This window comes from Gavia stellata, chromosome Z (genome assembly GCF_030936135.1).
Source record: "Gavia stellata isolate bGavSte3 chromosome Z, bGavSte3.hap2, whole genome shotgun sequence".
Classification (NCBI taxonomy): domain Eukaryota; kingdom Metazoa; phylum Chordata; class Aves; order Gaviiformes; family Gaviidae; genus Gavia; species Gavia stellata.
In genome coordinates this window covers 61,588,051-61,729,357 of record NC_082637.1, presented here as the reverse complement: position 1 = coordinate 61,729,357, position 141,307 = coordinate 61,588,051, and the positions used below count along the sequence as shown (strand labels likewise).

At 39.0% G+C, this 141,307-nt stretch overlaps 2 protein-coding genes across 8 annotated transcripts; one reads left to right on the top strand and one right to left on the bottom strand.

Moving 5' to 3' along the window:
• The first annotated feature begins 11,303 nt into the window (after positions 1 to 11,303).
• On the top strand, positions 11,304 to 24,454 carry GIN1 (gypsy retrotransposon integrase 1). Its single transcript, XM_059833847.1, has 8 exons — positions 11,304 to 11,317; positions 14,930 to 15,075; positions 15,969 to 16,162; positions 18,401 to 18,706; positions 19,389 to 19,577; positions 19,673 to 19,840; positions 20,234 to 20,522; positions 24,159 to 24,454. The coding sequence occupies exons 2-8, from the start codon at positions 14,937 to 14,939 to the stop codon at positions 24,452 to 24,454; spliced, it is 1,581 nt and encodes a 526-aa protein (XP_059689830.1). The 5' UTR covers positions 11,304 to 11,317; positions 14,930 to 14,936.
• A 13,958-nt stretch (positions 24,455 to 38,412) lies between these two features.
• Positions 38,413 to 117,844, bottom strand: PAM (peptidylglycine alpha-amidating monooxygenase). 7 transcript variants are annotated; one of them, XM_059834334.1, is made up of 25 exons: positions 117,660 to 117,793; positions 116,394 to 116,514; positions 107,480 to 107,537; positions 100,710 to 100,797; positions 94,257 to 94,342; positions 92,465 to 92,548; positions 83,496 to 83,544; positions 82,922 to 82,989; positions 81,163 to 81,243; positions 80,971 to 81,047; positions 80,572 to 80,675; positions 75,842 to 76,029; positions 75,098 to 75,169; positions 64,202 to 64,507; positions 58,958 to 59,087; positions 51,323 to 51,439; positions 50,743 to 50,815; positions 50,010 to 50,217; positions 49,130 to 49,330; positions 47,124 to 47,242; positions 46,051 to 46,150; positions 44,611 to 44,664; positions 41,417 to 41,620; positions 39,778 to 39,834; positions 38,413 to 39,231 (listed from the first exon to the last, which is right to left on the bottom strand). In XM_059834334.1, the coding sequence occupies exons 1-25, from the start codon at positions 117,749 to 117,751 to the stop codon at positions 39,050 to 39,052; spliced, it is 2,919 nt and encodes a 972-aa protein (XP_059690317.1). In that variant the 5' UTR covers positions 117,752 to 117,793; the 3' UTR covers positions 38,413 to 39,049. The 7 variants fall into 7 exon arrangements, with proteins under 7 accessions (XP_059690317.1, XP_059690323.1, XP_059690318.1 ...); XM_059834340.1 differs by lacking the exon at positions 64,202 to 64,507 and having other exon boundaries at positions 117,660 to 117,844; XM_059834335.1 differs by lacking the exon at positions 39,778 to 39,834.
• Between the last annotated feature and the right edge of the window lie 23,463 nt (positions 117,845 to 141,307).

The following is a 141,307-nucleotide window of genomic DNA, read 5'->3' as shown; positions in this document are numbered from 1 at the left end:
TACTTAGAAAATTAATAAGCAGTTACTTGTTTAGAAGCTCATCTGATCAAATGCTTTAGGTTGTTTATTAGTCAGATCATTACGTTAAGTGCTGTTCAACAATGATGTCTCAGCAGAACTGAGTTTGTCTTTAAATGTCTGTCAGAATGACTTTGGCTGTTCTATGAACAAAGTGAAGCAATAGTAAATTCCCAATGGTGATCGACCATTCAGCTTCCTGTGAAAGAGGGTGGTAAACAGAGCAAAAGTTACACAGAATCTGTCCTAAGTCAGAGAGCAATAGGTTAAGTGTGAGTAAACAATAGAGCTATTTCAGATCCAGAAGCTAAAGCTGAGATCCGAACAACAGATCCTGGAGTGACAGCAGGGGATTAAAAAGATTCATTTCTTAAATATATTTGTTATGTATCTGCTCTCCTTCAATTCCGCTAATGAAAAACTGCTTTCCCTTATAATATGAAACTGCGACCATTTGTTCTTCAAGCAACAAGAATAAAATGAAATTTCAAACACCTAATTAATCTTGCTCCCACAAGTTAGAAATTAGGTATTGAGATAAATCAATCATGTTTATGAAAGGGTGAAGAAAGTGAGCTTTCCAAATCCTATTTCTAGCAAGCTTCAGAAAGGCAGAGGTCATGGCCAACATATACTGGCAAATAATACAGAGTTCTGAAATGGTATTAAAACCAAAAAAGACCCCAAAAAACTGTTAAAGCCTGAAAATGAAGTTTAACAATTCCTCTTGCACCAGCTTCCCCTCCCACCACCCAAATTCTGTGAATTGGAAACAAATGTCTTAACTGCTTTTTAAAACCTAAGGTTTTCTCATAAAGAAGGAAAAGCAACCACTTGAAGCAGATAAGCAGGAGGTCATCAAAAGAGGTTTTTTTAAGCTTTCTTACCCCTACTTATTCCCGTAGTGCACTTTGTAAGAGCAGTAGAAGTTGTGAAGTTTGTGTGCAATTAATGACTAGCTATTTCATGAGGATCTCTGGCACTATCCGAGTCTCTCTAACCCGAAGTGATTACTTCTCAAAGCAAGTAGAAACCATACACATAAAGACTGAAGGGAAAGCAAAACATATTTGTCTATAAATGACACAAAGATATAACCTGACAAGCTTAATTCCCTAACAAACATATCAGAAACTCAGTGGTTTTCTACCTTCCTGACTTAAGAATCTGGAGAGTGTTGGTGTTATTGGTAGCAAGTAGACCTGTGGAAAACAGACTTTGAACAGTCACATAGTCTGCTCAGAGCTAACAAGGTTTTCTGCAAGTTTTATTATGTTGTTCACCTGTCTGAAGGTGGATGAATTACTAGATTGCCACTCCATGCTATTGTCACTGGGACCCAGAGTTTTCAGACAGTTTGTAAAAATAAGACCAAAGACACAGGATGAGGAAAAGACACTGACAGTTTTCAGGCTTGTAAACTACTGCATGGACTCACTGAATTGCCTATAAATTGGCATTCTGACTGCTGATGGTTACCAGCTTATCTCCCAGACAGCAGATGTCGTAAGCTACTGTCATTAGCATAAATTTGAGTCAGAATATAATGAATAAATTATTTATTTTTTAGAATAAATGCTTTGAGAGATGGGAAATAAATTCTTTCCCTCCAAATGCTTTGGCTACTATAAAAATTGAGGAACCTCTTCTTTCTTGTGGTGTGTGAAATAAAAAGAGACCAAGAAAAGAGAAATGGAAAGAGAAATATGAGAGTAATTGAGTGCAGCTACAGTGAACAACTTACACACTTACAGAACACTTACAGTTATTTGATGACAAAAATGCAGTAAGACCGTGCTTGGACAAAAATGTGGTTCTCACGTTGTACACCAAGGAGAAATAATAAACGGCAGAGCAAGACGATGGAGCTGTCTTCCTGCTCCAAAAGTACTGTCAGTGCTGATGGGAGAAACTTCTAACACACAGTGCCCTATGCAGAATTCCATCTTGCTGCCCCTGGAGGAGGGAAGAGTCTTCCCAGTACCATTTTTCTGTATTAATAAGTAAGCAGCAGCAGCAATAAAGGGGCAGAGACGCTCTATGTTAGACCCTCTCTTACTTGGTGCATGAGCACAAGCCTCACCAGACAGTGAACATCAGAAGATTACACGCATGCCTCAACCATGGAGGACTGCAATGTAAGCAAGTCAAAACCCAAAGCTTCATGTTGCAATATACACTGACCCATTTCCAAAGAGAAATCAAGAATATCCAGGCAACAGCGTCCTACCGTGCAATGACCTTTCCAGGTAAACTTAATTAGACTATGCTCCCTTCAAACCTCAGCTGTTACACAAGGCTTGTTTTACAGCTTACAGATAAAAAAAAATCTCTGCTAATTTTGAAAAACACTATTTAACAAACAGCGTTGTTTCTTAAAAGGACTTCCAAACAAATGTATGGCCTGTTCATTCCACCTGTCCTAAAACTTCCTATTCATGACCACCCCACGATACATCGTGGCCAAAAAAAATAAAAAAAAGAAAGAAAAAAAGAAATGTTTAAAGAAAACAGTAAATCTGCTCGTGTTACATTCTCCTCTTAAAATAAACTCATCTCAGTTTTTCCCTAATAAGTTAGACGGCAGTGAAATAGTGCACTGCAAAGGAGAAGTAAAAATCCTTAAGTTTAACTGCTATTATTATCATCACTTACTAGTGGAAGGTATACAAAGTAACATTCTAAATACATAAAATGACACATAGACAAACTTAACATTAACATACAAATAGGGCTGTATTTGAATCACAGATTTTGCTGCCTACTAAGCACTCCAAGTCCAGCGTTCACTCCAGCAACCCACTACAGACTTTTTTCCTAACAGAACATTTCTCCACTTCCACAAGTATATTCTAAAAGAATTCCACAAGTATATTCTAAAAGAATATGCCAAAACGTAGTCGTCACTAAGTGTTAACAGCTCTTCCCACAAATAGTTTTGCGGTCCCCGTTCCACGTGTTTCAGCAACTCAGGAATCCAGCCCTGGTATTTCCCATATTTACTTAGACCATAAAGATTAGCATTCCAGTAACTGTCAGCAACAAATCAGCTCAACATAGAAGCAGGGGTCTGAACAGTCGTGTTAAGGAGGCTTAAAATTTTAACAGCTATGTTACAAATACTAATAAAAACATATACAACTCCTGTATAAAAAGAAGCATTTCACCAGGTTTTCTTTTGTGTCACTACAGCTATCAGAAGAACAAATATACTCTGCCTCTGCTGCACTCTAATGGCAACTAATGGAACAAAACTAGACTACAAATGCTTCTCATCTGTCATGTCAAGAAAAAACCTAACAATGTATTTAATTGTACATTAAATAGTTATAAAACATTTCTAAATCACAAACCACTCAGGAAAACAGCTTTTGGAAATGCCATTATAACAAAACAACTACAAAGCACATTGTGACATTTAGATTGTGGAATTTAACAAACAGGTAACTGTACAAGAAGTGTAAGTGGTGTTCACCTGTTAAATGATTCTGTACATATATATACTTAACAATAACAAAACAGCCCACTCCCCTGCACCCCCTCCCTGTATTGCTCCTTTTAAAGTCTGAATAAGCATATTCAATCTGCGTCCATTAACAGCTTCCTCCAATTCAAATTAAGTAGTTAAAATCCGAATGATTTCAATAGCAATTTTTCAGGTAGTCTCACTGAGATGACAAAAAGCTTTCAACATCTTCCTGCTAGAATCACTATACCTAACATTTTAATAGCAGTACATTTAACAGCAAAAATGTTTGCCTCAGTCCGGCTGAGGCATTTTAACTGTTTTAAAATTCCAATTCTGCAATATGACTTATGGTGTAACAAACCACCAAAGACAGCCAGTTTGTTGGGTTGATGGCAAAAAGTATGGGGAGGGGGCAAGGGGGAAGCAGAGGGGAGACAGGAAGAAGAAAGAACCAGCGGACTCTGAACTCTGAGAGAGCCAACAGCAGCAACTGCGATCCCAAGTGCTCTGCGAGGATGTGTAACGATTTTCTACAGATGATACAAAGAAACTTGATAATACTTCAGATTTAAGCGTGAGACTGTAGAACTACTAACAAAGCCCATGCTCAAGAATAGCATTTCTGCTATGACGGATGACCAGCAAGAGAAAGGAGACAGGACAGGCAGAAGGGAGAAGAAGAGGGAAAAGATGTCAAGACACAGAAGCTGCTGAAAACAGTACTGTGAGCAAACCACACAACTTGTTTATTGCTGTGCCTTACGCAGCAAAAGATACGTATCGTCTCCAATTTACTTAAATATTCAATATCTACTGTGTCACGTAGTTGGTAATACAAAACATTAATATTTACACACAGATGTTGTTCTGTTCTACCACACATCCTGTGAGGTGGTGAGTAGTAGCTGTCAGCCCATTACTGAGATGGACTAAATCTAAAAAAGGATGTAGAGCTGCTCTATCCCAATATCCCTCAACCACAAAGAATATCACACAAGCTAAAAAAAAACCCCAACAAACCAAACCAAATGAGTCAATAATGACAGAAAATACAAAGTGATATAAAGGTTTCCAATAATTACTGGAATTTACAAGGTCCAGTGGTATAACAGACGGATTAAGAAACATGAAACTGAGGAAAGCCTTTAGCTCTCCTCATCAAATACAAACTTCAACAACAGCCTTAAGTAGTTTATCACCATCTTCTGTAACTCAGCTCTGCTCAGTAACACGAGGCAAGAAATTGTGCTGGTGTACAACAGAACATACAAGAAATAGGCTAAAAATGTAGCAAAGGAAAAAGATGCAATTATGAAGGCTGCACTACACAGCGTTACAGGAATCAAGTCACCTGCTACAATCTTGCATTAAACCAACATCGAGCTCTAGATTTCACAATACGCTGGCATCTTCCCCCATCATAAGTAACCTACACATTAATACAAGCTTTTTCAAAGTTTCTTTTTCATTCTGTAAGTATTTTCACAGGAAACTAGATGCAAGATTTAGACTGCTCTCCCCCTCTAAATCAAGATAGGTAATCTGCAAAGCATCAAAAGAAGGCAGGGCAGACCACTGCACATTCCCCTCTCCACTGGCAGTCAGTGTGGCATGGACAGAAAGTGGGAGGCATCCACATAACACTTCTCTCTCCCTCTGCTCCATTCAAAAGCAACTGACTTCATCCACTCCAACCAGGAGGCTGCAACCCACTCACCCTCCTCCCACTGTCCCAGGACTCCACGATGACTTGCTGCACTGCACTCCAGCACAGGGACAGCTACACCTTTACTACCTTCCTCTCCCCACACCAAGAACCCTGCCACCTTTTTGTCCCAGTCCAATGTGTCACCACTACTAGCTCTCCCTTGCTGTCCCAGTCTCCTCCAATACAGGCAATGGGGTAGGGCAGTCTCCAAAATCTGTTAGGAAGTGATGGCATGACAAGAATTTCCCAAAAGAGAAGATGAAGAGTAGCCTTTATTTGTTGCTTTTAGCCAGCCACCTGGTTGTGTCTATAAGCCAAGCACAGCTCTCAGACTGTCAGATGAAGAGCCATAATCACAGAATCACAGAATCATTAAGGTTGGAAAAGACCTGTAAGATCATCAAGTCCAACCATCAACCCAACACCACCATGCCCACTACACCATGTCCCACAATGCCACGTCCACACGTTCCTTGAACACCTCCAGGGATGGTGACTCCACCACTTCCCTGGGCAGCCTGTTCCAATGCTTCACCACTCTCTCAGGAAAGAAATTTTTGCTAATATCCAGCCTGAACCTCCCCTGGCGCAACTTGAGACCATTTCCTCTTGTCCTGTCGCTAGTCACTTGGGAGAAGAGGCCAACACCCACCTCTCTGCAACCCCCTTCCAGGTAACTGTAGAGAGCGATAAGGTCTCCCCTCAGCCTCCTCTCCCCCAGGCTAAACAACCCCAGTTCCCTCAGCTGCTCCTCGTAAGACTTGTGCTCCAGACCCCTCACCAGCTTCGTCGCCCTTCTCTATGCTAAAAGACAACTGTGAACATGCTAAGTTGTTTCTGCTTGCAGGAACACTGCAAATATTTTGTACAGTGTTCCCAAAGCCTTACTATGTAGTACTTTATGCATTAATCCACCAGAAAAATTATAGCAGCTCTCATTCCAAAACAGACTATTCACCTTTCAGTTTCGCTCTACTGAGACCTGAAGAAACATTCTGAAGAACAAAGAGGAGCTGTGAGTCTTCCTTGCTAGGTAAGCGCTTGTATTGGTTTTACATGGCAAGGCTTTGGTAGCATGGGGGCTGCAGGGGTGGCTTCTGTGAGAAGACACCAGAAGCTGCCCCCATGTTGGACAGAGCCAGTTTCAGCCGGCTCCAAGACAGACATGCTGCTGCCCAAAGCTGAGCCCATCAGTGACGGTGGCAGTGCCTCTGCGATAACATATTTAAGAAACAGTAAAAAACACTGCACAGCAGCTGGAAGAGAGGAATGAAAAATTGTGAGAGAAACAACTTTGCAGACACCCAGGTCAGGGAAGAAGGAGGGGGAGGAGATGCTCCAGGTGCCAGAGCAGAAGTTCCCCTGCAGCCCGTGGTGCAGACCATGGTGAGGCAGACTGTCCCCCTGCAGCCCATGGAGGTCCACGGTGGAGCACATACCCACCTGCAGCCCGTGGAAGACCCCACACCAGAGCAGGTGGATGTGCCCTGAAGGAAGCTGCAGCCCGCGAAGAGCCCGCACTGGAGCTTCTGGCAGGAGCTGCGGCCTGTGGTGAGGACCCCATGCAGGAGCAGGTTTTCTGGCAGGACCTGTGACCCCATGGGGGACCAAAGCTGGAGTAGTCTGTTACTGAAAGACTGCACCCCATGGAAAGGACCCATGCTGGAGCAGTTTGTGAAGAACTGATTGTAATGGTATCACGCAAGATTCCCATTCTTGTGACCTGGGTAGCGGAGAAGGAGGTGCTGGTCTCTCTTCTCCCTGGTATCCAGTGACAGGACACATAAGAATGGTTCAAAGCTGTGCCAGGGGAGGTTCAGACTTGACATTAGGAAGCATTTCTTTACCAAGAGGGTGGTCAAACACTGGAACAGGCTTCCTAGAGAGGTGGTCGATGCCCCATGCCTGGCAGTGTTTAAGAGGCATTTGGACAATGCCCTTAGTAATACGCTTTAACTTTTGGTCAGCCCTGAAGTGGTCAGGCAGTTGGACCAGATGGTCATTGTAGGTCCCTTCCAACTGAAATATTCTATCCTATCCTATCCTAAGAACTGCAGCCTGTGGGAAGGACCAACGTTTCGAGCAGTTCAGAAAGGGCTGTCTCCCGTGAGAGGGACCCCACGCTGGAGCAGGGGGAGAGCATGAGGAGGAAACAGCGGCAGACAGAAAGCATTATGAACTGACCACGGTACCCATTTGCCATTCCCTGGCACTGCTTGTGGGGATGAGGTAGAAGAGTTGGAAGTGAAGTTGAGCCTGGGAAGAAAGGAGGGGTGGGGGAAAGGTGTTTGTAGATGTTTTTCTTATTTCTCATCATCCTACTCTGTTCAACTGGCAATAAATTAAATTAATTTCCTGAAATCGAGTCTGTTTTGCCCACGATGGTGGTTGGGGTGAGTGATCTCCTTGTCCTTATCTCAACCAATGAGCTTTTTGTCGTATTTTCTCCCACTGCCCTGTTTATGGAAGAGGACTCATAGAGTGGCTTGGTAGGCAACTGATAGCCAGCCAAGGTCAACGCACCACTGTGCTCCACATGTGTTTCCTGGGCAAAAAACTATTGCACTGTTATCTGCGCTCCATCTTCAGGAGTAAAGTATATGTACAGGTGCTTTTACCCACAATTTTTTCAGCTTGGTGGTTAGGACATTTTTCTGATAAACAGAAAACAGGGACTTGAAACCACTGAGACAGAAGGGAACAGAAACAATATTTGTCCTGTTCCATTCAGCTGTTCTAACCATTAGCCTACCATAATCCAATCTCACTTTCCCCATACACCACCAGTTTTCTTTAATGGTGGCCACTGGGTTTCTTTTACAGGAGAGGGCTCACTGCTCTGGATACCAAGCAGAAGGCAGGTACCTAATGTGCAAAATCTTACCAGTAAGACATCTACACTCTCAAGCAACAGGAATCCAGAAATACCCACCTTACTGGCATTTCCTACTGGAAACAACTCTTGTCAGTGTTACAGGGGCACTTACGTTTCTTGAAATGCTATATAGCTAGGCTAGCCAACTAGCTGCCTAAATCTCCCGGGGACCTGAATGGTTTTCCAAGAACTGTGACACCTAAATGTTTGTGCCTGAAGTAGGATTTCAATCTGACCCTCCATATTACAGTAGCTTAGCCCAGGGGACTAAAAACCTAAAGAGTTGTACCGTGCCGTATGAACCAGGATTCTGTTAAGAAGCCAGCTTTGCACTGTTGATGAATGAGATTTCTAGTCTTAAAGCACAACTGTTACAGTTTTCAAACAGTAATTACGTGGCTGATTTCCCCAGGTTTGCTTTCTTTCCCAGTAATTAGACAGTTAGTTAAGCAAAGTATTTTCAATCATTTAGAATGACCAAACTTAAATATAATAACTTTTCAATGCAAGTATCTTAATCTTTCCCTTACCAAATTCTTTGCTCGCAGAACTTACTTTTCCCCAATATCTCACCAGCAGAAATGTGACTTTTCAGCACATGTAATGACATCTGCTAAAACTCTGAGTTTCCGTCCCGAACACTGCACTATCACAGAGCATCTTTCATCTCTTTAGCAGTCACAGTGCATAAACTGAAAAATGAACCATTACCATCCTTCAACAGAAGTGTCAGAACAGCCTTAGAAGCCTAGAAAAACCTGTCTGGTACATATCACTGTCTTCTCTTCAAGATAGAAAGGCAGTATTTTTTTAAACTAGCAAACACTACTACAATCTGACATCTGGCATGCATTACAAGTGTCTCCTGCACAGCCACAGAACAGATAACCTTCACATTCATTAACCTCCAAGCTCCTTTCTAAATCAAACCTTGTCAAACACATCACATGAAGACTTTTCTATTTGTGGAAAGCTGAATGTTTCAAGAAAGGCTGGCTTCCCAACTTTTAGAGATCCGACTCAAAGATGCCAACAGCTTCTCCATATTCTTACAAAGATTGTGTTACTTCAGCTTTGTAGAGATGACAAAGTTTTTGCAAAGATGATAAAGTTTTCGCAAAAAATTCTGTACCAAAGTTCATTAGGCTTAGCCTCTGGAGGCCTGATCTGTTCTAACCACAACTGCCGGAAGGATGAAACTCTCTTCCACAGAAAGAATCAGACAACCAAGACAAGCCAACCAGTATAAAAATCCATATTTCTCACATATTGAACCATAAAAAAGGTATATTGAACCATAAAAGAGGTATATTACATCAGTCAAATCCTTACGCCAAAAATAGTTCTAAATAGCAAGAATAGTTTTGTTATTGGTTGAATCAAAACTTGTTGAAAGTGATAGGTTTAACTGTCTCTCATCATTTACAATCATGCAGGTTTTCACCAAAACAAAGGAAGATTGTATGGGAGTTTTGATACCCCAGGCAAAAAAAAAAAAAAAAGTTTGGCTTGCTACTAGAATAGAAAAATGATGCAGAAGGGATGCAGAAAAGATGGAAACAGAGCAGCTTAAATTGATGAAGGGAAACAACACATAGAAAGAACGATGCAACATAATGCAGAAATACTGTAACAAACAACTACAAAGAGTAGCTTTTCAGCTTAGGGCACAAGATACAAGTGGTTTGGATGAGAAACGAAACCGCTTATTTAACTGTGGTTGTGATACTGACCTCCCCCAGTCTTCCTGCTTGCGTGAGGACAGTGGCTAACTACAAAATCAACTACTACAGGGCAACAATAAAAGTGCCAAAACCCCAGTGTATTCAAAGTTTACCAATGCTCAGTAAAGTCCCAGTGTATTCAAAGCTTACCAATAGTCAGTAAAGTCCCCAGGTTCAGGAAAACACCACTAGAACATTACACAGGACACTATCTACACATCTCTCCCACCTCAGCTCCCGACAGGTTATTTTCTGGTTACTACGTGTGACTGATTCTCAGCTCTGCGATCGCTGCTGCTTCTCTTTCCCAGCTTGGTTACAATGTATACAGCAATCTCCCTTGCCCCATGTAATATTACAGCGAGTTTATCATCAGTTTCTGGGATGTTAACAGAGTGTCCCAAATCCAGTGGTTTAAGGGATGTCATATCACGACCCCCCCCCCCCCGCCCCCCCGTTTAGGAACACTGCCTTTCACCCCATGTACTTCAGTACTTTGTACTAAAAGGCTTCACCTGCCTTTCTGACAGCACAGCACGCTGCAAACTCCCATCACCGCGATTTCAGTAAAACTGTTTCCGAGAACAGAAAAAACCACAAAATGAGGCAAAAAGCTAGATGTGCTTATCGGCCATGCCCACCGTCTTTCAGTGATGACTGCCGCTTACTGAACAGCACGTTCTAGGTCTGCGCGAAAGACAAAGAGGACTAGAAGGGCTTTGCCCGTCCAGTCGTTAGGGACGGGGACGGGATCCGGCCGAACGACTCCCACCGCAGGAGTGCGCTGCCCGCTGGGATGACTCCGCTTCGCATGGGACCTCCCGCTCGCTGCAGAGACGGCCAGAGCCGCCGCAGGCTCCGCGGCTGCCGCCCTTCCGCCGCGGCCGATCCGCCGCGCCCATCCCCGCCGCGCCGCCGACGCCGCCCGGGGAAGCCCCGGCGACAGCCTGCGGCGCCGCTGGCCCCGGACGTCGCCCCTCCGCCAGCTACCAGGGGAGCGGCCGCACCAGCGCGGGAACGGGCGCCGGCTTCTCCTGCGGGACGGGGCGGGAGCGCCGGGAGCGCGGGACGGCGGCAACTGCCGCCGGTCCCCAGGCCGCAGCCCGAAAGGGCGACCCGCCCCGACGCGATCCGCTGCCCCCCGTCTAAAAGGGGGGCGCTGCCGACGGGGTGGATCCAGCCGGCATCCTCCGCATCCCCCGGGCCGGCAGGGGGATGGCGGAGGGGAAGGAGGGGGCCCCGAGCGGCACCGAGGAGAAACCACCTCACCTGCGCGTGGCGCCGCCGCGCGTGGCGCCGCCTGCGCCCCCGCGTCCCATTGAGGAGGCGCCGCCGCCGCCTGCCACTGCGCGGGCAGCCCCGCCCCCCCCCCGCGGCGGCCCGCCCCCCCCCCGCCACTTCCGGGGGCGCCACATAAGTCTCGGGGCGCAAGGGCCGTCATTGTGGTTAGCCGGTCAGGAAAAGGGCAAGTTAGTGGGCTGCGGCCCCTGGGACAGGTCGCGCTGATACCTCTGCTGAAGCAGGTGCGTGCCCAGGGGCTCCGCGGCTCCCGACCTGCCAACGACCTCACCGCGGATCCGAGAGGAGGGGGTGGGGATCGACGGTGGGGTGGGGGGGAAGGAAAAAGATCTCGTAGACGTCGCTTCGCGCATGCGTGAGGCTTGCCGCGCTGACCTGCCTGCCGGGTACGGCCTACTCGGGACTACGGCTCCCAGCGTGCCCTGCGGGAGCAGGGGCGTTGCGGTCGCCCGCTCCAGTCCGGCGCGTTGCATGCTGGGGGCCGTAGTCTTGGCGGCGGGCGGGCATGGGGCTTGGGCGCGGTCTTGATGTTGTGGCGTCGCCGCACCGGAGGATGCTGAGGGCGGGCAGGGCTCTCTCCCTGGAGGAAACGCTTCTGGGAGGTACGGCTGGCGTTACCAAGGGCGATAAGCCCTCGGCTTAGCCTACCTACCCTCTCGGCTCTACTGGCCCTGTCCTGGCCCTCTTCCTGTCCTGTAGGGGCCATGCCTGCTCGCCTCTCTTGTCATTGTATGGCAGTCACAGTAACTTATAAGGCGGTATTTGTGAGGTGGTGGTGAGGGGTTAGGGCAGTGCTTTAATTTACTTGCCTGCGCTTCTGAGGCGATACTACTGTCATCTGCAGCGCAGCTTCCATCCTGACGGAGGCCTGCATGTGGTCTAATGGTGCCAATGGCCTGTTAGGTGCTGTCAAGCTTGAAGGTGGAGATACCTAAGAAATGAGGGTGTTCTGAAATGGCAGGGGTTTCTGTCAAAAATGGCTCAGGCCTGCAAAAGCCGGGGAGAGATGTAGGTGACTGTGTCTGTCTTATTTACAGGTTCCTGGAAGCACTTTGGTTAGAAAAGATGTATTCAAGGCTCCATGTGGAATTCCTGTTTCTGGTAGGAGTTGCAGATTGAGGCAGGGAAAGTACTTGAAAGCTGGACTGAAAAAACAGCTTTGAAGTTAGGATAGTGATTGTGTGTGGGGAAAAAATGGGCATTAAAAAGCAAAATAGTTAAGTGTTACCAGGTATGACTGTTTTGACTAAGACAGTAAAGCAGAAAGAGCCCTGGTTATATGGAAGTTTCATTCTTGTTTCTGAAATACTTTCATTGACTGTAAAGCAGTATATTCTTTTCCAGCTTCAAAGGTATTAAGAATCGATTACTGATTGTAAAAGTGTTTGATCTTTACAGACCACCAGATACATTGTGAGTATTGCTAGAGATAATTAATATACTATCTGAAGTAATATGGTTTATTCTAAATAACAAAACCAGAAGACTGTATAATTTGTTATTTTCAGTTTGGTTTTTTTTATGATTAGGCCAAACAAAGTAAATTAGGTATTGGGGAAGAAGACTACTAGGGACATAGGAAACTAAATATCCAGGAAGGAAGCTTATTTAATGTTGTCCTCTTAAGCAGTAATCCAGCAGACTATTGAAGCACTTAACAGTTTGCTGGGTCAGGATCCTACTAAATATATTAAATATATATGGCTACTACATAATGCATTCTTTCTTCATTGGTTTATGTACACTATTCCAAACTTTTATAGTAGAAACTGCCATTGCAGGAATGAGGATAGAATTTCTGTTTAGCTGAAGTATAAGCTGTGGTCCTGCTCAGGTGTATCTTGCTGCTGCGCAACTTTGTTTTGTTAGAATCAATAACCATGTACTACATGGAGAATATTCACTGTTTCAGGCAAGAGTTTCACAAGCAAAAGTTACTAGAAGAATAAAGATTCTTCTGGAGCACCTTTTCTTGCCATATATGAGAGAGTTGGTGTCAAGCCAAAATGGTTCATCATACCAGTGGTTAGGTGATAAATCATACCTGGCTAGTTTTGACTTCCAGCTATGCTTGGGTAACTGCAGGACTGACCTTCAGGAGAGCCCTGAACGAAGCTTGAATTCATGCCCTTGGCAGATAGGATATTTTAATTGCTCTTCACCAGTAGTGTTTTACTGTCAGAAATGCTTCTTAATTGATTTCTTTAAAACAACAGAAACAGATTTTATCATGGTAGCCTCACCTTCCTTTTTGCTGTTAGTTATCTAACTTATCAACTCAGTGGGTTGCTTTGGCTTGTGCTATCAGATGTAAATTTACAAGAAACTGTTGTGCCAGCAAAGATCATTAGCAACAGTAGTCTGTTCTGGCTCTGCTCCTTTCCTGTTCTGACACACCCTCTTTCCTCATAGACAGGCTTGTAGTGGTAAAGAGCTTATGTGTGCTAGTGTTCTCAGGTATGAGAATTTTACTTTAAAACACTAATGTTTGTATGACAAGAGACTTAGCTGTTTTTGAAAGCCAGGTCTAGGTTGTGCAAAACGAAGTGTTCAGTGGGGCAAAGGTCTTGTCACTGTTTGAATGTGAAGTTCCCGTGACACAGCAATGTTTAGCCCAGCTGTACATGTAGAATATTATATTGCTATTCTGTAAATAACATACAGCATTTTATTTACTGGGAGAAACGGAATAAACAAAAGTAGGCATAATCACTCTTTAGAGCTCTTTACCTCCTTCCCACCCCCAGTATAGTAAAGGTAGGTGAGAATCTAAACTGAAAAATTAACATCCTGACTTACACATTTGGCTTTCAACTAGCATCAACATGTAATGAGAACATGGATTCCAGAGTGACAGGATACTGTCACTTACCCATAATTGCTTGCCACTTAGCAGATATGGCAGACAAACTGATTACTCTTTTTAGCAGGCTATGTGTTGTCACATTGTCTAGTCTTGGGACACTGGCAGGATAAGGAAGAAATTTGCTTAATGCTGTGGACAACTAGCATTCATTAAGAAATTACGACATGGCAGGCCCCAAGCCTGATTCTGCTTTTGAAGACATCAACTGGAGTAGGATCAAACTGCCATTCCATCTACATCTTCATTGCTGCTGGAGCACATTTGGAAAAAAAAATAATTTAAATCACATAGAGCCTGCATGAATGTTTCTGCTTGTCATTAATTGGTAATGATTTTGATGCTGCTATTGCTAGACTCAAGCTTTTCCTGTAACAATGACGCATTTTACAAATGACATTTTAGTTTATTAATGTGATCAGGGAAGTCAGCCCATGTCAGGGAATGAATTGTTACCTTGCATGCGGAGTCTGGTTTGAGACTTCAGAATCTAATTGTCAGATGAATTAAGGAACAAAATAGAAACTGACAGAAATTTCATCTGGGGAGTTGTTTTTCCTATTTGTCTATGTTTTTTTTTTTTCCAATTAGGGTGGCTCTTTGGACACATCTAATCTCCAGCACACCTGCATTTGAGAGCTATCCGAATGTTTAAGAATGAGAAGAGCAATTGCTTTCTCTCTGGTGTTATTCCTGCCCCCATCCAATGAATATAGTGGAAGTCCCCATTGTTTGAAAATTTAAAGGTTGACAAAAACAGCTTTGCATAGAACAAAAGTAATGTGTCAAGCAGTGTTCCTTATTGCTTAAGTTGATAGCATGGGGATATTGAGAGCAGTGCAGTGGAATGTGTAACATCTCCTCAGATGCTACATTATTAGGATACCTCTGAACTACAAAGAAACCAGTAAAAACTGAAGATGTGCTCCTCTGACAGTTGCTTCATCTAACAAATACTGTGCATTTTGTTCAGATTAGCAATGGTCCGTAGTGGAAAAAATGGTGGGCTCCACCTGAAGCAGATTGCATACTACAAGCGAACAGGAGAGTATCATCCCACAACATTATCAAGTGAAAGAAGTGGAATCAGGAGAGCAGCCAAAAAATTTGTTTTCAAAGGTAAAAGTATTCTCTCGAACTACTCTTGAAAATAGATTCTTTTAGGTGAAGGTTTGCTGATACAAAAAAAATGAAAGTGGGATCTTGCTCTGCAGCATACTGTGATTTTGATATACATTCCCTGTGAAACACTCTGCTTAACCCTTGTTAATATATAACCAGATGTTTACAGAAACTCAGTCTGCTTTAGTCCTTTCAAGGAGGGATTTATATATCTCTCTAAAAGCCAAACCTTCTTCTAGATACTGGGGAAATAGGTAGCCATTGCAATCCGTAATTCAAAGGACTACAGAAAGGGAAATCCAAATCTAGAGATGTAGATAAGGAATGCTCAGTCTGGTCTGGAGGATGCTGTGTGTGGCTGGGCAGAAGTACAGGATGGCTTTGCCATCTGCCACCTTAGAGCCTCCTGGCCCTTCACAGCTTTATTGCATCCCTCTGAGGAGGTATATGAGCCTTTGTAGTCTGCTGTGCTCTCTCAGTTCCATTAAACCTGCCAAGTCTATGTAGAGAGAAGGCAGGGAGGAGTTAAAGCTGTGAATCGCAGCTGCGGAAGTCAGGTTGCTGGCAGGCAGACAATAAGTCTTCTAACATTGTACCTCCCCTTCCCACCCCCAGCATTTGGTTGTGTTTCAGTCAGACTTCCTGTAGGAACATTGTTTGCATTCTGACTTGCCCTTGTAATGCCTTATGTCCAGATTAATAAACTTAGGTGAACAATAGGCTCTCTGGAGGAAACAATTAAAGTATTTGTAAACAAAAAGCTGCATTTACACAGAACTGAATTGAAGTTGATTTAATACATTCTGTACTGAATCATGTCCAGTAGTTTAGTAAACTAAACAAAAGACAAAGCACTTGCATATAATTTGCTGGTACTTTTCTTCTTTCAGAAAATAAATTGTTCTATGTTGGAAAAGACAGAAAACAAATGCGCCTGGTAATTGTTTCAGATGAAGAGAAGAAAAAGGTGCTTGAGAAATGCCACGAAAATGCTGCTGGCACTCATCATGGCATATCAAGGACACTGACTTTAGTGGAATCTAATTACTACTGGACGTCTGTAACAAATGACGTCAAGCAGTGGGTATGGTCTCATAGCTACAGGATTTTTTAATGCAGTCTTTGTTACAAACATATTGGAATCATATTACTCTGATACAGCAAGCATCCATAGTGCTTCATGATGAGGAAACGTAAGCTTACAAATAAACTTTAACTGGTCTTTGTGGTGGGTTGACCCTGGCTTGTTGCCAGGTACACACCAAAGCTGCTCTATCACTCCCTGTCCTCAGCTGGACATGGGGGAGAAAATAGAACAAAAGGCTCATGGGTCAAGATAAGGACAGGGAGATCACTCACTGTTACTGTCACGGGCAAAACAGACTTGACTTGGGGAAATTAGTTTAATTTATTACCAATCAAAATCACAGTAGAATAATGAGAAATAAAACCAAATCTTAACGAAACACCTTCCCCCCACCCTTCCCTTCTTCTCGGGCTCAACTTCACTCCCAGTTCTCTCTACCTCCTCCCCCTGAGTGGCACGGGGGGATGGGGAATGGGCGTTGCAGTCTGCTCATCACATGTTGTTTCTGCTGCTCCTTCCTTCTCACACTTTTCCCCTGCTCCAGCGTAGGGTCCCTCCCATGGGAGACAGTTCTCCATGAACTTCTCCAAAGTGGGCCCTTCCCATGGGCTGCAGTTCTTCACGAACTGCTCCAGCGTGAGTCCTTTCCACGGGGTGCAGTCCTTCAGGAACAGACTGCTCCAGCCTAGGTCCCCCCCAGGGTCACAGGTCCTTCCAGAAAACCTGTCCAGTGTGGTCTCCTGTCCACAGGTCCTGTGAGGAGCCTCCTCAAGCGTGGCCTTCCCATGGGGTCACAGCCTCCTTCAGGTATCCACCTGCTCTAGTGTGGGGTCCTCCATGGGCTGCAGGTGGATATCTGCTCCACCATGAACTCCATGGACTGCAGCAGGACAGCCTGCCTCACCATGGTCTTCACCACGGGCTGCAAGGGAATCTCTGCTCCAGTGCCTGGAGGACCTCCTCCCCCTCCTTCTTCACTGACGTTGGAGTCTGCAAAGTTGTTTTTCTCAGGTGTTCTCCCTCCTCTCTTCTCCGGCTGCCATTGCGCAGTTGTTTTTTCCCTTTCTTAAATATGTTATCACAGAGGTGCTACCACTGTTGCTGAGTGGCTTGGCCTTGGCCAGCAGTGGGTCTGTCTTGGAGCTGGCTGGCATTGGCTCTGTCAGACATAGGGGAAGCTTCTAGCAGCTTCTCACAGAAGTCACCCCTGTAGCCCCCCCCGGCTACCAAAACCTTTCCATGCAAACCCAATACACTCTGCTTGCCAAAGCATAGTTTTTCTTTTTTTCTTTTACTACTGACCATGTGACTTGCATATTGCTGTATGTTATGCAGTGGTGCGGAGCCATGCTGCCTTTAAGTATGCAGGGCACATCTGGTCTTTGAGAGGGTTTTCTTTTGCAAGGACTCTTGTATATCTTTGTTAGGATGCAGTGTGTCATCCCAAGGATATCTGGCCAGAGTGGCTGCTGGCAAATAAGAATATGAAAATGGTGCCTCTGCCTTACAATTAGGTGTGTTCAGGAAATAGTTAAACCAATCACTGCTTGGGAAAGTTTCTTCTCCTCCTTCACCCAAAGATACGTGGACATGATCCCCAGACAGAATGTGATGCTTGAGGAAACTGTGGGTAAATGTCCTGTATGGCCAAATTACTGTTCCTTATCAGGCTGCGGCATCACCTGAATACTTGAATTCATGCCCAACTGTAACATGAACTGAAAATGAGTTTTTGCTTTCAATTCGGACTTGGACAAAGAGGCTCTGTCCTGTAGATAAAGCTGATCTATGTTATGCATGGAAGATTATGTACACTGCCAGTGTTTTTCAGCCACAGTATACACAATAGAACCAAAAGGGGAATCATTGGGACTTTCTTTCAATCCCAGCTGCTTCATACTTCCTTTAGTATTTACAGATGGTAATGGGTATTAAAATTTATACTATGGACTTGAAAGACCATAGTGCTTTCAGGATGAGGAGAGTTCAGCTGTGAATTCCTGTACATGTCCTTCTCCTGGCCTTCACTGTTGTTTGGTTTTGTTTTGTTTTTATGCTGGGGCTGAAAAATCTAAGGGTAAAAAATGATAAGAACAATCATGAAATGAATTTGTTTTGCATGGCCTGGTCTGACCTAACTTAGAGAGGAATAGTTGAGATTTGTGATCTTGCTGATTGTCTTAAACCTTTACCATTGCTTTTTATTGATAGCATCTTCTCTGGTGTTTGTGCTAGGTGTATGCTTGCCGGCACTGCCAAGTGGCAAAGAATGCAACCACCACAGCACCCAAAACACACCCTATCAAAGCAGAAGACCCGTGGACAGCAGTCACTATAGACCTAATGGGACCTTTTAATGTTACCAACAGAAGCCACAAGTATGTTGTGATTATGACAGATTTGTTTACAAGATGGGCTGTTATCTTGCCGCTGCATGACACTTCAGCAGCTGAAATTGCTAAGGCAATTGTAAATGTGTTTTTCTTATATGGGCCCCCTCAAAAAATGCCTATTGATCAAGGGAAGGAGCTTGTTTATCAGGTAAGTCTTTATGTGGCTGGTTTCTTTTTTTTCAAGAAAAAAATAGATTTTTCCCCTGTATTAAATTTGAATTTTAGACCATTCTTGAAAAAGACTGTAAATCTTTTAATTAAAAAAAAAAGAAAAAAGTTAGCAGATACAATTGTGAATAATTGGTTTGCCATTTTCTGTAACGTTACACAATGTCTCCCAGGGTTTTATTCTTTGGAAAAGAACAAAGCAAAATGATTTCCTGTCAGTCATAGTGCAGGTTTTGTCACTCAGTTGAACTGGCACAAGCTTTCGCACTCCAACATGCTGCATTTCGTTCATCCATATTGTCCAGTATAGCAGATAGGCCAGTGTCAAAAATACCCTTACCTATAGTGATTATGAAGAACTTTTCACACTTTGATCCTCTCAGAGATAATGAAATCATGAGACTGTGATATGGAGGAAATGACAAATTGAGTTAGTGGCAGAAATGTGTTTAGAAACCATCAGTTACTGTCTCCTAAGCCATACTGATTCCTTTTAGCTCTCACTCTCAACCCTGGACTGTTTGGTGTGAATCTGTATGTAAGACTTTTGCTCAGTCACCGTCATATCAACAAAAGGGATGAAAAACTACTGAGTTAATTTACTTGAACTGTGATACAGAAGAGAGAGACCTTCAGTAATTGTGTTCTTTTTTCTTTTGAAGATAAACGAAGAACTCTTTGCACTGTTTGGAATGAAACAAATTGTGTTGTCTTATCCTCAGTCAGATGATGTAAATGAAAGAACATGCAAGACAATCAAAGCTTTCCTTAACAAATACTGTACTGACAATCCAAATGATTGGGATGAACATTTGTCTGCTATTGCCTATGCTTTCAATTTGACAAATTTGGTACGTGAAGGTTCTTCCTCTTTTGACTGAAGTCCCCCAAAATACCCACAAAGCTGTATGGTAATTTGCTTGCTTTTTGCTCCCCATTTAAATAGGAGCCAGATCAAAACACCCCATATTTCCAAATGTTTAATCGTAACCCACATGTTGTTGAACCAATGAATGTATGTGTGGAAGGAGAACACAGTATGTTTGCCAAAATATTTGAAGCAACTAAAAAAGCCAGTCAAGCACTGGAAAAAGAGAGAACCTCAGATTCCCAGGTAAATGTCATATATTCAAATTTTACTAGTAAGAAGACTGAAGATAAAAAAGATGGAAAGGCTTGAAGTGTAAAGTATAACTAACCTTTTAAAGCAATGTGGAGTTTTGTGTGGTTTTTTAGTTTTTTTGGTTTTTTCATTTCATTTTCATTTCATTTCAGCCCTCATGCAGAGGGCTGCATATCTACAGAAGCTGCAAATAATTGCGTATGAACTATTGGTTTATGAAGATAAAATAAATTTCTTCAGAACTCTCCAGTTCATAATTCACATTATGAATTACACGCATCCAAAACTGCTTAATGTTATGCTTCTGCATTATTAACCAACGTTATGAAAATACATGATTACTTTTGGAAAAAGAAAATGTAATTCATTATATATTTTCTGCAGGTAGAAAAAAACACTTCAGATGAACAAAAAATCAGAAGCAAAATCACTGTCAAAAAGAAGTCAAAGCAATTAAATACGCTTCAACTTAAAGTTGGTCATGAAGTCCTCAGGCAAAGAAAAAACTGGTGGAAAGATGGTCGTTTCCAGTCGGAATGGGTTGGTCCTTGTATCATAGATTATATCACAGATAATGGCTGTGCAATATTGAGAGATGCCACAGGATCCAGGTTAAAAAGACCCATCAAGATGTCTCACCTCAAGCCATACATAAGAGGGTCCAGTGAAAAAGGTATATATATGTGTGTGTATTTTACATATCTATATAATTTGTGGGGTTTTTTAACTTTTCTGTCATGTCTTCGTCTTAGGTTATTAGAGTGGACAAGTATCATTCACTCAACAGTGTGCATTAAACTAACACTGGGTAATAATGTAATAATTGGAGGTTTCAGTAAGGAGAACAGTGAGTGTGAGTGGCTTCAGACCTATGCAGAGCATGGAAGAGAGCTAATGAATCACGTTTAAAGTATGTTTAAAAATAGCTTCCATTAAAGTTGCTTGTAATCTGTGGTTTGGTCCTGTTCATGCTGCCTGGTGAAAACATCCTAAAAGTATAATTAGACTGAACTGTATTCAAGAGCATTTTCTGATAGTGTTTCTGTTTGATGTAGACAGCATTCACATTTATTTTGCTTGTGCAGTGGAAACCTGATTTTTTTTTTTTTTTTTTTTTTTTGCTTAGTCTGACTAGTGCAAATGGTACATGTTTAGACTTCATTTTAACAACAAAAGTGTCCTGTAAAGCCTTAAAATAGAAATACTACATCAGAGAACTGATTTTTGGAGAGTTTATTTCAAATTGTGCTACTGAAGAAGTAAACGTGTTTCTCTTACCAGAGCAAATAAAATTGTCATGTTCTGCAATAGGACTGCTAGAAATTCCCAAGGACTTTGGCCACCCTTGCTCTTCCACATTCAGTATGTCCTTAGCAATGCTGCTGTCTTCAAACAGTGGCAGCTGTTTCTTTTCTGTTGATGCTGTCTTTGAGTCACCACAGGCCTTTTGAGGAAAATGAATACTCCATCTTTAGAAGTCTTCTGTCGCAGAACAAGCTGCTTTTTCGTTCAAGATTCTTGAAAAGTAGACCAATTCCCACCCTACTGGCATGGGTGATTAGGATTTGGTTCTTCAAAATGCATAAACTGCATTCAGACAGTAATTTCTTCTATCACCTCTTAAAACTGAGGGATTGTAAAGCTGAAACTAATTCAGGAATTTCATGTGAGAAGCTGATATTTATGCCAGTTGTCAGTTACAGATTTCATAATCAACATACCGATTTCATGTCACATCTCCAGGACACTACTTTTACTGTTGGACAGTTGCTCCGTGGCTTCCAGTTCTTCATAAGGAGGTAGTCACATGCATGTCAAGCATGCAGATAATCTCCAGCTATTACAATGACTTTGGTAGAATGTGTCACAGTGTAAAAAGTTAAATGTCATTGTCTTTGTAGGATCAGAGCCTAATACGTTTACCACTAACTACTGCAGAAGCAGTAGGCAAATGTAGAGTTTCTTCCCTTTCCTAGGAAGTGACTAAAGATTAGTTGTTTAACACAGGCAAAAATTTCACAGAATCACAGAATCATTAAGGTTGGAAAAGACCTGTAAGATCATCAAGTCCAACCATTAACCCAACACCACCACGCTTACTAAACCATGTCCCCAAGTGCCATGTCTACATGTTCCTTGAACACCTCCAGTGATGGTGACTCCACCACCTCCCTGGGCAGCTTATTCCAGTGTTTCACCACTCTGTCAGTAAAGAAATTTTTCTTAATATCCAGCTTAAACCTCCCCTGGCACAACTTGAGGCCATTTTCTCTTGTCCTGTCTTTAGTCACTTGGGAGAAGAGGCCAAAACCTACCTCTCTGCAACCCCCTTTCATTGTAGAGAGCGATGAGGTCTCCCCTCAGCCTCCTCTTCTCCGGACTGAACAACCCCAGTTCCTTCAGCTGCTCCTCATCAGACTTGTGCTCCAGACCCCTCACCAGCTTTGTCGCCCTTCTCTGGACACGCTCCAGCACCTCAATGACCTCCTTGTCGTGAGGGGCCCAAAACTGAGCACATATTTGAGGTGTGGCCTCACCAGTGCTAAGTACATGGGCACGATCACTTCCTTTCCATTTCAGTCGATTATGGATACTTATAAATCTTAAAATTATGGACTGATATTCATACATGTTTACATTGTATAGAGGTAAATCAGGCTTTGCCAAAGTAATTGCCAGCCTTTATCAAACAGCCTAACAGTAATCAAGAAAGAGTATTATTCTAGTTGGATAAGAGCAGTGAAACCGGGCAGCGAGTGACATAGTGAATGACATCTTTTTTTCATCCATAAAGGAACACGTGTATCTTTGTAACAAAGGACTTCTCTTTATTAGCAGGGGTGGACTTTTTTATCTGTAACTTATTTATTACTCCTACTGCTGTGGTGTAAGTGTGTTGGCTGCCCCTTTGCATAACCTTGGATGGGAACAAAGCATTTGCAGTGTTCTCTGTGAAATAAATGTGGAAAAAGTGCATCTTAGGTGAGGATATTTGTGGCCTTGCCTACCAACTTTGTAAGTGTTCTCAAATGTTTTGCTTACCCTGCTCCAAAAATCTGAAGTATATCTTGTGTGTATCACACTTTAGATGTGAGTTTGGGACTTTTAAAGAGGAAAGGCAAAGCCTGAAAATGAAATGCTCATTTTTTATGTGAGGAAAAATCTTTTGCAGGTAAGAATGGGCAATCAGAAGCAAGGTATTTTTTCATAACCTTTTGTGTAACACTTGGTCTAAAGATAAATCCTAAGTCAGTGCATTGATAGAGCCCTTGGTACAGGCATGACAGATTTGTAGTCTGGCTGTACGTGGGTTGTGTGCTACCTGGTTGTCTTTACAGCCAGGCAGAGGTTCCAGGACACCTTGTGCACACATCATTTACGTGTCTGAAGCAACATTTTGTTTTTCTTGTTTGAGTGTAGTTTGGTTTAAATACTAAACTCAAGAGAATGCCTCTGGGTCCAGTGCTCAGATGATTCAGGAGTGCAAACAGGCAGATTTAGGACACATCTGTTAAGAAACATGGCCAGAAAAGTGCAGTTTCACTTCCACAGTAGCTCCCACAAAGGCCCCTCTTTGGATCTACATCTCACAAAGGAATTTGTAGCCCCTGTATATATTTATCTGTTGAACATCTCGTCTTATCTAACAGAACACTTAATTTCACACTAGGGTTCTTGTGAGCAAGAAGATAGGCCCTAACCTTATCTTCTAAAACAAAAGTATCAACTCCATGTTGACAGTTACACTTCTAATTTGTCTGGTCAGACTGTTTTCATTTTATTTGAACTCATTTGGAAAAGTCAAACACTGTAACCATATATTGGCTAGAAGAAGAGCTCAATAGTACTATACAGTAGCAGTCGCCATTGTTGTCTTTAAATTCTATAAAACTGTTTTTTTTCTTTTTTTATTTCTTAAGTCTGTTGTATTGCAGTAAGATTTCCCAGCAAGAGCTTGGAGTAGCCACGTTTTTCTGTGTGTGTGCCCAAAATGGAAGAATCTGCGTGTACATTCATTTAAGGTATTAGTTCAGTAGGTGACTATGGCAGATAACAAGCTAGTTGTTGTCCTAGCAAAGAAAAACCCTTAACGTGGAGCACTGCAAGCATTATTTTGAGGATGTAATGAGATGCAGCCAAACATTTGATGCTCAGTGAAATTAGGAAATTCACATCAGACTGTCACTCAAACATTCTTGTCCTCTTATGGAAATTTTTTTGAAAAGTAAGTTAGCACCTCACTAACATTTTAAATATGGCTTTCAGTAAACTAGAAGGATGTGATTTAATGACTACTTTTCTTTTACAGACAACCATTACTTTTTACAAGGTGCAGTAGTTGTTGACCATGACTATATTGGCTTATCTGAAAGATCTTATAATCCAAGCCAAGACTCTGTTGCTGAAGGGGAAATAAATGCCTACACAAGAGATGTCATGTCTGCTGTGCAAATGCCACCTGCAGCCTGCAAAGACAAAGAATCAACAAATGGTAAACATCAGTCTGACCTGGCAGAAAATCATTGCATTGAAGCAAGCAATGCAAAGCTGGAACAATGGCCTTCACTGTGTTGGACACTTCAGACCAAGATAGAGGATACTTAAGCACAGTCTCATGTTATGTTTCGTTGCCAAACAGTTTGGAACTTCTGTGGTAGACTGAAAAAAATATAATAGCTCTGAATTTCCTAGCCAAATCTACTTTACTACTTTATGAATACAACAGTACTGCAGGTGTCCACCAGTTAATTTGCATGGGCATTAAGAAGGAATTGCTCTGTTACTGAAAACATAGGCACAATACAGTAAAAGCACATGTTCTACTACTGTATGACTTTAAGAAGATTGTAGGTGTCCAGTGGTTAATTTGTGTGGGTGTCGAGAAGCACTTACTCAGTGACCAAAAGTACAGGCACAACCTAGTAAAAGCACATGTTCTTGCCATGCATTTGAATTTCAGATTTTGTTGGTAGAATGGCAGTGTGGCTATACCTTACTGTTACCCTCTCAGGACACAATGCATCATTTCATGTAATGACCTTTTCGTTAATCCTTAGATGACTCATTCCTAATGTGCAGAGATACTGTGGGATGAATAGAATCTAAGCAGCTTGATGTAAATTTTGGCTCCGCTGTAGAGAATCCTTTTCCTGTTATAAAACAGTTTCCTATTCTTTTTGAGAAGCTGCAGACTCTGATTTTTACAGCTTTTAATTTCTCTAAGGTCTCACAAAACAGTAAAGCTGCAAAAATCAAGTACATGTAATGTTCTGCATATGAAACAATGAGGCCGTCAGCTGCTCTCCACTCACTGAAAGTCTGCTAGGGTGAGCAATTTTTATTTCTCAGGTGTGTCAAAATCTTAAGAGCATTCAGCATTCATTTGTGCTGTCTTCACAAACAGCTGGTGTCACTTATGGTTACATCTTCCCAGAGCCAGTACAGGTTTAGAGATTTCCACTAGCAGTGGTTTAGGAACGGTGAAGCACTGGTGTTACTTACCCTCTGAATTCCTTGAGTAAGTTGTTACTGGTCTGGACTTCCTGCTGAGAAGACTGTATTTCACAGTCAGCTGAACATGAATTATTTCATGTGGAAAACTGATGAGTGCAATTCAGTTCTTTTTATAGGGGACTGACAAAAAAAGGAAGAAAACTAGCAGAAAACTGGATTTAGAAATTCAGCAACTTCTATCTGATGCTGTGGAAGATTTGCTTATCTGGCTTTCTGAACGTGTGCATTCCCTCTAATCTCTGCTGCTGAATGTTGTGTGACTTACAACACAGGTGGAGGAAAGTACTATTTATTAAGAGCTTTCAGTTAATCTTAGGTAACAGGACTTGGTGCTCAAGGCTTATTAGGTGCCTAATTCATACAAAAATTCATATTTAATGTACAGTATGTCTTTGATATCACGGGCCAGCTGTGTAAGGAAAGAACTTAGTGCTATGACAGGATCCTATCTTCAAATGAAAAATTATTTAATATTCAAAGTATTTTCTGTCTTCTGAAAATCCAGTCTACTATGTACTTTTTCTCCACCAAGACTGTTTCAGAAAGAGGGTACTGGGAGGCTTGGTGAAATACATTTGCCTAGTTTAAAAAAAAGATGCTAGGAAATCCTGTCAAACTAGTTACAGCAGAAAAAAATTGACATGTAAATATGACCACCAGTAATTGTGAACAGTGGCCTTACTTTGCTTTAATTCCCCCCCACCCCCGGTAATGAGCACTGTGGTCATACGGTATTTTTTCCCTGGAATAGTAGTTTAAAGACAATAATCTGCTTGGGTGCTGTGTGCCGTGGCCGCTGGAGGTTCATGGAATGATAGTCATGTGGTAGCCCAAACTGCTCCTATGTTAATCCTTAACAGAGGCCAAGGCTCTTTAAGCCAACCTCTCCTCCTTATGTGCCTTTATTTCTTCCACTATGATTATTGACTAAAATGACATCTTCTGCTAGGATGGATTTGTATATTGTTAGATACATTGTCTGTGTGCGTGCATGCAATATATATATAGCACGTGCAAAAAAAAAAAATGGTGTCAGGAATAAAATCTGAGAATAAGGGAGCTCTGTGCAAGATTCCTTTCTGATTTCTTAGGTGCAAAAGAAAACCAGTCCCTCTTTTTATATACTTCAACTGATGATCAGTTCCTTATTTGTGCACAGTACAGCAGAGCTGTTTTCTGGGGAAGCTCTGGGGCAATGCAAGTGCTGTGTACATGTTAAAGCTACATTGAAGAGAAAGAAACTGCTACAGTGACAGTGGAATAGGAAAACCAGGAAACATTTAACACACTGTGTAATGATGTTCATTCAGGTTTCCTTCTAATTTTGATCTACTGTATAACAGGCAGGCATTAGTGCCTCTTCAGTGCACCTAAATGGGGCCTTCTTTGCATGTGGGAGGTTCACTGAAATAAAATATAGGGGTTTCAAACTAATGACATGGAAAACAATCAATGGAAACTGTGCAAAAAAACCACCAGAAAACCTGAGACATTGCAAGCAGCACACTGCTGGGGAAGCTCAGAGAAACCCGTTGTACCCTTGCCATAGTGAAGGGTTGTTCAGTGTATGCTTGTGACCACAGTGCATTGTGACCTGCCAACTTTTGGGTTGTATTTTAACCAACTTGGGTAAATACACAAATGTCCATCTGTACTCTTTTTCACTGGCACACAGGTTTGATTTATGATAGAACAATAGCAAAAAACTAGTTCATAAGAGATTTCTTAGAAATTCTGTTTTCTAATAGAGTTTGTGGCAAGTTGTTTAGAGGGGAGGAATAGAAGGGAGTACAGCATGAAAGAAAAAGTGCAAATTTCTTCATACCTCCCAGCACAGAACTATGAATGTTTATCCTTTGGGTTTTCTAGTAGCGCTAACTACCAACTCACAGCTAGATGAAAAACACCATCAAAAACATCTGCTAGCAAAAAGGCTCTGTACAAATATTCAGAGTGTTTTAGTGTGGAATGAAAACCATTCCTCTCTTCCCGAACTTTTGTATAGCATTTGCCCATTCTGTGTTAAGATGTTCTTGCTTTCCAGCTACAGACGTTTTAGAATTTTTTCCTTTTTCTCCCTAGAACTGAATGTTCCATGCTGGAGGGCACCAATGAGTCATGGTTTGCTTTTCACAGCAAGCAGTTAACAAATATTCTGGAATATCACTTTTGAGAAACAGATAGAATCATAGAATCGTTTAGGTTGGAAAAGACAACTTTAAGATCATTAAGTCCAACTGTAAACCTAACCCTGCTAAGCCCACCGCTAAACCATATCCCTAAGCGCCTTATCCACACATCTTTTAAATACCTCCAGGGATGGTGACTCAACCACCTCCCTGGGCAGCCTGTTCCAATGTCTGACAACCCTTTCAGTGAAGAAATTTTTTCTAATCACAGAACCACAGAATGATAGGGTTGGAAGGGACCTCTGGAGATCATCTAGTCCAATCCCCCTGCCAGAGCAGGTTCACCTAGAGCAGGTTGCACAGGAATGCGTCCAAGCGAGTTTTGAGTATTTCCAGAGAAGGAGACTCCACAACCTCTCTGGGCAGCCTGTTCCAGTGCTCTGCCGCCCTCAAAGGAAAGAAGTTCCTCCTCATGTTTAGATGGAACTTCCTATGACCAAGTTTGTGCCCCTTACCTCTTGTCCTGTCACTGGGCACCACTGAAAAAAGACTGGCCCCATCCTCCTGCACCCACCCCTTAAGTGTTTATAAGCATTAATAAGATCCCCCCTCAGTCTTCTCCAGACTAAAAAGACCCAAGTCCCTCAGCCTTTCCTCATAAGAGAGATGTTCCAGTCCCCTAACCATCTTTGTAGCCCTTTGCTGTACCCTGTCCAGCAGTTCCCTGTCCTTCTTGAAGCGGGGAGCCCAGAAATGGACACAGTACTCCAGATGTGGCCTCACCAGGGCAGAGTAGAGGGGGAGGGTAACCTCCCTCGACCTGCTTGCCACACTCTTCTTGATGCACCCCAGGATGCCATTGGCCTTCTTGGCCACCAGGGCACATTGCTGGCTCATGGTCATCCTGTTGTCCCCCAGGACTCCTAGGTCCCTTTCCACAGAGATGATCTCCAGTAGGTCAGCCCCTAACTGGTATTGATGCATGGGGTTATTCCACCCCAGGTGCAGTATCCTACACTTGCTTTTGTTGAATTTCATAAGGTTCCTCTCTGCCCGACTCTCCAGCCTGTCCAGTCTAATATCCAGTCTAAACCTCCCATGATCCAACTTGCGGCCATTTCCTCTTGTCCTATCACTTGTCACTTGGGAGAAGAGACCAGCACCCTCCTCTCTGCAACCCCCTTTCAGGTAATTGTAGAGACCGATAAGGTCTCCCCTCAGCCTCCTCTTCTCCAGACTGAACAACCCCAGTTCCCTCAGCCGCTCCTCATAAGACTTGTGTTCCAGACCCCTCAGCCCTTCTCTGGACACGCTCCAGCACCTCAATGTCCTTCTTGTAGTGAGGGGCCCAAAGCTGAACACAGTATTCGAGGTGCGGCCTCACCAGTGCCGAGTACAGGGGCACGATCACCTCCCTGCTCCTGCTGGCCACACTGTTTCTGATACAAGCCAGGATGCCGTTGGCCTTCTTGGCCACCTGGGCATACTGCTGGCTCATCTTCAGCTGGCTGTCAATCAACACCCCCAGGTCCTTTTCTGCGGGGGAGATTTGCAGCCACTCGTCCCCAAGCCTGTAACATTGTCTGGGGTTGTTGTGGCCCAAGTGCAGGACCCAGCACTTGGCCTTATTAAACCTCATCCAATTGGCCTCTGCCCATCGATCCAGCCTGTCCAGATCCCTCTGCAGAGCCTTCCTACCCTCAAGCAGATCAACACTCCCACCCAACTTGGTGTCGTCTGCAAACTTGCTGAGGGAGCACTCGATCCCCTCATCCAGATCATCGATAAAGATATTAAACAAGACCAGCCCCAAAACTGAGCCCTGGGGGACTCCACTTGTGACTGGTTGCCAACTGGCTTTAACTCCATTCACCACAACCCTTTGGTCCTGGCCATCCAGCCAGTTTTTTACCCAGCAAAAAGTACATCCATCCACGCCATGAGCAGCCAGTTTCTCCAGGAGAATGCTGTGGGAAATGGTGTCAAAGGCTTTACTGAAGTCCAGATAGACTATATCCACAGTCTTTCCCTCATTCTAAGTGGGTCACCTTGTAATAGAAGGAGATCAGGTTAGTCAGGCAGGACCTGCATTTCATAAACTCATGCTGACTGGGCTTGATCACCTAGTTGTTTTGTACATGCCACATTATGGCACTCAAGATGATTTGCTCCATAATCTTCCCTGGCATCAAGGTCAGGCTGACAGGCCTGTAGTTTCATAGATACTCCTTTCAGCCTTTCAGACTTGTCTGTGAGCATCAAATTTGCTAACCTCCAGTCCACTGGGACCTCCCCAGTTAGCCAGGACTGCTGGTAGATGATGGAAACTGGCTTGGTGAGATCTTCTGCCAGCTCCCTCAGTACCCTTGGGTGGATCCCATCAGGTCCAATAGATTTGTGTGTGTCTAGGTGGTGTAGCAGGTCACTAACCATTTCTCCTTGGACTGTGAGGGCTTCATTCTGCTCCTCATCCCTATCTCCCAGCTCAGGGGGCTGGGTACCCAGAGAACAACTGGTCTTACTATTAAAGCCTGAGGCAAAGAAGGCATTAAATACCTCATCCTTTTCCTCATCCTTTTTTCACTATGTTTCCCCCGCATCCAGTAAAGGATGGAGATTCTCCTTAGCCCTTCTTTTGTTGCTAGGGTATTTATAGAAACATTTTTTTTTTTCTTGTCTTTTACAGCTGTCACCAGGTTAAGTTCTAGTTGGGGTTTGGCCCTTCTTACTTTCTTCCTGCAAAACCTCACAACATCCTTGTAGTCCTCCTGAGTTGCCTGCCCCTTCTTCCAAAGGTCATAAACTTTCTTTTTCTTCCTGAGTTCCATCCAAAGCTCTCTCTTCAGCCAAGCTGGTCTTCTCCCCTGACAGCTAATCTTCCAGCACATGGGGCCGGCCTGCTCCTGCACCTTTAAGACTTCCTTCTTGAAGAGTGTCCAGCCTTCCTGGACTCCTTTGCCCTTCAGGACTGCCTCCCAAGGGACTCTGTCCACCAGGCTCCTAAACAGGCCAAAGTCCAGGGTAGCAGTTCTGTTAAGTGCCCCCTCCTTACTTCTCTGACAATCGAAAACTCTTATCATTTCATGATCACTGTGCCCAAGACGGCCTCCCACCATCACATCCCCCACAAGGCCTTCTCTGTTCACAAACAACAGGCCCAGCGGGCACCTTCCCTAGTTGGCTCACTCACCAGCTGTGTCAGGACGTTATCATCTTCCACACACTCCAGGAGCCTCCTGGACTGTTTCCTCTCTGCTGTATTGTATTTCCAGCAGACATCTGGTAAGTTGATGTCCCCCACGAGAACAAGGGCTAGAAACTGTGAGACTTCTCCCAGCTGCTTATACAATATTTTGTCTGTCTCCTCATCCTGGTTGGGTGGTCTGTAACAGACTCCCACTAGGATATCTGCCTTGTTGGCCTACCCCCTGATTCTTACCCACAGACACTCAACCCTATTGTCACCATCGTTAACCTCTAGACAAGTCAAAAGCTCCTTGACATACAGGGCTACCCCACCGCCTCCCCTGCCTTGCCTGTCCCTTCTGAAGAGTTTGTAGCCATCCAGTAGAGCACTCCAGTTGTGCGAGTCGTCCCACCACATTTGCATGATGGCCACTATATCATAGTTTCCCTGCTGGACAATGGCCTCCAGCTCCTCCTGTTTGTGGCCCATGCTGTGTGCATTGGTATAGATGCACTTCAGCTGGGCTATTGATCCTGCCACCTTTTTTGGGGGAAGAAACCCTAATTCCTATGTGAGTATTCTCAGGCACTTCCCTGGTTTCTAAAATACCAATAATCCCTGCGACTTTGCTGCCTTATGGGTCCCCATCCCCTACCCCCACTGAGACGGCAGACCAAAGGTCTTCACCAGCACACCTCCCCTCAAACACTGGCATGCCATCCTCAGGCTTATCTCCAGCAAGCCTGGTTTTATCCCTTTCCCCCTTCAAATCCAGTTTAAAGCTCTTTCAATGAGCCCTGCTAATGGCTGCACCAGGATCCTTCTACCCCTGAGAGACAGGCGTTCTCCACCTGCCGCCAGCAGGCCTTGGTGCCGTATAGACCAACCCATGATCAAAGAACCCAAAATTCTGATGGTGACACCAGTCTCTGAGCCAGGTATTGATCAGCTGGCTCTTGCTTTTTCTTCCTGAATGAGAAGGAGATCAGCACTCGTACTCCCTATCCCCCAATGAGTTGTCCCAAGGCCGTGAAGTCTCTCTTGATAGCCCTTGGACTTCTTGTTGCAACTTCGTCGCTGCAGAATCAGTAATGGATAATAATCTGAAGGCTGTACTAGAAAGATAAGTTTCTTTTAGTCATTTGCTTGGGTGCAACATCCATATCAATGACCTTTTGCAGCAGACATCATTACTCGAATGACCTCATGTCAAAATCTTTGCATAGTAACCTTCTTGGTATTTTCAAAATACATAATGGAATATTTTTGGGGATTGGAGTGGAGTGGATGCTTTCAATTAATTTATTGAACTAGCTAAAAATAAAACATGCAAGCTCTGAATCTCACCAGGTGGTGGAAACTCAGCAAGGCACATCAGCAGCTATCATAGTCTGTTAGCTTGAGAATATGTTGCCCACCTATGAATTCAACTGAAGAAAATGCCATGTTAGAAGTCACGAAGACTGGATGGCATTTTAAATTAGAAGGCTAAAACTGACACCAATAAAAAGGATTTAGAAATGTCTTCAGGAAATGGGTATTACACTCTTCTACACATATTAGAAGCCCTGCTGGCCTACTGTGGAAATCTTCGTAATCAAACTATGTAGACTTTTGAAACGAAAAGCAGTACACAAAAAGCTTTAATTTGAAAAGGAAGGCTCTTCCAGATAGAAGTAAGGAGACACTAACTTGGTTTTAAAACATTTGCTTCAGGAACTATTAATCTTGAGAGATGCATTCTCCAGTCAGTTCTCCTTCCCTCCTCTCTACTTGTACACAGAGAAAAGACCACGTTTGCAAATACAAGTGCACTCAGGTTGCCTGAGCTGCCTTCTTGTTTGTGCCATTTCTGAGGAGGAGTTCATGCGTTTCTCTTCCCACAGGGCTCCTGCTTGCAGTCATGTGCAGTCCCTTTTACCCTGACGCTGTGCAGAGTATTATGGTGACAAAGGCATCTGCAGAAACCTTACTGCATTGGTAGCAGAAATAGGTATGCCAATAAACAAGACAGATTATAGGAAATACAGCATTCCCAGTCTGTAAGGCAGTGCTGCCCTGTTACAGATTGCTAGTGCAACGGTCCTCAGATCAGTTGGCTACCACTTTCCATAATTTAGCAGTTGTTACTTGTGTGGTCCTTTTCTGGGTGCTTGACAAGAATCTCTGAGTTTTCATCAGCAGAGCTGGAGTATTCAGAGCTGCAGCTGGTAGCAAGCAGCAATGCCTTGAATATATAAAGTGATATCTAAGTGGGTTAAAAGGGAACAAATCAGATTTCACAAGTTCAGTACTTAAAATTAATTGAGGTTTTTGACAATTTATGCCTTTAATCTCTCTATGCCTCACTTCCCTCTTTTGTACAATGTGAATAGCACCATATCAGTTTCCAGACATACTGAAAAAAAGATTCATTACTCTTCACAAAGCTGGCAGGCATGACAATGAAAGCCCCAATAGTAAAGTCCACAAAAAACCAAGTTCTATATTTTGTGCAGAATTTCAATGATATGCAGTAAATAATACAGGGGGTTCCCCACCAGATGATTGATTTTGAATGTTTAGCTAGTCAGATATATCGTCCATCACTTCCACAGGTTAAAGACCTAGGAAAAGTAGAGAAGACTGAACAGGAGTAGGAGAGGATTTAGCATATGGTTACGGTATTGTACTAGCAAACTTAGTTTTTGAGATTCTTAACTTCTGTATGTTCGACTCCGTAGACGTTAAGGATTTATTTTCGAGTGTACACTTGAGCCCTGACTTTCTCTGCCTCCCTGCTGACATAGTCACACGGTGGCAGCCTGTCACCGCAGCAGTGCGTCTGACTGCACCACCGCGGAACTGAGAATATGTGATGCTTGTAGAAACTGCTGCCCAATGGTTTGTTTCTCTGAGTCTTTCTTTCCCATACTACATTCTCAGCAAAATTATCATCTGGTTACAGCAAAAATTGTAACCAGATTATAATTATGGAAGCAAAAATATATTTCTGAGAGCAATGTGACCTGCGTTGTGTGAAGGCTGCATGACTGACCTTTCACTTAAAAATTAGTTACAGTATAAAAATAATCTGCTTTTGCATTAGGTAGTTTATACCGTAACTGTTAACTGTGGCAATCATTCAATACAGCTTTGCAGCTTCCTAAGAACTGGGCATCTTTCAGTACTCATTAAATCTTGGTTGCTGTGAGCAGGATCTCACATACAAGTGGCCATCCCTCCATCTCTTTATGCATGGCACAGTGTGTGACCTGACACCCAACTCAAGGAAACATGGCAGAATTGTGGGATTCAGTTCTTTTTAATGAAACTAATTCTCTCTTGACATGCAGTTTTAGGATGTGCCATGGCTGTAGAAAGCAGTAACAAACATGGTGGGAGGGTATCAAAGCATTGAGGAATGCAGTGGCCAGGGTAGGGTTCTGCTCTTAAAACCTACGTAGGTAGCACCAACTCCAGCCTGGTGGGTATGTGGGTTGTCTTATCCCCAATCTGGCAAAATTCTTAAATTCTAATGAAAAAAAAGAATAAAAGATTTAGGTTTCTCATAAGTTTCAGTGGGAAAAATGGATGTAGTTGGTAATTCATAGTGACTTCCCTAGTTTGCCGAACTGTTACCACTGACTATTTGCTATGAACAAATTGCTCCACTGCATCTTTTAAACGGTACTTTTGGCACAGTTCCCTAGAAAAAAAATTGCTTCTAGATAATCTGTGTATTTTTAAAGAAGTTGTACAATGAAATCAGACAGAGCTTCACTTGCAAGATGTTGTGCTTGACATGCAACTAATTAATAAGAAACACTAGTGGAAAGGAGCTAAAGAAAGGAGCAGTTCTGTAAACATGCCTTCATGACCTGTAGTATTTAGAAAATTCTCGTGCAGCTTCCAAGTTGAATCCCATGCAGCCCTCCCTTGTACCTTTCCAAATATGTGTGTAACAAAGCCAGCTGGATGCTCCTTCAGGTTTTCTAGCCACCATGTCCAGAAACAGCAAGAAGTTTGCAGGTTTTGCTTGGGTAAGTAGCTGCCACTGGAGATTTAAAAACCTCCTCTATACTGTTAGCTCCCATCTTTTCTTCTGCCAGTAATATTTAGCTATGCAGATGAGTCTAAATTTTTCACAGATATTGGAGGGGAGTTTGAAGAGCAGTTACAGTGTCAATTTCGCTAACAAATTTTGATAATTCACAATGGAGAAAAAATATTTTCACATTTAAGAATTTTAAAAAAACAGGTAAAGGCAAATCAGGGTGCTAAAACTCTAGGGTTTACTAGCATCTATTTTACATAGAAAACACAGTGGCCTAATTTCAGCTCTTCAGTTTTAATTGACCTGGACATTTGGTTCTGTTTTTTTTTTTTCATTAGTACATTACATGAATTCACACAAACTGTGCACTATATCATAACACAGTCTTTCAAATTTAAAAGTATGTCCTAATATGCAATTAAATAATAAAGCTGCTTTTGAATTGCTCAGCAGTGATCTGCTCCCCACAACTTGTATTACTAATACATATGTAGTCTTTCAAACAAGTTCCCACCTGTGTGTCTGAATGGCGAGATCAACAAAGTCCCTTCTCTGTACCATGGCCCACACTTAATCCTGTAGCATGACAGACATTACTGACTTAAAAGTTCTGATAAAACATAAATAAATCTAGCTTTGGCAAGCAATAAGCTGTTGCAATTTACTACATTCATCTATGAATCCTCATTAACTACTACAGTGCACTGCTTAATTAGAAAACTCTACTTAATCAAGATGCTTCCCAAGGAATCAATTTACACCTAATGATACTTGTGGCAAGGACAGCTGCTTAATTGGGATGGTAATTTCATTTAATTGGGACACCTTCAGGTGACTTGGGTGAAACCTGCACATTACAGTTCAGTGCATCCTCCTCATGGCACCTTGCAGTTGCCCCAGTCGGCCCTCACTTACAGCTGGTTTACAGCAAGCAACTGAAAATCACCCAACACTGCTTACCAGTGGATAAGCAGCCCCCTTCCCATCACTCTGAAGGACTTCCCGTATGTCACACTATTCAAAACAGGGAGATGCTTGATACAGTACTACCACAGGGGAAGGTGCTTAACTACTACATCAGCCTAATTTTAATGAAAATATTCAGCCCCTACAATAACTGAGATTTTTCCATCTTAAAAAGGCTTAAGAAAAGATTAATCGGCAACTCATGAAGTTAAGTGTCATGTCTTTGAAGTCTTAAAATGTGCAATTCCATGTTGTTTATTGAAAAGCATAGTCTTAACTGGGACAACTGCTGAACTAAATTAAATACATGCACTCCAAATCCACTAGCCGAGATTGAATAACCAGTATTCAACATTCAATACATAAATAACAATATTAGCACATAGAACCTGCTAGGATGGAGGACGGTCTTCTGGCTTACTAAAACTAGAGCTGTGATTACAGAAAGCTTGTGATTTCCTTTTTACCTGAATTTCCTATTGCAGTATGAAGTCTCTGGTACATTGTTTTCATAAGATGGAGCTTTAATAAGAGATAAAGAACATTCAGTGCCTTCAAGCAGCTAAAGATTTTCTGCCATTGTACCTGTATGAAATTAGAGCATGCAACTTGAGGTGCTGAAGTTTGCTTGCTGCTGGAAAGTAGTTGGTTGCCTGTCAATGCAGTTATCAAAGAATCACAGAATGGTTTGGGTTGGAAGGGACCTTGATCATGGGCAGGGACACCTTCCACTAGATCAGGTTGCTCAAAGCCCCGTCCAACCTGACTTTGAACACTGCCAATGATGGGGCATCCACAACTTCTCTGGGCAACCTCTTCCAGTGTCTCACCACCCTCACAGTAAGGAAGTTCTTCCTAATATCCAATCTGTATCTACTGTCTTCTAGCTTAAAACCATTGCCACTTGTCCTGTCCCTACATGCCTTGGTAAAAAGGCCTTTATCTTTCTTATAAGCCCACTTTAAGTATTGAAAGGCTAAAATATGGTCTCCTGGAGCCTTCTCTTGTCCAGGCTGAACAACCCCCACTCTCCCAACCTTTCTTCAGAGGAGAGGTGCTCCAGCCCTGTGATTATTTTCATGGCTCTCCTCTGGACCTGCTCCAACAGGTCCATGTCTGCCTTGTGCTGGGAACCCCAGAGCTGGACACAGTACTCCAGGTGGGGTCTCATAAGAGCGGAGGAGAGGGGGAGAATCACCTCCCTTGACACACTTCTCTTAATACAGCCCAGGATTATTGTAGAGGCCAACCTCTGAATTCCAGTGAGCAGAGATTACAACTAATGCCAAATTAATCTGTTTTATCTTGTACTTGCAATTAAACTGTGTTTGACTACTCCCCTCTCAACAAATATAAGGATCAACTAAAGGAAAGGAGGAAGGAGGCAGCAGCATGTTATCTTAATCGACCTAATACCATGGAAGCAGAGAACACCCAACATCAGATGGACGTAATTTGAGCTTTCCAAATGTTAGAAAAATATACCCTTACTGATCGCTTTTGAGAAAAGCCTGTGATTTTTTAGAACTGATGCCATATACACCACAGCTCTCTTAATTGCTCTCATTGAAAACTTCCTGTAAACTAGTGACTTCTTATCTTTGCAGACAGCTTTAGAAGATCTTTCCCAACTACATTATTTGTTTTTATTCATATACAAGGGGATCAAAATCACAGCTAAAAATAACACCATCTTGCTTTCACAAGCGAGACAGAAACAGGCTGTTTTCCTTGTAACATTAGGAAAATAGAAATTAGTAGGAAAGGAAGCAACTTAAGAATATGCCCTAAATGTGTATCACATGAAACTGAGCCTGTACTCCAGCATTTTAGAAAGCTATCCTGGAGATTTTGCTGTACTTGAGAAAAACCAACTTGTTAAGGATTTGAAGTTTTTGTTCCAGAAAAAGGAGATTTATAAAATCTTGCTGGGGGAGGAAATCTTACCTTTTGCTCCACTATCACTACCCTTATTGCCCTCAAAAAACATCTTGCGAAACCTGCCACAACAAGAAACCTAAAGCCTATTTTTCAAGCTCAACACCAGCGATAGCCTATTACAACACCTGCAATGATGATAATGAATGCTGTTTCATAAAAACCTGCAGCAGTTACAGCTGTGTACACTCTGCTCATAATACAGGTTTCAAAAGATTAATCATGCTCTTATCCTCAAACTAGACTGATAAATAATGATGACGTCACACTATGATTCAACGCTTCAGATGACTCATACAGCCAGGATAATTATCTAGCAGATCTTCTGCAAGTCTCCTGTTCAATGAGTGAGCACATTACAGGATTGAGGACTCCTGTGGTATGAATGAAAAAGGAAGTGTGGAGAAACAAGAAAATCAGTACTACAAATCAGGTTGTATTAGATGCCTACCCTGACTAATTTACATATTTAATTTGAGACACAGGTTTCCTCTTAGCTGTGACCATGTTTTATTAAAGTAAATACCCTGCAGTTTTATTATACAAGTAAAATTCCTCTTTAAAGGTTTAAGCTTGACTTTGTACATGTATGTAAATTACTAGTCTTCAAAAAAAAGAACAACCTTGTGACATTGCAAAATATTTTTCCAGCTTCCATACAAAAGAGCACTTTTTCTCTGCTGGTAGAAGACCTTAAAATTTTTACTGTATTAAGTGGTCTGTGTAACTTTTACAAAAGTTGTATACAAAAAAAGTAAAATTATGCAAAAATTCCAAAGTACGCTCCGACAGCTAATGCTCTGCAAATACTTTATTACACAAATTACATTCAGCTTCTGAAAATAGTGTTCTAACAGTGATACCATCTAAAAATAAGACATCCCAGAAACACATCAAGTTAGGAAGAAAAAAAAATTAAATAGAGACTTTTTTCTTTCCTTCAATGCAATATAATGTTAGTGATTTTAAAAAAATAGAAGAAGATTTAGCAGCTTCATTTTCTTGTGGCACTGTATTTTCTCTGTACTGCAACAGGTTAAGGACATTGAAGAGGAAAGGCACAAAACAGAAATTGGCAACTGAACAGTTATGGGAAAAATATTTTGATGAAGCAGATAGTAAGACTTATTTACAAGATCCCCAAATTGAGCTGAGAAAATACTACTGCTTTAAATCAGTGCTGCAATTAGAAGACTGTTTGCTTTACTATGATGTTCACATAAAAAACAACGGCACCGATATGGAACTTCCATACACTCCTCCACTTAAAAAACAGAACTAAAACCAAACAAAAATTAAGGGAACCAGTGTACAGCCCTCACAGACTAGTACAGTTTACAATTAAATACACAAAATCTTAAACGTGCTTAAGGGAAAAGGAATCTGACATTCTGGGTTGAATCGTGTAATGGAGAACTCAAAGGCTGGTTTCAGGATGACGAAGGTGCTGGTGGGGGTGGAGGTGCTGAACACTCTTCCTCGGAATCTGTGCCATCATCTTCATCTTTTTCTTGATCACTTCCTTCAGTGCTCAATCGGTCAAACCCTTTTCGGCTGTAGCCTTTGTGACTTGCGAAGAAGTTGCCAAGGTTAAGGCCACCACCACCTTTCCCTGTGGAAAGGAAAGGCTTGTCATAAGGTTTGCTTTACTGTATGGGTGGGAATAAAAACCTATCTATCTACTCATTCAACAGTATAGTGAAGATAAGTGTCCTTCCAGAAACTGTTTTTAAAGATCAGCACATGAGCCACAAAAGCTAAGCACAGACATTACGGAAGAGGAAGTAAATTAATCTTCAAAGCAGAAATTTCTAACTATTTTTCTCAGCATCCATTGTTTCATTAGTTGTTATGCAGGCTATTTGGGTTCCCACCAGTTTGCCTTTAGTCTCAAAGTGCTTCACTTCATTCACCAGATCCACAGATAACTCATTATAACAGCTACTGCTCTGCCACTGGTAGTGACACGTCCTCTTGCGTGGGCAGATAATGATGGATGAAAGATGTCATAAAAGACATTTCCACAAAAGACCTGAGGTTTGCCCCCAATCCTTCCTCTGAGAAAGTTCCATCAAATCTGTTATTCAACTAGAAGCGAATACAGAAAAAACCCTCCAGTTACCACATTCTTAAAGGATCTTCAATGACTTAGACTTACCTCTAAGTCTGCCTAGAATTCTGCCTGAACTTGAATCAAGTTTGTTTTCCCCATCAGCTGAAAAATAAGGTAGATTTTGAAAATAAGCTAAAAAAAAATCATATTCTATGATTAAATAATTATCTGTGTTTTCTGATACAAAGCACAGACATTCAACAAATTGATCAGCAGCTCTAAGAAGCAAAACTAATACTTTTCAGCTTCTTGATTAAGGTGAAATTATAATTCCTAACAAAATTATCATAGCACAGACGTTTAGTTTATGCCAATTCAGCCATTAAGAAGATTCACATGCAAGTTATTTCTGAGAATTTCATTCCCTCAACTGTTCACTTACTTTACTGTGAAAAGTTTACAGGAAGGACAAGAACCTTGTAATTTATAATGTGCACAACTGCCTTACAGCACACTGCAAAATACAGCTTGACATTTGAAATGGTATAGTTTCCCTTCAGAGAAGACTGGTTTTCTGGAAGAAAATTTCTGTGAATTTTTTCAGGTATTTTGGAGGAACTTTCTCTCCCCCCTCACAAAGTATACCCTCCTCCCTGGTAACTCTTTCCATTCTTCATCTGAAGAAAAATGAAATGCCATGACCAAACTGCCTTTTCCTTTATACTACTCAGTTTCCATAAATCTGTGCAAGAAGTTTACTTTTACCAATGTAACTGTATCATGCTGTTTGACACAGTAAATTCAAGCACTGCTTGAATCAAATGGAATGCAAAGATGCTATTATAGATCATATCCATTAACGGCAGAACTGCAGTAGTCTAGAGCATTAGCACATTTGATGTGCTAAACACGTTTGAACACAAAGAGTCAGGAAGCTGCATACTGAAATCTTCAAATAAAATACATGCAATTCAGTTGCACAGCAATATTAGATCGCTGAATTACCTACTCTATCACAGTATGTCCCAGACAGTGGCAGAACGGTATTATGTGTCTATTCCATGTACATTTTCTTCTCTTGATTGGAATATCTTGACAAAACTATTTATGCCATACAAAAGAAGAAGTGTAATGATCAAACTCCTACTGCAGTCTACCAGTTTCTCAAAAATAATGTTATTATATAATATGAATTAAGAACAAATTTACACAGCATTATAACCACCAGTTAAAGCTCTCACAGAAATGGATGGAGATGCATTATGCAAACTGACTCACAAAATGCACACGGTAGTAATGAACAATAATATATAATCTCTTGTAAATGTTATCCGTTTGCATTTTGCTTATACCTTTATAATACCCACAGAGTCCTTTGTTCTCAACAATGAAAAGATCCCAAAGTGAAAATCAAACTATGCTGAGAGTACTAAAATTTGTGTTCTAGATGATAGCATGAATATATTCTATTCATTTCTGAGATACCAATTTTCAGCTTGACACCAAATAAAGCTTTTAGATACATGTTCTGAAAAGGCGGTGGCTTGAGATGTAGTATTAAAGGCATAGGGGGATGCAGCTGCAGCGTGCATGCTGATTCTCAGTTTGCATGCAGCATCACGGGAACTGTTCAGAAGGGTAACGGGACAGTAAGCCTCTCTCTTCATACCCTTGTCTGTCAGTGTTCAGCGATGTTTTGAACTGGAATAATAAAAGCCTGTTCTCTAGAGTTACTTATGGTTACCTCCATAGACAGTTGTCTTCCTCCACCGAATAAATACTAGAATTGCCAGCAGGACAACAACAGGGATAATTAGAAGAGTTGTAATAAGGACAAAGGAAACTCCGGTGCCGGCCTGTCGGACCAAATGTTGCTTTTCCTGCTTCTTTAGAGGATCTGTTGATTCTGGGTTCTTTTTCAATCTGGCTTCTACAATTTTTTCTGATTCTTTAAAAAGAAGACAATTTCAATATGTAATCCATATGTATCAAGCAACACAGAACAAAGTGTTAAAGAAAAGAGCAAGCTTGAATACCTGAAGCGTTGAGTAACAAGGAAACAAAAGACAAACACTTATGGAGACATTTTTAGCTCTTGCTGATGCTATCCCAAATGTAAGGCAGGGAGAATCTGAATGGTATCACTCACTAGCAAAGATGCCTTCCTCTTTTTGCAAACAGGGAAAGGAGAGGTGTCAGGGAGAGTTTTGTCTTAAAAAGTATCTATCATTTAAAACATAGGAAAATCCCCAAAATATCTATTTTTGCAAATAGGTGTGTGATGTAATATCAATTAAATATCTCCTTTTGATAATAACACTTGCACAAGAAATACAGAAATCCAGTATATGCTCTATTATCATAAACAAAAAGGAAAACATTTAAAGTTCTTTTTAATAAACTTGTGACAAAGGGTTAAATTGTCAGAACTGCTACGTCCCGTGAAAGAACTTTGGCTCTGTAAATCTGGAGAGCCTTTGAAAACTGCACCCAGTCACTCCTGACTGATTTGTTACCTGTCTGCCTACAAAGAGAAAACCAATTTCAATAAAAACCTCCATGCTGTTTTCTGTGTGTATAAAAGATCACATGCTTTGTGCTAACTTTTAATGAGTAAAACCGTCTCGATCTGTAAGTCTGACTTAACCGCATGTCTTAAGAAGTAGCTGCATCAGAAACACACTCTGAATCAACTCTATTTTGATTCTGTATCGAACTTAAAATGATGTTCTATTCTGAAAGAATAGTAAATGCTTCAGTTTACACTTAATGGTAATACAATGACAACAATGATATCATTGTTAACACTAATACAACAATACCAATGATACAACGATAACATGCTGTCTGTTCAAGTAGTAGTTATAGCCAAGAGCAATTTCACTCCACCATCTTGTCCACCTCTGGTCAAAGCTACAGTTCTCCACGTATTTTCCCCCACTTCACAGCAGAGCAAGCAATAGTAACAGTCTGTCACCAGAAGGCTTGTGAAAGTGCAGGCCATTCCTGTCCATTTATTAAGCAGAGGATGTCCTTGGCTACCTGTTTTCTTCAAGTGGAGATGAAAGATGTTAATTTCAGTCTACCTACCCTAAGCAGTTTTAGAGATTGTTACTTAAAAACTGTTTCTTAGCCTGGTGATACTATTGTATTTTTCTCCATAACATTCAGTGTGCCCAGGTGGCCAAGAAGGCCAACGGCATCCTGGCCTGTATCAGAAATAGTGTGGCCAGCAGGAGTAGGGAGGTGATCGTGCCCCTGCACTCGGCTCTGGTAAGGCCGCACCTCGAATACTGTGTTCAGTTTTGGGCCCCTCACTACAAGAAGGACATTGAGGTGCTGGAGCATGTCCAGAGAAGGGTGACGAAGCTGGTGAGGGGTCTGAAGTGTAAGGCTTATGAGGAGCGGCTGAGGGAACTGGGGTTGTTCAGTCTGGAGAAGAGGAGGCTGAGGGAAGACCTTATTTGCTCACTACAACTACCTGGAAGGGGGTTGCAGAGAGGTGGGTGTTGGTCTCTTCTCCCAAGTGACTAGCAACAGGACAAGAGGAAATGGCCTCAAGTTGCACCAGGGGAGGTTCAGGCTGGATATTAGGAAAAATTTCCTTACGGAGAGAGTGGTGAAACACTGGAATAAGCTGCCCAGGGAGGTGGTAGAGTCACCCTCCCTGGAGATGTTCAAGGAATGTGTGGACATAGCATTGCGGGATATGGTTTAGTGGGCATGGTGGTGTTGGGTTGATGGTTGGACTTGATGATCTTACAGGTCTTTTCCAACATTAACGATTCTGTGATTCTGTGATTAGAAGTGTCAGCTAGCATGGTATGTTCCTAAAGAAAGCTGAAATGCACTACTATATACCTAGATTTGTTGTACAGTGGATGCTGTAATGTCAACTCTCCCCTTTTGAGTGCTTCAAGAGGACTGATGTACCAACAGAGATAAAATAGAAGGATAACAGTTATGACAATAAGGATTTCATTGTTTTATAATGTCAGCCTACTTTATTCCACTTTATTCTACATGCTTGCAATTGGCAGCTGGGATCTTAAGGTTTTTTTCTCTGTCTGCATATAAATGGCTAAAGCAAACCACACAAGCCCTGAATTCAACCAAAGAAAAACACTTGAGAACATCTGAACATTTTATAAAGGCTTCTCCATAGCCTGGTACTGTTTGTCTGAAAGGGAAATGAACTTTTCCTTTTCAACATAAAAGACCTACATAACAGAATAATGGTTAAAATTACTTTCCATCTTCCTGAATTGCTATTTTACCCCTTTCAATCTCCTCTATATGTATTTCTTTGTCTCCTTATATTAAGTTTCTACATGTTTTTATTTTCCTTTTTTTTTTCTTTTTTCTTTTTTCTTTTTCATGAAGATAAATTGAAAAGAAAGCATTAAATCTAGGGAAATAAATCTAAATAGAAAAAATTATATTTTTTGCCACACGGTGTGACTGGCAAAGCTGTGTTACTGAAAGACTATACAGAAAGATAAACCAACTGCCATTTCAAATAACCCTTTTTTGGTGGTTGAGGGTTGTGGAGCAGGGGGAGAGTGTTGGGGAGTAACTATGCCAGCTATTTCTGCATTTAAGGAGCTGACACAGATACCAATCTGGACCATAACAGATGGTGGTGCAGAATTAATCCACTAGTTAAATTTTTATCTTAGTGTCTATGAAGCACTTGCCATCACTGAAAATGAAATGTTTAGATTGGCTGTAGAATAGCATCTACTACATAACACTGTTACAAGCTGCTTCTGGTGCTTCCTATGCCAGCTCCTTTTATCTATAGTCACTGTATGAAATGATGGTGAAAAATAAAACAACAGTGAAACTAGTTAGCATTTTTCCCTCCAACTTGGCAGAAGCAGTCCTAGTCTATGTGAAAATACTGGTTCCTTCATTTCCATTATAAATCAGACTAACCTTTCATTTCCTGTACCTCAATACCAGCCTTTTTAACTGACCGATGTTCCATTTCTGTAAAACAAAATTATTCTTCAGGACAACTGACATTTCAGAAAGACACTCAGTGACATTTTCTTGCTAGCTTTCTCAAAGGTACAGTACAATCCTACAGTAAACAATCACATCAGCATCTGAACTTCAGCAAGGAGAGTCAATATAAACCATTCAATAGCTCACAAGGCCATGGAAAAAAGAAAAGAGCTTGATTCATGAAAGGTGTTTGCAATAATTAACTCTTACGCCACAGAGAGATTTTATGGGCACGTGTAAAGGTTCGGGGATTCCCACAAAAAGAAAACTGTTAATTGTAATCAAAATCATGATGGATTAAAAGCTGGCTGAATCAGGGCTCCTTAGCTACTGCAGTTTCATACTGCAGCAAAAGCTAAAAAGAAAATTATATACAAGGACTTTCCTCATCTAACCTGTAAGTGATAAATAACTCCATTATTTTTTTGTTCTCACGTTTCTTTGAATAAAAGCCTAAAAGTGTTCTTGTTCACATTACTATATGCAGAAAAAGCCATATCCAGTCAGAATTACAATTTATCTGGTCCAGTTTCCTGTTATTAACAGCAGCTGATACCAGATGCCCCAAAGGAAAACCCATGAATTATAAACAGACAAATATGGAATAACTGGCTTAGTTAGAAGTTCATTTATAACAGCAGACTCTTACTGGTTGACTAACACCCTGAAGCCTGAGGCTTTATCTCGCTCATACATTTTTTATCCAACATAATGTAATGGTGGATTATATTTTTATTCCTATAAAATATCTGATCGCTCTCTGAATCCTGCTAAGTTGATGTTTGACTAATCAGGTCCCTCTCCCTGAAGTCAGGCTGCTTGGCTTGGGGGTTACTACATTAAAACCAGGAAGCGCTTCCACTTCATGGAAATAGGACTTCAAATTGTACTAGATTAATTTTCTAATGATCAGTGTTCCCAATGAAATGAACATAAATTTTAAGTTGACTTGTGTTTTTACTTCAGCCCCTGGGAATTTCCTATATGAAAACCTCAAAGGAAGCAGTTGACTTCTCAGAAAATGATACATTAAAATTACTAAAATGCTGAAGAGTCATGCTTTTGTTTAAGCAGGTACTGACATGACAAGGGATAGATCTACCACGAGGCAAATGCGTTTTGGTCCCTCCTGCGAGAAATGAACCAATGCGCTCAGGACTCTCCTTTGACAGAGTATGCAGCAATGCTGAAGAATGGTCTTTTAATGAAAACTGAGCAGTAGCATACAACTTCTGCGGGCAGAGCTTGTAGTGTACTTAAATAATTGTCATTAAGCCACCAGGTTCTTTGCCAGTGGTACCAGGTAAGTGGTACTGATCTGAAGATACACGATGTGAAGTTGTGACATTAAGAACAAAAGAAACTTACTTTCTGTGGATGCAAACTTCCACACTGTTCTGGCATGAACGTCTCCAATGAATACTGTTTTATCTTCTGAAGCAACAACATCATGTGGCATCTCAAAGCTCTGTGAAGATAAGCAGTCACAGATTACTTGTAAGTGTCTACATATTCATGAGGCCTCCTTAACACTGAACTTGAGACTGGTCATATTCAGTCCTTACACTGGAAAGCGCAGCAGGTGCTGATGTGAAGGCCTAACATGAATGAAGGGAGAGGAATTCCATTTCTATTGTATGTTTGCCTTCTCCACGGATAACAACATGGAGATTATTAGATGTATTCATGCTAAACAATTTTTATATTTATAATATTTGTATTTATATTCTTGCATTCAAATTTATCCTGTGAAATATATATTTAAAAAATCATTAATCTTGGTTTCAAGACTGCATATTTAGTTTTTGTCAGGGTTTGTATGCACCACAGCTATTTGCTATAGTCAGGAAAAAAAGATCTAATATAATTTAAAACTGGACTGCAAATAACAGCGTATATGTGTTCCCCAGAAATGGGAATCTTAACATTCATTCTTGAGTCTAAGACACTTTTTAAAAAATAAACGTAATTTTTATGTACAATACTGTATGAATGACACTTAGCCTTATCTTCCACAGTAATCTTCTGTAAAGAAGGGATGTAACCATACAGTTGAATTTTATTTCTGCTTAGGAGTATACTCTATTTTTTTACGTATAACTAACATCTAAATAGATTAATATTTCAAGTCATTCATTCTTCTCTTAAATTAGCTTTTAAGAACTGTCTGACAGCAATAAAGTAGGCTTATCCTGACTGAATGTATTATCTGTATGAATCATCTTGGGGGTAGTAAAATTTTCAAATGTGCACCACATGTAGAAACTAAGACCCGAAATTCTAATTGTTAAGTTAATATCATAAAGAATTCCTTTTGAATACCTTACATTATAAAACATCTTATTTCCTGTAATAGTCTTATGAAAGTTGGAGAAGTAGGATGTTACCAACATTCTCATATATATTATTAAATGCACCAGGTACTCTGTGCAATACTCTACCTTTCTAAGCGGAATAAAAGTATCAATTATTTCTCCAGTAGAGAAGTTCATCACAAATCCTTGCACTGGTTCTGCCTCTCCAGGATAAGGCATTCCATTAACTGCAAAGAGGAGACCACCTGCAACAACATTAGATTTGCTTTAACAACCCACACATAGCAAACTACAGTGAAGATGAATTGTAATAGTATAGATTAAAAAAGGCTGTCTGAGAGAAAGCCAGAGATGGAGACAGACTGAAAGGTAACTCAATAGGACTCAGGGATGAGGGTTCTGTGGCAGAGAAGCTCAGTTTTTGTCAGTTTTTTCTATTGATTATGCTGGGGAGATTCTGACACTCAATATTTTTTGCAGCAAAGAGGTCAGAGACACCAGCTCAACTGGAAGGAGATACAGAAAAGGTGTTAGACAAGTTGGAGGTTAGTAATTCACCAGGTTTGGATGGCATTCACTCAAGTTCAGAAGGAACTCAAATGTGAAATTACAGACCTCAGGCCAAGCTGAGTAACCTAGCACTGCAAACAGCCACTCCTCTAGAAGACTAGCAGATTGCCAAAGTAATGTCCATCTATAAGAAGGGCTCAAAAGGATGCCTGGGAACTATGTGTCTAGACCATGCCCACATGATGTTTAGCCTGGAACTGGCAGCTACAACTCAGGAGAGACATCACTGAAAGGCCTCTGAAATCTTTGGCTCCATCTACAGTGACCGCCAGAATTTCAACAAAATGTTGGACATCATCAGAAAGAGTATTAGGAATGGAGGGGACAGTTCTACCACTATGCAAAACCTTAGCATACCCACATCTTGAGTACTGAGTGCTGTGTTACTCCCTGCATCTCAAGAAGGTCCTAATGAAGTTAAAGATGCTAGAAGAGAAAGGCAACTACAATAGTCAAGGGGCTGAAACAATTAAATAGCTTACAGGGAGAGACTAGGGTGGCCGGGGTTCTTTGGTTTGGAAAAGAGAAGGCTAAGAGGCAGCAGATGTGGGGAGTGTGGAACTGTTATTCACCAACTTCCAAAATACTGGGACTAAGAAACACTTAATGAAACTAGGTCACTTTTTTAAATTAAAAAAGTAAGTGGGTAGTGAACTTCTGGAGCCTGTAAGTGCAGGAGGTCCAGGAGGCAGACAGTGCAAGCCAGTTCAAAATGGGATTAGAAAAACTCGTGGGCAACAGGTCTATAGAAAGATATTACAAAGAAGAGGTCAGGAGCTACCTCCTAACACCCTTAAATAAAGTGCTTGTGGATGCATGGGGAGTAGGAGAGGAACAGACCACAAAATGCAGCTAGGCTTACACATTCTCCTTAGAATGCCTCTCTTGCTGCCACTGTCAGAGACATAGCACTGGGCTATAGGTATCAAGTATCCCATCCAGTACAGCATTTCTTATGTTCTTGGCAGATGCAAGAGAGATAACCCTGATATTAAATTTGATATCACCTTCAGAGTCAGGAGCCTGACATGCAAAAATTCCTTGTCCATTTACATTACCTTCAGTATCAGTATTAAAAATCTAACCCCAAAACTTAATACAGTAATTGTTAACCAGATTGTGATATTAAAAAACACAACATTTTCAAACCGTTTGCTTTCAGATTTTTTGTTTTATGAAACCCAAAACTTTTTTGATCGTTTGGAAGCTCTTTATTGTGCTCTCTTCAATGGAGCTTGAAATGAATATTTTAAGGCACTAACTAATTATTGACTGTGCAGTCACTAGGAAGCAAACAAGATCATCTACTTGTTGACATCACATTTAGGGAGTGTAATCAGTCATTTCTCAGAAGCAGAGGTTATATGCAAGCTTCCCTCATCCTGCAAACAGGAAAACAGGATAGTTCTAAAATTTTCCATTACATCAGCTCTACTTTGAAAAAAGAATAAATTTCTGGCCTAAGATAACATGATACCACTCTTCATGAAATAACACTGTGTACTGTGACATACTGGCATAAAGCAACTACTTGAAATCTGAAGAATGGGAAAAAAGATTACCTGGCACATACGAAACTGCAAACAACGCTCTTCCAAATGATTTGTGCTTGATCTCTCTTATGAACTCCCCAGTCTCTAACCTGAAGCACTGAATTCGACCGTTTTCCCTGTCTGCAACACACAGCTGACTGAAGTCGGGAATCAGGGCTAAGCTGTGAGGGATATGAAACTGCCCAGGTCTGGCTCTGCCTGAAGAAGTGTCTGCAATACAAAATATCAAGGTTCGTGTTAAAGTACACACTGAAATGATCAGTTTTGCTTAGAAACAGCAATATGTCACATAACGCAATATAACATCGGGAAAAGAATAAAGTCAGGTTGCTTTCTTCTCCTAGCAGTTCTACTCGTCTACGTAGGCACACTGTGGCGTCTTTTGCATTGTCTTTGTAAATCCTGAATTTATGGATTTGCTATTTCCCTATAATATTTGGCATAGTTTAATGCTTGATACATAAATCTGAGTCAGGCAGAAATGTAATTACTCATGAAATTTAAAATAGATGTGATAATGGCATAAATCTTGTAAAAATGGTAAAGGCTTATACTATTTTATCAAATATTTAAGAAAAAAATAAGGTTTTTGTGAAAGTCAGAACATTTTCTTGATAAGATAGGACATGCCAATACTTGTACTGAAAGCATGCTAACAAATTACCATTTTTTATTTTTAGTGAATATGTAACTACTACAAGTAGCTGTATGAATAGAAGAGAGAAAATTGGAATGCAATGACAAGGCTGAAATTCAGCTAGGGCCTGGAAGTTATTTTGGTATTAGAAATTTGTAAATAAAAGTAATAGTAACATCAGCAATCTCATGGTTCATGACGAGTTCATGATAACAGCTGTACGGGTAAAGTACCAAGAGCTCTGACCTGTACCTTCTCCCCACTGCATCAAGTACAATCCATTTGGAGAAAACTGAATGATTCGACTGTTACAGTAGCCATCAGAGACATAAATGCTGCCAGTGATTGGATCCACAGCCACATCAGTTGGTTGACAGAAATGATTTTTGTCACTGCCCGGTTGCAAAGCCACTCCTAAGATCAGTAACGGTTCTTTGTTATCTGCACCCAGTTTGAAAACCTTTTTTTAAGTCAATGGGAAAAGAAAAAAGGATTCAGTTATGGAAGGTGAAATATAAGAGGGATGACTGCCTATGGAATAGTATCTATTACTGTGTATAAAATAAATTGATATACCAAACATAGCCCTAATATATTGGCTATGACATCTATTACCAGTTTTTCAATAGTGTTGATTCTAGGAAATTTCTGCATAAAATATACATTTCCTGTGATTACAGCAAATGAGTTAGATTCACATTCTGGCCTTAAGTACATAGGAGAATTGATAAGCAAAGATATAGCAGAAAATCTGTTCTTTTTCAAAAGAATAATTGTTTTAAAACAGATACTTTTATTTCTGTATACTATGTCCATGTAGCAAATTATTCAACACAACTATATTCCATGAAGGCTACAGAGGTCAGTTTCCGTAGGCATATTCTTAATGTTTCTCTTAACAGGCCTAGATGTCAAATCTATAGGAAAACAAAAACTTTTTTTTTCAAAATATTAAGGTCCTAGCATTAAAGCTTCAAAAACATACCTGATGGAGAGCTACATCAGTGACCCAGTAGTCACCATTTTTATCTATACTCAAACCATGTGGTAAATAAAATCTGTAAGCACAAATATAGAAGAATCAAGTTAAAAACATCTTTCAGGAAGAATGATGTAGATGTGATGATCTCACTTTTTATTTACAGATCAACAAATGCTGTACCTACTAACTACCTGTAGTACTTCATGAAAAAGATACCTTTACAGAATAGGATTTTCTTGACAAGAGTGTCTCAGCTCTGAAATTCAGTTTGTGTCTGGTATCTCACTCAGGCTGATATTTGGTATCTTTAAGGACAATATACAATACACATGAGCCCTGCATTTCTGTTTATCTGGCTGGTACATGAAATTGTATAAATTGCTAGAAAGCAGAGGTGGTAAAGATGGCAAATTACTTTTATTAGTTGATGATTTTGTAATTTTTATTTATTTATTAATTTAAATAAACTCAGAGGCTACAATCACACAATGTAAAATAAAACATGAAAAAATGGGCTTGGGGACTTTTTGGAGTAAAATATACAAAAATGTTAGTTCTATTGATAAAAGCAAAAATAACTTACAGACTTTTGCCCATGGAATGAAGCAGTTTTGCATTACTCGGATTCAGGACAAGAATTGTGTTCTGTTCAATTGGTCCAAGTACTCTTTGCTGATATACAAATTTGCTGTCAAAAGAACTACACAAAAATAGTGGAATAGAAAGCCAGCATTAGAAGGTTCCACTGATGAACAATACACATGCAACTTAAAGCCGAGTTTTGTAGTTTTAATTCTAATTAGCTTCTTTTTTTCTTTAAATAAGCCTTATTACATTATTGTATGATTGTAAGAGTTACAGTGCTGGATGTCTGCATTTCCTATTGAGGTTATGACTTCCAAACTAAAGGAGCACCAAATCAACACAGCAACAATTAAGATAATCGTAAACCAAGCAAGCAAAAAACCTCATTTTTTTTCTTTTCTTTGCTGTGGCAAATCAGAAATGGGAAATCAAACAATGTAGCCTAAGTAAAAATATAGCTATTCACCAGCGCATAATTGCCAGTACGAACAGGTAGACTTTGTACAGTCTAAGGCAGTATGTGCATGTTTGTGTGTCTTTTTTCTTTTTTTTCAAACACAATTCAATATTTTGCTAGAGCTTACTGCTGTAAGATTCAGGTTTCAAGGTTCTTATCCTTTTCAGAGTGTGCTTGCAGGAGACTATAGGATATGATGCATATTTCTCCTACCCCCACAACTCTACACTCAATTTTCAGATTACATGGAATATATTAATAAACAACATTCAAACATGTCACTATTTCAGACATTAAGAACTGGGATTAACTTTCCAGAATACATTTACTAGGCATAAAATTATCATATGCTTAACAAAGAATAAAAAATATAGTCGTCTGTACCCCTACAGAGAAGTTGGCGATTACTCTAACCTGTTGAAATATATGTTCAGCGTTTAGTGAAGGTAAATAGAGTGTAAAATATTTTGAACAAAATTTAAGTCTAAATGTTAGAAAATGGTATTAGACTGTGGATGAATACAAGACATACTCCCCCCTTCCACCTTGTATTTTTAAACCTATTTGTTAATCCCAAGAGAAATCCAGCCATGATTGATGCAACTTGGTAAACACGAATATACTTTGTAGTCACGGAGAAGGCTATGAATAAAGCTATTAAAACTTTATATTGTACAGCCCTACCAGCCTCACCTCTCTATAACATTGAATATTTATATGACTGGAATTTTCAGTGGTTCAGCAGGGGTTGTTTTATTCTTTACCATTACTGACAGTAATCTTCCATAACAAGTTTTCTTGGTTTCAAAAAGTTTTATTTAAAAAGGAGTCTAATACTCATAAGGACTTGCTCTAGGTATGGATGACCACAACTGGAGACCCAACACTGGACAGACTGAACTAATGTTATTATTAATGTTACTATTAATCAGCACAGCTAATCACAAAAGACAATCTTAGTGAAGGCAGGTATTGTACAAAAACACGCTCAGAGAACAAGATTATACCACTGGAGAACCGACTAGGTAGACAACTTTAAAAAATAACTGGCTTTCCTTATTATGATTTTGGTTCTTAGTAACAGTGCTGTCCAGACTTCTAAGCATTCCCTGCTAACAACTACCCAACTCTTCTGGGAACTGAGTGCTTTCAGTGTAAATAAGAGATTGTATGGTATTGTATGCAAAGGAACACTAATTTACTTTGAAACGAGTTTATGGGAGTGATCTTCCATGCATCTTCTCCCTGTCAAATATCATGTTCTAGGAGGAAGACTGCCATGCTACAGAATGACAGTCACTTTTTCTTTCCCAGGGTTTGAGACCAATTTCCCAGCTAGTCAATGTTCCCTTTGTTTCAACTGATAGAAATAAGGATACAAACTATGCTGACTACTGCTAGCTTAAAAGAAGCAAGACCACAATGAACCAAACAAAAAAACTGAACACTTCTCTATTATATGTCATATTGCTCTGCAGCATCGTTTTCTAATAGGTTCTGCATTTTGATATCGGACAACTAAAATATGCTGCATATGTCATTAGTTCTGATTTCAAACCCCAGTGTAATTCCAGGACTATTTTTCTACTTCTCAGCTGGCCATTTCACACTAATACAAACAATTTACTGCTAAATCTAACATCCTTCTGGTGGGCTACATATTAGACAGACCACCCGATCTCATTACCCCTAAAGGCATAAGCATGAACTTTATTCTTGATCAATATCCACCACCATTATGGTACTGTGCTCAGCCTAAATTATCCTGGCTTGTTAAGAATGCAGTAACAAGAATGCAGTTTATATTCTTTATTACATTATTAAGTTATGTTATTAAGTTTATATTCTTTATTATGTCTTTCATAGATTGCAGGAATAGTATACATTTTTCATCACAAAATACAAAATTACTTCCAACTGATTCATTGCTCAGCCATAGTTCTAATTTTTGTCATTCTGAACAGCACACCCTGCATATAGCAAAGACTGTTCTGAAACTGAGGAGACAATGTGGCAAAAGAACCTGACTTATTTAAAAGGATTTTTTTTTTTAAATCACGCTCAGAAGAAACACAAGCGATGGGCAGAAGTCTTGCAGTCACAAGCCCTTGTTCTTGTGGGGGACTTCAACTTACCAGACATCTGCTGGAAATATAACACAGCAGAGAGGAAACAGGCCCGGAGGTTCCTGGAGTGTGCGGAAGATAAATTCCTGACACAGCTGGTAAGGGAGCCTACCAGGGGAGGTGCCCTGCTTGACCTGCTGTTTACAAACAGAGAGGGTCTGGTGGGAGAAGTGAAGGTCGGAGGCCGTCTTGGGCTTAGGGACCATGAAATGATAGAGTTCTCAATTTTTAGCCAAGTAAGGAGGGGGGTCAGCAAAACTGCTACCATGGACTTCCGGAGGGCAGACTTTGGCCTGTTCAGAACACTGGTTGAGAGGGTCCCTCGGGAGATGGTCCTGAAGGGCAAAGGGGCCCAGGAAGGTTGGACCTTCTTCAAGAAGGAAATCTTGAAGGCGCAGGAGCAGGCAGTCCCCATGTGCCATCAGAAGAGCCGGCGGGGAAGACAACTGGCCTGGCTGAACAAGGAGCTTTTGTTGGGACTTAGGAAAAAAAGGAGAGTTTATCACCTTTGGAAGAAGGGGCAGGAAACTGAAGAAGAGTACAAGGACCTCATTAGATAATGCAGAGAGGGAATTAGAAAGGTGAAAGCCCAGCTAGAGCTCAACCTGGCCCCATAAGAGATAAAAAAATGTTTTTACAAATATGTTAACAACAAAAAGAGAGCCAAGGAGAATCTCCATCCTTTACTGGATGCGGCGGGGAACATCATTGTCACGAAGGATGAGGAAAAGGCTGAGGTACTTAATGCCTTCTTTGCCTCAGTCTTTAATAGCCAGACCAGGTAACCTTAGGGTGTTGAGAGCAAAATAAATCCCCCACGATCCAGAAGGAAGCAGTTAGTGACCTGCTATGCCACCTGGACACTCACAAGTCTATGGGGCCTGATGGCATCCACCCAAGGGTACTGAGGGAGCTGGCGGAGGAGCTTGCCAAGCCGCTCTCCATCATTTATCAACAGTCCTGGTTAACGGGGGAGGTCCCGGATGACTGGAGGATTGCCAACGTGACGCCCATCTACAAGAAGGGCCAGAAGGAGGATCCGGGGAACTCCAGGCCTGTCAGCCTGACCTCGGTGCCGGGGAAGATTATGGAGAGGTTCCTCCTGAGGGCGCTCACAGGGCACATGCAGGACAACCAAGGGGTCAGGCCCAGCCAGCACGGGTTCATGAAAGGCAGGTCCTGCTTGACCAACCTGATCTCCTTCTATGACCAGGTGACCCTCCAAGTGGGTGAGGGAAAGGCTGTTGATGTTGTCTACCTGGACTTTAGTAAAGCCTTTGACACTGTCCCCCACAGTATTCTCCTGGAGAAGCTGGCGAATAGTGGCTTAGACAGGTGCACTCTTCACTGGGTTAAAAACTGTCTGGATGGCCGAGCCCAGAGAGTTGTGGTGAATGGAGTGAAATCCAGCTGACAGGCAGTCACAAGTGGTGTCGCCCAGGGCTCAGTTTTGGGGCTAGTCTTCTTTAATATATTTATTGATGAGCTGGATGAGGGGATCGAGTGCATCCTCAGCAAGTTTGTAGACGACACCAAGTTGGGAGGGAGTGTTGATCTGCTGGAGGGTAGGAAGGCTCTGCAGGGGGATCTGGACAGGCTGGATCGATGGGCCCAGGCCAACTGGATGAGGTTTAATAAGGCCAAGTGCTGGGTCCTGCACTTGGGCCACAACAACCCCAGACAATGTTACAGGCTTGGGGATGAGTGGCTGGAAAGCTGCCCCGCAGAAAAGGACCTGGGGGTGTTGATTGACAGCCGGCTGAATATGAGCCAGCAGTGTGCCCAGGTGGCCAAGAAGGCCAACGGCATCCTGGCTTGTATCAGAAATAGTGTGGCCAGCAGGAGCAGGGAGGTGATCGTGCCCCTGTACTCGGCGCTGGTGAGGCCACACCTCGAATACTGTGTTCAGTTTTGGGCCCCTCACTGCAAGAAAGACATTGAGGTGCTGGAGCGTGTCCAAAGAAGGGCCATGAAGCTGGTGAGGTGTCTGGAGGGAAATGGGATTGTTTAGTATGGAGAAGAGGAGGCTGAGGGGAGACCTTATTGCTCTCTACCTGAAAGGGGGTTGCAGAGAGGTGGGTGTTGGTCTCTTCTCTCAAGTGACGAGCGACAGGACAAGAGGAAATGGCCTCAAGTTGCGCCGGGGGGGCGTTAGGCTGGATATTAGGAAAAATTGCTTTACTTAGAGAGTGGTGAAGCATTGGAACAGGCTGCCCAGGGAGGTGGTGGAGTCACCCTCACTTTCAAGGAACGTGTGGACGTGGCATTGCAGGACCTGGTTTAGTGGGCATGGTGGTGTTGGGTTGATGGTTGGACTTGATGATCTTACAGGTCTTTTCCAACAGTAATGATTCTGTGATTCTGTGAAATGCTGCAGCCACTGAAAAGCTGCTACTGTATTATAGGGCTTGTCATTGTATAACTGCTTTTGCGTTCTAAAGCAGACTGAAGTTGCCTTATAAAACAGCACAGACCATTCATCCAGCTATATTTAGTTGAACGAGGATCCAGCTTTTATGGCATATATTAATAATGCATTGGAAACATTTGTGCATTGCCTAACAGCTCAGATAATTTTTGTTTAATTTATTTCTATACTATGCTGGTGAAGCATTGAAAGAGAGAAAATAAATTCTGGGCTTTCATACTTGATTGATTCATCCATCATGTTTATGATTCGGTAAGCAAGATTATACTCAATTAACTGGGTATTTGCAGCTAATTATAAACATTAACTTACAAGTCTGATAACCTCTTATCCCTCCCCATACAGTAGTCATGATAAACCCCTTTCAAATACTAATTTTTTATTCCTTTTTATTGAAAAATGAGAACACATATACTCCTTCAGCATAACCCATGAAAGGGTTCCCAGACTATTTCGTATGCCCATGACGTACCCAATGATAAAAAGGGAAGGTTGACTGGCTGAGCACACTTCTGTGTGCCTCTTCTCTGTGCCACAAGGTATGGAACAGCAACTTAACCACAGGCATGTTTTCCAAATACACTGTTTTAAAGTCAGAATACTCTATAACCAGGCCTACATAAGTGTTAGCTTTTAAGGGTTCCTACCCAGACTAGTTTTCCTATATATTGATTAACTGTGCTTAACCATTAAGAAGATCATTATTATTATTCTTAAGGAGATTATTATTATTAACCATGATTTACCGTTAAGAAGAAGAAAAAAATAATACTTGTGAACAAAACCCCTCTGAAATGAATTAGGATTTCATGTGTAATTATCTTTATGGAAGACTCAAACCAGCTTCAGTTAACAACAGCTCTTCTTACGTCTTGGTTACCTATCTAGGACTGTATGCTTCTGACCGTATTTACAAGGCCAGGCAGTTTCATTTTGTCCCAACTTCAATCCCCACATGATGGCAAATATGACAAGCTCCCACACAGGACTGATGTACAGATGAACACTACTAATACTAAATACAAGATAAAGCATTTTTCTGGAAAGTCCGATAATCACAGGCTAGAAATACTCAGAATATGAACAATGGGTGCTGTCAAGGACAGGGCTGCATTAAGTGATCTTGTAGTGTTACCCAGCACAGCTGGTAGGTACGTGGATTTCCAGACTCCAGACCACAGATCTGATCTTCTTCTGCACCCATACCGTAAGAAAGTTGAAATTCAATCTGTTTTTGACATGGTAGATTCATTATGCTCACTTGCTATTTTAAGGAATGTTAATGTTTTTTTGTTTTGTTTAACAGCTGTAGGGTCTCCAAATACTGCTTGGTCTCAAACTCCAGTTTTGAGCTCTCAGTTGTGGATATACCTCAGTTGCCAGACACTCAAAAATACACTTTTCAGAAGTAAGAAATGAATACAACTTCCAGACTATTTTCAAGTATTCTTTTCAATTCCTTCTTCAATGACACAAAGAACAGCACTTAGGTTCATGTGCAGCAGTATGAAAAAAAACAGTATCAGCTTTTACTTGAAGCCTGAGTAATACAAGTTGCAGCATGCATCATCCTTTCAAATTTTATAGTCTATATTTATATACACTTGAGCTGGAGAGATCACTGATATAATGCACGAGACATAAATGATTGCCTTATCTGCTGCATTATGTTATTTAAAAAAACAAAGAACTTACTTTCCTCCATAACAGTATTCTAAGCATAATTTGATATTATAAGGCGGAGAAAGCTGCCCCCTCTAATTTTCAGAAACTATGTTATCTTAAAATGAATTCATTGAGAGTTGAAAAAAACCCTAGTGTTTAGTCTTACAGTTAAATATATGGAGAACAGACAGTTAGAAAGAAGATTAAAAAAGCACATTTAAAAAGGGTACTACAGAATATGCTGTTACAGGCTAATACTATTCCCTCCCAGTGTTCTGTTACAATTTAATATTATTTTAAAGTTCAATGATATAAGGACACTATACTTTATTTGGAATGTTCTGTTCTTAAAATAATATACCTTTGAGTATATTACTTTACAAACACTAGAAAAATGGCCATTATAAAGTTCAGACTTTTTTTTTGTTTTGAGTCACACTAAATGTAGTAAATTTTATCAAATGAGTAGAACAAAGCCTATTTTGAGACAGTGTTTTGTAACAATCCGATTTTGTTCAGTGGACATAAAGACAAAAAAAGAATGAAGATACACTGCAGCTAGCTTTGCATGTCTTAAACCCAGGTCCTAATAGTAGTATACCATACTAAAAATCATTCTCCCAGGCTAATTAGTCCTGCTAAAAAACACGGAGAAGCAGGGATAATTAATCTCAGTGAATACCATACTAACATGATTACACAGTTTAAGGACCTAATGTACTATGTTCTTTTTCTCTGGAGACACATTCTCACTGTCTAAAGATCGAGTAGCTCCATCATCTTGAAACTGTCAGTCACCACTTCCATTCTGAGTCTCCCGAAGGCACTTTCAGCCAAAGAACTGAATTTTAAATGGAAAAGGAAGTGCAATCTGTCTTTACTTTTCTTGAGAAGATATACAAATAGCACACACCAATTTGACCTTCTAACATGCCATTCGGCAGAGTATCTACTTACTTTTCATCCCAAACATGATCACCTCTGTGGAAGATAACAAGGTTATTTTCAGGGTCCAGAGCCAACCCAGAAACTTGACCTAGTTTGAGGTCTAACCCAGGCCACTCCACAGCTTCTTCTATGTGGAAATCTGACCAAAAAACCAAACAAAGGACAGATATTCATGTAGCATATTTATAAAAAAAACATGGTTAACTGGCTTTTGGTATAGACTGTGGGGAATTATATGGACATTTTCTTACATGCAGTATTTCCATTAAAGCATTGCAATTTAATTCCAAGCATAGTTTTATTATAGTAAAGCATGCACAAGCACTGGCATCCTGCTACATATAGGATGACAGAAACTTCAAAACTGCTTTTGAATCCATTCTTTTCTCCATCTTATAAGGATATGGGTATACAGCCTCCAGAAGTTTTAGGAGATCTGTGAATACTTTCTACATTGAAAGATTACAGAAATATACAACTACTATCCAAAATCAGCAGGCAAATTTAAATATTATATTCAGTGTTTTATTAAAAAATGCATAACAAAGACTATGAGTCACTAAACCAACTACATATCAGAAGTGGTTGATTCATGACTTTTTTTCAAAAAAGCTTTTAACACTAAGAAAAAAAATACAGAGAAGGAAGAAAATCAGCAACGAAAACTAAATAAAACAGTAATTCTGTGAAGTTTGCCTATGACATTTCTTACAGCCAACATATGCATTAGTTCTGGATAATGTTCAAATTCTAATCCAAATATTATAGGCATGAATAGGAAATAGATGTCTAAATCTGATGAAAGAGATGAAGAAGGGTAGAATATCTGCCATTGTTTACGCCATAACACACTGTCTTTAAGAATAGATACTGGATAGTTTTTGAGTAACACAAATCTGATTTTCACACTAAATCAACAACACAGGATTTAGCAAGTGAACCACTACTAAAAAATCAGATACTTCTTGTGTTTGTCTTAAATCGTAAAACTCCTCAATTAAGGTAGACAAATCTAGTTCCAACTTAAAGATTAAAATTAAAAATACAAAAATATAAATAGAAAAATCTGTTTTATGTAAAAATAGACTTACCCTGATTAAAGGCATGAACAGTTCAAAATTTGGAAAAGTTGCAGACTGTTGGCTGCAAGGATTAATGTCTCACAAATAGACTGTTTAAATGCTATTTGGAAGAGGTTGGTCTGGGCTGCTCTGACAGTATTAAGAAACAAGTGAACAATATTCCCCAAAATAGAAAATGTAATGGCAAGAAAAATGTCACTAATTCTGATAAAAGAAAAAAACCCCAAATCCTAAAACTCCTTCTACATGTCATGAAATCCATCTCTCCCTCCTTTCAGAAATTAATTTGGTCAGCATAATTCAGGTATTTCTAACATGCAGACTTTGTATGTAGGTACGTATAGCCAAACTTAAGGTGAATAGAAAGCAATTTCTTTGCAGTTTTGTGAAACTGGAGCTGTTTCACTAGTATTCAATGTGTTTCATAGCATCATGCTGTACTTTGCAACTTTCAGTTCACCCAGAGTTTCTGTGTTTTGCTGTGATCCTAAAAACTGATCACTGGGGTACCATCTAGCCAGGTGAAATACATCCTCATTCATGAAGTGTGGCAGGGCATCAGTGCTTTGAAACAAGGCAGACCACAGACCTTAACACATAGCACCCAAGAAGTTTGAGAGGGTTCAGCTGGAAGTGATCTTCTAATGAAAAGAAAAATGGAAAGGGAAACAACGCTCCAAATCTTCAGGTCACCTATGCAACCCAGCTGGTTCTGATAAGCATACCTCTCACTTCCATTTCACTTGGAAGGGATGTAGTCTGAGGAGTAACAGCAAGGATGGGGTAGAGGGAAAACCATTTTCTACAATCTACACAGGGGAAAGATAAAACCAGTGCTGAAAACCTACCACAGGCTAGGAGATATTTCACCTTTGTGGTTTTAGATACCATAGCTAGAGTAGGTGACAGAAAAACTCTACGCTAACACAAACCTAGGACAAATCTAAGGCAATCAGCAACTGCAGTGAATCCAAGACAGTAATCCTAAAACAAGAAAATCTACTCTGTAGCAATTTTAGCTGAACAAATGTTCAAAGCTAAAAGAAAAGCCACTAAGAAAAAATGATACCTATCCATACTTCTGAACAGTTTAGTCGGTTACAATAGGTGAATTACCAGGTATATTCACAGACATTGCATTTTGAAAGGAAGAAAAGGATGGAAATCCAGTGTCTGCTTCCTCACTTGCTCATCCCATATCAGTTTAAGTTAACTTGCAGAAAACTTGTGTACGTTTAATGTTAAAGTGCCACTTGGCCTCTGAGACTTTTCCAAAAAAGCCAGAAAAATTAAAAGGCTAAACATAGAAAGCCTAAATTTTGGCCTCTGTAAAATTCAGTCTCTTGACAGGCATGTACAATAAAATACAAAATGTATATACTTACACTTCAAGAACTAGAAGATTTCTCATAGATCAAAATAATAAAAGGAATGTACAGTGAAATGCAGTTTAATCACAAGAACTCCAGCCTCTACACAACTTTTAGATTTTCTCACACTTTTCCAAAAATGGTTTATTATTGTTATCTTTTCTTTTCCCTTTGAAAGGCTCATACTGAAAGACCTTTGACACAGGTTTATTTTAAGGCAACTAGCTTTTTACAAAAACTTACTAAATTTGGACTTCATTTGTCTAAGACTGATTATTAATTCCCTACAAAACTAAGTGGTCCATGGAACAGTTACACACGAAGTAAAAGAAAATTACTTTTCCCCATTAAAATAATTTAAAATTACTTTAAAAAAAAATAAAAAATAACCACTAGTTTTGTTGTAAATGAGATTTCTAAACTAAGTAGCAGGTCTTCTACCTTGTAATTTAGAGTAATTCCTTCCATCAATAAAACTATAAAGAATTACATTGATCTAGAACATGCAAATCAGCTTCTCATGTCTCTACAAGTACAAGAATAAAGCCTTATTTATTGGCAAAATTGCAATTTACTGTCCGGAAATCCCTGGAAGCTCTTGCTAGCCTTTAACTTTACAAATTTTAGTCATGTTTTATTTACTCCCTGCCATCAGAGTATTCATCTAAATCTTAACAAATATAAGTAAGCACTGCACAAAGGATTTTTAAAAATTGGAAAATTACACTATTTGCCTTATTTAGGAGGTATAATTGTACTGTTTGCAGTGATGTTGAACAACCTGACTGATCAGTGACCAGTCTCGGGCTAATAAGATAACAACAGTGCAGGAAGAGCAGTAGTATAAAGTTATAACATTTATAACAAGCTTACTTAACATATTTGTCACTTGCTATTTCAGACCAGTTACAAGTTTAAAATTGGAATATTTGCAATACTAAAAATATTAAACTATTTTAATTTTTAAACAGTTAAATGAAATGAATTTAACAGCAACCAGAGTCTTGTCCTAAGAAATACTGAGAATTTTTTTAATTCAATATAGTGAAGAATATTATGAAGGGTGCAAATTTTTTTATTAAATCAAGACAAGTTAAAACACTTTATGTTGCACCTCTTCCTCTGAAGAGGAAAATTCTGTTATGGAAGGTTCTGTTCTTCTAATACATAAATACTAACCAAACCAGAAACTAAACATGTGCTTAAAGATTTTATTGCTATAAATGTTCTTTTGGCAAAAGATGGCGCTGACAGCTTCTCCAGTTCAGAATTTCTGTAGTGGGAAGTATCACAAACATTAAAAAGAAAAAATCAATGCTAATTAAGATCATTTCAGTTTTCCTTTTTGCTGTAACTCAAAATCGCACCATTTGAAAGTTCATTTATTACTTAGTCCTCCACCAACAAATTCCCCCCAAATTAATATATAGCTACTAAAGTAGCCAAGCAAATGCTTTCTGTAGTTAGAATTCATGCCGTATTGTATGCCAACTAAGCCATTTATTCAGTTCACTGACACTCCCTCCTCTGAATCAGTTAAAACGGAAAGAAAATTTCTTTTTTTCCCCTCTACACACCAGATGCTACTAGTCTGAACTGAACAAACTGATTTTGTAGAAATGCTACACACACTGCTCTTCCAAGCATTTAATTCCAGTGTCATTTATGGAATTACTTATGATTTACACTAATGTCAAGCACATGGTTAGCATCCCACCTGTTTCTTGCCCCTACGCCAATTAACTTGACAGGCTGTCATTTAACTGACTAGCACAACATAACGTTGGAAAGTCCTCATCTTTGCTTTTTTGTTAAATACAAACGCAGAATTTTGCTAAATTTGAATACTATAATAGAATCTCACATAAGCAGGGACAATACATGTTAACATTTTGAACTGAAATAAAAATCAAATGCATGATGAATGATGTATATTTGTGTACAACAGTACTTGGAAACATCAAGCTGGCTGGTTGCAACATAAAAGCAAGCATGTGCTGCTACACCTTACGCATACAGATGGCTTTCATGCAAACACACCAGTTTCTTTCATGAGATACTTGTCACATGCTGCGTTATCTGGCTTTCCACATTAGCAAGTAAGACTAAGCACAATCAATATCACAGAGACCAAAACGCAAGTAAAACAAACACAATACTTCCATTGTTTCTGCTGTCATAGAAACCTGAAGGGAATGAATTATAATCCTAGTATAATAAAACAGCCTGTCCAAGAATAATTGGATAGCCAAGCCCAATTTGAAATAAATATGCAGAAAATTTTACTTCTCAAGAATTTTTCAGGATTAACTGCCACTCGTTTTGAATGAGAGAAAAAATATCTGATAGAATTACAGCAATACATTTTACAAAATCTTGTATCTGACAAACCAAGTTAATCAGAAAACTCATAAAATGCATTGGTTATCCTGGTGACCATTTTACAGTAGTTACTTGTATTAAGAAAATTCTTCACTTCCCATGACTACTATATCCTGTGTTTACCTTGTCTTTAGCATAATTGATATCAAATCATTAAGTAAAAGTCTTGAGAGTACAAAAATACTCTGTGTTCCAGAAAGTACTGGTATTGTGCCATTGGTATACATTTTTTCTTCACACATGGAGGGGGAAAGAACCCACTGAAATACCTCTAAAATAGTGGGAGAACATTTCCATAATTAGGAAAACTGTCATGTAAAATACTCCCAAGCATCAACTGATATTCCCTTCAGATTTTGCTAATGTGGATCACAGCTCTTACATTGCATTTCATTGTATAAAATTAATCCCTAACCCACCTCCTGTATGTTCTTTTTCCCAGCTTCCCTCACCATGTTTAGGTTGTTGTAAAGAGAAATGACTGTTCTCTGGTGGCCTCAAGGTAGACTCTAGTCTGTGAAATTTGTGAATTCTGTCTCTGACAAGAATAGTATTATCCCTCTCATCATGATTTGTGATCTCTCTGGCATGATCCTTCTTTTGGACTACATTAGCAATCTCAGCTACAAGATTTGATTTTGCCTTTTCTGTAGGGTTATGCTTATGCACATACACAACATCTTCCCTTTCTCCTAGCAGCCTGGAAAGGAGTGAATAGAAATCACCTGTACAGAAAAGAGAAAAAATAAGAGGGAAGGAGGGAAAAAACAATTATAACAGATCGCGTAGTTTTAGAAAGCTTCAGCGAAGTATAATGTAACAAAGTTATTCAAACAGACATTGTCAAAAGTAGTATAAGAGGGAACTGTTTCAGCTTCGGGAATTGAAGGAACCAAGTCTCTGGTATGAAAAGATAATGTCAAATATTTATCAGCTTTAATTTACATATAAATGTCCACTTTTACATGACAATCTGGGATCAAAAGATCATCATGTCTGCACAGATGTTCTTGGAAACAAGAAAAAAAAAGAAAAAAAATGTGTGCAGTTTTCAGCAAAAGTATATTTATGATGGAATTATCTGGATTTGCCAGGCTACTGTAGACTTATTCTATTTTTATAAAACAAAGATGTAAAAATTCTATAGTTTTATCAATTTGTTCACTTATAAAGACAATAACACAGTCATGATGCATTTCAAAATATATTTCTTTGAAATCTGTCATTGCATAAGAAGCTTAGCCTGTAAGAAAACAAACTTTCACATTTGCAACAGATTCCATAAAGCATACTGTAGAAAGAAGACACGCTAGTAAAACAGAGTGATCCACTAAATTTTCATTTATTAATTCAGTCTGGGTTCTGTCCCTCCTCTTTCTCCAGATAGTAACACCCCTTAGTCACAGTATCATCTGGCAATGCAGTGAACGGTATTTTCTCAAGCTGCTTGCTAGAAATGCAGTTATGACTACAGCTTTCTTAGACACCAACAAGCATTTCAGTAAATGAAATAGCTCAAACAAACAACTGAAAACTAGGTGTGCAAATACGAGAACCACAACCTTGTTCAAAAAATATTCAAACCACCTGAACAGGTTTTGATGAAGTCAATGTTCAATTCTTTTTGCCGAATTAAATGAAGTGATGACATGATGACAAGTATATCCCTCTCCTGGGATTCTCTGCTAACCCGCAGGTACCCAACTTGTTAGAATTTATTAACCAAATACCTTGGCTGCCAGAAGCTATTAGCAGTTCTGTTAAATACAACTGCACCATTTGAATGGAAAGAGACATCAAATATGCTTTAAGATTTAATGCAGGTAGGTATACTTCTATTTCATTTGAAGTACAAATCACTCATAATTAAGATTTTGTATTATTTTATGACAGGCTATCTAAGACATTTTAAGAAAAGTAAAACTATAATGAAGCTTTCACCAAAAAAACCCATCCAGAACCAGAAACCATCACTTGCAGCCTACGACAGAGGAAATTAAGCCTTTTCGAAATGACTCTAAGAGGATCTGTCATGTTTACAAACAGTCCTAGTTCAATGATTTTGAGTAGGATTCCATTCCTTGCCCTTGGAAATGAAATATCCCAGATGAAATCTTCTGTCAGAAAATAATTACTGAAGTAACAGGGCCAATTTCAATGAAATGAACAAAGCAAATTAGATAAGAGAGAAAATTGTTAAGCTACTGTATTGGGTTTGCATGGCAAGGTTTTGGTAGTGGGGGGCTACAGGGGTGACTTCTGTGAGAAGCTGCTAGAAGCTTCCCCTATGTCTGACAGAGCCAATGCCAGCCAGCTCCAAGACAGACTCACTGCTAGCCAAGGCTGAGCCCATCAGCAACAGTGGTAGCGCCTCTGTGCTAACATATTTAAGAAAGGGAAAAAACAACTGCGCAATGGCAGCCGGAGAAGAGAGGAGGGAGAACACCTGAGAACAACTCTGCAGACCCCAAGGTCAGTGAAGAAGGAGGGGGAGGAGGTCCTCCAGGCACTGGAGCAGAGATTCCCCTGCAGCCCGTGGTGCAGACCATGGTGAGGCAGGCTGTCCTGCTGCAGTCCATGGAGTTCATGGTGGAGCAGATATCCACCTGCAGCCCATGGAGGACCCCATGCCAAAGCAGGTGGATACCTGAAGGAGGCTGTGACCCCATGGGAAGCCCACGCTTGAGGAGGCTCTTCACAGGACCTGTGGACAGGAGACCACACTGGACAGGTTTTCTGGAAGGACTTGTGACCCTGTGGGGGACCCACGCTGGAGCATTCTGTTCCTGAAGGACTGCACCCCGTGGAAAGGACTCACGCTGGAGCAGTTCGTGAAGAACTGCAGCCCATGGGAAGGGCCCACTTTGGAGAAGTTCATGGAGAACTGTCTCCCATGGGAGGGACCCTACGCTGGAGCAGGGGAAGAGTGTGAGGAGGAAGGAGCGGCAGAAATGTGTGATGAACTGACCACAATTCCCATTCCCCGTCCGCCTGTGCCACTGGGAGGCAGGAGGTAGAGAGAACTGGGAGTGAAGTTGAGCCCGAGAAGAAGGGAAGGGTGGGGGGAAGGTGTTTCCTTAAGATTTAGTTTCATTTCTCATTATCCTACTGTGATTTTGATTGGTAATAAATTAAACTAATTTCCCCAAGTCAAGTCTGTTTTGCCCGTGATGGTAACGGTGAGTGATCTTCCTATCCGTATCTTGACCCACGACTCTTTTGTTAGATTTTCTGTCCCCTGTCCAACTGAGGAAGGGGAGTGATAGAGTGGCTTTGGTGGGCACCTGGCATCCAGCCAGGGTCAACCCACCATAGCCCTTTTTGGTATCCAACGTGGGGCATGAGGAATTTGAGATAAGGATAGGTAACGCGCGAAACATAGACTGAACAATGTTAGAGAGCAGAATGATTGTGGGGAATTTCTGTTGTTGTAACTGTGGTGAAAGGACGAGGGGTGGATTGTGTGTAAATTGTCTACTTTTGTTCGGTGTTGTGATGATGTTATTTTGATTTTGGTGTGGGGAATTCTTTTTGTTGCTGTGAGTAAAGTTTGTGAAGATTGTGTGATGAACGTGGATTTTAATGATCATTCTTAAATATGTGATTCCCAGAGCCAAGGAGTGGAATGTATTGGGTTTGTGTGCAAGGTTTTGGTAGTGGGGGCCTACAGGGGTGGCTTCTGTGAAAAGCTGCTAGAAGCTTGGCCAGCTGTCTCCAAGATGGACGTGCCACTGACCAAAACTCATGTCTCGGTCCTATTATGATTGTAGTAAGAGACAAGTTTTCATAGTTGACTTTGGGTTTCCTTATTATCTCTGAATAAAATGGAGTGTACTCTGAGACTGCATGTTTCTGTCTTATCAGGATGTGCTTCTGTTTAGTGTGTTCATCTGGCAAAAATAATCAGTGCTTTGCGTTTTCAGAAGTGCTGAAATCATGGTCCAAATTATATGGACTCCAACTTCACCTCATCTTAAATCTCGGGTAATATCTACATAATATGTTAACAGTGATATTAATGAATATGTGCTTCAGCTGAAGAACTATCTTCCTGATGAAGATATGGAAATTTGGCTGCAAGTATCACCTTCAAGACTGTGCCTTCCAAATAAACAGTTACCAGAATCAAAAGTTTAATTTCCTTTGCCTTCTTCGGCTTCCAGATGAAGCTACTAAGCTCGTTCTAACAAGCATACATAAGATAACGTTGGTAGAAAAGAAGAGGAAAAAGGCATGGGAAGACATTGCAGAAGGGAACAAAATCTAATGTTTGCCTGTTTGAAGTGACATTGGACACAGTTTGACATAATAGGTCAAAACAACTTTCTAAATGGCTTCTAGTCTGCTATTACTTTTTCATGCAAGTACTACAATACTGATGTAATCTGTTGCTTTGATGAAAGCATTGGAAAGATTCCTGAGAATTAAAAAATATGAAGTAAGGCTGTTTTTGTTTTTGAAGGGATTTGAGGGGCTGAGAGAAGGAGGCATAGATATGAGGAAGTGAAAAGGGTTAAGCTGCTCTAGAGCTTCTTGGTCACCATCATTGTGCCCTAAGTGATGTGCACTTACAGCATAGCCAAACTGACATGTTTGAAGAACAGGAACTGTATTTGCTTTCAAGGCATTTCTAATCAGCTTACAGAGCTAAAAAAAAGATGGAAGAAAAGGTTAAAAAATAAAATCATTAGCTGTTTTCCTCTATGTCTGCATGTCCCAAAGAAGGGCTTTTACTACTATGTAAATGCACTTTGTTTTTAATTCCTTGAGTTTTTTTTTACTTCAACTGTCAAAATGTTCTAATGTACAATTGTTTTGAGAGTCCAAATCACTAGGTTAAAGGAGTTTGTAACTGTGAAAGACAGTGTTAAAAGTAAGAGAAAGTATGAAAGAAGATGAAAGAATCTTCTCTGAGGATTATATTTTGTTACACACGCGTGTTCTTCATCACCAAATCAGAACCTGAGACTCAAAACCCAAGCTGGTTGCAGTTTCCTAACTGCCCTATTCTTTCCTTTAGTTCCTGACCAGTAACAAGTTCCTGACAAGCACCAATTATTTTGTTACAATAAAATATGTTTATCAGCTACTGCTAAATGACTAGCAAAAAACACAATGGTTTTACTACATAAGACTTTGCTGTGCTCATTCAGATATATTACACACATTTGTAATTCAGGCACACAGTATGCCAGTTCCACCTCAAATTTCTATTGCATGCAGTACATACTTGTAAATGCATTTCTTCTCACAAAATGACATATACGAGACTATGTTTATTAAAGAGTAGTTCTGCTGTCTTCAATATTTCAACTTCATCATGCTTTAGTTTAACAAAAAAAGACATGAAAATTATAAAAAAGGAAAACATTTTGCCCATAATAACAAAACAATTTTTGGTGTGTTTTGATTTGTGCTATGACTTCGTCATTTCTCTGAGCTCTTCCTGTACTAATACAATAACCACTTTCCATTTCTTCAGACATGTTAATGATATTATAAGCAGTATTTGCAGTTTTTCATTGATAAGTAGACTTTTATATTACAGAAACTACCTAGGGGAAGTCCCCCTGTAATTTTAAGAACCAGAGAACATAAACCAGGTGTCAAACAGTGAAGACTGAAACATTCAATTTAAAATGTCTTCTTTCCATGCTTGTGTATTTTTTTTCCTGCTTAGGTATGCAACCTATACCAATTGCAATTTTTTTGCTTAGATCTCACGTTCTGTTCTTTACTGTGCTGAAGATGCTTTTGTAAAGATTATGAATAACCTTATTCTAACCAAATCAAAGGATCATCGTTTATTTACAGCTTTGAGCAGGTTCTTCCAGTGTTGAAACAACAAGCAAATCCTCTGCAATTTTGAATCTTCCTAATTATACTTCTCTAACTGTAAAATTGCTCTTAATATCTTTCAGTAGCATTTTCTTCCAAGGTTTAATTCAGCCACTTTTCTCTTACTTTTGTACTCTATTTAAGAGACCTCATATAATCAAACATGCATCCCAAGCCTGAAAACATCTAAAGATTTTCTCATATGTCTAGCCTTAATCTAAAAATGTCTCTAACACTTTATTCTAGGCATCCCACATCAATACTGGAAAGTGAATTTGTCTTCTGTTTCAAGCCTCATCCTTTCTCCATCAACCTAAGAAATTTTGACCACCTACCAAATTGAACTCTTCTCTTTTCTTACAACCACACACAAACTAGCAAAGGTAAATTATGATAAATTTATTTTAGAAAGGAATGTAACTCACGGCTACATGTGCTGGCATAAAAATACATCAAGTCTTGTTGTTTGACTCTGCTGCCATAGGTTTGTCAAGTAATACTATCAATCACAGAAATACACTACCTGAAAAATCAAGGACCTGCCTGCCTGCTGATTCTCCTTGCGTCTTCCTTTCAACACCTATCCCACTACAGAATTGTAGGCCTTCCTTCACATTTCCCTGTCCCTTCTCTTTTTTTTAAGAAGGAAACAAAAGAGAGATGAGGCAGACAGAGGAGGAGCTATACCTCCTTTCACTTAAATCAATCAGAAATTTCTATCCCAGATACAAAAAGCCTTGTTTGGTACATTTTTATTGTAACAAGCTTTTCACAGAAATGCACAAGTAAACAGCAAAATATGCAACACTGAATGGATATTTCAGTTTCTCAACTCACAGTTTCAGCTACAACCTAGCAAAGCGTTTGCAGCACTGTAACAACAATGTTGTGCTAAATTCAGCCCCCATTTTGTATGGATTATGATGTTAATTTTTCTTACAAAGAAACCTCCTCATACAATCAATGGACCATCACTACATATTTATATTTAACCTCATTCAAAGAATGCCCCTCCAAGCACTCCTGAACAAGTGTTTTAACTGAACAGAAAGACTTCTCTTAACATTTCTATTCCATCATCTCTGTTTATGAAACACTTACTTACACTAAATTACTTCATTATCACTGCCTGTCCTACGAAATTAAGGTCCATAATTACTGCTACTTTGCTAGACTTTACAGGCAGAACTGTCATTTAGCATCCATTCATTTTGGGTGTCAAGCTAGATAAATCTCAAAATGTGATTTTACAGGGTACTTGCATTATATTTCACATCTTACGTTCAAGCCACATTTCCAGTGACTTTCAGTAGGAGCTGTGTATGTGCAAGACTTAGCTTCCGTTGTTTCTTTTGTCCATCCTCAAAGACTAGGAAAACAGATCAGTAAATCAGACTTCACAAAGGAACACAGCTACCTAGAACCACTCAGCAACTCTGGTAAGAGTCTAGAGTAAAACACACTTTAATCAGAAAGCATCAAATTGCCTTATACCATAAAGTCATATTCTTTTCTTCACGTTGTTCTTTATTTCACTCACTATACACATTCTAATCTCTAAAACAACAAGGTAGAAATCCAGAGAGGTGTTTTTCTATGCAACCTATCTCACCACCAGGACAGCAATTCTATGATGGCAGGCTTATAAAAGCTAACTTCTAAATGCTGAACTCAAGCTGTAATATTATTTTAAATGTAGGAGGTTTAATGTGATTTCAGTTAAAACACTCAGCTGTGAAAAACGGACCTCACATGAGTCTAGCTGGGACATTCAAAAAGAGAGGTCTTAACTTCACTTGTATTGAACTTCATCATTTGAGCTCCTGGAATAACTGGTGCTCATGGTAATCATGAAATAATGGGAGATGAAGGAAAAAAACCCTGTATTGGCAGTACAACTGACCAATACTGAGAGTGAAAGAATTGCAACTTTGACTCTCACTTCAGATTCTATCATCAGAGGCAAAAGTATGTAAGTTACTTTTTCGGTACTAACTTCTAAATTCCCTAATCCAGACACAAGCAAAAATGTACTTTTGTAAGTGTCACAGCAAGCATTAATACCAGAAATAAGATGAAAATCCCATCTCTTTTCTCTCCCACATATGTGTAAGTAATGTATACATGTGTACACACATATCCTTCTAAAACAAAAAATCAGATCTAATATTTGGTTTATATGCTGCAAGTGAATTTTCAGTTCAAGCCAGCCTTGATTTTTTTTTTAAACAATTTAAACATAATTATATTGGCTTTACTAGGAAAAAAAGTTGCCCTTTCTGCTTCAAAAGAAAGTTTTTGATTATATCTAATGCACATCTGATTAATGATCACCTGTATATTCCTTCCTTGTTATTAAGAAACTACTCCTGCTATTGTCTCTATACAGCTTTCAGGTACAGCAGCAGCTGACTTTCTCGACAATAAAAGCTGCTTCACTGCTTGCATACCAAAACAAACCTGAACTATATTATATTATGCCACAGACTACAGCCAGGAAAGTGTTGAACAAACAGAATGAAATGCATTTAGGCCTTTTTTCCACAGGGAAAGAAGAGATATCTAGCAGACACGGTGAATGCTATGAACAGATAATAGGTTTTTTCAGTACTGTATCTACTGAATACAATTGAATCAAACTTCTATTGATGAACAAAAATTAAACATAAATAATATTTGTTTTGCTAGGGACTTTGTGCTTCACCATGAACAGGAAACTCTCCAATATGCACAAATATCAAAACCAATTGCATTTCCTACAATAATTACCTCTCTATGAACAGTTTATCTTCACCAAACAGTGAAACTGCTGTTTCAGAAACAATATAATGAAGTCAGTTTCATTAATGTAAGTTCAGTCTAATTTTATCACTATAGGGATTTAGCTTTGTCTTCATGCTGAGTGGTGGTTCACTTTGTGATGGCTACTACTTATTTCAATGTATTTACATTATTTATTAATGTGCTTCTGATGAGTGAAGGTGATGAAATTGGAAATTTAACGTAAAAGCAATGATAACTCCTGGAGGTGCCAATATAATGAACCGTCTGTGTGTTGCAGGAAGTACATCTTCTAAACCTATGCCCAGGCAATCATGTGATACACACATTATTAGCAGGCAGATACTTTCACATGGCAGGCTTTTTTGTTTTCCTCTTTTGAGGCAAATGCTTAGATTTCATACTAGTCACATCAAAATTTGTCTCTTTGACCATGCCTCTATCCCCCAGATTTAGAAGTATCTCCAGGGCAATATAACAACTACTCAGTTTTAATGAAGTAACAGTGTTTACTTCAGTTACCTGAAACTAAGGAGGGTAAAACAAAGTTGCTACAACATAATGAGTCATTGAGAAAAATATATGCAAGATAAAACACATAATTATGGAAAAATCATTGAAGTACTATCTTCAGGGCAAACCAAAGGCTGAATTTACTGAGCAATAGCTCAGCAGCAATAGAAGTAATCAAAGCCTGAGTTTCGGTGGATCTGTGTTTTGTAGATAAGCTTATCATATAGTCTATGCCATGCCAGACTATAAAGGGAAAAATTTATATTATAACCTTTACATCAGTGAAAATATGTATTTGCTTCTGTGTGGCTTAGAGGTCCACTGCCCCCTCCCTCCAAACTGTAGAATTTTCCTGTCATTAAGACCTTCTTCATATTTGGTTGATAACTGAAGTTACTTGAGGAGATGGATAAATTGGCAACACAATTACATAAAACTGCTTTGCCCGACAAAACCAGACTCCAATTTGTATGTAATTTTTATAGGCACATTTTAGCAGACCACTTTCGGCTCCTGGTTTTCGCAGTGTATCTTACCAGGTGCTCATGTGCTTGTAGGACCAAAAACCACCTTCTAAAACAGCCACTCAACTTTCCCTCTTTGTAGATAACAATAAAACCAAACCTGATCCGATTTTTTCTTTTGCTTTTTTTTGCTTATACACACATAATTCAACTGAAGTTAGAGCTGTATCAATGTAAAATTGAAGCTAGGCTCCTGTAAATTATGGGAGAATTTATCTTCAACTAACAATTCAGAATATGAAACAAAATTCTCACATGGCAGCTATGGTGTTTTGATATTTCACATCACGAACCCAACTAATTTCAAATGGACAAAACAGTGCAGCGTGTTTCCATAGAAACATGTTAGATGAGGATGTATACTAAATAGCAGTCTCAGCAAACGAAACTGCATTGCAGAAATGTGGCTTTGAAATACAAAAGAGAAATAAATAAGATTTTAAAAACAGGACCTGGTTTCAAAATTTTGTTTCAAACATTAACGAATTCAATAAAACACACAGATAAGAAGATCCTCAACCAAATGCTAATGCACTTATTAGTAACATAAGGGTGAGCAGCTTGTCAGCACAAATCGTGATATAAATTTGTAAGCAGCTAGCTCATTCTGCTCTGGAATAGGCCTAAAAAATTAGAATAGTATTTCTTTCTAAAAAAATCCATTTTGAATTGACTAAGATAAGTTTCAGATATGGAACTGTAAATATTGACTCTAGAAGGTAGTTTTTCTGTAACTGTAACTTGTTTATTTGAGTTAACTCTGTACAATGGCAGAGTATATAGAAAATCTAACCCCTTTGAGAGATGTCAAAAACTCTAACCACTGGCCTAATCTTTGCTCTCATTAAAGGCAAAAAGAAATTTGTCTTTAATTTATTTAGTCCTTAAACCTCAACATTGCTCAACGAAAACAATAGGAAACTGTAGCTCATCAAGAAAAATCTTGATACTAAACCAGTATTTATCCAATCGCACATGATCCACAAGAACTTTAAAGTACAGTCTTACTTTAAGGTAACTCTGAAACATAAGTAACATTTAGCATACTTCTAGAAGCTTTGCAACACTCATGGATTTTTTTCCTGCAACTAAGTAACTGCACACATGTTTGCATGAGTTGTTACACATATATGCACACATACACAAATGTAGTGGAAAATAATTCAGTATTAAACATTAGTTGCACTCAACCCACGGTTTGTACAAGCAATATTGAAGCATTAAGAACATATTATTGCCTAATAAATACATAGTAATACAAATTGAGAAATAGGTGAAGAGCTAATAGCAGATAGTTATATACAGAACATAGAATAGTTATATGCTATAGGTCTACTTCTTTGTATCCATTCTTTAGGATTGCACTTACAGATAAATTACAGCCTTCTTTAGCAAATTAAACCAAGAACAGGAAAACCTAATGAGATTAAAATGCATTAATAATTTTACCTACAAGGCTAGAGATCAGTGGTAGACTAATTTTTTTTATTATTTCTTATATAGCATTCAATCTTATTAGCTGTACAGAACACTGTAAATGGCATCAATTAAAGATAAACAGATTAAAAACTTCATAACTCGTTAATAATCAGGATATAATTTATCAGTGTTTTACATTAGTGAGTCACTTACTTGACAAAGAAATAAACAAGTACATACCCTGATCCAAAATCTCTTCCTCTTCTTTTTTGGCCTGCTGCAGCAAGGAACTTTTATCAGTATCCTTGGTTTCTGAAAAATGGATTTAGGATATGATGTTAACCTCTGCATGTGAATGGAATTAAGTATCTTCCCACTGGGGAAAAGAAGCCCTTCTGAAATGAACATTCGGTATTTTTATCTATCTATACTAGTTGTACCAAACAGTGCAGCAGTAAAACTACTGGAATAAAAAATTATGGTTTGTACTTTGCGACACAGACATAACAGTCAGATCACTTCTGGATAATACTGCTGGTGCAACTTATATGCCTACTAGTGTTCAATAGAAACATTTGATTCCTTCTGTAACAAGGCAGTAGAACCCAGAAAACTATGGAAATGTTACAAGTCAACTTTGTAGGAAATAGATAGAAGATAAAGCAAATAGTAAGAAACTGTTAATATAAAGTACTGATATTTGGCATAGAAATGAGGTCAATCTTTTGGGTACACAGCTCAAATAGCTGGAAAAATATGTTGGAAATTGACAGATGACAATAGGAAGGAACGGCCAGAAGACTATGACATACATTTCCACCAAAAACAAGAGCAGAATTCCGTGATGGTCTATAATTAGCGATCTGAATTTTACTCAGAATTGCATTTCCTTTTTATGAAAATGTAGCATATCAAAACAACACAGACAAATACATCAGTGAGCATAAAAAGACTTGAATAAAACGGATTACAAGTTTTTTTCACCTTCATGATGTCCATGTGTCATCTTTAGTGAATCAGACTTGAATGGAATGGGAATATTTGCCTCCTGCGGTATATTTCTGAACATCTCAGGGTTTGCATTCTGTGTGCAGGTCATATATGAGACAGCATGCTTGGCTTCCATATAGTACATAATGTAAAAATTACACATTTCATCATTGGCTGTTCCCCTACGCAACACAGAAAAGATGCAGTAGTTAGGAAAAAATGAGCTGAATAAAGCTGTTATTCAATTCATCTAACTTGTTTAACAGAGTATTACAAAGTTGCAAGGAAATGTTTAGAAGCCTCACACTAAAATATTTAATAGCTTCACTGCAGTGAATATAAAAATTTTCTTTCAGTTTATACCAGAGAATACAGTTTGCACAAACTCCCCAGGTATCTCAAAAATTCCTAACAATTTGGTTTTGATTCTACAGAAAATTGCATCAACTATTTAAACTGCCTTTCCTTCTCATTTCCCCAGAATACTCCTCATAGTCCCCAGTGTGTCATCAACTATGCACATGTTCTGATGAAATAAGACAAAACTGTATCATTCTTCACGTCACCATTAATATAGTTCTCTGTCAATCTAGGCAAATCTAATTTAAAATCATTGCAAATAATGTCTATGTTTCATTTCAGCAGCTATCTTATATGACGGTGTTTTTCCCCCCATGTTCAAGTGTATCCGTTTATTGGCCAATCACACAGGTTCTAATGCAGGAAAACGTAATTTCATTATGTATTAAGACACCATAAATATCTCTTACAGAGAAGATAGCACTGCCATCTTGAGAATAACTTGATCACATGTTTCTGTAAGGAAAACATGAGTGCAAAAGAAATGAATAAACACTAGCAAAATTCAGTCCTTTTTGATAAATGTTGTGCATGTACTTCAAACAGAAGAGGCTCTTCTGTACTGCTACATAATCCTGTCTTCAACAGGGAAAACAGCTGGTATGAGACAGAATTTTTTCTGAAAATATTACTTTGTGAAGCAGATAACACAGGGCCTCTTTGCAATTGTGATCTGTTTCTGTTTTTTGTCCTCTGCCATATAGGTTGATATCTTTTATTTATAAATACAATCCCAACAATGGAATAAGCTAGGACCTATAAAGAAATGTTCACAAAATAAAGGGTTTTACATTACGATTTTTTAATTAGCTTTCACAATTAACCAGTGAGCCCACACTCATAAAAAGATACGGGGGTGGCCTATTAGCTGTTTGCAAAAGACGTCAGTGCTGACTTTTCCAGCAGCATCCTGCAGCATTCATTTATTCACCATAGCAACAATAATGACACCAGCCAGAGGGGAGATGGGGGAACATGGGAGAAGAGACTGTTTCAAAAAGGGAACTGGTATTTTTCCATGCATTGAAAATTTAGCATCCCTTGGAGACCACAAAAATCACACTCTGACTTGGCAAGCTCTGCTTAAGCCTTTAGAAAGTGTTAACTTCACTGTTGGATTCTCAGTATCTGTCACTATAATTGCCTCCTCTTTAAAACTCCAGTAGAAAAGGGGATGTGGAATCCACATGAACTCTGCTTCACCTGACACGTTACTGTATCTACACATTTCAAAGTTGATCATTTTATATATTTATAGTTGGGGGGGGGGAAGGAATATTACTTTTTCAACAACAGTTTTAGTAAATTCACAGAAAACCCAGAATCCTTCCATTACATACATGAACTCCTGAGAAATCCTGGTTTGTGAACGAGTTTAATGAGTAGAAATGCTGATACACAAGTTAAAATAAAAAAATTCCTGTTAACAACCTTCACACCACTATCACAGATATCTAGATCCATATCCAGATCTTGGTATATTAACAATACACAGTGAAGCATAATGAAAAAGGATTTCGCATCAAAAAGCAAGATAATGCAGTTAAAGAATCTTAAATACTGAATGGGAACTTTTTGCTACATGCACATAAACCTTCTCTTGAATGGTACAATACCTGTTAAACATATTTTGAAAGGAAAAGATACAGGTTGTACTATTTTCTGTCTGGTAAAAGTTTTAAACGATACATTACATTGCAACTGGAAAAACAAGCAGCCACTGTGGCCAATGGCACTTTCCTTTGCAAAGATACGGTCTTTACACTGAATGGGCTCCAGTTCTTTCATATCCCTTAGACTGGTAAGCTATATGCTACTTGACACTATATCAACTCTAATGTTTACTCTGAAACATCATTAAGTTATCTGTTACAAAAATGCAGTGGCTGCTTGCATGGAGTAATTACTGGTCTCTGGCAAAAATTAGAAGAAATCTTACTTTATGAATTAGGAATAGTTGATGTTCTTCTTATTTGACAAAGGATAACTCAACCCTTTAATTTGCAAAAGTTTGAGCTTGAGGAGAATCTAGCTCACTGAAATGGATGATTTATGAAACTTCTGAAGAGATGACTCCTGCCTCACCTTTTTACACCAGAGACATTAAGTCTGTGCTCGTGTGACTACTCTGAACCTGTATGTAGTCAACTGCACAAGCAAAATCAGGTTTCACTTCTGAACCTCGGTTTGACAAACTCTACACATTTAAGAGGCATGCCTCAATACCTAATTTAATTTCTCAGACTAGGAGAGGAAGCAGGATGAAAAAGGTTAGCGTGAACCATGGAGGTTATAAGATAATGTAAGATAATGGAAAGCAGTTAGTCTAACTAAAGGAAAACATGAAAATACCCAAGACCAAATGTGTAAAGAAATAAACAGCACAGTAAGCAAGGGATAAAAACAAAACAAGAAACATCTATCCTCCCTCCCCAAGTTAGTTACTAAGTAATGGACATGGCCAAAAATGACACTTCATTTATATGAAAGGGACTAGTTGACTATCACAGAAAATATTACACAGTTAAGAAAGTATAACATCGAGAATATGTCATGTTTTAACTACAGTTAGCATATAGTATGAATGGTTAAGCTTTAACTGATCAGCTTTGGAAAGGTGAATGGACAAAGTGAACACTAAGTTTATTTTAGCCCTGCCTTCTATGTATATTAAAGATAAATCACATAAGGCATTTAAGATCTTTTTTTCAGCTAGTTCAAGAAAAAACAAAAACACAGGCAGAAAACTAAACATAGAGTCTGGGAAAGTGAACATGCAGACTTGATCTGTTCCTTTTCAGATATATATTATTTCACAGCTTTCCTTTCATGTTTGTATCTTCCATTTTTTCAGTGTTTATATTTGGAACTCAAAGGTTCTTTTAATACTTCTTTTGGACCGATGAGTCATTCTGAATGGGAGTAAGACAACTGCAACATCAGAGCTACGTTTTCCAAGACTCAAACAACTTTCATTTAATTTATTTTAGCTGTGTATCTTTCCATATACCCAGCATTGTTGGTAATGCATTCCTTTTCATCCATTTATTTCATATTATGGTGATAATTATTTTCCAACTGTATACACTTCCGTATTATGCATCAGCTTTTGTTTAATAGCTTAAATATTTGCTTAAAATGCTTATGTGTTGCTTGTCAAAATTCATAGGTAGAAATTATGTAATAAAAAAGGTAAAGGTCTGCTCATTTCTTTAATTTCTGTTCCTATTAATTCCCCACCAAAAGCATATTAGTACATTGAAAGAAAAGACCATAATTATCCTAGGACTGTTTCTTAAACTGTGAGGATCATTCAACAAAGAGGAACTACTTTGGGGAATGTTACAGAAACGACAGAAACTCTCAGAACTTGTGAAAAAAAGGTCTACAGTTAAATTAAGGTTTTGGATATATTTTCACTAGTGTTATGGCTTTTGTAAAAATCTCTTCTCAAACAATTCATTCTGCTTCAGCTGCTACTCATCAGTATTTTAACTACCCACTGAAAGGTGATAGATTTGTGTTGAATCCTTACCCCTCTACTGACATGCAATCTTAGGGTGCTCAGTGCACTAAAAAACTCGTCCCTGGGGGTGCTGCAGCACATACTTTCAGAACGGAGAGATTTCTGCATGGTATCTTCATATCTCTACATATACAGTAAATTACAGTTCAAAGAACCGGAACCAGTTAAGAGAATATTCATATTGCATCTATTTTTACAGTTGTATTTGTCAACTTGATCTTACAGAGCTCTGTCTGTCACCTTCAGCTGAACAGCATCACTGACAACCACAGTTCAGATTTTCCTATTTACCATTACTGGTCATTTGTGTTTTCATTTTTTTTTCATAAAAGCTTGTATATTTTTATACTGAAAAAAAGTAACTGGTACATTATTCTGAATTTTTAAGGTTAGATTTTATGATGGGTCAAAATTTATCAGATTTGTATAAGTTTCCATAAATTTTCTTTCTGAAATAATGAAGAGAAATTGTGAAGCTTTATTATTTTGTTTTAAAACAGCCAATAACTTTAACTTATTTAACAAAAAGTTTTTTAGAATTGATATTCTGAATCCTTCTCTAAATGCAGAACTGCCCAACATCTAAGTGAGGTGTTTGGCGGCATAGCTTCACCTAAGAAATTTTCTGAACACTTCAGCAAGGTGATTATTCATGTAAGTAAAGGCAATGAACACTGTGTAGTTAAATCTTCAGCAGACTAGACAGCAAAACAGACCAGTCTGGCAGAATTTATCAGTTTGCTAGAATTATCTTGGAAGAAGACATGAAACAAACACATTTCTACACATAACCTTGGGAAAAAATGGTTAGGAAATGGAACAAATAGAGAAAATTTACCCTATATGTGTCTCTGTAGTTCTGCCTTCACCACTGAACACACATCTAGCTGCAAGGATATCATCATAGCTAACATCGACAGGATATTCTACTGGATAGAATGCCTGAAAGAGAGGATGATTCAACATAATTAATGAAAGCATCTCATATCATTTACGTCGATATACACACACAAGAATGAGAGTGCTACACATCTGAAAAGTAATTTCAGAATGTTTTTTGCATCATAATGTAATCATGATAATAATACTTGGCAGTATTCACTTCCAGTGGCACTACAACATGTACTACTGGAAACACCACGAAGCAAATCTGTGGGTACATGACTATCCAATTCAGCTTCTCAGTTTTAAATAAAAATAATTAAAATTTACAGTTAGAATTAAAAACCCAACTAACCTGTGGCAGTTGTGGACTCTGTCTACCAATCAATGTCCATTGACCATTTCTCACTCTGTATCCACTCACTACTTTACCTATAACATACCAATATGTATGTGAACATGAGACATACTTCTAAAAAAATATGTTGTAGTGTCAGCGTTTTTCTGCTAAATATTTGATATTCCTATGTTGCAATAAAGCTCTTACCTAGTCTGTGTGTATGAACTCTGTAGGCAAAAAGGTGCATTGGAAACCTTTTGTAATGGCAGGCAATGTCTGCATCAACCACTGTTAAAAGACGATGGCAATAAACAAAGAAAACCACATTATTTATCAAAGAAAAGTTACACTCCTGTACTTCATTTAGGGTGAAAGTGGTTTACAAAAGGTATACCTACACTGGACAACAGACAATTTCAAAAAATACTGGATAATATCTTATATTTCTGCACTGTCTATCTCAAGACATCTGTAAAGAAAAACTAATAAAATATAGTACAAGTCACTTGAAAAATTACTTTCTGTGATGATGTACATACAAAATGGGGCTGAAACTCAGTAGCATTTTTTCCACCATACACTGTTGCTATTTAACGAAGTAAAGTAATACATTTGCTTACAGACTATGTTGAGGAACACTTAAAATAAACATAGCTATGGTAAATAGTCTACTCAGGAGAAAATGAAAATAAACTGATATAATTCTAAACTGATATGATTTATAATGAAGGCTTGATTTTAAGATCTTAATCATTCTAGGCCCAGTCTAAAAGACTTAGGGTTAGATCCAGACTTTGGCAGAGAAATGCTGTACAGACAATGTCTGCAGGCTAGTACTTGTGTTAGATGCAGTAACAATAGCTAAGTAAGAGCCTACAGGGAAATTCCTCTTCCAATGCCTCTCTGAGAGGTATCTGTGGACTAGCTGCATTTTTCCTGTTATAAGAAACCTCATGCTTTACTTAAGAACTGCAAATTTGATTGAACATGAGAAGGCAATTATCAACAGGCACAAAATTGTTTCTATTCCCACTTCCCTCACACCTCCAGCTGAAAAAAAGTAAATTTCTGCGTTGATCAAGTATTTCGGGCAGGATCAGTTTATGTTTTCATACTGAAGAGCAAAATATGTTAAGTTTAAATTCAAATTAATAAAGATTTCAAGTTGCCGAATTCACCGAACAGTTGGAGTCAGTTGTGCATTTGACCACCTCATCCTATTCAGGCAGCTAACTGCAAGTGGGACAAATGGTATTCTTGGACATCTAATTTAAAATTGCAATATAGCATGGGAAAATGTAAGGTCAGTGTTCAACTTCCTTAAAACAGAACATTTCATGCTAGCTTGAAGAAATGATATTAGGACTATCCAAGCTGAGTTTCACATAAAATCCACTGAGTAGGATTCTGAATAGAAACTCTTTGAAAACTTTATTTTACAATGTTTTTTCAGCATTTTGACCTTTTAACCAACTAGGAACATATGAATAAAACTTTTAAAGAGCAGCACCTTACTGGTAGAAATTCATTTATTGAAACCAAACTCTTAGTAAATCACAAATAGCATGAATGACAAATGCAGATGAAGAAGAGTCCAAAAAATCTTACTTTTTTTGGGGGGAAGAGGAAAATAAGAAAATAGCTAGGGCTTTTTTGGTAAAATATTAACATGAAAATAAATCAAAGAAATACTCTTAAGAATCCTAGAAACTTCAGTAGTGCACAGATCATTGTTGTTTCATACAACATTGTGTTCTACAACATTGACTGCCTTTGCAGATGTAGCCACTGGGAAATATGATACAATTTTAAAATTATAACTATTTTTTTCAGCATTTGTTTAATTAAACAATTAATTTGTCCATCTACAATTCAGCAAGCCTCTGCTAAATTTTCTTCCGCAATGAGCAGTAAAAATAAATCAGATGCTGAAATTATATAATCACTTTGTAGAATTATGACTCACCTTTCTCGCCTGGTGGTATTACAGTGTTCACAGACATCATAAGATACATTCCAGCAATCAAAGGCTGCCTGCAATTCAAAACCCAAGCTCTGCTAAACAAGTCCTTTGTAAAACCTGACTGCAAGTGACACGATATGCAATACCATTTAACACCACTAATTTCTAAATGTTGGATTATGTCTGAAATTGGTCTACTGAGAAAGAAGCTGTTACAAAGCACTTCCCTTTTGCTCCTTTTTTTCATACTGAGCTACAATCTTTGAAGCATCTTCTACAAAGTATGTGAAATAGGACAAAACGATCATCTACATAATTGGTGTCCTTGTCCCAGATTTCTAAATATGACGCTTTTAAGCTGGATTAACTCAGTACTGATAGCACCATTTCATCAAGTTTCTTAGCAGAAACAAAAATCTTTGCCAACAGATGACACATGGCTTCAAAATTCTTAATATTGTGAAGTATGTATTATTTTTATTTCACGTGTTTTCAAAGGAATCTAAAGGAGGCGTTTCCATGCCTTCTGTTCTGATGAAAAAAATCATAATAGTTAAGTATTTTTAAAGATACTTACTTTTGATGTGTCAGATGTAACGTTACCCCAGAGCAGTCCTTGTGTTTATCTATAAATCACAAAACAGTTTAATCATTAGCAACTGCACCCATGCGCATAATATTCTTCTGCTGTATAAAAATACCAGAAGACAAAATAACTTTCAGCTTACTGTTTTCAGTAAAACTTTCATACTGTGGAAACATTACTCAATTTTGCACAAATCTGAACATCACAGTGCTGCATTTGTAGAAAAATCCTAATATAGAGCAAAACTCTGGTGGATGAAAAACAAACTGCTTTTTTGGCACTAGAAATTGCGGATCTTTATGAACTAGCATCTCGGAAATGAAACAGTGTCATTTTTACAATAGCAGAAAAAGTTGGTTTGCTTCAAACAATTTTGTACTCTGACAGAAGTTAGAAAAATGAAAGATCTGGGGAAAAGCAACGATTTTAGCCATTAACAATGAAGCAGCCAGAAATCCTTGTAATGAAGTAAACAGGTGAACTTGAGACATCAATACAGACAGAGGTTCTGTTTAACATTGGTTAACCTAGAAGGACAGTAAAAACAGTTAATTTGTTTGTTAATGTACTGTATCAGCATTATCTAATATGTTTGACATTTTAATTTAAAGATACTATTGTCTTGATATAGTTACTCAGTTTTAGTTGGTGATCGGAGAGTTCAATCTTAGTTCTTTTTCAAGAAGTTTCCTTTTGTTATGTTTATACCAAAAATAGCTTTAGTTAGAAGATGGATATAACTGCAAAGCCAGTAAACAGAAAACACTGAAAAAATACCCTCTAACAGTATATGTTTTAGGTAAGAAAAAGAACAGAGTAGCTATGGATCTACTCACAAGTGTAACTTGGGAGAGATTTTCCTCCCGGCAGTAGCTAGATTCCAAACTGAAAAATGCAGTGCATTTGGAAATAAGAAACAATAATGACTAGAGTGGGACAAAACAGGGAGACTTTACAGATTAAAAAGTATCATCAGTTTCGTTTTTCAAACATTAGCTATTTTAGCCACACCACATTTCATTATTAAGGAATAATATTCAGTTTGGTTTTTACCACCATTGATACTAGAACCTACTTTCAGTATGTTCACAAAGTAGACAGTCACTATTTTCACAAAATGTATAAATTAGTACATATGTTATGCAAGTGAAAAAGTTGCTAACCCAATTTCACTAGCTTCTTATAATGCTCATCATCAAGGCATCTGAGAATTCTTAGTTTCTCCAGCTCTGTGTGTCCCAGCAAACAGCTCTATATTTAAAAATCTGAATCAGTAAATCACAGTTGTACCTTTACAAATAACAACAAAAAGGAAAGTCTTCACTGTATATGCAAAAGAAAATTTTAAAACAGTAGCTCTTTCATCAAGACTACCCACTACTGTAGTTGCACTGAATGTTAGGAAAGCATGTCTCATGAAAGCTTTTGAAACCAAGTGTGATGAATCAGAAGGAAAGCAGCTGAAAATTCAATTGGTGATCCAGAAACAAAAGCGTACCCATTCAATGCAGATGGAATTTCTGACTGTCTGTGTTAAGCCACATGTAACATTGCCTCAAACACAGGGAGTTTGGTACCTATATTCTGTATAAAGGATTGAATATGGGTTTGGCAGAGTACTGACAAAGTTCACTTGCAATTACAGTAGAAGTATTTTAAGACTACGCACATGCACACAAAAACGCAAAGCTGTTCAGCCAGTTACTGCCACTGTATCACCCACATTTTCTCTGTTCTACAAAAACACCCAAATTAACAACATACTGTAGAAAATAGAGATTTTCAGTATAAGATACATTCTTGTATATAATTTTTATGCAAAAATGCATGTTTGTACAGAAAAATAGTAGACACTGAAAAATTAATCTAAACTTTAAGATAAAATTTCTCCAATTTAAAGTACAGTCTTTAAAACACTTCTAAAATACAGTTGTTGAATGCTTTTTTAAAGTTACTTCTTAAAAATGAAAAAAAAATCTTTCTATAAATACATTCAATGCATGGCAAGTCATTTGCAGAGGGTGGTAGAGAGAGAGGTAAAGAAAGAGGAGAAAAGGTTGAAGGAGAGGCAAGGGACAGGACCAAATAAAAGACTAAGTTAGAGTAGATAAGGGAAAAATTACAAAGTCAGGATATGGTCAGCACTGGCTAAAGATGGAAAGAAAAACTGAAGTTATGCCATGCCAGAATAACCAATAGTTTTCAATCACTGATAACAACTGTTGCTTCCAAATGGCTAAGTTATGAATCCAAAAGCACCAGAAAGACTAAGCTATTAGCACAAAAGTAGGGGAATGATAGCAAAACATTCAAGAGCAAGAGAAATTAAATTCTTTGTCCATGGTTTTAGAAAAAGTTCAAGATATGTATATACTGTTCATCCTCCCCTACTCTTCACTGTAGCAAGCTTCACTTAAAATCTCAATACTCTATGTTTGCTATAAAGGTCTTTGTGAAGTCTCCTTTGCCCTACCTTCCCTGTTTCAAACTAGATTTTTTCTACTAAATTTTTGGCTATTCATATAACACAGGCGATGGTGCAGAACTGAGCTTTAGTAATTTCAAAATTGTTAGAAGATTTGCAGTACATCAATTTCAAGGGAATTTGGGAAATGCTTGCTTTCTCTCAGAAGATTTTACTTAAAGTAACAAAATTTAAAATTTAAAAATTTAAAATGCAGTCAGTAGTTTTGTGTCTCTCAGTTCTGCAATTTGCAGTTGAAAACATCACCATCCTGTCTTTTAAACACTGCTGAAAAGCTATGCCAAAACAATAAAACCAAACCTGTCATATGCCAAACATGAGTCATGTTTGAAAATTTTTTTACTATGCCATAGTGTCTCTTTTAAAAATAGCGTATCGGGAGGAGGGAAATGACTCCAACATATTTCAGTTTGCCAATATCCAAGTGTTTTCACACTATTTAAATTTTCAAAGTATTGAAAGAATTTTCATTCAGTATTTTCATCTAAATTGAGCGATTTCAAAATGAACTGAAGACAGTGGTAAAGTTATTATTGTTCGTATACAAGGCAATCATATTAATTAGTATTGGGAGAAACATAAATCAACTTCTGACACAAGAATCTGATCTGCAGTGCTGTGTCAAGAGTAAAATAATGGATGACTAACAACTACAGAGGTATGCTGGAATCGCTGTTTCCTTGCTTCTCCTTCCCTCACCTCCTTGAAACACTGAAAGCTGCTAAACCCTCCACCCAAGAATGCTGACTGCAGTGAGGCCATGCCTGTTCCTGGTGCAAACTCTTTCCAAGCTTCGCTGTGTGACCTAAGCAAAAACACCCTTAAACAATGTACAAACCAAGCAAAATCTTAAAGTATCCTTTCCAGTCTGTCAGTCCAGCTTATCTAACTACTTTGATTTCTTTGTTTCAGCTATTCAGCAAATATGCACTGCTCTGAGACAAAATAGTTGCTAGTTACTATTTGCCATGTGGCAAAGACCAGAAAATGCATTTTTATTTACCTCAGAAACAGGTTCAAACCAAAGCCAATTGTCCATGCTGAGTTTCAAACTCAAATGAAACTAGAAGCTGTGCTTATGTCATATGCTTATGCCTGTTGTGTGGTGTGCAAATATAATACAATCATATTAAATATTCCCTGCTTTTATTTACCTATGATGTCAAACAAAATCAATGGTGCATGTTAAAGCCTAACACTGTCTTCAGATTTTAAACACATAATTTGTTTTAAAAATTGTACATGACAACTTTGTAATGGTAATTCCAAGTTTAACTGCCACTAAACACTTAAATTAGTTAAAAAGAATCACCTATGCTACTCCTGTTAATCACAACTTACTTTCCAAATAGAAAGGAGACAAACAATTGTTGATCCTGGTCTGGTATAAATTTTTTAACAAATAAATACCTTGTAAAGGTCATAGATGACTGACTTGCTGAAAGGATGTAATAATATAACATACACATGAATATCTGGGAATATGCAAAAATAATTTTATTCAAGATACCTATAGTAAACCTTCTGGTTATCAAAGAGAAGCACACTGAATCCAGTGTTCAAATAAGACTAGAACTCAAATGACAGCTTACAATTCACATGCTTACGAAGAAAAACAGTTATTTTTAGGACCTCTACCAGCTTAGTGGCAAAAATTAATTACTCTCCCCAACCAGAAAAACCCCCTAACAAAACCCAACAATAAGAACCCCATACCCCCCTCACAAAAGCAGGTACGTCTGTGATATTATATGGAATGTGGGTAACATAATTCTTGTAGGGAATGATAGCAGGAAGAAATAAATCTATTCTCAGTGAAGAAGTGGGTTTTAGGAGAAGGAGATGAGAATGCAAATATTATCCATGCCTTGTGCAAGAAAAGAGAGAGACCAAGAAAGGGAATGAGAAAGAAGTCAAAGTTGAACAAAAATTAAAGAATTCCCCAAAAGTTTGCTCCAAGCATACTGACAAAAATTGTTAATTGCTTCAAACAATGCAACAGTTACACACATAGAAAATGATAGAATGTGATCACCTTTCATACAGACCAAGTTAAAAGACATTATTGTTGATAACTTAATTACTTTGATTCTTGGAGATAAAGTCTATATTCTCACATGTGCTGGAAAAGACTAATATAATAGTATGGTGGGTTAGAAACAACATCAGTCTTTGTTATAGGGAGGGCAGGAAAAAACAAATTCTAGGGACTGGGAAAAAACGCCATGTTTTAAAATCAGATCTGAAGGCACTTATACAGAAGAATAAATCAAGAACAGTGTGATAGCTGCACTGGATATCCCTACAGCCCAAACTGAAAGTTGACTGGGTGCCTTTACAGATCTAAAGATGGCTATTTACTTTTATTTGAAACTGAACCCTGAACACTTACTAATATATAAAAAAGATGGACAAATTTTTGACAACTTTTCACTTGTTACATAACTGTATCTACTAACAACCGGCTGAAGATGATCCAGCAGTGTGCCCAGGTGGCCAAGAAGGCCAACACAGCATCCTGGCCTGTATCAGAAATGGTGTGGCCAGCAGGAGTAGGGAGGTGATCGTGCCCCTGTACTCGGCGCTGGTGAGGCCGCACCTCGAATCCTGTGTTCAGTTTTGGGCCCTTCACTACAAGAAGGACGTTGAGGTGCTGCAGTGTGTCCAGAGAAGGGCGACGAAGCTGGTGAGGGGTCTGGAGCACAAGTCTTATGAGGAGCAGCTGAGGGAACTGGGGTTGTTCAGTCTGGAGAAGAGGAGGCTGAGGGGAGACCTTATTGCTCTCTACAATTACCTGAAAGGGGGTTGCAGAGAGGTGGGTGCGAACGAACAAGAGGAAATGTCTCTTCTCCCAAGTGACTAGTGACAGGACAAGAGGAAATGGCCTCAAGTTGTGCCAGGGAAGGTTTAGATTGGATATTAGGAAAAATTTCTTCACTGAAAGGGTTGTCAGACATTGCAACGGGCTGTCCAGGGAGGTGGTTGAGTCACCATCCCTGGACGTATTTAAAAGACGTGTAGACATGGAGCTTCGGGACACAGTTTAGTGGTGGACTTGGCAGTGTTAGGTTAACGGTTGGATTTGATGATGTTCAAGACCTTTTCCAACCTCAACGATTCTACAATTCTATGATTCTATAACTCCAAACTAAAACAATTTTTTCTTTTGCAATATAAAAAGTGAAGAAAGTCAAATAGAGCAATGACTATTTTTCTAAGATGGCTCTTTGCACATTCCCCCCCATTTATTTGTAGAATTCACTTTTGGTTTTCCAACTTATTTGTTACTTATGTGTACTTTAGACAAGATAGAATAAGTCTTGTTTTGATATCTGAGCATAAAGTGCTTATCTAAATATGAATACTTAGCTCTGGATTATAGCTAAGGAGGGAGGGAAAGCATAATTAGTTTAGTAACTGGTTAATGAAACGAAGAAATATCCTTTTTCCAAATAGTTGAAAAAGAGAGTTAATAAATTTTAACTATGATATTTTTCCCCCCAAAATTGGTAGGAAGTAGAATTGGGTGCTAATGCATAAATAATTACTACCTCAAGCCAAATATTTTATATTTGCAATGACTTGTAAGTCAGAAAATTAAACTCTGAACAGTGCTTCTGAATCTTTGATGTGCTACTGAAAGCACAAGTTAACTGAGTATATTTCAGTTGTCCTCTATTCTGAGTTGCAACAACTGCATGTGCTTACATACAAACTGTAATGACTATATTCTTATACTTTGACAAGTCACAGTTATGAACAGACATGTCATTCATACAAAAAGCTCCCTTTAGGTCATTCCTGAAGTTTAAAAATACCTGTAAAACTAGTCAAAGGTTATGCATTGAATAACCTTGAACACCACAATTAAAGTTTAGGAAATTTAAATTACTAGGAGATTTAAATTATATATTTATCTACTGGAATTTTCATAGGCAGACTACCTTAAAAACATTTTTTCTCATGAAAATGGCAGAAAGGGTAGATTATTTTTCACTTCAAAAATAAGATGTCAGCCTAGCAAATAAAAGGCACTGAAATAAAACAAAGGGCATTCTCTCTTACTCTTTAACTGTTGAAACATTACATGACATTAGTATCATCTCCTAAATTATAGTCCTATCAGTTCACACTTCTTAAACTTTCATAATTTTGCAGGCTTGTATCTGTGACATTGACTAGTATAAGCCCTGCACAGATTCTATGAAAAAATAAGGAAGTCTGCTGCAGGTGGTGTGTTGGTGTAAAATTAAGTTTTAATTTCAGGTTTTAAGTTACTTCACTATAGTTTCTCTACGTGGGCAAGGGGATTTTTTGAGTAGAAGCTTTGACTACCAAGTTAATTTACTAATAAAAATTTCCAAACACATCCTCAACTAATGTTCAGTGGAGGTTACTGATCTCATTTGTTTTTTTTTTTTTAATAACTGCATATACATAAATTATACTTATGAGTGAAAATGAACAGTGAGAACTCTCACTGTCCCCAAGCAATAACGAAGAGCCGCCTCACAACTAACATGCTCTCTTTAGAGGTTTGTAACTTTAATTATTCATGATTTTAGCAGGCAAAACATCTCATGGGCTATATGGGTCCATCTGAACTGTCTCATGAAAATAAATTCTTTCAACTTCAGTTGTGCATATTTGCATATGTGCTCCATTTAAACAGTGCTGACAAACTCCATTCACTCCTTCCTCCTCCTCCTCCTCAGTTAGCGTTATTGCCATTATGTTACAATATATCTTCATGTCATGGTAGAAACCACACCTTCAACTTCAGATAGCGCTGCTGAAAAATCTAGATCAGTATTACCCAAACCTTGCCAGAGGTGTACAGAAGGGTGGCTGCATGGCACTGGGAAGCTACCGACTACAGGGTAACTTCTCTGTTCAAAACCAAGTACAACCTGTGGATCATTTACCATGGTACCACAGAAGGATTCAGAAGCCGTGGCCATAGCTCAAACTATTGCTGTAATGCATATTCCTCCCTTAATTTTTTCGTATTATTCAGCTTACTTCCCCTTTCTTCTTTGAGGTCCAACATTTTGATTATCACTTAGCCCATGAGGATGTTCATATTCTCATTTAAATCCTACACAGTAACGTTTCGCAGACGAGTTCCAAAAGAATGACGACCCACAGGTTTTTTGTTCTTGAAGGCCAGAGAGGCCTTAACCCAAAAACTCCACACAGCACATGATTCACAGAGTAAAAGTAAGCATCTCAAAGTTGTCAGAAGGCGGCATTTGAGGTTTAAAGAACAAAGTACAACATGAAATATAAATAAATAAATAAAAATTAATCTTGTCCCAAAAAATTTCAGATCACCAATATCTCAATGTGCATTAATGAAATCCAAATTTCATTAATCAAAGCTTATAACGTATAGGCTGGATGAGCAGACAGTGAGGTGGATTGAAAACTGGCTGAATGGTCGGGCCCAGAGCGTGGTGATTAGTGGTGCAAAGTCTAGTTGGAGGCCAGTCACTAGCAGTGTACCCCAGGGGTCAATACTGGGACCAGTCCTGTTCAACATCTTCATTAATGAGCTAGATGATGGGGCAGAGTGCACCCTCAGCAAGTTTGCTGATGACACGAAACTGGGAGGAGGGGCTGATAGACCAGAGGGTCATGCTGCCATCCAGAGGGACCTCAAAAGGCTGGAGAAATGGACTGACAGCAACCTTATGACATTCAACAAGGGGAAGGAAGTGCAAAGTCCTGCACCTGGGGAGGAACAACCCCACCCACCAGTATATGCTGGGGGCCACCCAGCTGGAAAGCAACTTGGCAGAAAAGGCCCTGGGGTCCTCATGGACACCAGGCTGAACATAAGCCAGCGCTGTGCCCTTGCTGCAAAGTAGGCTAACAGTACCCTTGGCTGCATTAGCCAAAATATTGTCAGCACGTTAAGGGAGGTGATCCTTCCCCTCTACTCAGCCACACCTGGAGTACCGTGTCCAGTCTGCGCTCCCCAGTACAAGAGAGACATGGACATACTGGAGAGAGCCCAAGGAAGGGTCATGAAGATGATGAAGGGACTGAAACATCTCTCCTCTGAGGAAAGGCTGAGCGAGCTGGAACTGCTCAGCCCGGAGAAGAGAAGGCTCAGGGGGATCTTATCCATGTATATAAATACCTGAAAGGAGGGTGCAAAGAGGACGGAGCCAGGGTCTTTTCAGTGGTGGCCAGTGACAGGGCCAAAGGCAATGGGCATAAACTGAAACTGAACATCAGGAAACCCTTTTTCACTGTGAGGGTGACTGAGTACTGGCATAGGTTGCCCAGAGATGTTGTGGCGTCTCCATCCTTGGAGATATCCAAAAGCCACCTGGACATGGTTCTGGGCAACTGGTTGTAGGTGGCCCTGCTTGAGCAGGGGGGGATGGACCAGATGTAATATAATAATGTAAATATTTTTGATGCTGTAACTGATACAACTTAAAGAGCAAATTTCCAAAATACTTACCTCTAAATGCACTAACATCACCATAGTGTACCTGGAGCACAAAAAATCTGCCACCTGTTTCTCCTCCAACTCTGAATCCAACACCTAAGAGAAGGAAAATGCATCATTTTCAGAAATGATAAAATGGAAGATGGTTCACCAGTGCTAACCATATCTAAAAATACAAATCACTGTAATGGCTTAGAGTGAAGGGGTAGAAAAATTCACTGAGACAGCAGTGAAGAAAACATTGTCCTGAAAACTGGGAAAACCACAGTCACAACAGATGTTCCCAGACTAAGAAGCTAGGACCATAACTTACTCATGATTTAGGCATTCGCTCAACCCAAGAATATGAATACAGATTTGAGATATATACATATACACAACTATACTTAAAAAAAATCAAAAAATCACATTTTGCCATCCTTGTAGGATTTGGTAGAAGTTTCATTTCTCATACAACCTGTGTATGATACAAACCGATTAACACTGACTTACTAAGAACACACTGAGAATGAAAAGATAAAAAGATCTGCAGAAAAAACCTTGTGGAAATTAAGAAGCTATGTTACTTGTTGACAGAAGTAAGCACAGGCACAGAATAATATGGAGGAATTTGAAATAATTTGAAATAATGAAATTGGAAAATATCACCATCACCAAAAGGGATTTCTCTAAACCCATTCTACAATGAACAGTCCTCAAAAAAAGCAGAGAAAGCAATTTCTTCCTATTCAGACAGTGAATCCCACTAGATTAAACACTGCCCATGGCAAAGCCTACTTATAAATGGGACTGCAGCCTCTCTGTGCACAGATGTAATAACATTATGAACCCCCGCTCCCCAAATCTTGTATTTATGGACAGCTTAGAGACAAGAAAATTATTACTAGTTGGGGTTTAACAGCAAAGCAAATACCAGGCCTCCATAGAATCCTCCAAGCAACTTTTTTTTAAACTTGACATTCTGATAACCAAATCAAATAACATTCTTGCTGATAAGTGTGTAAATGGATTATTAAAAATAAACCTCTTCATGATACTGTGCACTGCTCCTGGTTATGAAAAGAGGCAGTAAAAGATAAAAGAAAAAATTCAAGGTATTTTCAGACTGAGGATATATAGATGGTAGATATTTCTAGGACCCTTGGTTGTTATTAGAAAGAATCACTTCTCCCTGTCTTCCACACATACCACTCCAAGTAGTTCAAAAAATTTTGATTGAATTCAACAATGTCATCTATCATACAAAAAAATGGGTATATAAACATGTTGCTCAACCGCATCAAAGCATCAAGAAATGAAAAGCACATAAAATTGTCATTACACATAGAAAAAATACATACAGTGTATATGTGTCTGTATACATAGACACAGAAAAAATTCCATGTTTAGATTGAACTTGTTTGTGCTTTCCCACACAGAACACACAAAAAACCACACAAAAATATTTTAATCAGTTTGCGTGCTACTGAAAGATATATGAATAGTACCCTTCCAATAACTTATAGTAGGAAAGGCAAGATTAATGCTATATAAAAATAAAGCATTACATTATGACTGTTATCTCTCCCTTAGCCTTTTCTTCTCCCTACTGAAACCCATAATGTTATAGTAGAAAGGATGACAAAAACCCCCAAGTATAATAGCTAGCATAATTATATTCATAGTTTATAAGGTTGATGCTTATACAGTTTCTATCAACTAGACATAATAAAAATATTATAGGAGGTTCCTTCCTTGCTTACTTCCACATCCTCTTCTCTCCCTTGCCCCTGTCCACAAGAACCCCACATTAAAGGCACAATACCTTTGGGTAGCCTGGTGGGTGGAGCGTTTCTTGCCCAAGCATATAAAATGTTAGATTTGTCTTTGCATGTTCCTTCATCACAGTCCCTAAAAATATGAGGAAAGAAAACAAAAAAGAATATAATTTTTTAACTTTGAAATCAGAAAAAGGCAGGTGAATTACATGCAAACACACTAATTTTAAGATCTATGAAGATGTCTTTGGATGTATTTTGATCCTTTAATGTAGACTGCTTTCCCAGATATCATTAGATCTTCCATCTTCTTTATTTTTTGCTCCCTCTGCCTTAAGATAGTGTTAGGCAAACAGGGTCAAAACCATAGACAGTTCTGATAGTCCCTGCCAACCTAGTAGCCATTGTTGAAAAAAATAAAGGAACCTTTTGTGAGAATGAACCATATAAAAATTTCTAGCACTCGTGTTCCACAAAATGACAATGGCTGCCACATTTACACAGAGGGACAGGACTCGTGTGCAAAGCAGAATAAAGCCCACAAGACATCGACAATGTTAGTCAAAATTAATTTTTAAAATTAATTTTAAAATTATTGACAAAGAAAGGTGACAGGAAGCTGTATATGAACCAACAGGAAGAAGGCACTCATGCTCTTTCCTGTACTTAACTCAAGCTTTAAGTTAGTTTTTATTCCACTGCAATATTTCTTGTTTTTCATAAACAGAAAAATCACACACACCACACAAAAAAAAAAATCAAGGAAAAAAAAAGAAAAAAGAAGTGTTTGCCAAGTTGCAGATGACAAACAGGTCACAAATACTTACACAAATATTCAGTTATGAGAGCGTTAGAGTTGTCCCTAGCCTCTGCAACTAACACCTTGCAGGTGACAGGGTGGAGTGTGAAAGACTCCCAAGCACTGTCAAGCTCTAGGTACCTTGAATCTGCAAGAACTCATAAACTCTGAGGACAGACACTACCGAATCTGTAAAAGGCCAATCAGACACAGTCGTACTGACAGCACAATGTAGGTGGACCACATCCAAGACAGCGTTGACTGCTATGTGTGAATGTAGGCTACAGGATGATATACATGGATAAAAAACCAAGGGACACTGAGGGCCTTCCCAAACACCAACCGAGAAGCCACTTCTCCCTCTCAATCCTCTGTTAGGGAAAAGTGTTATTTACAGAGTGTATTTGTACATTCTTCAGTGGCAAAGCATTGCGGCACTGAGCACAGAGTGTAGAAGCCATTCCACAGGTGCAGCATATACAGGTATGACTTCTAGAAAGCCTCAACCGAAAACTAGTCAGACTACATCAACTGATGCAAGCCCGATGCAATGAAGGTTGATACCTATGCCAAGTTTTCAATCCAAAACAAAATGGTACAGCCCCTTCTCTGTTACTGCTGGTAAAATGAGACCTGGGAAAAACATCTGTACACATAAAGCATGGTTTCAGTCACCTTAAATATTGGGGAAAACAGAGTCTCACACAGTGTGGGAAAGAGTATAAAAGCATAAAAGACCAGGACTTTTAGCAGATGTAGGCTCAGTAATATTCCTGTTGAGGATGCCTGAGACATATGTGCTACCTCTCAGAACAAATGACAATGATGCTTTCCAGACTGCTTTCCCAGGGATAACCAGTTCTTCTGGTGCATAGGGAAAACCACCTCAGTGGGACATTACACATTTCTGGGATCCCAGGAAGCCTTACTGCAACGTAGCTGCTGTGTTTTCTTCTGACAGAAAGCATTGCCATAATCATCAGACTACCAAGAGAAAAGGGAACATGCTACTTCTTCCTTTTCATTAATTTTGTCCATAACACATATTTCTAGATGTTCACAACTACTAGTTTGGTCAACTCCCCCTTCAAACATGCCTCAATGGACAAGCAAAACTTATTTCAGGATAAGTGAAATCTCTCACAACTAATGATTGATACAGCTGCAGGTAAAAGCTGCACAGCTTTCAACTGCTACAATCTAAAAAAAGCAAAAGACTTCAGGGATCTAACAAGGTTATTGAGCTGCACAGTTTGGAAATGTGTTGAAGAGATTGGTTAGGAGGAATAACAGCAGAAACCACAAGCACTGTCGCAGCTTCACCACCACACTCTGGGCCAGCTAGCCTTTGTTTATACCACGTATTTTTTAGGACCACATTAGCTAGGTAAAAAAAACTACATAGGCTGTTCCAAACTCTTCTCCTGAGACACTGGCCGATGGACAGGAGAGACTGTAGGGAGGAAAGATGAAATACACACATTGTTCTTGCATTATACTTAACAAATGGTCAAACCTCTCACTTAGCCATCAATGCTGATCTTGAAACATCAAGTTTTCAGAAGAAAACAAACCCAAAGGAGATTACAAAGAAGTTAAGACAACTGACGAACAGATTTAAGAGCAGGAAGCCAGTAAAAAGTATAAATTTACAAACAAATAAAAAAAATTAACCAATCACTGAAATTCATAGCTTCTTTACACACAAAAAATCATGAGATTCTGAACAGAATGAGTAGCACAGAATATCTTAAAAATGGACTATAACTGCATACTATACAGTATTCTACTAACAACTGATTTTGACTGTGATCAGAATTTCGGGGGGAGGGGAGGGCATTGAAAGAGAGCTTACTGACAGCTTCTTGGGTCTTTGTTTTTTGCAAACTCTCCTGGACTTTCAAAATGCATTCTCCTCAACCTTGGGTAGGCTCAGGAGCTGGGTTTTTTACTGGCACTGGATTTTTGATTGATTGCCTAGACTGAAAGCAAAATATTTCACTAAGTCAGCAAGACCAATATTTGGCTATCCTTTTAGGATATTTGCATTGTTTAGAAACAAAGAACTTTTTTCATTTCTTTCTCTTTTATACTCTACTCCTTGATTCTAACCAAGACTTGTAAAAAAAAAAATTGAGGTGACTAAGAAAAATGATCATTTTTAGTTCTTGAGCTGAATGGTGCAGAACATTCTGGGGCAGTGACAATGGTAAGAAACTACACCGAGAAATATAAATCTTTACACTGTTTCCACTCTCCCCTAAGCAGTTAAATACAAGTATTTCACTGAACCAGTCTTGACATCTTTTGCAACCTTTACTGAACTATTGATGTCAAAAGCTTCCAAAACCATGCTCTTCTGCCAACAAAAGCAGCTAGTCTGACAGGGGAATTACTGGGTGGTGATCTATGACCTGTACTTATACATTTGTTTAGATTAGATAACTATTTAAAGTTGCCCTGCCTGATCTCTAAATAAAAGCTATGTCTATGAATCATCTCATTCATGGGAGCTAATTTCAGTGTTAGTTTTGACGCAGCACAAGACCTGTCTTGCCAGGAGACTCAGAATTTCCGCATAATTCAACATTTTTTTTAAATCATTCAAGTGTTTTCTTGATTATCTGTGGAGAACCTGAACTTTTGATGAATCAGCTCAGGCATGCTACTTCGATTTCAGCGCAGTTTATCAGCTCAGGCAAAATTTCTTGTCATAGAGGCTGAACTGTTTTTAGGGCCAATTATGATCAAACAGACAGAAGCAGCTACACCTTTTTTGGGCGGACTGAGCAAAACCTGAGCAAATGAGCCCTGGGAGCCTACTTTATATCTGTGGAAAGGCCAGAGCATTTCAAGAAGGGAGAGACACCTGTGCACCCCTTTAGCGTTTGTTCAGGTAAAAATTCTAGCATGTTGCAGTGAACGTGTCACTCTGCAGAGCCAGAGCAGGTCCCACACCATTAGACAGCCTTTCAGAAGGCCAGAGGCATTTGCATGACTAGCATCAATTCACCAGAAAAGCCAGTGGGCCAGAGTGGCATCACAGATTTTGGCTGAGCGCTGCTATGGTCACAGGGCAGCTACTCCCAACAGAGTTATTTGGATGCTGTATCTTCCCCTCTCCCATTCCTCCACACTCAAAACTGGCCTGAATAAAACTCCATGCCTCAGGGAAATTAATTTTGTCCTTGCATTCTGAATGCTCCTAAAGGATTATTTTTCCATACTACACCTAGTCCACATCATGATGGTACGAAAAATAGCTCTTGACTTGATATGTTTTAATGTTCTTACAACTGATTACAAACCATCTGACTAATGTTGATGAGAATTTTGATGAAGAAACTACAATAAAACAAAAAATCAATATGGTATGCCTTAATTGCATAAAAACTGGCTATGTAAAAATGTTGACTTGTAAACAGTAAGGGAAGGATCCTTGCTAAACAAATCTTACAGTGGGCTCAAACAACCATTCTTTCCCCTAGTAGATGGAAGACCAAGTGAAGTCATCACTTACTAGTCTGCAGGTAATAAAAAGAATAACAAGTAACAAAACAAAATAAAAAATTTCAAAGACATCTCATCATTAATACACAGTCATCAGAATTACTTATACAAAATTGGTTCTAGTGGTTGGAAGCCTCTAGTGAATTTAAGCTACTAGGAAAACACTTGCTTTTAAATTATACGTACTCTCTGCAACGACTTACAAAAATGTGCACAGCTTCTACACATCTGAACATTTAAATGAACATATTTACAGCATAGGCATTTATAGATATACACATACATGTATACACACACGTGTATGTCTATACACATACACACTACATTAATTATATACACACACGGATACATAGCCAACAGGCTTATGTGAGTGTATTAAACAGGGATAAATGCAGAACTCTAAAGCCTGTTTTATGTAGAACTGATGTGATTGCAGCCTTGCAGATAGCCATGGGCAGAGCACAATGAAATGCTGCAAACCATTGCAACAACAGGGATGTGAAATGATGAGACACTGAATGAAGCTTTTGTTTTGAGAATGTAAAGCAAATACTACACCTGAGAAATTACAGACAAAAATTTGCAAGATTTAATCAAAACCTGCCTATGAAAAATTGGAAATATCAGATTTAAATACAACACTAATTATGTGTTTCATCATTTCACAGGTACCTGTTAAGTACAGCAATCAAGAACAAAAGCAACATTAGCTGCCACACTGTACAGACTGACACTGGTGAGTTTTCTGCTGGGCAATCATTCTTCTCTGCAAAGAGTGATCATACAGCCAGGGAGCTCTAACCTAGTCTCAAGCTTAGGATTTGAGTCTCTGTCAGCTTTGAAGAACTTTATGACTTTCCAGCTTTTGATCCATCTCTTCATATCTGAACACTCAGGAACAAAACATTTCACCTACATCTTCAGTACATTGGCTAGATGTGACTTAGGCATCATCTCGTGACTTCATCTTAATGCAAAAACCTGACCAATCTTTAACAATATAATTCTATCACGTACAGATTATTGCAAGGCTCTAACAAAACTACTTCCAGACATATGAAAACAAAACAAACTACACGTACAATCTACTCAGTTTTAAATAGGACACTTATTTTAAGTTGCTGTATTTTTCACATTAAACTATTAAAAAAGTATATTCTAACATATAAGATACAATAACAAGAACCCAGAAAAGCTGTCTGCTGGGAAAAGAAAACAATAGAAATTCTGTGCTTTCATGGTTTTACTTTTGTCTGACCTTCTTAAGCATCTGCTTGCAAGACAAGATTACAACATTTTCAATATTAGAACTGTTGGTTGATAGGTAGAAGGGAGATAAAACTTCTGATGAAAGTTTGTTTTATGTCCAAAATTTTAATCAAATCATCTCCCAAAAACATACAGAGATTATTCAAAATGCTAAACTCATTATGTTTTGTGGAAAATACATTATACTATACTATTAGCTCTAAATTCCAGCTGTAGTTACCTTTTTAGTAAATACTTAAAAGATAAATTGTGATTACATAACTCTATCAGAAAATCTATATTAAAATTGTTCCACAGATCAGAATAAGTCACATAAGCTTTGCAGTGTCAGCAAAACTACCTTATCTGCGGTCTCTTGAAAACCTGGAGAAAACTTGCAAAATTACTGGACAGACCATTAATTTCCACCCATCTTCAAATTCTCTTCACTTTGGCTCCCCACACCTGTTTTAATGTCACTGAGAGCTTCCCTCTGCCCTCACTGCTTAGGAATTTTGAAGGGCAAGTCAACTACCAAACCACTTGACAGAGAGAATCTTCTTCAGCTTACCCTTCACTCAGTTTCATTCTAGACACCTGATACAATACTTCTTCATACACAGAAAAGCAGCCAACTATAGAGGAAGCCTAGGTTTCTTGGTATTCAATGGCACCCTAACCACTATACCTCCTGTCTCCTCCTCAGAGACAGTCAATTAGTCATGAAGAATCAGAAAACAGATCTTTTTCTCCACCTTACAGAGGAGTCACAGTTAAAAAAAAGAAACACTTTAAGTGTGGAAAGGCTGGAATGTTATACATTCCTTCTTCCTTCCAAATTTTTCTACTTTTCAAGAAATTGTGACACTGGAAAAGGTTTATGTGGGAGCAATTAACGCAAGAAAAGTTAGGTACAATAACAAAAGCAAGTTGCAACTCTTACCAGTAATTTTCGGTAGAAGAGGGTTCATTACATCCAAAGAGTAACATGTGATGGACTGTGTCCATGCTGGCATGTGGCTTAAAGTCAACTGAAAAACAAAATGATAAAACAAATAAGCTATTCTTAATCTCACCGTAAGTTACATAAGGAAGAGTATTTTGTGCCGTTTTCCTCTTTAATATTAGAATCAAGGCATGTATGTCCCCACTCATTTATTTACCTTCTGCATTCTGCTTATAAGCTTTCCTTAAATTCTCATTCAACAGCCTGTCTTCCAAGCTAAAACACTGTACCTCACTTAGTCATTAAGAAAAATCCCAAGTTCCCACTCAAAACTGCTGTATTTTTCCCCAAAAGTTAAATATGACACATATCAGTGTAACCCAAACCACAAAATTTTGCTGTAACCAGTCAAATTTCAATCTAGCTTTGAAATTTGCACTTGTGATTTAACACTTTTCTACTTCTTTCATACTTCATGAAAAATACAAACAGTAAGTTAGAGTTAAGAGCAACTAATATCTTATGCATTAGTTGAAGTGATATCTTCTTCCAGTATTCTACCTGGTTTACGTTTTTGCTGCATCTTTCTTGGGACAACACTTCCAAGAAGGGATTATGATTTATTCTCACTAATATGTCAAACCCTTTGGAATGGAAAACAAGATTTGTTCAAAGCCAACACAATCTCATTGCCCAAATATTTTTCATTATTAGAAACTTAGATGAAGGCGAGTTCAGCACTCAAATGCCTATTCTTTTTCCCATGCCACAAACAAAACACTGTTTTTGTTTCTCAAACGTTCGTGATCCTGTTTAGTACAGGAAAAAGGTTACCAACATCAACTGTAGTAATATTGACCACGAATGTACAATGATGGCATTTCTAGAAATAAAGCAAGCTACATTGTGTAACTTCCTTTATTACTATTGAGATGATGTGTCAGATGCAGGGAATGCAATGGAATTTTTCTTCACGTAAGACAGAGAAGCACCTTGGGAGGGTTTTTAACCTTATTCTACAGCACAAGTTCCAAAACAGAGTCACTCCTGCCCTTACATGTACACAGACACTAAGGAGCCTTCAAGTAAGTGCATTTTAGCTCTTGTAAGAGTCTTAACATGGGGAGATGGTAAAGCTACAAACTACTGAAACACTACTCTGCTGCGAAGTTCGTGGATTTATCTGCACTCTGAACTCAGTATTTTAACATGCGGCTGAGGCAGGGTTCCTGAAGTGAATGATGATGTGGATTATTGTCCCAGTTTCATGAGGAAAAAAAATTAATTAAATAGCTTCTAACCCTATTTTTGGAGCTGAGGTCTGCTGTGAAAAGTGAGGAAACACAGCCAAAAGTTAAGGCATGCAAGTCAAATTCTAGCTTGAAGACATAAGGCATGCAGTCAGATTGTAAGGAAATGACCACACCAGAGGTGAGGGCTTGGTTTGCGAAGTAAGAGATGCACCCACATGCGCTGGGAAGGTGCTTTGAGTACCACATATGAATTCACAAGTGCTAAACTTGCCAGCATGATTAAAGACCAAAGACTACACAACATCTTTTTTCCTACAAGCAAATTCTACTCATTCCATAGCTAAAAAATTAATCCGCATTACAAAAAGACCTTTCATTGCAATGTTTTTATCAGTAACAATTAGTAGTGAAATTGTTAACTCTTGCATGGGACAGACAATGTGTCATTTTATGATGACTTCCTACCTTGGTTTTCAGGTGTTTCAGGTGTTTTAAGCTGCTACCAATTTAAGAGAGAGATTAAATTTCTGAAGCAGTTTATAAACAGTTCACAGATGTGAAATTTAATGAACTTTATTGCTGAACTGTACAAAACATACTGTAAGTAACACCCAGAGGGACAGCCTTCAATAAAGGTAAAATTAAAGGTTAGGCCTCTTGTCTGCTAAAGCCACCACCTGTCCTGCTGGTTAATACTGTCTCACTGTTTCTTTTTACTCCTCTACTGCTCTCACATCTTGTGTATTTACTCTAATGAGTACATCAGGAAGTCTTTTATTCCCTCTATACAGTGCCCATTACAATGACATTCTAGTAGGTGGGAGTAGGTTTCACATTCTGAAAGGTGGGACCTTTCAGCATTGTTATAAAACTTATTACAAATAGCTTACTAAATACTACTCTTACTAACACAAAATAATGCACCACAGTTAACAATGCAAAATCAGATTTCTGCGTGAGCCACTTGCATATACTATTTTAGCTCACATATCTCATCATTGCTTCTGAAGGAAGAGTTGAAAAACCTCTTGGTATGCTGTGAGCTTAAGAGAGCTTTGTACAGTTGGTTACTCTGTTCCTGTATAGTTATTTTCTTAGCAGCACATCCACATTTATGCCAGTCTTCCAAACAGAGGGTCAAAAAAAAGTCATTAAAAAAATCCTATGTTGTAAAAGCCATACATATTAGCATGAGATTCAAGCCAAACGCAGTACCTGTCACTACCAAAGGCTTAAGAAATATCAAACAAAAGCCTTATGTTCCTAGTTGACAGCCTCACATTTTACAATAATGAACAGAAGATTACTTAATAGTTAAATATTTTTTATGCATGAAGAAGTGCTACAAAATGATTACTGAAATAGTAACAGTTTTGACATATATACTAAATCTGAATGAAGTCTGACTTACTTTCCTGACTAAGTACTACTTTGAATTATGAACTCTGGTAGAAACAGGGATGAAGAGAACATGACATTCATTTAATCTTAACAGTGTCTAGTTAAGCCATGTATTTAAAAAATTAATTTCTAAGAAGTTCATCTTCACAACTAATAATTCAATGATGTAAAGTTGATATCCTTTTTAAAAAAAAAAAAAAAATCACTGTATTCTCTATAATGGAATTTACTTTAAAGAAATTTATCAACATACCAGTGTGCACAGTTTGGCAGAGTAGGGAGACATTTAGAGGTCTTTGATACAGTGAAGTTATCATTACTTGGCGATCAGGACGTTTATATATGCCATAGTAGAGTAACAAACCCACAGCATTTCAGAGTCATGTATGGAAGAAAAGTAATAAATCATCTAATTATTTCAATTTGTGTTGCTGAACATAATAGGGTCCATCTCATTTCTACAGCACAATCTGACAGATAGGGACTTACCATGAGTCAGTAAGAAAAAGACACATTTATTTACTGGTCACCCATGTGAATGAATGTAAGGAGGTGAAGATGACAGTCAAATTTCTTGGCTGAGTGGCTTGCTGTCAGATTAAATTCTTATGAATGTCTGTAGAGCACCCTTTAGCTATCGCTACAGCTCAGTAGTCAAAACCTGATTTTTATCAATGCCTGCATCATTAAAGACTCAATCTAGTTTCTGGATTGGCTACTTATTCATAAACACTAATCAAACATGAGGTGGAAGAAGAAAAACACTGTATGTTTTTAAAATGTAACTGGAATGACACTTTCTTGAAAAATTACATATTAATCTCACTCATTAATATCTTTTACATATTAATCTCACAGCCATTTCATTTCACAGGAGCAAAAGGTAGGTCCTAACATTAACCTAAACGTAAATCAACCAACCCCATAAACAAACAAATATTCCCTGTACCCCCGTTTGTCAGCATTTACAGCCCTTTGGGACAGAAAAATGACTGGTTCAGACAGAAATCTCAGCATTGACAGGCTGACCCTCCACTAAAGAATATCATACAGGAAACTAACAGCATCTGCAAAAATACACAGATGCAACCCTAAAAAAGACCTCTAGGGCAAAACTTGCTCTACTCCTCCTTCTAGCTGGTAACATTTCATAAGTTTGATCAGCTCCTTCTTTTGATAATATCTGAGAACCGATGCTGAACAAGTTGGTAAATCCTGGTACAGTATCCTCCCAGCTTTGCAGTATGAAGTTATATCCTTTGTCCTTGTCCAAGCATGACTGTCTACTGCTTTTAAATCTTTAGGAGAATAGCAAAGCTGAAGTCTGAATTCAAAGTCCTCAAATACAAATTTAATAAAAAATACTGAAAAAAGTTACAGAAAATATTTTCTACTTACTAACAAACATAGTACTGCCTGCATACAACACTAAAAAAGAAGTTCTCTTCCAAGGCCCTTGTATTTCACCAATATGCAACAAAACTATCCTGCTACAGGTTCCATAAACAGAACATCCTCTTCCACACTGTCTTGGAGGAGGGAGGAAAAGGGGGTAAAAAGAGGAAAACAAAGTAAGGAAGTAATTAACAAGTGATTCTTGGTCAAAGTGTAAGGACACTTGGTCATTAAAGTGTCCTTTAAAAGTGCAAAAGGAAAAAAAAAACAAAGAGAAGAGAAGGCATTTTCTCAGCAGCATTATGTGCAAATAAATTGAACTGGACGTAGAACATGTAGGTTCTGGTCTCAGTTTTACCACTACACTGTCTCAGAAACCCAGGTTATTCTTTTAATTCTGTGTATTCACACAGCTCTTCAGAACACACAGTCGTCTCAATACATCACTGAACAGCAATGCAGAGTGACAGTTCCTGTTAGTTTTTAGATGCTTCTATCACAAAGTAAAAGAGTAATTAATGAAAGTTAATTACACCATTTATTTGCAGTGCAATGAAGGCAGATTCTGCTTAAACCATAAAAATGTAGACACCATCCTTTTAAAAAGAGGTATTTCATTCTCTGTGTGTCAATCTTCTATGCTTATTTAAGCAACACAAAATACATGCATGCAAGTAAGTTAATAATTAGCTTCACAACACTTTACAGTATTAAGAAATATTTAAGCAAAAACACCACTAACGAACTCGTTTCTTAGATGATGACACCTATCATAAAAATCTCCTTCCTGAGAAGAAGATTTAATTTGCTATTCAGGTATTTTAAAAGATAGGTCAGTTTGCATTCTTTCTATTCTCTACAATTGGATATGTCTGAGTCTAGTCTTTCCAATTATTAGGTAACTTCTGTTGATTGTGAAGACTCCAATCTGACAAATCATTTCAACTGAAAACACTTTCCAGTGACTTTACTGAAGTGAGGTGGAACTGATCCCATGCTGAAGATAGACCACATGCCTATCCATTTTGGTGGAAGGAACCAAAGAGAAAAAAAAAGCAAGCAATTTTGCTTTATTTTCAGGGCATTAAATTTAAGAGGTTGTAAGCAATGCTATCATAGGAAAACTTTGTGTTCACAGAACAAATCTTTTTTTATTAGATTTGTTCATCAAATTCCTCTTGCTCTTCAAAGCTCCACCTCACAATTAGAATGGTTTCTTTGTCCAGACCTTATACTGCTTTGTAATGACACATACTCAAGCACAGTGATCATTGGAAAGGTGACCAAATCATATAAAAATCTGCTGAAGAAGATGTGAACACCTAAAACCGAAAAGTTTCTCAGTCTTCAGAGAAAAAAATGGGTTGCCTTGCATGATTCACATTGAGAGTTTGCATAAATACCACTTCTAAGCAAATACTTTTAGTAGGTCCTTTTAAACATACACACCACTGAAAGAAGTTTATGTGGCTTTAACACATGTAAACACCAAATGACACAACTAAATGTGCAGCAATCCAATAAAGAATTGAACTATGCAATTTTGCAACTCAGTGAAGCAGTAAATAAAAATTGCTTAAGCAGCAGGTTAGTAGTACGTCTTTCTATGCATCACTTGAAAGCAGAAGAGTCTATTGCACACACTGCACAGCAAGTATAGTTTATCAGAGGATGAACACTCAATCCCTTTTTTGCTCATTTTTTCTTTTTGGGGTCAAACTCACAGCCAAAATGTGAGGTCAGGTTCTGAATTCTTTAGAAAACAGATAAATGGAGAAAGCACTGAAGAAAATTTACTCAATTTTTTTAGTTATTATAATATAACATGAAAATCTAAACACAATATTCTACTTCTGAAGGATTTCCACAAGGAAAGACACATGGAACAATAGTCTCATAATACACTACAACAAAAACTACATAGGATTCCCACCATATTTATTGTAAGTGCAGATATCCTAAAATGCAACAAAAGAGTAAAGGAAGGAAAATATAGTCATTTTAATTTTTCATGGCTTTCTTTTATTTCAGTTTATAGCATGTTCTGACAGTGAAACTATCTTCAGCCAAACCAACAAGCCTTCTCTCTACCTGAACAACTGTATGTTCATAAGCAAGGCAAAATGAAATCAAAAGTACCTCAAAGACCTTCTGAACAGATAGTGTTGTTTTGCTGATGGATATGATCTCAGCTTTTGTACACTATCACAGTATTTCCTGCTATTTGTCTGCCATCTTATTCATGCCACAACATTAAAAAAAAGGGGGGGGGAGGGGCGGGAAGAGGCTTTGGTGGGTTTTGGTTTTTTTTTCCCCCCAGATAAGTAAAATCTTACTGCAGCCACCACTGACTGTAAGTGCAAAGGATTTACAGCCTGTACCAGCAGGTAAATAAACAGTCTGCTCAGTGGAGCAGAATTAAGTATCCAGCCAGAGACAGAAAGCCAATACTTTACAAATGGGGCTGTTTGGTACTGACTGCCAGAGGCATATGCATGCAGCTCCTTAACTACTATTACTCATGAATCTCTCCAGATACAGTTTGTTATCTTGACTCTAAGTAGCGCTCTCTAGTTTGTTTCTGTATTAGCCATGATGAATGCATTTTGGAAACTCTGACAGCCAAAGGTTAAGTCAATATGAGTCAAAGAAAAAAAAGAAAATGCTGAGGCTCTTCAAAATGGCTTGCGTAGGTTCTGCCAGTCAACCAATACTCACCTACATAGGCTTCGTCATCCACCGGCAGGGGTACTGACATGCAGAGGTAGGTATCGGACTATTAAAAGATGAAAGAACAGAAATTACCTTTAAATTGGGAATACTTTGAATATAAAGAAGAGAAACAAAGCATCAAAATTCTCTACACTTTCTGAAGATGAATGTGGAAATACTGAACAAACTAATATACAAAAGTTAGATACTTACAAGCCTTAACTGGGAATATTTAGGATGAAAAGAATAGAAACAAAGCACCAAAATTCTCTACACTTTCTGAAGATTAATGTGGGAATACTGAACAAATATATAAAAATTATATACTTATAAGCCTTAGCATTGAATTTATTTACAGTGGTTAACAAACACCGCTCCTTTCCCGCCCACTAAAAATTTGAAGGGGTAACACTACCCTCTCCATGTCCAAATAAACAGCATGAATCAATGATTGTGCTACATAAAGTGAACAGAACTATTAAGCTTCTGATTCATTGTGTTCTTGGTATGCACTACTTTCTCAGTATTTATAAACTTACTATAAACTAAGAATCAATGGCACTTGAGTGGAGGGGCAGGTGCTGATCGTCTCTCTCTGGTGACCAGTGACAGGACACATGGAAATGGTATGAAGTTGCATCAGGGGAAGTTCAGACTGGACATGAGGAAAAGGTTCTTCACTGAGAGGCTGGTCAGTCACTGGAACAGGCTCCCCAGGGAAGTGGTCACAGCACCAAGCCTGTCAGAGTTCAAGGAGCATCTGGATGATGCTTTTAGTCATATGGTTTCATTTTAGATAGTCCTGCGAGGAGCAGGGAGTTGGACTTGATGAACCTTACGGGTCCCTTCCAACTCGAGAGAATCTATGATTCTATGACTTCATAGCTAAATAGATTTCTGCCTATAGCAGTATTTCACCCTATTCCAAGATTTATAGAACTGGACCACAAAATGTAAAAATGCTGTGCCATTGCAGCAGCAATCATAGAGATACATTTATTTTTGATTCATGCACCTAATTCTATTATGTCCAATGAAAATATTCTTCCCTGGGCATCCTAACAAACATCACATGCCCTTTAAAACAAAGAAAAAGAACAGAACTAATTAAAAAACAACAATTCAATAGGTGATTTTCTTGCTTAAGCACTGTAAAGGACTAACATTTTCCTGGCGCAATTGGACGAACAATCTGCACAAGACACAGTGGGCAGAAAACTTATCAACTATGCCCTCTTCATGATGCTACCGTTGCCTCTGTTGCCTAAAAGACTTTTGGTTTCAGTTTAAAAGACTCAGCATGTTAAGCCTTGGAAGTGTTCCTAGATTAAAATATGCACCAATTAAAATGCAAACACAGTAAACTCAGAGCAATGGCCACAAACAAAAACCAGGTTTTCCATCTACAAGCACCTTGGATAACTATGAAAGAACTTGCAACATAAAACAAAGTCCTTGAAAACAGTAAAACCTATGGCAATCCTATTGAAAGGAAGGCTCTTACTTTGTACATCAAAAAAACAGTCGGTAAATCATTGGAACAGCATAAAATTACATTTTTTAAATGCATGTGAACTACAAAAACAAAAAATTAAGTCAGTCTCATCTTTGTCAGCTAGATGAAGGGCAGGTCCTACAAAAGCACCATCTAGAAAAAATACCACCTACTTTACTGAGCTATTTGGCCAAAGATGATGCAGGTTATCTAGATTACTGTTCTTAAGAAATTAATACATTGCCATGGTTTATTTACAGACATTAGGCTATAAGGTCAGCAATGTGGCTATTGGATTGACAGCTACACTAGTAACTGTTTTAAACCTTTTTTTTAAAATTTTTAAGGCTGTTTAAGAAAGGAAAGACATCAGCTACTGGAATTTCACTACACCCATAAACTCCAAATGTGACAGGACTTTTACTTTCATAAGGACTCAACTAAAAAGATGAAAATAAAATTCTGGCTATGAAAAACTTCAAACCTACTTTAAAAGAAGACATTGCAGATAGATATAAACAATTAAATGCAACTGAGAAGGAAGGACAGGTACAGTGGTGATAACAATATGTGATTACACAAAGCAGTGATGTGCATAGATAGGAAAACATTTTTGGCAGTTTTGCTACAAGATGAAGGGATGAACAAAGGTCAGTCAATACAGCTGATGTGAATGCCTTTGTGTACTCTACTTATATGCATTTACAGAACGAACATACTGAAGCCTTCCAGAAATTGAAAAGGAAGTATTCTACCTGTTCTATTTAACTTGGGTTCAGAAGTAGATGTTTTTTAAAACCCCCTTCATTTAGAACCTTATACCCAAACTCTGAAAATCAGTGGCAGCAATGCTTCACATTGTAGTAGAAATAAGCAGTACATTCTCTGTCTTTAAACACAAATCGAATTTAGAAACAGTGTGGACTAAAAATAAGGATGACATGTATTTTTAGAAAGTATCATTTACGCAGTTAAGACTTAAATTAGTTAAGAACAGAGTATTAGGACCTATTACGGATGCAATGGCTGAGATTTTATAACTTGTGTCATAACATCTACAAAGATTATTAGAAATCTAGATGTACTACTATTTTTGGCTCTTTTTTTAACTGAAGACTGTTAACTGTATCAAAATGGTATTGTGCTACATATTTATCTGAACTGTTGCAGAACTCAGTCGTGCCTCTCTGACTCAGTGTTATAATACATCTACAAGTAGCAGCTGTCCGAGTTAAACATCGTTCTTCCATGTTCGATGTCATGTGTCTTCAATACCAATGTACTCTACATTGTATAGTTTAGAGACATGCTCTTAGGTAATCTGATGTGCCGTTAGGATTTTAATCCCAAAACAGAGCGAAGTTTTTTTCAGAGGAAAAAAAAAAATTAATGAGACCCACTGCTTTGGAGAAGAAACAGGGCGTGGGGCAGGGGTGAGAAGAAAGGGAATATTCAAAGTTTTTTACTTCCCATCTGATTGTTATTGTTCATATTACCTTACATTAGTCACCTTCAGATTGTCCTCCAAAGTAATATGAAGTGACTCCATTTCATTAATGAGACCGTGGCCAGCAGTTACTTTAGCATGACAGGCAAAGCATTGAATTGTTAAAATTCCATACTACTCACGGTATAGTTTCATATCCCTTACCCTACTGTTACCCTACTGTTCCATACTACTACCCCACAATTGTTTTTAAAAAATTTATCTCTTCTTCCCTATCAAAATATATTTTTCAAAAGCAGAGAAATGAGGAAACAAACCCATAAAAATTACCATAAATACAACCCTTTTCAAAATGCTTTCAATAACTTCTTAAAAGGAAAGAAGCATATCTGCAAAAAAAATATTCCAAGATTATGTATGGGTTAAAATTAATTTAAGAAATTCATGACACAAAGAACTATCACTATCTATTAAATATGATAGTCTGGACTAAAACTCCAAGCCAACAACCTCTCATTATTACTGTAAACACGGAAGGTATGTTCTCATTTTTGCATTACTACTGTCCTATCCTACCTCTTACAGTCTTTCCATAAATAACTCCTATTAGGTATAGTCAGAGAAAAGATCGCTTGGCCAAATGGGTAATGCAATCAATCAATGTGGTCATTCTGAAGTCTTTACAATTATTGGCATAAAAACTCGACCTGGCTTTTACTCTCCCTCACTCTCAGCCTGAGACATGGCCCTAGTGAAGCTGAGATGAAGGGTTTTCAATTGTTTCTGACGTACAAGCCAGGTTGCGTTTAGCTAATAAGATAAAATGAGCAAATGAAAAACCAGCTATTGGATTCAATAAAACAGATTCTGGTCCCTTATCTCCAATTGTCAATGTTCCAGACTTCAAACACAAGAAGAGCAGGAACATCCTGACACTACAGCATTACAAAAGGCATGTTGCAGAATCCACAATAATTCTGTCCTGTTTCCTCTACCTCACCGTAAGTAGGTCTGTGAGCGTGAGGGTGCACATTTGATCCACCTTCAGAAGAAAATGACTATGTAGACTTCAACTTGTGTAAGAAACAAGCAGGCGGCGTGGAAAAAGTGAGATTGCTCCACTATGCACCACCCCATCAATTCAGATGTTTCCAAAAAAAGTGACAAGATGAGACAAATAGAACTTTCGAAGTGCAATAGGCTGCCTTTTGAAAGCAGACTGGGGAGGGGGGAAGAGAAAAGCCCCACACTTTTCCCTCCCATCTCCTGCCCCCCATTCTTTTCTTTAAAGGAAGAATCTTTGTTATTAATACCGGCCATTACTGACTAATAACTGCATCACTTCTCATAAATCTCTGGTATTGATACTCACTGTCCCAGGGTCCAGATTCATATAGCTGACTAAATTCTACTTTTTACAGAATTACACGCTAGCTAATAACCAAGTCATTCACACAACTTTCTCCAGTGTCAGAGGAAGTCTTGGGGGATCTTAGGTCAAGATCTCAACTTGGTTGTTGTAGCAATAGTAAAGAAAGAGGTGCCAGTAATTTATGGGTATCCAAATGATCAAATTTGCTCCCTGTTTTATATATTTTATCTGGTATGGTATACCCAAGCAAACTGAAGATGAGAAAAAACATTTTAACCAAAGACTTCAAACTGAGAACTTAAAGTTACAAAATTGAATATGCAGGTATTATGAGTTACTGCTGACCTACTGGTAGAAGCTCAAGACAAGCAGTTTCAAAAAAAATCCATTAGACAAGAACCCCTCCACACACAACCTTTCCACACTTTCCACCAAATAACTTTTACCACTTTTTGTGCCTTTAGCAATATTTATGAAGTTTCAAGTGCACATTTAAGAACTCAGTCAATGCTGTACCAAAATTACTTTACCAATGAAGTTTTTTCAGCCTGAAACATAGTAATTAATTTAAAAAAACAAATTATTTTTTATGAACAAAATTACTTGAGATACAGATTTAATTGCACAATAATTTTTTATCATTATTTATTTGATTTGTAGCAAACACAGATATTCGCAGCAGCAAAACTGTGTTACTAGCAGAGTAAACATGTTTACCCTGTATTCTTAATGTTTTCACAAAATAGCCTTCAATTTGCTTAACAGTGTTGGGTTTTGTATCTGAAATTTAGAGGTTTGAAATAGAGCTGATCCCCTACCTTCTTGGAAGGTGAAACATACTGCTTCCCATTTAAATAATAAGAAGTCCTAGCATACTATTAATTTAGTGTGCAGAGGGATAATTTTCTTATAATTAAGTATGAAGAATGATTATAGAATTTTTCCCTCAGAATTGAAAAAGCTTTTCAGTCTTCCTCTCCACAGCTCTTAGATGCCCTCCACCCTTCAGCAGCACACCAGAATTACTCTTCACATGATGTATTAGTTGCATTTTTCCCTGCTGTGCAATTGGAATAATTATTAAGAAAAAGCAGAGTATTTAAGTACTGCAGATATCATTTCCCTCACTTATGAGAGGTGGTACTGTTCAAAAGCACCAATGAATATAAACCACATTTATTAACCGAGCTGGAAAACCATTCTACCTCACTGATTTCAGATTTGTATTGCTTGAATACACTCTTCAGTGCCCCTGTTCATAAGGAGCACTTGGAACAGTTTCACATGAATGTTCATGTTTGGCACTTGTGCCGAAAGAACCCACAACTCAAGGGCAGATCTGTACAGTTAGCACAATCCTAAGCCGCGTAAGGGGTCAGTTCTCATTGATTCACTCACAGGCAGCTTCAGCTACAGAAAATAAGGCAAATCCCACCCCCCAACCCAACCCTCCAAAGTCACTATGACTCTAGTAACTCACTGGAAAAAAATGGAGGGTTTTTGGTAACCTTTCCCACAGCTTTCACAACACAAAATACACATGAATTGAAATTTATGCAACTAACCTACCAATACAAGGACAGACGTTTAAACTTGGCTCCAGCTATTTGCAAAACATTGCACCAAAAATTATACCTAACCTTCACCATTATAAGGTGCTACCTGTGCAGATACCTGTGCAGATGAGACAAAATCATTTGGGGTTTCTTTTCCCTCCTCCTCCTGTTTGGAAATGTGTACATATTTCCTCCGTGAACCAGGTACATATTTCACAGAGTTTAAGCTGAATGGTAGCTGTATGCCCCTACATTAAGAGAATTCAATGATTCCTACAGTAATCATTCCTAAACAACAATGCGAACGCTCAAAATCTTAGTACAACCTTACTGGTAGTACCAAAAACTCATCTCAATTTCAGGGAATACATGCAGATGGTTAGACTTCTTGGAATCCAAAAAGATTAACTTTCAGTATCTGTTTTCAACAAGAATTATCTGGGAAGCTGGAGTATCAAGGACTTTGGAAAATAAAATTAAATACAATTGCCTACAGTGATGCTATGGAAGAACTCAACTCAGCAGCAGTACTATTTCAGAAGTTCCCTTTCTTTTTCAAGCTTGGAGATACATTTCACTAGCAACCAGTGACTCCAGCCCTTCCAGAACAATTCTTAGGTTACATGAACCTTCTGATTGTACATCTACTGCAGGTCACACTGGTCATAAATTGTAAACAAAGAACCAGTTAGTTCCATTAGACATCTTTCTGTTAGCTAGCTGTGACTCTAGATAAGAAATGTGACTGTCAAGTGTGCATACCACCAGGAGAGAAAGAGGCCAGAAGAATTCAGCTTGTGAAGTCTCCTGAAAGTACTAATCTATGGCCAAACACTGAATTCAGAATTCGTAACAATCCAGTTGAAACAAGATTTTCTTTCCACAAAAAAATGCATGACAAAGAAGAGATAGCATAGAACATACTGGTGTTGCTCTGAAGACACTCTTCTGTTCTCTAGAATTTAACTCATTCACATCTTCTCCACTAATTTCTGCTCCGCCTTGGTTTTTTTTTTTTTTTTTTTTTTTTTTATTTCCTGCCTTTCCCACGTAAATTGTTATGCTTGAGAACTCAGGAGCTGCCATTAGTCATAACCAAAATAGTGATACAACTCCAGAAAGCCCTTAATAAAGCATTTTAGAAACTGCACTTGTCCTCTTGCTCTTTGGTTTATTTTGGCATCTTTCATGAATAGAGATAAACTTGGAAGCAGAAAGCTGTATATCATAGAATCATGGAATACCTTGATTTAGAAGGGACCCAAAAGGATCATCAAGTCCAACTCCCAACTTACGCTCTTATGTAAACATCAGCATGGACAACTTGAACTTCCAGCAAATCCATGATCACTAAACACATATTGGCCCGCAATTAGGGCCAAAAGGTACATGAAGAAGATAGCGAGCTAGTAAGAATCCACTACAAAAGAATTTCCTCTCTAAAGACGATTCTTCCCTTCCATGTTCTTTCTGCCACAAAAATGAACAAACAGCACTAGAACTACAAAGCTGTTGGTTATCTCCTTCTGCAAACTGCAAGAAAATGAAGATTGTCTTTTCTGCCATTCCTTCTTGCCAAGTATATCAGTGTTTAACCAAGTTTCCTGTACAGTTAGTGTGGGACACTGTGGAAGATGGAAGGGAAATGAGGAGAAAGGTGTGTGAGACTGAGACAGGAAAATAAAAGCTAGACTTAAAAGTATATAAGGTTAGTTATTATTTCCACTTACCTTTTTAGGAATTAACTTGGCAAGTTGCTTTCTGTTGCTGTCTTCCCCCATCCCTCCCCCAAATCTACAGTAGCATTTCAGTTTATTGTGTACATAAAGGCTGTTGGCTATAGGTACACACGAATGTGAAAAGTATTATGTCCTCTCTGTTAACTATCACAGCCTTTTGTTGTTGGGTTTTGGTTTTGCTTTTTTTAATACGAATCTGAAGTGACTGACCCCTTCATACGTGTTTCCCAGCTCTTCAACTAATGACTCCTCAGGTAAAATCAATAAAATGTAATTACAAATGTGCACCTGGATGAACTGTGAATACTTTTCACTCTTTCTGAAAGAGAAGTTTAATATTTTGCTGCAGACAAGTAAGATCTAGTAGAAACTATATTTCTGTTTCACACTTGCTGGAATGACACCACTTGCTCTAAATTACACGTTCCAGAAGGGTGCTCCCCAGTAACTGAAAACCTCATTTTCCTTTCCATATTTTCTGAAAGTGCTATCTGCAACAATGAGTCATCATCTACTGCAGCACAACACCCTGCTCTTTCCAAGCATCTACAGCCCTCTAAAAGAGACATAGGGTCTTTTAATTACATAGAATTCCCTGCATTGCCTTGCTGCAAAAAAACCCCATTAATCATTGTTTATATTGCTTAATGAAACTACCTGTGAAAATGACAGTAGAATGTCAGACTGTTACATGAATCTTAAAAATGATAATGCTAATGTTAAAAATCTTAATTACTGTCCTCATTTTTACTCACTTGGCTCGGTAGAAGATAACCAACTTCAAACCTGAAACAGTGTACCATTGTAACTTGTTTATAGTAGCTTTCCTGGAGTATTTTAAGGGTTCAAAATACTGGATCAAAAGTATTACCCTTATAAAAGGCTTTTTGGTTGTTTTCTCTCATCTTGCCAAAGTTGCAGCAATGTTCAATCTAATGTAACTAAATTCACTAAGGCATCATCTGAGATTTGGTATAAACTGCTACTCTAAATAAATACATGTCTTACTAGCACAGCTGGAAATACTTCATTTTAATAAAACTCATATTCCTTGTTTTAATCAACTTCAGCAATTCAGCTTATGAAACCACCATTTTACAAATAAAATTAATCAGATGAAAAGGTTTTTCTCTCATTTGAGATTACTTTTCTGTTTCCTACTTTTCTCTGGACATACATATACCTATAAAAGTTACCCTGGCTTTTTTGTTCCTTTTATGTGAATGATACTCACATAAAGCAAGGCTTTATTTTCCTAGCTTATAAAAAAAAAAGAACAAGTGGCAAAAAGAAAAACTGCATTTCTCTCACCTGCTTAGGTGTCACCCCAGGCATGCGAATGTCCAATGCAAAATCTGACAGACCAAGTGAAATCACTGGCCGGTTGCTTCCAAGGCATTCACTGGAAAGAGATCTGGTAGTATCTTTATACCTTAATGAGAAGGAGGAAAGATTTTTAAAAATACTGATTTTTATTATGTTTTTCTAAAAAGAAGGGTATTAAGAACTAGTAAAGAAGTTTAACAATGCTGAGTAGCTCCAGGAGTGATCCAGAAATTTCACTCCTTCATGAGCTGAGGAAAACATCTTAGTTATCAAGCACTTACTGAAGTACTTCCTCTGAGCAATCAGACAGACTACTTTGGAAAACATTAGCTGAAAACATAACCTGGCATCTCACCTAAATAATTGTCTGAGGTACATGGATGTACAGATAGAGAATTAATTCACTAGAAAATCTCAAGTACTGTTAATCATTCACGACAGTTTTGGGGTTTTTTTTAAAACTATGTACCTGATGTATAATTCAATACAGATTAAATTTAAATAATGTGTAAGCAGAAATTTTTAATTCCAACACCACAACGTTTATAGTAACTTGTATTATAAGTAGCAAAGTAAACCAGTATGTTTTACAACTTCACATGAATATCAAGGTCTGTATTGAATGCAATGTATAAATAAGTTGTAAAAAAATGTAGGTAAGGAACTAAATGGTAAGACATCTGAAACGTGATGCACCATTGATTTATATTTATACGTATACACGAATATACATATTCAAAATTTGTAAGTGACATGGTAACTACAGTGCCCAATATACCTCATAAACAGTAAACTATTTTTCGTAGAGCTAAGAGGCTACTTCTCTTGTCCACACTATATTAAAGTTTACCTCTGCAATTTTGCATTCAAAACCCCCCAAATTTCCCAGGATTGCCCAGTTTTAAGCTAAGTCGATGCTTTCTTGTTAAAACATCATTTTATACTGCAAGCTAACTCTAGTAGCCGCAATGTATTTACTCCCTGTGTAATACACCTGTGGCATTATCTAAAAAGTTCTATTAATTGCTGTTTTATCATCCTAAACTCACATTCTATAGAGCAACCTATGGATAAAACAAGAGTTTCTGTCTTCAAAAACTGCCGTTTCAAAATTGCAAAAAGAAAATTCAGAGCAAGTGAGCAAAACTGAACAAATATCATACACATTTTTATCTAGGACATGCTTTTTCATAGTTCCGTAATATTGTGATTGCATGCATTTAACACATAAGGTCTTCCTGCGTAACCCACCTCTTGAAGACAGAAAGTGGGCTTCTGAAACCCAAACAGATGTTTTGAAAAACAAGAAACAGTATTATCAGGTTGTTAACGAGGCCAGCCATGTCCACCCTGCTGTTCCTGGCCCAATTAAGGGAGCAGAAAAAGGGCAGTGCAGTTCTGTCGACTGTGATCCTGACAATTAGGCGGCAGCAGCAGCAGTCTCAATTCAGTACTTCATTATCATGTGCTCTGCAGGCATCCTCCAGCTTCTGACAGACCATCTGTCTTGGAAGGTGATGCGCTGTAAATCAGGAAGGTGGATGATGCTATGTTGTCTTTATTATTAGCTGTAAAAATCTGTTGAAGAATCTTCCCTTGCGGATAGCTGACACTGTACTTCCGTCCACTTAAGGAGCTGAAAAGAAGTAGCACTCCTGATGCTTTCTCTCCCGGTTGTGCAGTTAAATCTGCACGTTACTTATCAATCCGCAGTGCCGGAGACTCCAAGTGGCATCGCAGAAACCAGCATCAGTCATCCTTCAGAACCTGTAAAAATAGAAGCAGATAAAGGATGACTAACACATTACAGCATTAGTTCTCAGCAAATCCCTGTTGAGGCGTTTTAATACATTAGTAAATTCTTTCACAAGCTTTAGCACAATCCAGTGAAGATTGCACCAAGTCTGTTGATTCCTCCTTTTCCTCCCCTCCCATCCATACAGGGTCAGAAACAGACACATTTCGTATTGATATACAAAACACACCCTCAAACACATCTTACGTGAGAGGAAGAAATATAAAACACCCTCAACATGCAAAAGGCAAAGCATGGAATATTTCACGCATACAAACACCACACTATCAATTCTCACTGCAAAGTTAAGCATGGTAATAGCAAAATCACCAGAACACACCTCAGTGTTACAGAGTAATATCTGACCATTCATGGCTTTTAGAATGCTGACCACAAGAGAGGGAAAAAAAAAAAATAATCTGGAATTATCTAAAAAAGCAAAGAAATTAAATCTGTAGTGAGATCAATACAGGTATGCTTAACATCCATACATTCTGCCTAAAAAATGGGCCAATTTCATCTACAAGCTTTGTTTTTAACTACAGTTTCATTAGCTGGATAAATATGAAATGGATAAAAGTTTAATGCACCTGGTACTTAAGATTAGACCACTGCACAACCAAATTTTACATTTGGGAGAAAGGAAGAAAAAAAAAAAAAAGGCAGCACCATTTTGAAGATATTTCAATGTAATTTTAGATACGATGCAACACACAAGAATACCAGACAAGGGAAAAAAGTGAGGATGAGAGGTTCAATAATAAAATTACACAGTTACTTAGGTTCATTATGTGGACATCTTGATATCACTGTTTTGCTTTCAATTTGGGATAACAGATCCCAAGGGAACAGAAGAAGTGAAGTAAAAAAGACGTAATTAATGACAAAGCCTAGAGTAAAAGGAGAGAAAGGGAGATGAAAATTAGATTGGGCAATATAAGCAAGTTATTTTATCCCACATGCTCCACCCAGACATATCAGGAAACAGTGATATAAAGCAAGGGAGTGAAGAAAAACAAAACAGCCAAGTAGCTCAAAGACATCTTACTGAATAAGCTGAGGGAGGAAAAAAACAAAAAAAAGTGGCCAAGAAGCTGAAATTCAAAATACAATTCAAAATAGCATGCAAAATAACGTAACAGTATTTCAATGTGATGTTATACAAATTAAACAGTGAGTCTTTTAAAATAATAGCAACTAAATGACCCATTTCCAAAAATAAACTACAGAAAAAGAAAGCTCTCTATTAACCACAAGTTCATAAAGCACGTTATAATAATTCCTACTTCTCAGTTTAGTCACTAGAATATTTTATATATAGTAGCAAGTGAACACGCCACAAGCAGAAACCTCACCTGCAAACACCACTACCTTCAAAGAAAAAAAAAAAAAGGGATGGTCAAAGCTAACGGGGATTGATATGAAAGTCTATCACAGGTGGTAATTTCTTGTAGTTGAATCTCTTTCTTGTTTCTTACATATTGAAATCATGGAATTGAGCAAGGATTACTTGAATTCTGTCTTCAGCTAAAGCAGAGTCCACATTTCATCTTAGATGAAACTTTAAGCTTAAGCAACAATTGGGTATACAAAAAATAGCCAGTTCAACAAAAGAACTGCAGTTAGGCCTCCAGGTTGAAGTACTTTGCTTCTAATAACACAGGAAAATCATAATGTTGTGGGATCAGCTAAGGGATTAATGCACTAAATCCAGCCATGTATGACACATTGGTCAAAGATGCACACAAAAAGCATTTGGCCAGAAGCTGTCAACCTCTTCAGCCTCAGAATCAATAAAAAAATCTCACAAAACGGTTACATATCTAGGGATTGGGAAAGCAATTATCAGAAACACAGATGTATAATGCTGATGACACGAAACTGGGAGGAGGGGCTGATAGACCAGAGGGTCATGCTGCCATCCAGAGGGACCTCAAAAGGCTGGAGAAATGGACTGACAGCAACCTTATGACATTCAACAAGGGGAAGGAAGTGCAAAGTCCTGCACCTGGGGAGGAACAACCCCACCCACCAGTATATGCTGGGGGCCACCCAGCTGGAAAGCAACTTGGCAGAAAAGGCCCTGGGGTCCTCATGGACACCAGGCTGAACATAAGCCAGCGCTGTGCCCTTGCTGCAAAGTAGGCTAACAGTACCCTTGGCTGCATTAGCCAAAATATTGTCAGCACGTTAAGGGAGGTGATCCTTCCCCTCTACTCAGCCACACCTGGAGTACCGTGTCCAGTCTGCGCTCCCCAGTACAAGAGAGACATGGACATACTGGAGAGAGCCCAAGGAAGGGTCATGAAGATGACGAAGGGACTGAAACATCTCTCCTCTGAGGAAAGGCTGAGCAAGCTGGAACTGCTTAGCCTGGAGAAGAGAAGGCTCAGGGGGATCTTATCCATGTATATAAATACCTGAAGGGAGGGTGCAAAAAGGATGACACCAGGTGACAGCTTGTTTAATACCTTTATCAATGATCTGGATGAGGGGATCAAGTGCACCCTCAGTCAGATTGCAGACAACACCAAGTTGGGAGGGAGTGTTGATCTGCTTGAGGGTCGGAAGGCTCTACAGAGGGATGTGGACAGGCTGGATCGATGGGCTGAGGCCAATTTTATGAGATTCAACAAGGCCAAGTGCCGGGTCCTGCATTTGGGTCACAACAACCCCATGCAACACCATAGACTTGGGGAAGAGTGGCTGGAAAGCTCCGCTGCAGAAAAGGACCTGGGGGTGTTGATTGACAGCCGGCTGAAGATGAGCCAGCAGTGTGCCCAGGTGGCCAAGAAGGCCAACGGCATCCTGGCCTGTATCAGAAATGGTGTGGCCAGCAGGAGTAGGGAGGTGATCGTGCCCCTGTACTCGGCGCTGGTGAGGCCGCACCTCGAATACTGTGTTCAGTTTTGGGCCCCTCACTGCAAGAAAGACATTGAGGTGCTGGAGCGTGTCCAAAGAAGGGCAACGAAGCTGGTGAGGGGTCTGGAGCACAAGTCTTATGAGGAGCGGCTGAGGGAACTGGGGTTGTTTAGTTTGGACAAAAGGAGGCTCAGGGGAGACCTTATCACCTTCTACAACTACCTGAAAGCAGGTTGTAAGGAGGTGGGTGTTGGTCTCTTTTCCTAGGAAACATGTGATAGGACAAGAGGAAATGGTTTAAAGTCATGCCAGGGGAGGTTTAGATGGGGTATTAGGAAAAATCTCTTCATCAAAAGGGTTATCAAGCATTGGAACAGGCTGTCCAGGGAAGTGGTTGAGTTGCCATACCTGGAGGTATTTAAAAGACTTGCAGATGTGGTACTTACGGTCATGGTTTAGTGATGGACTTGATAGTGTTAGGTTAACGGTTGGAGTCTGTGATCTTAAGGTCTTTTCCAACCTAAATTATTCTATGATTCTATGGTTCTGTTCTATGACAGGACCAGAGTCAATGGGCACCAACTGAAACAAAGGCGGTTCCCTCTGGGCATCAGGAAACACATTTTCATTGTGAGGGTGACCGAGCACTGGCACAGGTTGCCCAGAGATGTTGTGGAGATACTCAAGAGCCATCTGGACATGGTCCTGGGCACCCAGCTGTAGGTGGTCCTGCCTGTGGACAGGTGTTGGACCAGATGACCTCCGGGGGTTCCTTCTGACCTCAACCATTCTGTGAATCTGTGACAATAAAATCTTTCAACCTTTAAAAATAATACATAAGGCCAGTTCAATACGTCAATTAAAAGTAGCAAACCAATTTGAGTGAAATAGATGGCAGATGATGTGGATAAGGGGTTACAACCATGCAAGTTCTAGCATTCTCCATGATATGGAGAACATAAAAGGCACCAAGGATAGATGATACCAAGGATTTTCCTTTTGCAGTCTGGTGGCAGATGATGAAAACGTTCCATTTCCAAACTGAGGTCTCTGGGTTACTTTTACAAATCCACTGTCCATAGAGGGAAATGAATGGGTATGAAAATGCCAGAAAAGCCAATGAAACGCCCATCTACAAGAAGGGCCAGAAGGAGGATCCAGGGAACTACAGGCCTGTCAGCCTGACCTCGGTGCCGGGGAAGATTATGGAGAGGTTCATCCTAAGGGTGCTCACAGGTCACATGCAGGACAACCAAGGGGTCAGGCCCAGCCAGCACAGGTTCATGAAAGGCAGGTCCTGCTTGACCAACCTGATCTCCTTCTATGGCCAGGAGACCCACCAAGTGGATGAGGGAAAGGCTGTGGATGTTGTCTACCTGGACTTTAGTAAAGCCTTCGACACTGTCTCCCACAGCATTCTCCTGGAGAAGCTGGCGAATTGTGGCTTAGACAGGTGCCCTCTTCGCTGGGTAAAAATCTGGCTGGATGGCCGAGCCCAGAGAGTTGTGGTGAATGGAGCAAAATCCAGTTGGTGGCCGGTCACAAGCCGAGTCCCCCAGGGCTCAGTTTTGGGACCCGTCTTGTTTAATATCTTTATTGATGATCTGGATGAGGGGATCGAGTGCACCCTCAGCAAGTTTGCAGATGACACCAAGTTGGGCGGGAGTGTTGATCTGCTCAAGGGTAGGAAGCCTCTGCAGAGGGATCTGGACAGGCTGGATCGATGGGCCCAGGCCAACTGTATGAGGTTCAACAAGGCCAAGTGCTGTGTCCTGCACATGGGTCACAACAACCCCATGCAACGCTACAGGCTTGGGGATGAGTGGCTGGAAAGCTCCCCCGCAGAAAAGGACCTGGGGGTGTTGATTGACAGCCGGCTGAAGATGAGCCAGCAGTGTGCCCAGGTGGCCAAGAAGGCCAACGGCATCCTGGCTTGTATCAGAAATGGTGTGGCCAGCAGGAGCAGGGAGGTGATCATGCCTCTGTACTCGACTCTGGTGAGGCCGCACCTCGAATACTGTGTTCAGTTTTGGGCCCCTCACTACAAGAAGGACATTGAGGTGCTGGAGCGTGTCCAGAGAAGGGTGATGAAGCTGGTGAGGGCTCTGGAGCACAAGTCTTATGAGGAGCGTCTGAGGGAACTGGGGTTGTTCAGTCTGGAGAAGAGGAGGCTGAGGGGAGACCTTATCGCTCTCTACAATTACCTGAAAGGGGGTTGCAGAGAGGTGGGTGTTGGTCTCTTCTCCGAAGTGACGAGTGACAGGACAAGAGGAAATGGCCTCAAGTTGTGCCAGGGGAGGTTCAGACTGGATATTAGGAAAAATTTCTTTACTGAGAGAGTGGTGAGACACTGGAATAAACTGCCCAGGGAGGTGGTGGAGTCACCATCCCTGGAGGTGTTCAAGGAACGTGTGGACGTGGCATTGTGGGACATGGTTTAATGGGCATGGTGGTGTTTGTTGGTTGATGGTTGGACTTGATGATCTTACAGGTCTTTTCCAACCTTAGTGATTCTGTGTGATTCTGTGATTCTGTGAAATTCTCCACAGGCAAACTGCTTTTACAGCTTAAAATTCTTCGGACACCAATGAAACCATGATTACAGAAAACATAGGACCTACATAACTTTTAATGCAATATATGGTCAACAAAATGGAGCCCTACATTTAGACAGTATTTTTTTTTAAGTAAGTATAAAAAATGTCCTCATTTCTGTCTCGTGTTTTTACCAAACTTTTTGGATTAAATAATACATTTACCACCTTTGAAAATTCTTCCTTAAAGCTTTGCTATGTTGTTTGTGGAGAACCGTTTACTTTCCTTGAAGCAACTTTTTTACATAGTTTTACAGGAAAACATTTAGAACATCATTATAAATCACCCAAAAACTAAGGAGCCTTTTTTTAGAGAAGCAGCTGCTTCAAACTAAACTTCATTGGACTGTTCCTCCAAAAAGAGTCAAAGATAAATTTTCACTATGTACCAAACCCATTGTAATTGTAGGCTGCCTTGGATTTTCCTCCTCCTCTTGGTCTGCATTGGTTCAGGAAGCTGATGCCCTCCTCTCCACCCACCCCAGCAGTGTGTTGATTTTCCCTTAGCTCAACTGGTCAATGTGCCAGCAGGCAGCTGCTGTACTTCTGTCACAGAAGAAATGGTGTGAGCATGCAGCTGGGGTTGGAAAGGAACCCCCTGTTTTGGCAGCAATCTACACTGGATTTAGCATAATATTAAAGGTACTTTTTAAAAATGAGGATTTTAAGTTGTCAAATATAGTTTGCCTCTTGGTTTAATTTAGATTTTACAAATTCATATCTTCTGCTACCAAAACATTTTTCAGATATGGATACCAAAGGAAAAAGAGAGAAATACAATTGCTCTTATTGTTGTTTTTATAAACAACCTTTTCTAAAATTTGATCTGCTGAGCCTAAGTACGGTGCGTATTTTTAAAAGAAATATTTAATGATGATAAGAAACCTATTGTCCACTTAATCCGAAGAAGCACAGTATTTATACATTGAATAAAGAACTGCGACTTTAATTTTCTTGTATGTATTACAGAAGTTCAGTTGGATGCTTTCTAAATGGATTTACTTTTTGCATGCTTTCCAAATATATTGAAATTAGACAATGTGTATTTCTTTCCTATTTGACTAGAAGTATTAAGTGAAAATTCATATTAAGCGGTGCTTAAAAGGATGGTTTGTAAGGCCAACATTATTTATTAAAAAAGCTGAATAACTGAATATCTAAACTTATTTTGAGGGATTTTGCTGACCTGTTAAACATTTATGTGCTCTTTGTTAAATGAAGTATTTTTTATGTGTTTCCTACTGGGAAAGTAAGTTCTACTTACTATCTGAAGACAGGCTATCTGTACCAAGAAAAAAAATAAAGCAAAATCCTTGGAAAGCTCTGTCAATACATTAGGTATGGAGAGTTTCACCTACTAGACAGCTTTCTTTTGAAATTAATTGAAGTTTTATACAGCAAAGAAATAGAGGATGAAGAACTGTCATTTACACTCTGCCTTTCCCTTTTGGAGACCAACAGGTTCACAACATGACTAACTGCTATAAGGAGTGAGAATTGCAAAGGTATCATAAACCCTATTACCCCAAGCCATAAGCAAACCCTGTTCACTGAACAATAAAGGGAACATCTGAATCGTACTTAGTAGGCAACTCATATAGCAATAATAGTCATGGACATAGGAAACAAAACAACATAAAACAGGTTATAAGATGTGTTTATGCAAAGAAAGAACAAGGACATTATTTCCTGGGCGAATAGGCAAAAAAAAGTTTATTATCCTCTACTAACTTATCTAATAAATACAAATTAAAACCAGCCTCAGAATTCTTTGTGAACATCAGGAAGTGTGTGAGGAAAAACAGAAGAATCAAGAGAAGCAAAAACCCCACAACTCAAGGTGTCAGAACCAGTGTCACCCTAGGCTCTGAGCTCTGCCCACAGCTGCCATCCTCAGGGCCTCCAAGATGACTGGAAGGGGCAAACTTCAAAGCCTAAGCAGACCTGATTTTGTAAGATCAAATTCTAGAACAGTTAATTTTCTAAACAGTGAAAAGTCAGTCAAAATAGAAGAAAATGTGGAAGAAAAAAGATGCACAAAGGTTTAACTGCTACTTCGGTGTGTGATCTTACCAAGCAGCCTTTGCTTAAGACTTGCTTATCTGCCAACAAGTATCTCCCCAGTCACATTTTCTCCCCTTTCCCAGAGTAAATACGACAAATACCACCAATCAAAACAATGCACACTCAGGTGTGAGACAAATAAATACCTGAAAAAGAAGGAATTTTACTACTACATAATCTAGAGATACATGCCAGTGTTTCAAACCAAAATAAAACTAATTTTCTTTGAAATTTTGGAAATTTAAATCAGTTTCTGAATTCTAAGCTAAGATTTTCGAAGTGTGATATACAATTCAAGGTAAGATTTTTACTCATTTTCTCCATCACCGTACTGTAAACTGTTAGGTATTAACTTGTTTAGGAATGGAGAGTTGTACTTCTTTTGATAGAACAGAAATATCTAAGCAAACCACCACACAAAATCCTTCCCTGCTCATATTAATATAAATGTGCTTCCATTACTAAAATATTAAAAGATTTCAAGCAGAAAATCACTTTTATAGCCTGATTTTTCATTCTTGCACATCCACAGACTAGAAAACATTGTAGTCAAACAACAGGGAACTTGCACGCCTTTTTGGAAAGTCTAAGAATTAAAGGCTTTCCCCCCTCCCCCCCATCATCTTTTAGTATTAAGAATAGTCACAATTTGCTAACTCAATAATCATTACTAAATTGATAATAAAATCCTTTATAATCGTGAAACAGAAGCTCATGAAACTGCTTGAAGTCTCCCTATTAAAACAGTAAAATGCAAAACCTCCTTCCCTTCTTGTGGGAGTCACAGACATTTTTCAGAAGTCTGAAGACCAGAGAGAGTTATGTGTTAGTTCTCCCGTTCTGCTTTTTAATAGCATTTGAAAAGCATTTTATTCACAATAAATCACCCTGTAATCCTTCTGCTTTGAGCAGGTATCAAAACAGGTAAAATTCTCTTGTCAAGGAAGATCAAAATTTTTCATTGAAGACAACATCTTAAGAAACTACTAATTTTATATTATGAAAAAATGAACAAGTTGGTTAGTACTAATTACTTGGTTAAAAGGGAAAACACATGAGATGCCTCCGCTTTCATGTTAATATCCAGATCACTATCAGTAGCACAATGTAATAAGGATGAAGGTTCACTGAAGTGCCCTTTGTTTTCCCTTTGTTATGTAAAAATAGAAAATACTAAAGGAAGACTGTTCCACAGTTAGGATTAGCCTCCAAGGATAAAGCAAATAAGAGATCATTTAAAATATTTAAGTTAAATTACACATTACATGTGAACTACGAATTAAATTCATTGCATGTTCCTTCACTAAAGACTTCATATCAGGCTCCCTGAATTCCTTGTGTACAGTTATATACTTAAAGAAGATCAAAGCACCATTTTTTTCAGTCAAAAATGTGTAGAGCTTTGTTAATATGGTGTATTGTACTTACGTGGGAAGGTTTTGGTAATGGGGGGGCTGCAGGGGTGGCGGAAGACACCAGAAGCTGCCCCCATGTTGGACAGAGCCAGTTTCAGCCGGCTCCAAGGTGGACTTGCTGCTACTCAAAGTTAAGCCCATCAGCAACACTGGTGATGCCTCCATGATAACATATTTAAGAAAGTGTAAAAAACACTATACAGCAGCTGAGAGAGAGGAGTGAGAATACGTGAGAGGAACAGCACTGCAGACACCAAGGTCAGTGAAGAAGGAGGGGGAGGAGGTGGACCAGGTGCTGAAGAAGAGATTCCTCTGCAGCCCATGGAGAAGACCATAGTGAAACAGGTTGTCCACCCACAGCCTATGAAGGACCTCAGTGGAGCACATGCCCACCCTGCAGCCCATGGAGGACTCCAAGCCGCAGCAGGTGGATATACTCTGAAGGGTGCTGCAGTGCTGCCTGCACTGGTGCAGGCTCCTGGTAGGAGCTGCAGCCCATGGAGAGGAGCCCATGTAGGAGCAGGCTCCTGGCAGGAGCTACAGCCCATGGGGGACCCACGCTGGAGCAGTCTGTTCCTGAAGGACTACACCCTTGAAGAGGACCCACTCTGGAGCAGTTCATGAAGAACTGCAGCCCGTGGACCCACATTGGAAAAGGTCATGAAGACTCTATCCCATGGGAGGAATCCCATGCTGGAGGAGGGGAAGAGCATGGGGAGGAAGCAGCGTCAGAGACAAAGTATTATGAATTGACTGCAACACCCATTCCCCATGGCCCTGCACTGCTCAGGGGCATGAGATAAAGAAGCTGGGCGTGCAGTTTAGCCTGGGAAAAAAGGAGGGGTAGGGGGAAGGTAGTTGTAGGTTTGTTCTTACTTCTCATTATCCTACTCTCTTTAATTGGCAATAAATTAAATCAATTTCCCCAAATCGGGTCTGTTTTGCCCATGATGGCAGTTGGCAGGTGATGTCCCTGTCTTTATATTGACCCAGGAGCTTTTCGTCATATTTTTTTCCCCATGTCTTGTTGATGGAGCAGGAGTGATTGGTGGGCACTTGGTGGTCAGCCAAGGTCAACCCACCACATATGGCTATTTTAAACTGGTTCATTCTAAGCAAAATATATTAGGGAGTGATAAGGTGAGGAGCAGAATTCACAGAGCACAGACAACAGGTGATGGAACACAGCTGCTGCTTGGAGTACCTGTGAGCACAGCCCCACTATGCTGTTGATGAGACTGTGGAGCCATGCAAGTTGCTCACTGTCATCAAATAGGACATTCCTCTTCTCTCCTCTTTTCCTGTCCCTAGGCTAGTTTTCTGTCAGATTTGTGAGTTGAACTGGTTCCCAAAGGTACTGGATGAACATAAGCATCAGAATAAAGAAAGAAACAGCAGCCTGTAGCTAGGAGTGAGGACAGCAGCAGCAGGGGTGGGAACAACTTCTAATGCTAGTAAGCTTCTAGTGCCGCTTGGCCATGCAATTGTAATGCACCTTTACGCATGATGCTCTGCAAATGGTGTTTCCTGGTCCAGTACAACATACTTCTGAGTATGCTGCAGTGATTACTTACACATTTCCTATTTGTGTAACACCTGAGTAGGATGCTGGAATGTTCGGTCAATCCAAACACTATCCAAGACACTCTCCCCCCTCCCCCCCCGCCCCCAGCCCCTGCAAAAACCCACTTAAATAAATTTTCTTCAAGAGTGGCATACCATTAGATGGAGGAGATAAAGGGAACTATTTTCAATAAAGAAAGGAAAAGTAGGATTACTGTATTTGGGAATGTACTTTGAAAATAAATTAACCTTACTAAATAACAAAAGGTACAGGTGCTAGAAAAAAAAATAAGAAAAATGCTTGTTATCAGTGGAGTAGAGTTATGTCATGTTACAGTTTTGTTATGAGTGGTCAATCTTCCAGCAGAATATTTTATTTCAGAGAAATGTAGGGGAGAGGGTTGTCGGCATTTCCCCTCCCCCAAAAATACAGAATGTTTTTATCCTTGAATTGTATGTAGTAGGATACTCTTAACAGCCATGCCACGTTAAAATCTGGAATATTCTCCCACAGATCCAGCCTAAGTGATGTAGTTAAACTGAGATTTACAGCATTGTAGCCTCATAAAAATCACAAGCAACTTCATTTGATGAAAATAATTCAACAGAAGTTTGTTACAGTTTATTACAAAACTAATGTTGTAGTCTTTCCTTGTTCCAAGTGGCTCAGATAACAACACCTCTTAATTAAGGAAAAGATAACAAGAAGAGCAGAAGATGAAAATCAAGTCCTTGAAACTAATTTAATTTAGTGTTACTTAATGACTGAGTAGTATAAGACCCATAATAAAAGCAGAATTCTCAACTATTATAGTTTTTACAACAAACTTTTTTCTTGTTGAATATTGTATTTTTTCAAAACTAATATCCATGAAAGTAGTAATTCTGTAGACATAAAAAAAAGCTAGAAATCTAGCATCTCTAGAAAGAGTTCCATATTTTTAATATCACAAAACACAATAATGCTAATTCTAAGGTAACTGAACACAATGAAATAGACCAGTATTTCAGCAGAACAAGTCTTAACTGGAATTTTTAGAAAGTATTAAGTACAACACAGTTACCTGTGATTACACAGGCACTAGGTTTTTCTGTAAAGCATCTATGTATGTGGAGTATATAGGACATAGATGGATAACCAAGAAGAAGCCCAAGCTTCTTTGCCAGAAGTCACGATTATATATGTGAAAATAAGAGTAGTTCACAGGAGAAAAATGGAAGAAAAACAGAACACATCGGGAAAGGAAAAGTAAAAGAAAAAAAGCAGAAACCAAAGTCAGTGCAAAAAACAAATGCTGAGAACATACTACGATCTATTACTTTGTACAAAATGTGCAACCCCATGGTAGGTGTCAGTACAAGGGACTCCACACTGGAGCAGGTGAACATGCTCTGAAGGAAGCTGCAACCCTTGGAGAGCCCACACCAGATCAGGCTCTTGGCAGGTGCTGTGGCCTGTGGAAAGGTACCCACGTAGCAGCAGGTCTTCTGGCAGGACATGTGGCCCCACGGGGGACCTACACTGGAGTAGTCCATTCCTGAAGGACTGTACCCCATGGAGACGACCCACATTACACCAGTCCTTGAAGGACTATATCCCATGGGAGGGACCCTACATGGGAGCAGGGGCAAAGGTAGGAGTTCATTGCAATGTTAAACCCTATTACCTTATGATTGTCTTCCCTACCCCTCTGGGAGGTGGTGAGAGAGGGGCTGGATGGCACCGAGCTGACCACCAGCATTAAACCACAATTAGTTTTGTTATATTTGCTATCTCTGTAACGTAAAACAAAAGAGAAATAAGCATGAAGAGGCAAATAAATAAATCAGAATTAGCATCTAAACTACTCTGGACATGTTCCTCCCCTCTACAACCTCCAGCTCCAGGCTCCTGATAAAATCTCCTTGTAGAAATGTGCCTTACCCTGGTTACTGGAGTATGAAGGGGCATTCTACAACACGTCTGTAAAACACGATTCACTCAAGCTTGTTCATTTCCAGAGTAGAGCAAATCAAGTGTTGTTACCTGGAAAATGCTATTCAGCTATACACCAGTAGGACAAGAAAGATGATACATTAAAAATAACAGGATCCTCCCCCCAACACCTGAATTTTAGACTCAATCCCCAAATAAATGGCATTACTGCCAGAAATATAATTCTTGTAGGGGAAAAGGATATGAAATTGGATCTATGCAGAGTTGGGAAAGACATCTTACTCTTTCTGGATACTGGAATTTAAAAAAACAAAAAAGTTTTAAAATGTACTTATGTGGAAGTAGTTGTTTCAAAATTTAGGTAGTTCAAATGATGTTTAATCTCCTTTTCCACAAACTGCAGGGTCAGAAAAACCTTTAAATCCAAGACTTCCCAGTAATTCTATTGTCTATTTTGGCTCATGTGACAGCAATGTTTGACTTATGAGGAAGGACATCTTTACTTCACATTTCTTTTACTTCCTTCACTTGTTCAGACAAAAGTATGTATGAGTAACGGGGAAAATGTGTCTAAAATCTACAGTACCTTCTCCCTCAGCATAATAAAACCAACTATTTAAACAATTAGTTGTCACATACTTGTGAGATCAATGGCACGTACAATTTTAAAAGCTTACTGACATACCAGTTACCCTTGTTTGTCAATAACATTAGGTTTTATTCATTCTAAAAATCTTGGCTGGCATTAAAAAAAATAATCTTATAGTTAGAACTTTTGCCAACAGCCATGGGCCATACGCATTTTTTTCTCTTCCAGAGTCTGTTCGGTAATTTCAAAGATCACAAGTTACCTTAATTTTAGGTTACCTTAACTAAAGCCAATTCATTATTGTCAGCAATAATCGCAGCACACAGTTTAAAAGCAGACCTATCCTTAAATGAAATGAAGAGAAATCAGATACCTTCGAACACAAGGAACAAGAGGCTACTACTGAAGTAAATCTTTCATGCTACGAGAGGAGGTCCTTACAAGTGCCAAAATCAAAGACATACTCTGTCGTTTAAAGATCTGACCTCTATTAGACAGATAAACCATGGAAGCTTTATGTAAGAAGATAAACTTAGGAACTGTACTAGTTTCTTTATTGCAAAAATAAAGAAAAAATTTTTATAACAAATCTGTTGATACACACACATTCATTCAGTTAAATTATGAACCATAAAAAGAAATTATCATGACTACCTAATTTCAATTCCTAATGGATAAATGTTAAGAAACAAGATCGTGATGTGTGACAGACATTTGAGAGTACAGAACTGCAGTAAGCAGGAGGAACAAATCCAGACCGCACACACAGAACTGTACTGTGCACTCCTGTTCAACAATGTTCAAGACAGACTTAATTTCACATATACTTACAATTCAGCTTTGAGATATATATATACAGACACAAGTTCATAGCACCAATAAAAACAATGAAACAACAGTAAAGTTTTAGTAAATTTCACTGCACACAACAGTTCTTCAGGACTGCGTAGAATTTGATCTCATGTCAGCTCAATACAGTTTTGGTGTTTATAACATAATTTAAAGCCACATACAAAATACGTATCTTGTATGTGGCCACTAGGTCAGGTCAGAAAGATCGTCAAAATCACCTGTTGTCATCCCCAGCACAGAAGTGTACTTCACCCACTCACCTCTGTATTGAACTTAGCAATAGCATTCACTGAGACTACTTTTTTAATCATGTTTTGAACAAAAATTTGAATAGGCACCTGTAGGCTTTCTAACAGCTGCACTAGATCACAAAGCCATCTTTTCAGGCAAGTATCTCCTACATTTTAGTTGGGATATCACATATCTGTATTTCTTCAGTCTATTTGCAACTTTTTTTTTTTTAAAGTTTATGTCTGCTAAGGGTTTTCATGTGTTTTAAAGAGAATCTTGCATAGAATAAATGAGAACCATAATACAAGAAGCAATGGCAATAGCTTTGCTTGATACTGGTTTATTGCTATTTTCCACAAAACTCTGACAGACGTAGGTATAAAACTGGCCATCACACTGCCCTTCCTATACCACTCTACAAGATTCTCAAGCTTTATGTTTTCTGATTCCTGCATGATGGCCATGATTTAAGAATGAGGAAGAATGTTAATCCACTCTAATAAAAAGAAAACTAAGGACAAGACTTAGCTTGTCCTTAGGTTAACTAATTTCAACAAATTAGTTGAAAAGCATTTCTGGAATACATAGTTGGTTCCTGATGGGATGCACCCACGAGTGCTGAGGGAGCTGGCAGAAGTCATTGCTGAGCCACTATCCATCATCTCTGAAAGCTTCTGGAGACCAGATGAGGTGCCTGAGGACTGGAGGAAAGCCAATGTCACTCCAGTCTTCAAAAAGGGCAAGAAGGAAGACCCAGGAAACTACAGGCCAGGCAGCCTCACCTCCATCCCTGGAAAGATGATGGAACAGCTCGTTCTGGGCATCATCTCGAAGCATCTGGAGGAAAAGAAGGTTATCAGAAGTGGTCAACATGGGTTCACCAAGGGGAAGTAGTGTCTGACCAATCTCATAGCCTTCTATGATGGCATGACTGGATGGAGAGATGAGGGGAGGGCAGTGGATGTTGTCTACCTTGACTTCAAACAAGGCTTTTGACACCATCTCCCACATCATCCTCATAGGCAAGCTTAGGAAGCATGGGTTAGATGAACGGACAGTGGGGTGGATTGAAAACTGGCTGATAGATAGAGCTCAGAGGGTTGTGATCAGTGGCACAGAGTCTAGTTGGAAGTCTGTAACAAGTGGTGTTCCCCAGGGGTCAGTACTGGGTCCAGTCCTGTTCAATGCATTCATCAATGACCTGGATGAAGGGATAGAGTGTGCCCTCAGCAAGTTTGCTGATGACACAAAACTGGGAGGAGTGGCTGACACACCAGAAAGCTGCGCTGCCATTCAGCGTGACCTGGACAGGCTGGAGAGTTGGGCAGAGAGGAACCTTATGAAATTCAACAAAGGCAAGTGTAGGGTACTGCACCTGGGGAGGAATAACCCCATGCATCAGTACAGGTTAGGGGCTGACCTGCTGGAGAGCAGCTCTGTGGAAAGGGACCTGGGAGTCCTGGGGGACAACAGGATGACCATGAGCCAGCGATGTGCCCTGGTGGCCAAGAAGGCCAATGGCATCCTGGGGTGCATCAAGAAGAGTGTGGCAAGCAGGTCAAGGGAGGTTATCCTCCCTCGCTGCTCTGCCCTGGTGAGGCTGCATCTGGAGAACTGTGTCTGTTTCTGGGCTCCCCGCTTCAAGAAGGACAGGGAACTGCTGGAGAGGGTACAGCAAAGGGCTACAAAGATGGTTAGGGGACTGGAACATCTTTCTCATGAGGAAAGGCTGAGGGACTCGGGTCTTTTTAGTCTGGAGAAGAGAAGACACAGGGGGGATCTTATTAATGCTTATAAATATTTTAGGGGTGGGTGCCAGGAGGGTGGGCAGTCTTTTTTCAGTGGTGCCCAGTGACAGGACAAGAGGTAACGGGCACAAGCTTTGTCGTAGGAAGTTCCATCTAAACATGAAGAGGAACTTCTTTCCTTTGAGGGTGGCAGAGCACTGGAACAAGCTGCCCAGAGAGGTTGTGGAGTGTCCTTCTCTGGAGATATTCAAAACTCACCTGGACGCATTCCTGTGCAACCTGCTGTAGGTGAACCTGCTCTGGCGTGAGGTTGGATGATCTCCAGATCTTCCAACCCCTATCATTCTGTGATTCTGTGACAGAATCTGTGACAGAACCTAAGAATTCTGGTTTAATCCCTGAGCCTGTATATCAGAAAGTAAAAAATTTAAGCTTTGCATTTTACTACAGAAGTTCCCTTGCTAAGATCTGCAGACACCAGCCAAGAGAAACTGGAATGTGCTGGGACACAATCAGGCTTTCTTAGCTGTCAAAGTACAACCATTGCTTACTGAAAATGAAAACAAATTAGTATGTACTAGAAAGCTCCCTTAGGAAACAGCAAAAATGTGTTGTTACTTTTCCTAACCTGAGTACATGTGAATCCCACTGACCTCTGGACTCTCAAATTCTACTACAGGTATGGAAATGGAAGAAAATTCAAAAGCTGTAATGAAATCTCTTCAGTTTTAAAGAAAGGCCTCAGTTCTTTGGCTCAGTATTTGTCTCATTGTTATGACCACTCTTACAGACCCTATATTGGTATTGCAAGTGATTTCCCCTTACCTCCCCACACTCAGTACAACAGTAGTAAATGTGTAGGCAGCTATTTAAATGCAAAGTTGAATCAATTTTTGAAAAAAAAAAATTAAAAATAAAAAAATTACCTGCTAATTATTTTATGTATTTTTCATTGTTTGCCTTTTTCTTCAGAACGCAGTCTCTCTCTTGTCCTACTCCACCTGTCAGGTGATTATTCTGATTCTCTGACTTGTCTTGACAAAACAATCTTTCATTAAGCACCATGTAACTGATTTATGCCAGAACACTACTCTGAATTGCATTTGTTAAGTAACAGCTCCTATGGAAGAAGCAAGTGAGCCAGAAAGGACTCCGAAACACAGAATTCATAAGGAATCAATTCAGTATTGGAACAGGGGACAGGATGGTTTGACAGACAACGGCAACAAATTAAACACTGCAGAAAGCAGGCTGTTAAACACCTTTCAAAGATCATTTTAATTATGGGCCAGATCTTGAACAAAAACCCTACAACTTTTTCCCTAATATCATTCTATTCAGAGATTTCTTTTTACGGAACAGAGTTAAAAATAGCCTAGACAATACAGCTTATAGGCTACAATAAATTTTTATAATGCATCTTCATTTGTCCATTTCACCTTTCCCCAGAATAGTCCACTCTTCTAATTGAACACATTTTATTATCCTTTGTCAGTAATCAAATACAGAATAAAAGTAGCAAGACAGAAACCTATACTTTCAAGATCTTTTACCAATCTTTTTACTAGATTATTTAACAATATTCTACTATGTATTTAGCAATAATAACTTAATCCAAACAGATAAACCATAAACTAACCTCTTAGGGAAAAAGAGAAAGAAGGGTATCGTCAAAGAAGATTGGCCTTTGCTGGAATATGGCAAAGAGAAATCCTACAGCCTCTCAAATTAAATTTTAAAAAATAGTTTTTAAAAAAATCTTGAGCTCCAGATTTTCAAAGTCTTTTATTGTACCCAGTATCAAGCTATTTTGCTACTTCAACAAATTCTAGAAGTAGTAACAAAAAGCTTCTTGAGACACATAACAAAGTATACTTGAATACCATACCTTAAGCAGTGCAAGGACAGACCCAAGAAACTTTCACTCTCAACTCTCTCTCCAAAACAGATTCAGCAAAATCAAAAGAAACAGCAAACCATCAAACACTTAAGAAATTTAGGTTAGAATATAAGTTCCCTGTTTGCATATAATCTAGAAAGGTCACAATGTAAGAAAGCTCACTTTTACAGCAGATATTGGTGTTGAGTTAGTCTTTCATGAAAATATTGAGATTACAAGGTCAAATACTTCAAAAAAGCAGGGTGTGAGGGGAAGAACATTTGCTTGCACACTTAATGTAACTCCTTTTTCCACATGTGCTTTAAGACACAGCCTTTTGTCCAGCCTATTGAAAGATATGGAATTAAATCAAAGAGGAATCCTATAAATGCAGATGAGTGAATCCTGGTTTTATAGCTCAGAGGAGACTTCAGACAGTGCAAACCCCAGCAGAAAATACACCTCAGGGAAACTGCTTTGTAGTTCCAAGCAAAAGCCTACCCTTTGTCCCTCATCCATTCTTCATCAATTCCTTCAAACCCTTCAGAAGATTTCTTAAGGTACACTCTCCAAAGCCACACTTTTTGCTGTTCCCTGCGTTACGGCATTATTTTCCTAATGATCCAAATAAACTGGTAAATAAAACACAACTAGAAAGCAGCCCCATGAATAAAACTTCAAACGCAGTGCCTTTTGTAAAACAGAATAAAAGTCTAGAAATGAGCAGGTTATTTTAATAAAAGGCCTTTAGTATTTACTCTGGTAATTGAACAAAATAGGTGTGATTCTGGAAACCTCTAAAAAAAACCCAAAACATAAATTTCATGCCACTGCGTGGCACAGTCTTTACCCTTAAGGGGAATGAACGACAGAATAATTATAAATTGTGTAACAAGTCTACCTTGCAGCAACATATTTAGGTTGAAGTTGTTCAGCACACAATAAATTGCCAGTGCACACAGCAACAGTCCAAAACAGTAACCTTTGATATATCAACTCAGCTACGAGATGTGTGTTGGAGCTGTACTAATACCGCTCTACTACTTTGAAGTAAACAATTCTACATGATGAAAAGGCAGCAGATATGAGCTGTGCCAAACCTCTTCCCAAATAAAATTAATTCTGAATATTCACAACCTATCAATCAGGAACACCATGCTTTAAAAATAGAGGTCAGAGTAAAAGAAAATAGACTATTTCCACCCAACCCCAGCTCTCCCTCCGCCCCCACCCCTGCCCCGTACTTTTAGAATATTATATAAATTCAAAGCGTAGTTACCTATGACTAAAACTGGTGTTTACTACTTCTAAATTAGGCCATAATGTTTGAAGTTAGGAAAAAATCATTAGAGACAACCTAAGAATGTTTAATTAGGTATTTGTCCAGCATTACAAAAGAACTCTAGAGTAAAAGTTCATCTCGGACTCAGCCACAAGGCAGTAACAAAACTATGTCAAGAACAGCAGATAATTGAAAACTAAAGGAGAATAATGGATACAAAGAACTGTTTTACGTATTTTATTTCATCATTTTTCCTACTTTGAGGTTAAGTTTCACAGCCTCGGTGATATTGCAAACACCCCAAGAAGCTAATGTTAGAACTTGCTGACAACTAACATCTGACATCAGACAAATTACACATAAATAACCACAGATGACTCTTTCCTTTTAGAGGACTACTGCATGCTAAAAATTAATATAAAGTTAGAACTTTAAATACAGAAAATGAAACTGTATAATTCTTATGCTTACTACCATCAGGTTGTAACAGTAAAATTTTTTAACCTGGTTAAGAGAAAGGTTTATGCAGTAGCATTGTGCATCATTTTCTCAACCCACTCTGAATTTGTTTGTAATTGGCCAAACTGGAAGTAACTTCAAAATTCTCTACTATGGCCAATGACTAGAAGAGATGGATTCAGTTCTTTTTCCCACCTGGGCAAGGGCTGCAGCACAGCTCCGCCTAGCCTCCTGCTCAACCCCTTCTGCCGGTTCAACCTCGTGAATACCAAGCCCTGCCTCTTGCACAGGCAGTGGTGAGGGGCCAGTCCCAGGAGATCTGGGACTCGGGGGAGGAGGGACTTTCTGGGGAAAGGGAAATGAAGGTACAGAGCAGGTAGGCGAGCAATCAAAATGAGAAAGGTGTGGTGGTAGGTAAGGGCACTTTTCTATTCAAACTAAACAGTATGGAGAAGGAGGTTCAAGCTGTTTGCACAAATATCGACAAGTCAACTTTTAGAAAGGCTCGCCATTCCTTTATACTGGATTCTCCAAGGCAATCATCATATTGAATACTGAATACTCTTAAAAATACAGCCTGTAGAGACTAAATCAGCAGAGACATGGTTTGCCCACATGAGCACAAGTCTAATCCCATGAACTCAGTTGAATTACTCATGAGAAGGCTCACTCATATGCATATGCACTGGAAACCTGGTGATGATCCAGGCTACATAACCATCACCAAGTGGTAAGCACACAGGTATGTTTGCAGGAATGTTGGACTGATTTTTATTTGTAGTATAACAGACATGATTATTAAAATACAAACCAGAAAAAATAAAGTTCCCATAAAGAAAAACTGGTTTGGCACTAGTTCAATTAAAACCTAAGACAACTACTTCGCTATCAAAAATTGCTACAAAATTGTTATTCTTTATTAATTTTAATTAATAATATGTTATAATGTTTCATTTTAATGCAGTGGCATGAAACAACTACACACCAGAGATAAGAGACTGTCCTTCCAGAATCAGGTTTGTGAAGAAACTCATTAATACGTTTGTATTTTGTCTAGTTCAACTACAGAACCTTCACATTAGTTTAATGAACTTTATGCACCTGTAAAAAAAATAAAGTTTTAGACTAGTAAAGGGAAACACTTTTTAATTAACATATTAATGCTTATTAAGGGTATATTACTGAACTTTTTGCTAATGGAAAAATAGTTGATTGAAAGGTTTCTTATGTATTACAGTGCTTATTAGAAGTTTTTCCAAATGCAACACAGGCTCACCTACCTCCATGAAACAATTTTTCAAAGTAGTACTTTACCTCCTCCTAGCACAACATCATCTGTTTCACAAAATCACAGAATCACTAAAGTTGGAAAAAACCTGGAAGATCAAGTCCAACCATCAACCCAACACCACCATGCCCACTAAACCATGTCCCGCAGAGCCACATCCACACTTTCCTTGAACACCTCCAGGGAGGGTGACTCCACCACCTCCCTGGGCAGCTTGTTCCAATCATTGACCAGTCTCTCAGTAAAGAAATCTTTTTCTAATATCCAGTCTACACCTTCCCTGGCGCAACTTCAGGCCATTTTCTCTTGTGCTGTCGCTAGTCACTTGGGAGAAGAGACCAACACCCACCTCTCTGCAACCCCCTTTCAGGTAGTTGTAGAGAGCGATGAGGTCTCCCCTCAGCCTCCTCTTCTCCAGACTGAACAACCCCAGTTCCCTCAGCTGCTCCTCATAAGACTTGTGCTCCAGACCCTTCACCAGCTTCGTTGCCCTTTTCTCAATGTCCTTCTTGTAGTGACGCAGTAGTAGTTTCTAGTTTCTTTAGCAAGAAGTCCCAAATCCCACACTCCCACTTCCCCACTCCACAGGACTTATTTTTCTGACAAAGGGTGAAAGCTATGGGGGTGGGTGGGAGAGTGAGGAGAGAAGACATAAAAAGTCACTCACATGCTGTATAGAAGTAGAAAAGCTTTAAAAAAATGAAGAACAGTATTTTTTAACAGCCTATTTTTTAGTTCATAGCATTTTTTACATGTCTACTACTCTGTAAATTGTAAATAGAGTATTTTATTTTCCTACATTTTGTTCCTCCTGGGACAAGAACATGCATTTTTGCAGGAAAAGAAGAAAAAAAAAATCAGTATAGATTTTTCCAAAATGCTCCACTAAAAAGTAATATAAAGAGTACTACATATTGAGCTACTTACAGCTTTTTTCCCTTCACCTACATCTCAAGTGCTAAATAAAACATTCTAAAGATTTTTAGCATAAGTTATGTCTGGTTTCAGATAAACATTTTTACTCAGAAATAAATTATTCAAGCTGAGTCCCAAAAACTGAATCCCAAAAGACTTCAGAGATGCAGTGGTTGAAAGGAATCAGATAGAAAAAGAGATGTGAGAGCAAAGTACAAAAATTTCAAAGATTATTTTTTTCAGGTCAGCATTAAAAATTGTTCATACAAACTTTGCATTGTCACATTGTAAGTCGTCCTTAACCATTGATAAAATAGAAAGAAACAAGACTTTTCAACGTGTTTTGGTGTGAAATATGATAAGAATTTTACACAAAAAATCCGCTTAGTTTGTGATAACAGAGAAGCAGGTCAGCCATCAGCGGACTTAAGCACACAATCAGAAAGGTCAGTACCTACATCAGTTGTTGAGAACAGTAATAGTATTAAAAACTTTAACTGTTCTCAGGTGAGGAAACATTTTTTTTTCCAATGGATTACATAATTGACTGTTTAATATAAAGGCAGGTTATTTCACTGACTAATAAAATAAATTGGTGTAAAATAAAAATAAGGTAGTAATTACAATAGTGTTTTTAAAAAATCCAACAGCATCAGCTAGCCCATGGAAACTAGATAGCCTAAACAACTGTCACGGCAAGGGGAGAAAGACTTTAGTATTACACATTGATTCTGCTTCTGATACTCTAACACCCGTACAGAGGCATACAGCTTGGCAGGGAACATACAACATACTCCAAACTCACCTTGAAGTACAGTGCTTACCTGCCCTTTCCCTTCCAAATTAAACTTGTCATTTTCACAGTTACCATAAATCTGTCTTATTTACCTCAACTGCCTTCTGGTAATACAGGCTTGAAATCAAGGTACTAAAGAACATGGCATAATGAGGTGAAGAACAAACTCCAAGTCAAAGATGGAAGCCAGGTGACCAAATAACAAAAAAAGACAGTAATTCCATATTAAACAACGTAATTGGCATGGCCTTTTTCAGGTGGAATCAAGACATTTTAGGTATTAGAAACGAGGTCATAATTCACATAGCAGAACCTCCACACCAGAAGGAAGAGAGATTTGTCTTTTCTCCAGGTTCAAATCGCATCCTATGCTTACCTTCCCTCTTTTTATTCACGGAGTACTTTCTGACTCTTCTGCAAGATAGGACTGCAGGTCTGACAACGTACAGCTCTTTTCCAAATATGGGTGTTTGCTCTCATCAAAGACGACAGCCTCAGTGACACAAATTACAGAAACACAGAATCACTAAGGTTGGAAAAGACCTGTAAGATCATCAAGTCCAACCATAAAAAACAAAAACAAACAAACAAAAAAACCCAACAACACAAACAAAAAAAACCCCAAAAAAAC

Bases quoted from the DNA above. Each gene is read 5' to 3' on its own strand.
- GIN1 (XM_059833847.1), top strand. From the start codon at position 14,937: ATGGTCCGTAGTGGAAAAAATGGTGGGCTCCACCTGAAGCAGATTGCA. The intron at 16,163-18,400 runs GTATGGTCTCAT...TGTTTGTGCTAG, and splicing joins CAAATGACGTCAAGCAGTGG to GTGTATGCTTGCCGGCACTG. The intron at 19,578-19,672 runs GTACGTGAAGGT...CCATTTAAATAG, and splicing joins CTTTCAATTTGACAAATTTG to GAGCCAGATCAAAACACCCC.
- PAM (XM_059834334.1), bottom strand. From the start codon at position 117,751: ATGGCTGGCCTCGTTAACAACCTGATAATACTGTTTCTTGTTTTTCAA. The intron at 107,538-116,393 runs GTGAGAGAAATG...ATCTTTTAATAG, and splicing joins CTGGGGTGACACCTAAGCAG to TCCGATACCTACCTCTGCAT. The intron at 50,816-51,322 runs GTAAGTTATTTT...TTGTGCTTACAG, and splicing joins CATTCCATGGGCAAAAGTCT to ATTTTATTTACCACATGGTT.